Genomic DNA, 144,179 nt, shown 5'->3' with positions numbered 1-144,179 from the left:
TGTTCTGTGGAGAAAATAAAACACAGCCTTTGGACTCTAGGACTCCAGAACAAAAAGGCATGGAATTACCATATTCACATATTTGGTTAATTACTAATCACAAAAAATATACTTAGTATGAAAGATAGATCGCCACTGTGCATTGGTGTTGTTGCTGTTCAGTTGCTTAGTCGTGTCCAACTCTTCCCGACCCCATGGAATGCAGCACGCCAGACCTCCCTATCCTTCACCATCTCCCAGAGTTTGCTCAAACTCATGTCCATTGAGTGGGTGATGCCATCCAACCATCTCATCCTCTGCTGTCTCCTTCTCCTCCTGTTTTTCAATCTTTCCCAGCATCAGGGTCTTTTCCAATACGTCAGCTATTCCCATCAGGTGGCCAAAGTACTGGAGCAACTGTGCATACTGAATGCTAATCCATCAACCCCCTGGAACACGCATTTACTGATTACTTACTGTATACTAAGGACGGTACAAGAAGCATTGGATAAAGAAGAAAAACAAGAATGGTCCATCCTCATGAGAAGCTCCTAGCCAAGTGTGGAAGCCAGAAATATTCACTAACTGTAACTGTAATATAGTATGTTGAGAGCTACCAAAGGGTGGCACAGTCAGTTGGGAGCCCATAGAAAGACCAATCCCAAACTGAAGGGTTATAGTCCTAATGATTATTATCGCTTATACGTTCTGTAGTCCACTTTAGAAAACCTGTTCACCTGAAAGTGGTCACAACTGATTTGACCAGATGCCTCACAGAAATCCAGCCTGTCCATTCACTCTGCTGCGACTGGGGCTTTCTCTGTCTTGAGCGCTGAGGTTTGTTATCACTTGAGAATTTTGCAATCAGAGCTGAAAAGTCATGATGCTGAAAGAGCAGCTGACAGCGACCACATTGAACACTGCAAGGTGAGTCAGCAGGGGACTGTGGTAGAGACAGAAAGGGAAGCATGGAGTGGGCACTTGGAAAGAAGCAGAGTCAGGAAAAACCATGAAGTGACTTCCTTATTTTCAGCACCCCCTCCCATGACCTCTGTGACCCAGCTTTACTTTATATATTGTCTTTGGATCTTACCTGTGGCTCTGTTCTCAAGAATGCCCCTCGTTTGGGCCATAATCTGATTTTAATGGGTTCCTCTACTCTCATACATAAAGGCTAGAACAGGGATCATGGAAACTTCTTTTATTAGTCTATAACATCCAAGGAAAGAGTTAGTCAGACAAAAAATGAGAAGGATGATATTTCAGGATTAAGGCACCATCCACATGAAACCCACAGGCACAAGAAAGCGTACTTGCAATGCAAGCTCTGGAGTATGTACTGAAGCCCATGGCAGCGAAAGAGAAAGAGACCAGGGATGTACAGCTGGCTTCTAGGAACTGAATAAACAAAGTGATGGGGTGAAATAAAAGTCCAGCCATATCTTCAAACTGTATTTCTGCAACTCAAAGAATGCTAAATAAGCGTACTGGAAAGTTTAACAAGCCAATTAAAAGACAGAATGAACTGTGACATTATGGTTCCAATAGAAAAATTTGTAAAAGCATTGTTGTGTGTAAATATTCTGTTTAGAAAATTATTTCAATGGGGAAAGGGTGCTTTCAAAATCTTCATTGTCCAAATTCATTTTAAGAAATTAAATGTAACAATGGAATGGTATTCAGTCACAAATCTCAAACTTTCTATGTGGATCTAATATCAAGTAATTTGAGTCCTTGCGGTTACCAAATTGAGAATCAAAATGGAAATCAACTTTACTCTAGCAGAAAAATAATTAATTATCCAGAGATCCCTATATTATTGAGATTATCATACTTTATTCTAAAGAAAAATGAAAGCCTTGAACTTGTAATTTCTATTAAAGTGTTCAAATTAAAAAGAACAAAATCAAACTTTTCCCCAAAAATGTATGAATAATTAACTTTGCTTACTTCTAGTCATATATTCTTAATTTTGGAAACCCTGATAAGAATTGGTAAAATTTATACTAAAATTTTATTAACAAAATCAAAGTGAATATATGTTTAATATGCATGATTACTAACTAGAAAGATTATTTACATATTTTTGCATCTGAAAATTTGTTGATTTATTCTTTATTGATACACATTCACATGTCCACATACACACATGTATCTTTATATCTTCATATTTGTATATTGCACAACTATAGGCAAGAATTCAACTATAAGAAAGAACATATTTGAAGGAGCAAGTAACTTTTAATTTCTTAAGTCACAATCAAGTTTGCAACAAACTGGAAATAATCAGCAAATAGATCTGCTCTGGAATGGAAACCAGCAATAATAATGTTAACTATCATTTTATTAAATGCTGTCACATACTGGTCACAGTTCTGGAGACTTTAGTCATTCATTCACTTTTTTACCTATTTATTCATTTACCCACAGAATATTTGTTGAATCTCTCTGAGTCAAGAGTTATTCTAGGCTCAGGATATATGGGGAAGAGTCTATCAGCCTTCTCAAAGAATTTGAGTCTAGAGAAGGGAGATAGATATTAATCAAGTTAGTGCTGAGAACTGGAAGAAAAAATGATAATAAACACTGTGGTAAAAAAAATATATAGTATAAGAGGGCAGAATATATAACTGGAATGTCTGACTCAGTCTGCAGTAGGAATGGATCAATCTGTAGCAGCTTGTAGTCAGCAAAGGATTCCCTGAGGAAGAAATGCTTGCACCAAGGTTTGAAAGATAAGGAAGAGGTATTAATAGAGAGGAGACCACAGATCTAGATGACTTTGAAACATGGCTTTTGTTGGTTGTGTAAGATCTGTGTATAGGAAAAAATGAGATAGATTGACTATGAGTCATAAACTGGAAACTATTTGGACATCAGTTCCTAATCCACCAGTTTTGTGGATTCTCTTCTATACATGAGAATAAACCAAGATCCCCCAATATTGCCAGAAACTTTTTGGGAAGCACTGGAATTGACAAGGTTAAAAAAAAAAAGCTTAAAAGGGATAATAACAATAATATACATTTGAAATGTAATTCAGGTATGTACATTTTGAACATAGGAAATGGTAAATTAGGAAATAGATTCAATGTATTTTTTGAAAATAAGGGATATCCCATTATATATGAAGGAATACATCTGAAAGGATAGCCAAGAAGAAAGCAAGTCACAGAATGATGCTGAGGAAGTATATTTTTTGTTTTAACTTCTGAGACACTGTAAATAGCAAGTGATCTATAATAGCTTATGAATGTCATGTCTTTTCTCCTCAATCATATACAGTTACACTTGCAAAGACATTTTGTCAGAATGCAAGTTTACAAAACGAAAAAATACTGCATAAATATTCATCCTGGTTATTTTTACACTTTCTTCAGAGTAGAGATATTTGAACCTTTTAAGTCACAAATTATAAAATGTATCATAATTTTATGTCCGTAAATGTTATGTCTTTCAAGACGGGGTACGAGGACTCTGTGGGTCACAAGGTTAGCCTTGGTCTGTCTATACACAGGGAAGCTTGGAGCAGAGGCTGCCAGGTGAGCAGAATGGATGGCCCTGTGCTGTAGCAGGTGCTGTTCTGGAAACACGGGATAGTACTCGCAAGCAGAGATGAAAAGAACTTTAAGGATTCACTCAAGCATGCTCTCCCACTCCCTGGCTGTAAGCCATGACTGGGACTGGCTGGGAAACAGCTGCTGGTAACAGACCTGTCTGGCAAACAGTTGAGAGATGCTTTGTTTGAGCAAAAGCTTCAAGCTACTGATATCTCTAATAGACATAGATACAAGTCCAGTGTTATTTGCTCAGTTGTGTCTGACTCTTTGCAATCTCATGGACTATAGCCCACCAGGTTCCTCTGTCCATGGAATTCTCCAGGCAAGAATACCAGAGTGGGTAGCCATTCCCTTCTCCAGGGGATCTTCCCAACCCAGGGATCAAACCAAGGTCTCCTGCATTGCAGGCAGATTCTTCACCATCTGAGACACCAGGGAAGCTCTTTAGTTTCTAAAAATCCTGGCAAACGGACCTTTACCTAGAGTAAATGAATCTGCTCTGACTTAAGCAGTACATAAGTGTCCCAGTTCCCAACCCTAACCTCTCAATTTAACAGTAATAATAGCCTACTATAATTCTGGACACTGTCATAAATGGCTTCAGTTCAGTTCAGTCGCTTAGTCGTGTCCGACTCTTTGTGACCCTATGAATAGCAGCACGACAGGCCTCCCTGTCCATCACCATCTCCCGGAGTTCACTCAAACTCACGTCCATTGAGTTGGTGATGCCATCCAGCCATCTCATCCTCTGTCGTCCCCTTTTCCTCCTGCCCCAATCCCTCCCAGCATCAGAGTTTTTTCCAATGAGTCAACATTTCGCATGAGGTGGCCAAAGTACTGGAGTTTCAGCTTTAGCATCATTCCTTCCAAAGAACACCCAGGACTGATCTCCTTTAGAATGGACTGGTTGGATCTCCTGGAAGTCCAAGGGACTCTCAAGAGTCTTCTCCAACACCACAGTTCAAAAACATCAGTTCTTTGGTGCTCAGCTTTCTTTACAGTCCAACTCTCGCACCCATACATGACCACTGGAAAAACCATAGCCTTGACTAGACGGACCTTTGTTGGCAGAGTAATGTCTCTGCTTTTGAATATGCTGTTTAGGTTGGTCATAACCTTCCTTCCAAGGAGTAAGCGTCTTTTAATTTCATGGCTGCAATCACCATCTGCACTGATTTTGGAGCCCCAAAAAATGAAGTCTGACACTGTTTCCACTGTTTCCCCATCTATTTCCCATGAAGTGATGGGACCAGATGCCATGATCTTCGTTTTCTGAATGTTGAGCTTTAAGCCAACTTTTTCACTCTCCTCTTTCACTTTCATCAAGAGGCTATTTAGTTCCTCTTCACTTTCTGCCATAAGGGTGGTGTCATCTGCATATCTGAGGTTATTGATATTTCTCCCGGCAATCTTGATTCCAGCTTGTGTTTCTTCCAGTCCAGCGTTTCTCATGATGTACTCTGCATAGAAGTTAAATAAGCAGGGTGACAATATACAGCCTTGACGTACTCCTTTTCCTATTTGGAACCAGTCTGTTGTTCCATGTCCAGTTCTAACTGTTGCTTCCTGACCTGCATACATGTTTCTCAAGAGGCAGATCAGGTGGTCTGGTATTCCCATCTCTTTCAGAATTTTCCACAGTTTATTGTGTTCCACACATCAAAGGCTTTAGCATAGTCAATAAAGCAGAAATAGATGCTTTTCTGGAACTCTCTTGCTTTTTCCATGATCCAGCGGATGTTGGCAATTTGATCTCTGGTTCCTCTGCCTTTTCTAAAACCAGCTTGAACAACAGGAAGTTCACGGTTCACGTATTGCTGAAGCCTGGCTTGGAGAATTTTGAGCATTACTTTACTAGCGTGTGAGATGAGTGCAATTGTGCGGTAGTTTGAGCATTCTTTGGCATTGCCTTTCTTTGGAATTGGAATGAAAACTGACCTTTTCCAGTCCTGTGGCCACTGCTGAGTTTTCCAAATGTGCTGGCATATTGAGTGCAGCACTTTCACAGCATCATCTTTCAGGATTTGAAAGAGCTTAACTGGAATTCCATCACCTTCACTAGCTTTGTTCATAGTGATGCTTTCTAAGGCCCACTTGACTTCACATTCCAGGATGTCTGGCTCTAGGTGAGTGTGATCATACCATCGTGATTATCTTGGTCATGAAGATCTTTTCATACAGTTCTGTGTATTCTTGGCACCTCTTCTTAATATCTTCTGCTGCTGTTAGGTCCATACCATTTCTGTCCTTTATCAAGCCCATCTTTGCATGAAATGTTCCCTTGGTATCTCCAATTTTCTTGAAGAGATCTCCCATCTTTCCCATTCTGCTATTTTCCTCTATTTCTTTGCATTGATCGCTGAGGAAGGCTTTCTTATCTCTACTTGCTAGTCTTTGAAACTCTGCATTCAGATGCTTATATCTTTCCTTTTCTCCTTTGCTTTTTGCTTCTCTTCTTTTCACAGCTATTTGTAAGGCCTCCCCAGACAGCCATTTTGCTTTTTTGCATTTCTTTTCCATGGGGATGGTGTTGATCTCTGTCTCCTGTACGATGTCACGAACCTCATTCCATAGTTCATCAGGCACTCTATCTATCAGATCTAGTCCCTTAAATCTATTTCTCACTTCCACTGTATAATCATAAGGGATTTGATTTAGGTCAGACCTGAATAATCTAGTGGTTTTCCCTACTTTCTTCAATTTAAGTCTGAATTTGGCAATAAGGAGTTCATGACATGAGCCACAGTCAGCTCCCGGTCTTGTTTTTGCTGACTGTATAGAGCTTCTCCATCTTTGGCTGCAAAGAATGTAATCAATCTGATTTCGGTGTTGACCATGTGGTGATATCCATGTGTAGAGTCTTCTCTTGTGTTGTTGGAAGATGGTGTTTGCTATGACCAGTGTGTTCTCTTGGCAAAACTCTATTAGTCTTTGCCCTGCTTCATTCCGTACTCCAAGGCCAAATTTGCCTTTACTCCAGGTGTTTCTTGACTTCCTACTTTTGCATTCCGGTCCCCTATAATGAAAAGGACATCTTTTTTGAGTGTTAGTTCTACAAGGTCTTATAGATTTTCATAGAACCATTCAACTTCAGCTTCCTCAGCATTACCGGTTGGGGCATAGACTTGGATTACTGTGATATTGAATGGTTTGCCTTGGAAACGAACAGAGATCATAAATGGCTTACATACATTAAATCACTTAATCCTCACAAACCATGAGTTATAAGTATGATTGTTATCATAACCATTTTATAGATAAGAAAACTGAGTCAGGCAAAAATTAACAAATTTGCCCAAGGTCAGTCAGTCAGCTTTGATTTCCAGGACCCATACTTTTAATTCCCGCATTTCGTGATTCAGGTTTCTAATGCCTATTTGTTGGGTGAAAAGGGGTACCTCATTGTAGTGTTTGTTTGCATTTCTAGATAATGAGTAAGATTGACACTCTTTATATAAGAGTTTGCAGTTCTTTTTCTCTGCAAATTGACCATTCTTTTCATTAGTCCCCTTTTCTACTGGGTTGTCCTTACTGACCCATCATATAGTCAAGATTGTTTGACTTTACTTATGACTCTTGATTATGATTTTTTCTCAAGCAACATATTATTTTATGTAGTCATATTTATTAATCTTTCATAATTTCAGAATTTTATATCACACTTTGACAAATCTTCCTTCTAAGCTTTCTTTTTTTAATTCTCCAATGGTATCCTAGTGATGTTTTCATTTAAGTTTTTGCATTTCACTTTTTGACCCATCTGAAATTTATTTTGGTATGAGATATGGATTCTGTTTTTCTAATGTCTACCTACTTTTTTTCCAGAACCATTTATTGAATACTCTATTTTCCCCCTATCTATTCTAGGTACCATTGCTGCTAATAAACCGCCCCCAAATTAGTAGTGTAACTAAAAAGCTTGCTATACTGTGCTCACAATTCTTTAAGTTAGGAATTCAGAAACGTCAGAGCAAGAAAGGCTAATCTTTGCTCCATAGTGTTTGAGGCCTCAGCTGGAAAGACATGAGGGCTGGGGTGACTAGACAGCTGGGGCCTGGAATCATCTGAAAGTACTTTCACACATCAGTTATTAGCTGGCGGTTAGCTGGGACATCAGCTGAGCTACTGGCCAAAATGCATGTTTGTGCTCTGTCCACGTGGGGACCTGGGCTTCTTCAGAATACTGTGTCTGAGTTCTGAGAACAAACTTCCCGGAAGAGCTAGCTGGCAGTTACTGAATTGTATGACCTGGCTTCTAAATCATGTAATGTCACTTCGACATTAGGCACAAAGCCTACTCCATGTACTGCCTAAGAAGTCAGTACAAAGTTGCCCCTCTGTCTAATACAAAAGGTGCATTCCTAGAGGAAGCAACTCCCAAATGAAACAGGGAGTGGCAAAAACAGACCTTTGTAAAACTGTCAGTGTTCCAAAGCAGAATGAATGAAATCTAATGGATAATAATAATTAAAAAAAATAGCTTCAAGGAACAGAAACACAGACTTCACCTCAGAAGTAAGGTGTCAGTCACATTATACACACACACACACACAAACACACCTGCTCCCAGTTCCTAGTGATAAGAGCACTAAGAGTATCTCTTGTTTTAATATTTGGTCTTTGACCCTGGGCCAGAGACAGGGTTCCTAAAACCCTCGTAAATTCCAAAGGGATAAGAATACTAGGAGCGTCTTTTGTTCTAAACAGTTAACTCTGAGTGAGCTCCTGGATGGGGGCTTATCATCAGAAGGACCAAGCTGTGATTAGAAGCTCGAAATTTTCAGCCCTCCCCTCGTCACTTCTTCAGAAGGGAAAAGAGCTAGAGATGAAGTTAATAATTGATCATGCCTAATGTGAGGAAGCTGCCATAAAAATCCCAATAGTACAAAGTTTAGGGAGCTTCTAGGTTAGTGAACTCATCCATTTTTCAGATGGCACCCCACCTCTGTGGGGACAGAAGTGCTCAGGATCCTCTCAGACCCTGCCTTATGTATTGCTTCATCTGGTTGGCTACCTGTACCTTTTATCCTATTTTTGATTAACTGGAAAACCTAAGTAAATGTTTTCCTGAGTTCTGTGAACTGATGTAGCAAATTAATCTAACCCGAGGAGGGGGCCGTGGAATCTCCAGTTCATAGCTAAGTCAGACAGAGTTTGTGGATAACCTGGGGACCAATTACTTGCAATTGACATCAAAAGTGGGGGGATTGAGTCTTGTGGGACTTAGTCCTTAACCTGTGGGACCTGACATGGTCTCCAAATAGACAATGTCAAAAGTGAGTTAAATTGTAGGAGACCCAGCTGGTGTCACAGAATTGTATGATACAAGAAAACCCCATACACAACTGGTGTCATAAGTCTTGTGAGTGCAGTAGTGTGAGTGTAGAGGAAAACCCTAGGAGGATAAGTGTAGGCTTTTCCTACATGAACATACAACAGAGAAGAAGACACAGTGGGGAGACCATCATGTAAAGATGGAGGTTGGGGTTACACAACTGGAAGCCAAGAAACACCAGCAATTGCCAGGAGCCACCAGAAGGTTGGAAGAGGCAAGGAGCATCCTCCTTTAGAGCTTTCAAAGAGAGCATAGAGCTGCTGACACTGATTGCAGATTTATAGCCTCCCAGAGCCGCAAGACAGCACATTCTTATTGTTTTACATGCGAAGTAGCTTCAGTAGTCATGTCCAAGTCTTTGAAACCCCATGGACTATAACCTGTCAGGTGCCTCTGTCTATTGGATTCTCCAGGCAAAGAATACTGGAGTGGGTTGCCATTCCCTTCTCCAGATCTTCCAACCCAGGGATTGAACCCACATCTCTTATGCCTCCTGCATTGGCAGGTGGTATTCTTTACCACTAGCGCCACCTGGGAATCTCCCAAACTATCTAGTTTATGGAACTTTGTTACAGCAGCCCAGGAAACAAACACAGCAGTTTAGACCCTATATTTAGGTTTCTGAGCATTAAAGCTCACAACATCAGAGGAAAAATACAATTATTCATCCACCACCTTCAACTTTAGCTGGATCCTTAACATCAGTCAATGTACTTGAAGACATCTCTGGTGTATCAACTCCCTGCAGACGTCCTAAAGCAGCCCCCACTGCTCACTCCCACATATAAACAGCAGCTGCAGTTGCAGTTATATAGTTATGACTTGTTTATGTTTGCAGTTGCCCAACCTCATCTGCCAGGCTCTTTCTGGCTTATGTAGGGGCCATCCTTTTAATTGGTCAGTAAATTAAATGTAGGCATGATAGAGACCACTACCTAGGAATCCTTTACGTCTTTAAGGGTCACACAAATTTCTGCCATTTCTCTAGCGATGTGAAATTGTTCTAGGTTCACTGTTTTGGCCAGCAGAGGCACTTTTAGAGGCTTGGACTGAGCCTTCCCACTATGCGATAGCTCTTACCAACGGGCCAAGGAATCCAAAGGAGCATTTGGATAAATGCCAAATCTGTCCACCCCAATTATACTTTCAGGGCCTGAGGGACTAAGCACTTGTCAATCCATGGGGTCCACACAAGACAGACATGAGCCAGAACTCTGTTTACCGCTAAGCCAACATGTGCCCCTAATTTAACTAGAGAGATCAGGATGAGGCCTCAGGTCTTTGACTTCAATATCAAGTCAGGTATTAGATTCAACAGTTCACAGAATGTCTGGGTGTATCCTTTTTCCAAGAGTATAATTACCTAGTAAATGGCTATAGACCCCTTTTGGAAAAGAACTGGAAAGAATCATCAATGCCTCTACCTGCTTTGGTATGGCAATGGTCCATCCTCATGGGGACACAGCCTGCCCTTGACTCAGTATGGTACAGGTCTGAAAACCAGCTCAGTTCTAGAAACTAGGTTAAGGATTGTGACATTTTATTGGGCTGTTGGCCCTCACCCTTCTAATTATCTATCCTGATTTTTTTTGTAGGTTACGTCGGACAATGCCCTTGTTGTCTGCCCAGCTGTCGTCCCCTAGGAACATCATGCTCCATTAACCTTCTTCATAGCTCTTGGTGGTTCAGGCTCTTCTACTTGCTACTCCTACAATGCTCTTCATTATGATAATCACATCTCCTTCGCTTCGGAAGGTTAAATTCCATCACATGGCTTCTGTTATCTCCATGACTTTCAGGGAGTCTAGTTCTGTAGAGCTACTCCTAACCTCTAGCCCTGGCCTTCAGAAGACAACATCACTGAGCCCCACAATAACACTGGTGCCCCCTCATCAAGTGCACCTATTGTGGGCTTGGTAAACTGCATTGTTTTGGGCCCTCCCACAGCTGGTAGGCTTTCTGGCCTTATATAGCATATCCATTCTGGCATGCCCTCTTCTGTGAGCCTCTTGACCCCCTGCTCAACCACTTACCAGGGAGTTTTGGAATTTCTACTTCAATAAGAGTGAGCCATTATTTCCCCAAAGTTTCTGAAGTCAATCCAGCAATATATTAGCATCATCCTCAGTGGACCCTCAGTTCAGTTCAGTTCAGTCGCTCAGTCGTGTCTGACCCTTTGTGACCCCATGAATTGCAGCACGCCAGACCTCCCTGTCCATCACCAATTCCCGGAGTCCACCCAAACCCATGTCCATTGAGTCAGTGATGCCATCCAGCCATCTCATCCTCTGTCGTCCCCTTTTCCTCCTGCCCCCAATCCCTCCCAGCATCAGAGTCTTTTCCAATGAGTCAACTCTTCGCATGAGGTGGCCAAAGTACTGAAGTTTCAGCTTTAGCATCATTCCTTCCAAAGAACACCCAGGACTGATCTCCTTTAGGATGGACTGGTTGGATCTCCTGGCAGTCCAAGGGACTCTCAAGAGTCTTCTCCAACACCACAGTTCAAAAGCATCAATTCTTCAGCACTCAGCTTTCTTCACAGTCCAACTCTCACATCCATTCATGACCACAGGAAAAACCATAGCCTTGACTAGACGGACCTTTGTTGGCAAAGTAATGTCTCTGCTTTTGAATATGCTCTCTAGGTTGGTCATAACTTTCCTTCCAAGGAGTAAGCGTCTTTTAATTTCATGGCTGCAGTCACCATCTGCAGTGATTTTGGACCAGCATTAAATCCTGTGTCAAGAGAGCGGGATCCCTGTATTGATAAACTTATATTTTATTATATCAAATATCATGCATTATATTCCATTTCACTTGATCTGGCATACTCCCAACAGTTCTCTCCTAGAGACTGCCTGCATACATTGACTAGATTCTATATTTCATCTGTTCAGTCCCTGTCCTTCCCTAGTGGGTCCAGCACCTCCCCAGCTGGATATCATGTCCCCAAGTCATGACTAGTTATCGGTCTTGCAGGCAGATAGCAGAGGAAGTGACTTCCTGGGGTGGACTTGTGTTTTCTCTCAAGGCCAGGGCATCATCCTCAAGGTGGGAGTACTAGCCTTTAAAAAGAAAGAGTAAGGTGAATGTGATAGGGAGTTTGGGAAGGTCATGTGCACACTACTATATTTAAAATGGATAACTAACAAGGACCTACTGGATAGCACATGGAACTCTACTCAATGTTATGTGCCAACCTGGAAGGACATAAGGTTTGAGGGGAGAAGGGATTCATGTATATGTATGGTCGAGTCACTTTCCTGTTCACCTGAAACTATCACAACGTTGTTAACTGGCTATACCCCAATACAAAATAAAAAGTCCAAGGTTTGCCAAAAAAAAAAGGAAGAGTGAGATCATTCTGTAGTCCTGTTTTCCATCAGAGAACAGGTAGTTTTGAAAGTTAGAAAGACAAATTCTTTTGGAGTGGCAGGCATGGACCCAAAGCAGAATGTAGACATATCATATCAAAAAATTGTTATTTAATCATTCTGATCATCTCTGCGAAGAGGATGAAACTACACATCACATTTTGAAGAAACAGAAGGAAAAGTCATTGCTGAGTCAGGATGCTTGTACTGTTGTCTAATTGCTAAGTCTCCTTAGCTGTTGTCTGACTCTTTTGCAACCCCATGGACAGCCCACCAGGCTCCTCTGTCCATGGAATTTTCCAGGCAAGAATACTGGAGTGGGTTGCCATTTCCTTCTCCAGGGGATCTTCCTGACCCAGAGATTGAACACCGGTCTCCTGCATTGGCAGGCAGATTCTTTACCACTGAGTCACCAAAGAAGCCCATGCCTATATTACTGCTTCAGTATTTCACATACTTTTTCATGATACCATTTCTGCAATATGCTAAAGACATGCTAAGTACTTAGTTGTCCATCTGTTTATGTGGAGCCCAGAGTAGACACAAAAGCTATTAAAAATAGTTGTTTCTCAGGATTTAACCTGTTTGGAAAATCTGCTTCCTGAATATATTTACTCATACAACTTCCTCTGTTAGTTGCAGATATTTTATTAAAAGATTTTTGTCTAGAGAAAGGGAAGGGGACATGTATGATTAGGTTGTGCCCAATATCCATGGATCTCAAGCAGACTGCACTCAAATATGATTGTTTTGAAGAGTCTGCAGCTGTTTTTAAAGGTGGTTAACATCATTTCGTGGTGAGAAAAGGCTTTGGAAATCAGAATATCTTTGTTGAAGTCCTCATTTCTCTAATGACTGGATGACCCTAGCGAAGTTATTTAACTTCTATCTGTTCTGGCTTCCACATTTTAAGAATGAGGGTAATAATACTATCTGATAACCTCAAAAAATGCTGTTTGAAATGTTAATTAAGATTCTGAACCTGAAACACTTTGTAAATTTTAAGGGACCTCTAGGGCCAGTGATACTGTTTCTGTTGTAATTACTATGGAGTAGTTACAAACCAAAGGTGAACTATTTATTCCTAAAGGGTGAATTTGTCTCTTTAGGGTTGGCAGTTTGTATCCTCTAAAATTCCTAAGATTTTACTTTTTTAGTTTCAAACTAAATAAGTGTTGGCAAACATAACTTGTAAATATTGTATGTTTTAAATTAATGTTCATTTCTAATTTCATACCATGACTGTTTGAAAACGGGCTTTTTTTACTCTGAAAAAATATCTATGGGTTATAACCCCAGAGAAGGCAAACTGGTTTTTCTTAATTGTTTCAAAGGACATTCTATCCCGAGGTGATAAAGTGTAAATTTGTAGACATGTTTGAGGATCCAAAGTAAATTTCTAAATATATAGAACTCTATGCAAAAAAACTATCCTTTTATTTCAAAGTAAAATTTGAGTTTAAATGTAAAAGTCACTGTGATTTAAAAAAAATAAAGTCTGTAGTGAGATAAATAGACATGCCTTTCCTCTGCCCTCCCCCAATTATAAAGAACTTCACTTCTAAAGACTTGTTTGCTGGTTAATATTACTTCTTTTTGACCCATCATGGACTATTCTTACTCCCTTGAGTCTGTAATTCCAAGATGACAGCAGTTTTCAGGTAATAAGCAACATGCAAATATCCTTTCATAAGGAAGATTGTGGATATTCCCTGATCCTCTTTCCCCTAACTTGATATCCCTTGTTGCCTTCTTTCCAAGGATGTTTTATTATTTAATTATATATATATATATATATAAAATTAGACATAATAATACAAAGATATTATTATCATGAAAACCTAAAGATTTTGCTGACTTTCAGCTATTCTTTGGCTGAAAGAAGTAGTAGAAAAAAGTCTCTGAGAGCTAGCATCCTGTTAAAGAAACAGCATTTTGAAATGATTCTCCTACGTGTATAATCAGCTTACAATGGGAAATAAGCTCATTAAAAAATAATCACCTGGCTTGCAAAGCGTTCTGTTTCTAAATTTTCCACCAGTATTAGAACCGATCTATGAACAAGCTTCAAATTTGGAAACCATCCACTTTATTCCATAAATAGCAGGCAAACTAGAATGGAAGAAAGAAAATATGCTTATCAAATGGAATTATTCCAATTGACTGTTCCCCTTAATCAAGTCATTGGGATAACTGCCAAATTCATTCCCTTGGATGGATCTCACACACTCCTAATAGAACCAAAATGTCAGGAGGTTTTATAAAGTTGAACCCTCTGTAGAGAAGGAAAGTGGACAATTCCAGTAAGTCTCTACCTGCCAATCCCCACCTCCAAGCCTCAGGATAACCCCTGGCAAGATCACCCATACTTCAGACCAGAAATCTTCCATGGATTATATAAGACTACTTAAATATAATTTTACACTTGGAAAATCAAATAAAAATCATTATTCTGAAATTTTAAGTTATGTTTTGTTCATTTTATTCATTGGAAGGACTGATGCTGAAGCTGAAGCTCCGATACTTTGGCCACCTGATGTGAACAGACTCATAGGAAAAGACCCTGACGCTAGGAAGGATTGAAGGCAGAAGGAGAAGGGAATGACAGAGGATGAGTTGGTTGGATGGCATCACCGACTCAATGGACATGACTTTGAGCAAACTCCAGGAGATGGTGATGGACAGGGAAGCCTGGTGTGCTGCAGTCCATGGGGTCTCAAAGAGTCAGACACGACTGAGTGACTGAACAACAACAGTTGTTTACTTAAGGGTTTCCCTGGTGTCTCAGTGGTAAAGTATCTGCCTGCCAATAAATGCAAGAGACGCAGTTTCGATCCCTGGAGTAGGAAATGGCAGTGCACTCCAGTATACTTGACTGGGAAATCCCATGCATGATAAGTCTGGAAAGCTACAGTCCATGGAGTCACAAAAGAGTCAGACCACTTAGCGACTAAACAACGACAACTTTGTTCATTTGTTTTTCAAGGGGGGCACAAATTTTAAAATGTTGGAACACTGTCCAGACATTTTCCTCTTTTCTGCTCTTTGTGAAAATTTGCATGACTCTCATGCCAGAGCTAAGATTTGTACTGACAGTAAGTGTCAAGGAGACCACTAGCTTCCCAGAGGGCAAAAAAGAGAAATCCAGCCTCCACCACTGCCCTAGCCCAAGGCACAAATGCCTGTGTCTGTTCTCAGCCTCACCTTCCTCAGTCAGCCTTCCTGTAGAAACTGTAAACCCAATACCCAAGGATCACAGATGAAGCTTGAGTTGTGTGCCTGGAGAGTGAGCTGATGGAGCTGTGTGTGAGAGTTTGAACACAAGGAAGGTTGCTATCCCGGGGAGAGCAATTTTCTCCACACCAGTCTCCTGGGAGAGAAGTAGGGTGGAAGAAGAGAAGGGGAAGCCTGCCCCACATTTATCAATATAGGCTTGCTTATTGCTTTTTGCTAAGTAACCAAAGAAACCAGACTTCATTACTACAACTGGAAAGTATTTTTCATGATTAATGCTTGTTAGTCTCCAACTCTTGGAATACAGCTCTGTTGGTGAGAGTGCACTAATAGTTCTCAGAAAAGCCATGAGCAAATTTGAAATCACACGTACTGGAACAATCAAGAAATGCTGTGATGCTTACATTTTCTTATGGAGAAATAAAGATGAAAGTCAGAAAAAAAAAAAAAAAAGAAAGTTTACCAGAGTAACCAATGGGAACTGGCCCCCAAAATGATGAATTGGCTAGCTTTCTATACCTAAGATTTACTAAATATTTATATTTCTTCTTGATCAGTGGTAATTCCAGAAAAGTGAAATCTCAAGCTTGTATGGTCTCTATATTCTCTAATTAAAAGTGAAATACCTACTCTACATGGATCAATCTTTCCAGGACCCTGAGGGTCCTCAGCCTTAGGAAGCAAAGATCTGGAGGTGTAAGCAAGGCTGACTGCATCTTATCTTTGTGTTCACTGACAAAGACTCTGATTTCAGAAACCAAAGCCTCCAGGTGCCAGCATCCACTATCAACCAGAAATGCTGAATTACATATCAAAGGCATGTTAGGAATGCCTTTGATTGGTTTTTATTTACCTATGTGTGCGCATGCATGCATGCATAGTCGCTTCATTCATATCCAACTCGTTGAGACCCTATGAACTGTAGCCTGTCAGGCTCGTCTGTCCATGGAATTTTCCAAGCAAGAATGCTGGAATGTGTTGCCATGCCCTCCTCCAGGGGATCTTACTGACCCAGGGATCAAACCTGCACCTCCTGTGTCTCCTGTATTCCAGCTCAGTTCAGTTCAGTTCAGTCGCTCAGTCGTGTCCAACTCTGTGACCCCGTGAACCGGGAAGTCCTTATTTACCTATATCTGTACTTTATTTATCAAAATGAAAATATAATTGAGAAGGATAAAAGAATATGTTTTATTTAGCTTTTATATCTTAATGGAGAAAGATCTATGACACTTCGGGAACTAGTTCTGATAGAAAAGGAAGCAAAAGAAGATGAGGGCTGCTGCCTCTAAGTTGCTTCAGTCATGTCTGACTCTGCGACCCCATGGACTGCAGCCTACCAGGCTCCTCCGTCCATGGGATTTTCCAGGCAAGAGTACTGGAGTGGGGTGCCATTGCCTTCTCCAAGATGAGGGCACTGAGCATCTAAAATTACTGTGGCAAATGAGGGTGCACACAGAGGGCACTATGGCCTCTGAAATCAGTTTGTGTATTTATTTGCAAGCCTCATTCTATTGAACCTATCCCTGCCAGCATTCTCCCTTTAGGATAGCATTATCCTAGATATCCAGATATTATCTGGATAAAAAAAAGACAGAAACTAGTAAGTAGATAAACCAAATTCCTGCATCTGATGAGGCAAGTGGAACAATTTCAAACATCCCTAGGTCAACCGGAACAAAAAACTCCAGGGTAAGTAGCCAGGCACCCCTGGAAAAGGTGTTACGGAGTGCACACATGGAAAAGCTCTAAGAATACACACAGCTTTGGCTTAAAATGATGATTATAATACGAAAGTACACAGGTTGCCCTGGTTTCTGCTGCCTTTTAATGTTCTCTCTGCTCTCCCGAGGGCTTCCCTGGTGGCTCAGATGGTAAAGTGTCTGTCTGCAATGCCGGAGACCGGGGTTCGATCCTTGGGTTGGGAAGATCCCCTGAAGAAGGAAATGGCAGCCCACTCCAGTATTCTTGCCTAGAAAATCCCATGAACGGCAGAGCCTGGTAGACTACTGTCCATGGGGTCACAAAGAGTCGGACACGACTGAGCGACTTCACTTCACTTCTGCTCTCCTACCATCCTAGGTTATCATGTCCACACTCTGACAGCCTGTCATATCCTCCAACCCCATGACCCTTGGGTTCCTGGATTGTTTTCAGGGTTCTGTTTTCAAAAAACTGTTCTCTTACTTAATATCAGTGACAAGTTGGCCCAGGAGTTGTCAGTAGACATCTAATCTACTTCTAATGTAGAGTTAGGAGGTCAGAAATGTGTTTAATCTCACCAGGCCCATCAGATCATCTCAGGCCCTTATTCTTCCCACCTCATGGTCAATCTTCCCACTTTGCTACCTATTTGAATCTCTCTGAATCTCTACTTTTACCATCACCACCACCATCAAGATCCTTACACCCTTTTTTATGGACACCCATCCATGTATAAGAGATATTGGGGGCCTGCTACATGGCCGGCACTGGGAATGTAGCAGTGACTTTAAGTGAGACAAATCCCTGCCTTCCTGTCACTTACAGTTTCATGGGGGGAGGCAGGCAGCACAGAAAATAAATACAATATCTAGTATACTAGTAAGTGGTCAAAACTATAGATAAAAATAAGCAAGGAGAGAGATGTGGCTGAAGTTTTAACCATAGTGGCCAGGAAAGTCCACACAGAGAAGGTGACAATTCAGTAAAGACTTGAAGGAGGAGAGGAAGAATACTTGGGGATGATTGTTGCAGGAAGCCACATGGCTACAGAAGTTGGTGGGGATTTGTTTGCTGTGGAGTTTTTAGTCAATTAATTCAAGATCAAAGGAAGTATACCGGAGGGCTCACAATCAGAGGCAGAGGCATTTTTCAGCCATGTCACTAAGAATATTGAGGTGAGATAATGACCCACAGAATATGGGAAAGGCAATGATGAATTCTGAAAGGACACAACCGGCTCTCATCCACTGCGAGATGTCCCCAGTGTCTAAATCCCATCACAGTAATATTGCATACAATTTCTCTGTATTAAAAGCAACTATTTAGAATACTTCCTCTTTAATGAGATGCTGTGACAGGTATATATTCTTTATATGTATTACTCCATAAAAATGTCTGATATAATCTAGTATTATGCCATTTATAGATGAAAAAATTGATGCTTAGAAAGTTTCACTGTGTTGTTATGTGTCACTGCCAAAGGCACACATTTTCACTCACTCTGCAGAGGAAAGCATGGAGAACTAGTAAAATATACTCAGATCTTAGGAAGCAATATGTAGACTAGTGTCATTAGATCTATCTGTGATATTTAATCTAGTTTATTCCCTGATAGATATCTCTGATGGATGAGGGATATACTCCTTTAAGAGCTGGGTGTAGCTCAGGAAAACTTAGGAAATCTTGGGCTGTTCAAATTTTACAGCCCCACTGATTGGCCTGAAATCCTTTAAAAATAGATACAGACAGGCTATCTCACTTTTTCCATATCTGACTCCAGTTTCAACCAAGAATGTCAGAATGGTGTGCTCCAGGAAAAATCATGGAAATAAGCTAAACGAACTGGGATACTCCCAGGTACCCCGTTGTCCTGCTGGAGCTCACGCAGCCCTGCTCCTCTGGGATTTAACTTCATCTTCCTCATCTAAGGATGAGAAATCCAGAAAGGTCTCCAAGAGATGGGGCAACTAGGAGAAATTCCTTTCTGCAACCTCAACAGAGAGAAGAGTGGCTCTGAGACTCCAGAAAAAGCTCCCCCGAGGACACTGGTGAATCCAAGGACACATTGTTTACTTTCCTCATGGCTGGGTCCCTCAGGAGCACAGAGTGCCAAGTATCCAAACTCCCATGGTTTCTGCATAAAGATTCTCCACCTATTTCTCCCCTACTGTTTCCCTATTCTCTTATTTCATGGCCAACTACTTGAATCCATCACATTTACATAAAGTAAATCTTTACAAGCTTGTACATTCTAGAATACTTCTGATTTACTTATTTGCAATTTCTGTGAATCTTATTAATGTTTTTCCTTGAAATACACTGTCATTTCAGACATGTCATCTCACTTGAAGAGAACAATTGATCATATACATGTATTTTTTAAATTATATACTTAGATATGTAAGCATTTAATATACATGTATTATTGTATAAACTATAATAGTCACATAGCCTGATGCCTCAAACTGTTTGAAATCTCACATTTAAGACAAATACAGTTTCTGATAAGATTATTTTTTTATTCTTGAATGAAAGTTGTAGATACAGCTAGTAAAATAGCACAGTAGTAAGATTTGAAATTTTTTTTTAATTTTTTTTCTCTTATTTCCAAATATTTGCAGATCAAAATCCCTCTCCTAAATTCATTCTTTTAACAAATATCAATTCATTCAACAAATACTTACTGGGTGGTTGAAATTTGCCTTGAAACCTATCACCTGCCAGGCACTAGGCTAAGCTATGGAAATAGCATGACTAAATGAGCATCAACAAAGGTGATCCCTGCCCTCCTGGAGTTTAGAGTCTAATGAAGGTGCTAATCAATTAATCACACCAATGGCATAAGTAAAAGCACATAAGGATTATGAGGGAAAGATATCCAGAGTTCACCAACAATTCAAATCATTTATGTGGTAAATAACTTTTATCAATGAACCGTGCTGTGATGTGTATAAAGTGACAGAGAAGTACCCAAAGAGTTACTCGACTACTGCGTTTAGCTGTCTAATCAACGTCTGAAACTCAAGGTCAAAACTAGGCTCCTGTTTACTCCCTAACCTTTTCTGTTTTAGTTAATGTCAACTTGATCCTTTCAGTTGCTTGGGACAAATACTTTGGTGTCGTCTTGACTTTTCTTTCTACTTCAATCCTTGTGTCTAACCCTTTAGCAGATCTGTGCCTCCATTTTCAGAATATTAATACATGCAAAATCTGACCACTTATTCCCTCAACTGATCCCACTGACATCTGGACTGTCAAAATACAAGTGATAGTAAATCCAGCAACACCTCCTAAATGGCCCGCCTTCTATATTTTCCCCATAAACAGTCTATTCTCAATATGGATGATGTAATGACCCTGATCAAAGTTAAAGCAGAATGTACCCTGCTTCTGCTTAAAACATTCCAGTGCCTCCTACTCACCCATTAAATTCACAGCCCTACATGGATCCTTGTCTCCCCTCTGACCTAACCTCCTGCGCCTCTGTTCCTCACTCCCTACACTTGAACATCCTGACCTCCTTGCCAGTCCTCAGATGGCCAGACTCATCCCTCTTCTCTCACTGCTCCCCCTGCCTGGAAATCCTCTCCTTGGAGATTTGCATGGCTCCCTCATCCCTCACCTTCAAATCTTGGCTCAAATGCAACCTTTCCAGTGAGATTCACTCTCTATTCACTCTCTGTTTTACATGGCAACCTGCCCTGGCCCACACTGCCTGGAATTCCTGATTCCTCTGACTCTGACTCCTTTTTTTTTTTTTGTCCCAGATCTTAGCACTTGTTAACATGGATATAACTTTATTTGAAATTAATACTGTTTCTTTTGTCTGTCTCTCCCATTGGAATCCAAAACTCAAAAGGGAAGGAAGTTTTGTCTTTATTCACTGATATATCCTAAGTGGTGCTTCCCAGGTAAGCTCAGTGGTAAAGAAACCTCTAATGCAAGAGACTTAAGAGACATGGGTTCCATCCTGGGTCAGGAAGATCCCCTGGAGGAGGGCATGGCAACTCACTCCAGTATTTTTGCCTGGAGAATCCCATGAACGGAGGAGCCTGGCAGGCTACAGTCCATAGGGTCGCAAAGAGTTGGATGCAACTGAGTGACTGAGCATACACATATCCTAAGCATTTGGAACTGTGCCTGGCATTTGGTATACACACTCAATAAATATTTTTCAAATAGATAAATGGAAGTCAGTAGGCAAGGTCATGTAGTTGAAGAGTGGAGGCACTGAGGAAGCAAATCTGAGTTCTAACGCTGACTGCATTTCCTGGTTAGATGAGTTACTACTTACTCTGAAGTTTCAGTTCCTCTTACTATAATAATGTAAAAATAGTGTCAATATAAAAATTATGTATGAAGCACTCAGTGTGACATGGGTTTTATAGGTATAGTAATGACCCAGATGTTCAAGCTGGATTTAGAAAAGGCAGAGGAACCAGAGATCAAATTGCCAACATCTGTGGATCATTGAAAAAGCAGGAGTTCTAGAAAAATATCTACTTCTGCTTTATTGACTAAGCCAAAGCCTTTGACTGTGTGGATCACAATAAACTGTGGAAAATTCTTAAAGAGATGAGAATACCAAACCACCTGACCTGCCTCTTGAGAAATCTGTATGCAGGTCAGGAAGCAACAGTTAGAACTGGACATGGAACAACAGACTGTTCAACAGTCTGTTGAACAACAGACAATAGGTTCCAAACAACGACAACAGGTTCCAAATAGGGAAAGGAGTACGTCAAGGCTGTATATTGTCACCCTGCTTATTTAACTTCTGTGCAGAATACATCATGAGAACATTGGGCTGGAGGAAGCACAAACTGGAGTCAAGATTGCTGGGAGAAATATCAATAACCTCAGACATGCAGATGACACCACCCTTATATCAGAAAGTGAAGAACTAGAAAGCCTCTTGATGAAAGAGGAGAGTGAAAAAGTTGGCTTAAAACTCAACGTTCAGAAAACTAAGATCATGGCATCTGGCCCCATCTCTTTAGGGCAAATAGATGGGGAAACAGTGGAGAAACAATGACAGACTTTATTTTGGGGGGCTTCAAAATCACTGCAGATGGTGACTGCAGCCATGAAATTAAAAGACATTTAGTCCTTGGAAGAAAAGTTATGACCAACCTAGACAATACATTAAAAAAGCAGAGACATTACTTTGCCAACAAAGGTCCATCTATGGTCAAAGCTATGGTTTTTCCTGTGGTCATGTATGGATGTGAGAGTTGGACTGTGAAGAAGGCTGAGCGCCGAAGAATTGATGCTTTTGAACTGTGGTGTTGGAGAAGACTCTTGAAAGTCCCTTGCACTGCAAGGAGATCCAACCAGTCCATCCTAAAGGAAATCAGTTCTGAATATTCATTGGAAGGACTGATGCTGAAGCTGAAACTCCAATACTTTTGCCACCTGATGCGAAGAGCTGACTCATTTGAAAAGACCCTGATGCTGGGAAAGATTGAAGGCAAGAGGAGAAGGGGATGCCAGAGGATGAGATGGTTGGATGGCATCACTGACTTGATGGACATGAGTTTGAGCAAACTCCAGGAGTTGGTGATGCACAGGGAGGCCTGGTGTGCTGCAGTCCATGAGGTAGCAAAGAGTTGGACACAACTGAGTAACTGAACTGACTGACTGAATGAATGACTGATTACAATATTTTTATTTGAAAACAATCAAGGCCCAAAAGACTTAGGAAAAAACTCTGACTTTCCCCCAACTGCCTAATGTAGCTAGAGGACCTATTCCAGGAAGGGGGCTGTCACCATGGTAATACTGTAGTCTGAACCAGGTGTGGTAGACATGGAAGATGTAATGAAGATGTAATGAAGCCTGTTTGTTAAATCTCTCTCTGTGGCTTATTGTCTCTGTAGGCCCAGCAAACATTTGTTTACCAAACATTTACTTCTCTATCTCCATGTGAATTTCCTTCTTCCCCTTTAAGGCCCCAAAACACTATCCCAGTATCCTCTTTTGTCTTTAGCTGAAGGCTTTCCTGGTGGCTCAGATGGCAAAGAATCTACCTATAATGCAGAAGACCTGGGTTCAATCCCTGGGTCGGGAAGATCCCTTGGAGAAGGAAGTGGCAACCCACTTCAGTATTCTTACCTGGAGAATTCCATGGACAGAGGAGCCTGATGGGTTACAGTCCATGGGGTCACAAAGAGTTGGACACAACTGAGTGACTAACACACACACATGTATTACGGGGATTTACCATTCTGGCAAACAAATTTGGTGGGGTTTTTTTGTTTTTTCTCTCCCAATATGCATGTTATTAAACTTTTGTTTGATTTTCTCCTGTTAATCTGTCTCATATCAATTTAATTCTTAGAGCAGCCAGAAGAAACTAGAAGGGTAGAGGAAAGTTTTTTCCATCCCAACCTAGGTAACAACAGCAGAAAGACACACAGTATTTCTTAAGCCATAGGCACCTAAGGACAATATAATAGTCTCATGAATAGTATTCAAAGTTAAAAAACTAGAGAAAACATGCTTGTTTCTCATGGCACATAGTGAAATGTTAACGAATTATAGAGAGAAAGCAGGAACAAAAATTTTTTTGATTTTGTTTTTTGGCTTTTTTTTGGCCGGCGGGGGAAAAGAATGAAATTCAGACCAAGTTGTGGAACAGTGGGAAGACATAGACGCCTAAGACACGTGAGATTGTGAGATAAAAAGGAATGGTGCCCTGAACCAGTTTATCCCCAAAGTAAAGTTTCTCCAGGGAAACTGCTTTTAAGATTTCTGAGCCACTTCAAACAAGTTGAAATATATTTTCTGAGAGACAGAAGAGGACAATAAAGCTGCTTTAGTTGTGTGCATGCTCAGTTGCTCTGTTGTGTCTAAATTTGTGACCCCTTGGACTATAGCCTGCCAGGCTCCTCTCTCCATGGGATTCTCCAGGCAAGAATACTGGAATGGGTTGCCATTTCCTTCTCCAGGGGATCTTCCCAATCCAGGAATTGAACCCGTGTCTCCTGCACTGGCAGGCAAATTCTTTACCACTGTGCCACCTGGGAGTAAATCGCATAAGTTTGACTTGAAAACATATACGTTAAAAATCAGTCTGAAGGAGTAACAGAAGCCAAAATAATTCACGAAGTGCAAATTCATTAATTCATTCTAAAGTCACTTACTGAGTGTTTATCATGGTCTGGGCACTCAATAAATGTCTTTTTTTTTTTTTTCAGATTTAAAAGTTATTTCATTTATTTGAAAAAGAGTTAAATTTTACTTATTAACAGACTTTAGGTAATCACTTATGGGTTTAGTTCATAGATCTATGAACTAAATGATCATCTATCTGTAAGAAATGAGTACAGATGGAAGTTCATGTGTATATCAGAAAATCAACTTAAAGGCAAAATCGGGATGAAGCGTTTCTATAGCACCCAAACCCATAAGTGAATAAATGTCTTTTGAATGAAAAAAAGAAAAATCCCCACCCTCATAAATAATTCTTTTTTTGGAAGCTGCTGAGTAAAGGCAATGCCATAATCAGAGCACAGCTGGATCTCCAAAAAGCATTTGACAAAGTCTTGCACAGGACACTAATAGTGGACTGAAGGGTGGAGTGTGTAGGGAGACTGTGACACGATGCAGTTCAGTAGCACCCTGAGTGAACCAGGAAACTGACTTTGATCTGTCTTGTGAAAGAAATCGTGCTCAGAGAGGATAGAAAGGCCACCTCCTGTGGAGGTCACCTCAGCTGGGTACTGAGTTCATTTTAAGCCACCACAACTGAAATGGAAGGAAATTGTTAATCCAAGGAAACTACAAAGATACTGAGGCAGGGGTGTGTGTGCTGTGCTTAGTCACTCAGTCACGTTCAACTCTTTGAGACCCCATGGATTATAGCCCGCCAGGCTCCCTTGTCCATGGGGATTCTCCAGGCAAGAATACTGGAGAGGATTGCCATGCCCTCCTCCAGGGGATCTTCTCGAGCCAGGGATCTAACCCAGGTTTCCTGCATTTCAGGCGGATTCTTTACTGTCTGAGCCACCAGGAAAGCCCCAAAATACTGGAGTGCATAGCCTGTCCCTTCTCCAGGGGAACTTCCTGACCCAGGAATCCAACCGGGGCCTCCTGCTTTGCAGGTGGATTCTTTACCAGCTGAGCTACCAGGGCACAGCAACTCATATCTATAGGAGCAATTGAAAAGAAAATTTCAGGTGTTTGCCCTGAGAGAAAAGAGTGTTCAGGCACACATAATAGCTGCTTTATACTAGGGAGGGTGCTGCAGGGTGAATGGAATTGGAGGGGAAAAGCAGAACATTTGTGGCCCATCTCTGAGTCAGGCATTTCCCCGGGGCCTTATTCACTTAATCTTCATATTTAGCATTAAAGTGCCTGATCCCCAAGGCACACATGCAACTAACATCTCTTCCCAAGCATGTTGGGAATACTGAAAGTCATCACTTCTGTACATCCAGTCTCATCTTCCAGGGCTTTGAGTTACTGCTTTTGTAGTAACAGATTCTCATCGTCTGTAAAAGTTCCAAGCAGCTAAAGTCAGTGAAGATTCTTAACAGGGAAAAAAAGCAAACAAAAATAGCATTTTAGCCTGAAGGGCAAATGCTTAACCGAGAAGAGCTTCCCTGGTGGCTCAGTGGTAAAGAATCTGCTTGCCAAAGCAGGAGACCTAGGTGTGATCCCCAGGTGGGGAAGATCCCCTGGAGTAGGTAATGGCAACCCACTCCAGTATTTTTGCCTGGGAAATCCCATGGACAGAGGAGCTTGGTGGGCTACAGTCCATGGGGTAGCAAAGAATTGGACATGACTGAGCTATTAAACAAAACCAACAAAGGTAGAGAAACCACTCCAGCCATCAGAAGTGACTTTGGAATCTGAAAGGACAGAGCTTTTGTGTGCAGCCTAAAACATAACAGTAGCAGCCCAATCTCACAGAAAACTATAGACAGGTAGCCATGAGCCTGTGTGCCCAAGGAACTGTTGGCAGATTTCCTAAATGGGACTTTAAAACATGGAATCTGCTTTGAAAATGAGAAAAATCAGTATGCCTGGATGGGAAAGTCAGCTGAATTTCTCCAGTTCAATAAATATTTATTTCTCAATCAGGCTTCTATTCCTTTAAAAACCTTGCTTACCTTCAAATTCATTTTTGTTTATAGAAACCCTCCTAAATAGCAATGTTCACAGAAAAAGGAATCCTTTCAGGGAAAGCTCAAAATATATGAAAAGGTTCTTTGAAAGCTATCACATTTTGAAACTGACTTGCAATGAACTGCTGCCAGCTGCAGCGATCAGTTTAAGTAGATTCAATGGTTTTTCTTTATTTTTAGTATTTAATAGCTCATTTTTTCCTGCTATCTCAAATAACCTAAATATTCTGAGCTTTCTGGTATTCCCTTTACCAGGAAACTGACAGCATTAGAAGAAATATTCTTTTTCTCTGGTAATGTTCCCAGCAGATTTCTGCACCTCTGAAGTTCTGTGGTTAAAGAACATAGATTTATAAGCATACATTTTAAGAACTAGTCAAGAAAACAGACACCCAAAACATCACCTTCAGGCAATAGTAGTGCTGTTTGAAAGAGGATGCTTTGGGAATTTGGGGTTTGGGAATAGAAAGAAGTACTTTTACCTGAAGAAATAACTGCCTAGAAGGCTCCACCGGAGGAGGTGGGATGGTCACGTTCCCCAGTGGGAAGGATTCCGGTCATAAACTCACTCCAGTCTGACCTTCTATCACCTCTCAAACCAGAATCAGGACAATCCTGAACTCCCTCACAGCTATTCTTTGCTAATGCTGAGTTTATTAAATCCTCATTATATGCCAGGCATTTAAGGACACAATTAAATTTAATCCTCTTGGTCTTCCCTGGTGGCTCAGATGGTAAAGAATCTGTCTGCATTGCAGGAGACCCTGGTAGGATTCCTGGATCAGGAAGATCCCCTGGAGAAGGGGATTCCCTTGGCTTCCCTGGTGGTTCAGATGGTAAAGAATTTGCCTGCAATGTGGAAGACCTGGGTTCGATCCCTGGGTTGGGAAGATCCCCTGGAGAAGGGCATGGCAACTCACTCCAGTATTCTTGCATGGAGAATCCCCGTGGACAGAGGAGCCTGGTGGGTTCGACAGTGCATGAGGTCGAAAAGAGTCCAACTGAGTGACTAAGTACAGCACAGTGACCTCTTGAAATAAGTTCTGTTTTTACTCCCATTTCACAGAGAATGAGGCTTTGAAACTCTGCTTAAACAACTGGCTGGTCAGTGGTAACAGGCTCAGAGCCCTAATCCTTGACTGTTGCCCTAAAATGCCTCTCTCTGCCTAGTTTCTTCCACGTAGGCTGGGTCTTTGGACGCCTGAATCTAATCAGCAGTGTACTAATGAAAAGGAAAATCCCAGGCAGGCAGTGAGTTAGTGGAGCCTAGAATCTCTGACCATTAGAATCAAAAAGAACCCCTTGGCAAGAGGACCAGAGAATATCACATGTATGATCAGTCATTCCAGTGGGTTCACCCCCAGCCTTGGCTTGGGAGAAGAGTTCCAGGCTGGCTGCCTAAGCCCCGAGAAAAAGAATCAAATCTTCTTCTGTTCATTTTTATTTTTACTTTTTAGGTTTCTAGGCTTTGGGAATCTGCCAGAAAAAGCCTGTGAACAGCCTTAGGAGACCTGTTTGCAGCTCCCCCTGGGAGTTGTTAGCCAAGTTTCCAAATCCGCTCCTCATCAGTGAGACCTGTCCATTGGGAGTAGCTCAAAGATACTCTTTCAACCAAGATAATTAGCTTAGTAAAAGGGAGGCATTGTGGCTTGGAGAGCTCACCATTGATTACAGGTTAAGATAAAGATTGTTCTTTCCTTTTTCCCTCCTGAGACCTTGGATGGTAAAGCACTTTTGACCTTGTGCAATAGCGATCATCTTTCCCATTGAGAATACTGTGGGGAGGAATGACAGGGAGGTGGGGAGGAGTGCGTGTCCATTGTACCACTTCTTGGCTCTCCTGTTTTCCCCATCAGCCTTCACATAACCCACAGGCATGTGACCCTCAACAGTCACATCAGGGGAAAAATATGGCCTTCCTAAGGCCAATGACGGCCCTGAAGGGGTTCAGAATATGCCACCTCAAGGTATGCCTCTTTGACATACTGATGATTTTGAATTGAAAGTACTTGAGAAGCAGCAGGTACAGATGAGGCCCTCTGATCTTCTCTTTCTGTCTAAAAGCACAGCATAAAATTTCCCATGATGGAGGTGCCCACCCTGCACCAGGAGGAGAACACACTCATCATCAGAGACTGATGTATCAACCAAACCTACTGAATTTTCTATTACAGGCTTCCTTGGTGGCTCAGACAGCAAAGAATCTGCCTGCAGTGCAGGAGACCCGGGTATGCCCTCCGGGTTGGGAAGATCCCCTGAAGAAGGAAATGGCAACTTTACTCCAGTATTATTGCCTGGGGAATCCCATGGACAGAAGAGCCTAGTGGGCTACAGTCCATAGGGTCACAGAGTCAGACACAACTGTGTGAATAACACTTTCACTTCCATATTTTTTAACGGTCTCACAATTTGATGCCCTCCCCCAAATCCCTTTGTCTTATCACATTCCCACAATTTATCATTATTTATTTATTTTTTTGGCCATACCCCAAAGCATGAAACATTTTACTTCCCTGATCAGGGATTGAACCTACATCTCCTGCTGTAAAAGTGCAGAGTCTTAACTGCTGGACTGCCAGGGAAGTCCCTGTCATTTTCCTTTTGAAGACACTCATGAACACATGAAAATATTAAATAAAATTTTTCTGCTTTTCTCCTGTGACTCTTTTATCAGTTTCAGTCCACAGACCCTAGGATGATAGAATAAAGCTTTTCTTCCCCTATAGCCCTCATGGAATGCATGGAAACATTTTCCCCCAAATAATTTGATGATATAAAGCTAATCAAAGTGATAAAATGCCTCTTTGAAGTATTTTTATCCTTTTTTGCCTTTATGCATTCTATTTGTGATCAGTGAAGAAAGTTTAGATATATAGGTCAACAAAAAGAAAATAAGTAAAGTAACTCAAAATACCACTATCCAGAGATAATTATCATTAATAATTTTGTGCTGATTCTTCCAAGCCTTTTCTATTCAATATAGACATATATAAGTTAACTTTTTAAGAAAAGTGCGTCAAATTCTGCACATGGTTTTACAACTTGCTTTTAATTTAGCAATAGATCATTTCATATAAAAATTAAAATTTATCTTATTTTACTGTCCTCCATATAGTTGAATAGACTTCCCAGGTGGCTCAGTGGTAAAGAATCTGCCTGCCAGTGCAAGAGACTCAGGAGACACAGGTTTGATCCCTGAGTTGGGAAGAACCCCTGGAGGAGGAAATACTCCAGTATTCTTGCCTGGAGAATCCCATGGACAGAGGAGCCTGGTGGGCTACAGTCCATGGAGTCGCAAAGAGTCTGATGTGACTAAGCAACTAACACTTTCACACTTCACAGTCCCAAGACAACCCCTTAGGAAGGTGCTGAGGCTTAGAAAGGCTAAGTGGCTTTTTGTGGGTACTCAGCTAGATAAACAGCAGAGGCAGGGCATAGTGCATGACTTCTACTTTCCTCCTCCATCCTAGCCATGTGCCCCCAGACACTGGCAGCAGACATTGAATCTAAGGAAGATGTAAGGGAGTGTGCTGCTACGTTAAAAGTTACAGATTGTTATATAGATATATAAACATTTAGATACACACAAACACAGGCACATACCACAATATTTAATGTATTTTTAATTCAACCATCTGGTGAACTCACCTTTGAAACTCAAAACCTGCCTCCCTATGTGTCTATCTATCCATCTATTTGGTCTCTGCCACTCAGATCTATTTTTTAAATTTCACCACATCACAAATCTTCTGGCTTCTTTTCTCTCTGTAGCTGACAGCGAAAGCTAAGGCCACCTTTCATTCATTTATATGTATATTCACCTATGTAAGTGAACCCGCTTGATGCCTTATACATGACTTACCAAAACGCCCGCAGTCTCTCAGCAGAAACACACACATACATAGGTGCACGTGTGCATACATGCACACACCTGCACTCTGAGATCGTTTTCATTCCCTCTGGCTTCTCCAGCTTACAGAGGATATCTCAATTTTTTCACTTATTCACTAACACATTATATTAAGACATTTCAAGCATACACCAGGCCCCATATCCTAACCACCTAGCTTTCACAAATCTTAACAACTTTACCTTATTTTTTTCACTTTATTAAAGAAATACAACACTAAAAATACCATGGAAGCTCTCACATACCTCTCCTTGACCCTTTCTCTCTCCCTCACTAGAAGTAACCACTAACATGGACTACATTAAATGTGAATTACTGCTTTTATTACTTATATCAATGCTCTTTAATCTTTTGTATTCTTAAAATTTCCTTTAAATGGAATTCTGGAGTATTATTCTGAAGCATTCTTTGTTCTTTCAACATTGCTTTTGAGATTTTTCTATGCTGATCATGTAGTCATAGCTCACTGTAACTGCATTTTAGTAGGATTGTTGTATTATACACCCGTTACTATTTGTTTATACTTGCCTTTTTATGAATATCCATGTCATTTAAAAAATTTTTAACTACAAGATCTCATCTCCTGCTCCTTCAGTAAAGCTAAGCCCCTCACTCTAAGATGGGTAAACCCACCCAGGGCTGCTGCAGCACCAGCTCACACCTTCACCACTCAGGTGTTGAGTTGTCTCTTATGTTTGGGCCCTAGGGATACACCGCTTAATTTTTACAAGTTTGGCTACATATTTAAAGCATGTTTAGGGAATTTCCTGGCAATCCAGTGGCTAGGATTCCACGCTTTCACTGCTTAGAGCCAAGGTTCAATCACTGGTCAAGAAACTAAGAACATGCAAGCTTCACGGCATTACTAAAAAAAAACAGACTAAAACAAAGCATGCTTGTTGTAACTTATTCAACACATCTAGGTGTTGCTTAGCAATGATATTGTCTGGTTAGCTTGTCCTTCTTATTGCCTAAAAGGAGAAGTCACATCTTTTCTCTTTAAAGTTCCCTTCTCTTTGATTCTCCACATTCTATTGCATGTCTTCCTCTCTGCTCCTCTTCCCCTTAAACATTCTGACCCCTTTATCACTCTAATGCGTGATCATTTCCACAGATAAAACTGAAAACAATGGGCTGATGACTCACAAATCAGGAACCTAGAGTTCTCTTCTTGAGTTACAGATCTTTATATCCAGTTTTGCTTTGGTTCATTCACTCAGTCGTGTCCAACTGTTTGCAACCCCATGGACTGCAGCAAGCCAGGCTTCCCTATCCATAGAATTCCATGTCCCATGTACATTTTATAAAGAAACGCTTCAAGTATGATTGTGTGTGTTAGTTGCTCAGTCATGTCCGATTCTCTTTGCCACCCCATGGACTGTAGCCCGCCAGGCTTCTCTGTCTATAGAATTCTCCAGGCCATAAAACTGGAGTGGGTAGCCATTCCCTTCTTCTTCAGGGGATCTTCCTGACCCAGGGATCAAATTCAGGTCTCCTGCATTGCAGGCAGATTCTTAACTGTCTGAGGCACCAGGGAAGCCCTTCAGGTATGGTTCAGTTCAGTTCAGTCGCTCATTCGTGTCCAACTCTTTTCGACCCCATGAATCGCAGCACACTAGGCCTCCCTGTCCATCACCAACTCCCGAAGTTCACTCAGACTCACGTCCATCGAGTCAGTGATGCCATCCAGCCATGTCATCCTCTGTCATCCCCTTCTCCTCCTGCCCCCAATCCCTTCCAGCATCAGAGTCTTTTCCAATGAGTCAACTCTTTGCATGAGGTGGCCAAAGTACTGGAGTTTCAGCTTTAGCATCATTCCTTCCAAAGAAATCCCAGATCTCCTTCAGAATGGACTGGTTGGATGTCCTTGCAGTCCAAGGGACTCTCAAGAGTCTTCTCCAACACCACAGTTCAAAAGCATCAATCCTGTATGGTTAAGTGGTTTTATTTTTTTTTTCTAATTTTATTTTATTTTTAAACTTTACATAATTGTATTAGTTTTGCCAAATATCAAAATGAATCCGCCACAGGTATACATGTGTTCCCCATCCCGAACCCTCCTCCCTCCTCCCTCCCCATACCATCCCTCTGGGCCGTCCCAGTGCACCAGCCCCAAGCATCCAGCATCGTGCATCGAACCTGGACTGGCAACTCGTTTCCTACATAATATTTTACATGTTTCATTGCCATTCTCCCAAATCTTCCCACCCTCTCCCTCTCCCACAGAGTCCATAAGACTGTTCTATGTGGTTTTAAATAGTGCTTCTTAAAGGCAAATTTCCAGGCACCTGAAAAGAAAAAATTAGCCAAGTAAAAAGATTCAGCCCCTCAGTGATCCCATTGTTTTTGATAACCTCCATCTCAAAGTAAATTATCACAGATCATAGAGCAGAAATGAAAAAAAGCAAAATATTTTAAAAATAGGTGAAGATACCAAGAATATACATTCAGAGGAGAAACCCATATGTGTAAAATAAGACCCATTCTACTCTTTAATTGTTATTCTTGCTCTTAGCTTCTCTTTTTTGCCACCCACCTTCTAGAACATCTGCTTGAATATCCTGGAAGAGTGAATCACCACGTGTATAGAAACCCAGGAGTGTTAGTTTCTTGGAAGTCTGGAAGGTGACTCATATTTCATAGAGTTTGCTTTAACAATTTCATTTGCAAAAAAGTTTTCATGTTTACCCAATGTACAGACTGTCTGTTATGAAATTTAAACATAGTAAAAGAATGCATTGCTTTCTAAAGCTAAAAAGTGTTATATACTTTTTGTAGCATGAGATATTTTCCCATCATCATGTTATCTCTATATTCATCATGAAGTTGTCGCTATGTTCATTTCTTAACCATAACTATCTCAGCATTGATTATGGCAATGCTGTGTTAACAAATATCTCGAAACATATACAAGGTTCAAACACACCGACTTGAGTATTTGGGATGGACACAACTGAGCGACTTCACTTTCACTTTTCACTTTCATGTGTTGGAGAAGGAAATGGCAACCCACTCCAGTGTTCTTGCCTGGAGAATCCCAGGGACGGGGGAGCCTGGTGGGCTGCTGTCTGTGGGGTCGCACAGAGTCAGACACGACTGAAGCGACTTAGCAGCAGCAGCAAGCTCCTCCTTTGGAAATTCTAACACTTTCATATTTGAAAATGAATCAAGTATGAGGCAAGGAGATATAAAAAAAGCCCTCCTCAGTGTTCAATGCAAAGAAATAGAGGAAAACAATAGAATGGGAAAGACTAGAGATCTCGTCAAGAAAATTAGAGATACCAAGGGAACATTTCATGCAAAGATGGGCTCAATAAAGGACAGAAATGGTAGGCACCCAACAGAAGCAGAAGATATTAAGAAGAGGGGGCAAGAATACAGAGAAGAACTGTACAAAAAAGATCTTCATGACCCAGATAATCACAGTGGTGTGATCATTCACCTAGAGCCAGACATCCTGGAATGTGGGCCTTAGGAAGCATCATTATGAACAAAGCTAGTGGAGGTGATGAAATTCCAGCTGAGCTATTTCAAATCCTGAAAGATGATGCCTTGAAAGTGCTACACTCAATATGCCAGCAAATTTGGAAAACTCAGCAGTGGCCACAGGACTGGAAAAAGTCCATTTTCATTCCAATCCCAAAGAAAGGCAATGCCGAAGAATGCTCAAACTACCGCACAGTTGCACTCATCTCACACGCTAGTAAAGTAATGCTCAAAATTCTCCAAGCCAGGCTTCAGCAATATGTGAACCATGAACTTCCTGATGTTCAAGCTGGTTTTAGAAAAGGCAGAGGAACCAGAGATCAAATTGCCAACATCCGCTGGATCATGGAAAAAGCAAGAGAGTTTCAGAAAAACATCTATTTCTGCTTTATTGACTATGCCAAAGCCTTTCACTGTGTGGATCACAATAAACTGTGGAAAATTGTGAAAGAGATGGGAATACCGGACCACCTGACCTGCCTCTTGAGAAACCTGTATGCAGGTCAGGAAGCAACAACAGACTGGTTCCAAATAGGAAAAGGAGTACGTCAAGGCTGTATATTGTCACCCTGCTTATTTAACTTCTATGCAGAGTACATCATGAGAAACACTGGGCTGGAGGGAGCACAAGCTGGAATCAAGATTGCTGGGAGAAATATCAATAACCTCAGATATGCAGATGACACCACCCTTATGGCAGAAAGTGAAGAAGAACTAGAGAGCCTCTTGATGAAAGTGAAAGAGGAGAGTGAAAAAGTTGGCTTAAAACTAAACAGTCAGAAAACAAAGATCATGGCTTCTGGTCCCATCACTTCATGGCAAATAGGTGGGGAAACAGTGGAAACAGTAGCAGACTTTATTTTGGGGGGCTCCAAAATCACTGCAGATGGTGGTTGCAGACATGAAGTTGAAAGACACTCCTTGGAAGGAAAGTTATGACCAACCTAGAAAGCATATTGAAAGGCAGAGACATTACTTTGCCAACAAAAGTCCATCTAGTCAAGGCTGTGGTTTTTCCAGTAGTCATGTATGGATGTGAGAGTTGGACTGTGAAGAAAGCTGAGCACCGAAGAATTGATACTTTTGAACTGTGGTGTTTAAGAAGACTCTTGAGAGTCCCTTGGACTACAAGGAGATCCAACCATTCCATCCTAAAGGAAATCAGTCCTGGGTGTTCATTGGTAGGACTGATGTTGAAGCTGAAACTCCAGTACTTTGGCCACCTGATGCGAAGAGCTGACTCATTTGAAAAGATCCTGATGCTGGGAAAGATTGAGGGCAGGAGGAGAAGGAGATGATAGAGGATGAGATGGTTGGATGGCATCACTGACTCTATGGACATGGGTTTGGGTGGTCTCCGGGAGTTGGTGATGGACAGGGAGGCCTGGCGTGCTACAGTTCATGGGGTCACAAAGAGTCGGACATGACTGAGTGACTGAACTGAATGAAGATATTATCATATATTACAGTCCCAATTAACAAAGAGAGAATTCTTTGTATGTTGAATACTCCTGAATTCTCAGTGAATTAGGAGGTTTGGTTTTGTCTGAATTTCTTTGTATTCCTGAAGTCTCCTAGTGGAATTCTTCGACTTAGGCCATTTTCTGGGCAGCGAGGGTTATGGTGAGCACTACAGCACAAGTGACAAGTAAGCCTACCTATTTAGTGTGCCACAGGCCGTAAACAGGAGAAGGCGATGGCACCCACTCCAGTGCTCTTGCCTGGCGAATCCCATGACGGAGGAGCCTGGTAGGCTGCAGTCCATGGGGTCACTAAGAGTTGGACACGACTGAGTGACTTCACTTTCACTTTTCACTTTCATGCATTGGAGAAGGAAGTGGCAACCCACTCCAGTGTTCTTGCCTGGAGAATCCCAGGGACGGGGGAGCCTGGTGGGCTGCCGTCTATGGGGTCGCACAGAGTCGAACATGACTGAAGCAACACAGCAGCAGCAGAAGCAGCAGACCATAAAGAATTAGACTGCTCTTTGGAAAACTTCCTAAAGGGTTGCTTTCTACCCCTGAGAAGAGTCAAATGTTTCCACTTGTGTAAAATCACATTTATTTCATAGTATAGAAAGAGAAGTAATAAAACATTGTATGTAGAGCACTCAGCTCACATACAATGGGAGACAAATAATAATCAATATACAGAATACAGCCTAATACAAGCAGCACTAGAAGGATATGCAACCAGATATTAGCAGCCATTTGCTCTGCTTGGTAAAATTGCATGTATTATCTCTTTTACAGTATTTATTTTGTATTGGAGTATAGCTGATTAACAATGTTGTGATAGTTTCAGGTGAACAGCAAAGGGACTCAGCCCTACATATACATGGATCCACTCTCCCCCAAACTTCCCTCCCATCCAAGCTGCCACATAACACTGAGCAGAGTTCCCTGTGCTATACGTAGGTTCTTGTTGGTTATCTTTTCTAAATATGGCAGTATCATGCATTATTTCTTTTGCTTGTCTGTATTTCTTTGTTTACATTTATAGATTTATAGACTTATAGGAGAAGGCAATGGCACCCCACTCCAGTACTCTTGCCTGGAAAATCCTATGGACGGAAGAGCCTGGTAGGCTGCAGTCCATGGGGTCGCTTAGAGTCGGACACGACTGAAGTGACTTAGCATTAGACATAACATTTATAGCATTTATAGATTTATAACAAGTAAAATTAAAGTCATTTTTAGTTTTTAAGATAATATTAAATTCAATGAAAGTGTTTATTAATTCATGTCCCTTTACACCTGGGGTCGCACAGAGTCAGACACGACTGAAGTGACTTAGCACCAGCAGCAGCAGCATTACACCTGAAGTTTCCCTGTTAACTGGATGGTCCAAAATACCCATGTGCAAAATGGCTCCTAATTCTCCACTCAGAGTTTAACAAGTGTTTAAATTTTTATTAGCAACATGCAGATAGATTCATAAAGCATATATGAAAGAATGTACTTTCTCACCTAAGAAAGTAGTCCTTCTTTGCTTCAATATTTTAAGTTTAAGGAAAAGTATTAATAGCAGATAACCTAATAGTCATAATAACATTTTCAATAAAGAGATGAATCACTGCCTGAAAGTCTAAGTAACCCAGATATGCCTCAAATTCTGTGGTGGCTTCTGTTCTTACCCTGGGCCTACTCTGAAACTAAACTCAACTCTTTACTGCATTCCCCCAAAAATTCAACACTAAATTTCAATCATAAGTAATATTAATTTTACTGAAGATTTCTAGGGGAAATGAAGAAAGGAAATCACATATCAAAAAAAACTTGGCAAAATTTCATCTTCACTCCTTGTCCCCAACACTCCCTTCGGTTGTCTGTCAGTCAAAAAAATCTACTCTACTGTCTTAAATCCAGCTTTTGGGTTGTTCCAAGCAATATCCTCCACCATCAAAAGCCCTTCCCACTGAAATAAAAAAACAGAACAATAACTACTTAGCACCAATTAAGTCCAGTTTGTGAGTGTTTTACGTTCCATTTCAGGCAGTTTATCAAAATATTCACCCAATAAACAGGTATGTATGTGTAGTGGTGGTGAAGGTAGTGAAATTTTGTAGCTAAGAGAATATTTCCACCAGATGGATAAATATACAAAATCTTCATATATTCATAAACATATATGAATAAATATACAATATGAAAGTCAATTCATATTGACTGCTCTCAGTCTGCTCTCAGTCTGTCCTTGTTCCAAGCTTTGGCTTCTGACAAGAAAGAGCCAGCCAACCCTGGAGCCCTTGGTGACAGGACTGGGGCCCCTTGACTTAAGTTCCCTCTACGTGAGAGCCTTCTGTGTACCCTCTCAGAAAGCACATTCCAGTGGTTTCTGAGAACACATGGAGTCTCCCAATGTGAAGTGTTTTGTAAGAAAACTATCTTAGAAACCTAAAAAAGTTTTTTTGTCTATACTTGTACAACACACTTGGCTAATCAAGATGCATTTTTCATTGGAAAAACACAGCAAACTTTGACTTTCCTTTGACATTCACGTGTCCTATTAGTGTATAAACTATATATAACATGAAGTTAGGCCAACTTACCTTGATAGCTGTCATAAATCCAAATTCAAACTTTTTCCAACTATTTACACCATCACTCAGCAACCATTTAGTAATCGCCCAGTTACTGTTTCCAAGTATGTGGGCTCTGGCTTGTAAAGTCAGAGTGGGGAAAGAGGAAAACGCAGCCTACGAAGTTTCCATCAAAGAAGTCTAAACTCCAGACATGTCTTGAGTCACTCTGACTCTACTTAGTTAATGAAATTCTATGGAAACATTTTCTACTCGTTGGCAATACTAAAACCTCCAGACCACTGGTTTCCAGCCTTATGGTATGCTGTGCTGTTTTTCCCTAATTGCTTTTTGAAACATAAGCTTGTAATTCTTCCACTTTGATCCTTGCTGTTTTGGGTGGTTTCAAGTTTTATGCTCACATATTATGTAAGTTATTCTTATTTTCAAATAAAGACAATTACAATTTTAGATTTTAATAGCTGACTTTATCATTTGCTGCTGAGTCTCAAAATCTATGTTACTCACCCTGTCTGTGGTGGCCACAGTCCATGGTTACTCCAGACATACCTAATGAATATAACTTTCCTGTAACATATCTGTGAAGGAGGAGAGTATCTTAGCCCTGGATAGCCCCCAACTCCCTCTTTGCTTGTCCTCCCCCATCCCTGTTATCATCAACATCTTATCCTCCAAACTTTACCCACATCTCAATCATCTATCATTTCTTGAGATCCTAGAAAAAATAAAGAATTGAGTGAGCTAATCTCTTAAGAATACATACAATTCAAAAGGGGCACAAAGATTCAGGTGAATTTAGCAAATCTCTGATTGGACTAGTTCAGATTCCAGAAGGAAAACATTTCCGGGCAGGGCCCTTAAAACCAGTTGGTTTCATCCTGTTGGCTACCATATGCTCTTCCGAGGGGACATCACACTGGACTGAGGGCAGCATCTAAATTCTCTGAACCTCACTTGCTTCATCTGCACCTTCTCTCAGGGTTAAACAGAAGAATGGGATTGTGTAAACATAAATAAGTAATGTTTTAAGAATACATGTGAGAACTGGTGAAATCTGAATAAGATTGGGCTAGTTAACAGTATCATACAATGGCATTTCCTGGTTTTGATATTTCACCCTAGTCGTATAAGATGTTACCACTGGGAGAAGCTGGGTAAAGAATATACTGGACTCCTGTACTATTTTTTTAACTTCTTGTGAGTCTATAATTATTTCAAAATTAGTTTTTTTGTGTGTGAAAAAAAGTGAGAAAAGATTTTAAAGTCTTCCTAGAAAGGTACAATACATTCAAGGAATATTTAACTTTTACTTGTCTCATTTCCAGTATCTTTTATGTCCCTAAGTGCTGTGTGCATCATTTTAAAGTAATAACTACCTCCCCCATAAAACTCATTTAGCAAGAAATATCTTTAATTCCCCCCAAATTTTTTTTTAACAAGCATGTGATTTTTCTCTTTTGCTTATTCTGAGCACAAGCCATGATCCTGATTTGCCCAAATGTGGATACAGATGAAGTGGAGAAACCAATGTTTTGCATTTTTTTATCAAATACCAAAAGAAAGACTGGTGTTTTGATGTTCAAATATAGGACTTTGCACAAAGACAACTAAACTTTTACCACAGGTTATTATTTGAGGAAACAATTATCTAAATTCCTTGATCTCCCCTTTAACATATTCAGGGACTGGTTTGACTGCCAAAACATAGAGTTTTCACTGAGGAAGTTTCAAAAGGAGAGAAGATGCTCCTTCTTGGTCTCAGTGGAATGCAGAAAGGAGGAGAAAAAGAAAGAGTGGAAGGAGCAGATGTATCAGTTTTTATATCTCTGACAGCCCAAAACATATTAGGTTCATGAGGAAATAACATGGGGTAAAGGGGGATGGTCTTGCATTTGGAACTTGGGGAGGAAGCTATCCTGAGCCAATGTGGGGCTCAGTATAGACACTGAGCAGAGTGGTAGGCAGATGGAACCCCTGAAGTTAGCTTTTCTGAACTACTCAATTTCCCCGTGGCCTGAATCCTGAGCTCAGGGCTAGCCATGTAGGAGAGGAAATCCCACAATGGGGTAGAAGACGATTTCAGGGCCAGCCAGATAGAAGGAGGATGTGGTGAGAGACTCAGAGGCTGAGGTGGCTAAGCCAAATGAATGGACCTTGAGTTCACCACTGGTAGATTTCAAGTTTGGAGATGAATAGGTCAGTTTCGTGAAAGGCAGAAAAGAATTTACTGCCAAGGCCAGAAGTTGCCAGGCAGCATACACTCTTACAGAAATAGGAGGTCAGGAATCTCTTCCCACAAGGTCACAAACTCCACTTCTTCTTTCAAACCTGGACATCAACCAAGAGAGAAAAAGAGGGAAGATGCTATATGAGAGCTAAATATTTTCATCCTAGAGTTTCTGAACACTGTGTTTCCCAGATGGGCCTAGTGGTGAAGAATCTGCCTGCCAATGCAGGAGACACAAGGGACATAGGTTCGATCTCTGGGTAGGAAGATCCCCTGGAGTAGGAAAAGGCTACCCACTCCAGTATTTTTGTCTGGAAAATTTCATGGACAGAGGAGCCTGGCAGATTACAGTCCATGGGACTGCAAGGAGCTGGACATTACTGAGCACACCGGCTTTAAACAGGATTAGACTTTGGGTTACCCACTCCAGTGTTCTTGCCTGGAGAATTCCAGGGACGGGGGAGCCTGGTGGGCTGCCGTCTATGGGGTCGCACAGAGTCGGACACAACTGAAGCAACTTAGCAGCAGCAGCAGCAGCAGACTTTGGGTTAATTTTTTTTTCCCCTATCAGCCAGGATATGATGACTCATCTGCACACCTGAATATAATATAGTTAGTTGTGAGTTAAATTTGTTTTAGTCTACTGTCCATGTGTCTTGTAAACTACAGACACTTTACAGGGTACCTGGGAAGCTAGAGAAAAGAAGATTAAAAGTGAGCAGAATTTGTTCTCTCTCAGATTCAAATATATGGCAGGACAAATCATATTATTACACCCTTACTTCTAAAGTCTAAGCATAGTTTAGTGTAGCCAAAGCTCTTGGCATTTTTCTAACACAAGCTTAAAAGGGCCAGAGAAGTTTAACTTAGCATTGATTGAGCCCTTATCAATCAAACACTGGTTGTTTGATGAGTAAGATTCATTTTCTTAAATTGCTAACAAGCATATAAGTAAATCATTGTGATAAATATATACACTAAAATTGCCTTAAAGACGATGCCAACAGAAGTTTTGAAGTTAAGATCCATCAGAACGGAACAAAGATCCTTTAGCCAGTCTTTCACCAACACTCTAGTTGACAATGTAACTGAATCTTAATAATGTGTTTAATACTACCATCTATAGTGGTTAAAAGAATTATATTTTAAAATCTGCCATTGTTTTTCATGGTCATTAAAATGCATTTTTTTTCCTACAGTCTCATTTTTAAGACTAAATTCTTTCACATTGGGATCCATAGGCTTGCTATAATTTTCAGAGCAAATATCAACCTATAAAAGAATCACTTTTCTAAGCATATTTCATGTGTTATATCATTTAATCCTTACAACAGGCATTAAATTATCCCATGTTATCAATAAAAATGAAGCACAGAGGTCTCACAATATGATACAAGAGTCCACTTTTAACGACTGTGCTGCACTTTTTCTTTCCTGTTCTTTTCCTAAAGCACTTGGCAGGTCTTTCCATGTAGTACCAGTTAATACAGATTGTCTTTGTTGTTCCACATTTACTAAAGTGTGTTCTTTAAAAAACTAGAACTATATGCATAGGCTGCTGGCACTTTTTATTTTCATTACAGTTAAAGTCTCTGTTTTAAATAAAACAAATCCTTGGAGCTTTGGTGTACTAATGGGAACTGTATATATTTCCAATGGACATAGCAGTGTTTAGTGCTTTCTAAACATATAGACCATGTTATAATGGAGCTTCCCAGGTCTATTAGTTTTCTCTAGAGAAATAGAACTATTGAGATATAAAATATATATATAATATATATGTAACATATGTAATAAGATTTATTGATTTTAAGGATTCGGGTCACACAATTATAGAGGCTGGCAAGTCTAAAATCTGCAGAATAGTCTTAAGGCAATCTTCTAAATTCCCTCTTGCTTGAGGACATCAGACTTTTGTACTATTCAGCCATCAACTGATTGGATGAGGCCCACCACATTATGAAGAGTAGTCTGCTTTTCTCAAAGTCCATTAATTTAAATCGGTCAAAAACACCTTTACAGAAATACCCAGAATAGACTCAGGAAAGCTAATGCATAAAACTAACTGTCACACTTGCAGATTAGGACTCCACAGAAGTCACTTTAGAAAACATTGTCCTGGCTGGATTATCAACTCCTTAAATGTAAGATGTGGGTCTTTAAATTTTTATATCCTTCAATTTCTGGATTAATTGATAGCAAAAGATTGTAATAATGGTAAATGGAATGAACACTGTGCTTAGAATAAAAAAACACAGAGTCCAGTCTGACTCAGCATTCTAGTAACTGTGGTCTTGAGGAAACAATTCAACTTCTGCTCCCATCAGGCTTGTTATATGTGAACTGGAAGTAATCATAACTGTGAGAAGATATGTGAAAGTGTTTGGAACATACACTTATGAATTTAAAAATGTTTCATAAATTAAACAATTAAAACTCCATGACAAATGATAACTACATGACAATACCAAATTATATCTCTGAAAATCAATATACTTCATGGGTTTTTTTTTGTTATTAATATTTATTCATCTTGCTTTTTAGCCAAAAATGAAACACTTCATGTTATTTTAGTGTTACCAAAAAGGGGTATGGGTTAAACCATATAAAATTGTCAATGTTTAGCAATTTTTGAGTTAAAAGAATGGCAATTTCCTTTGGTTTATCCTAATACCCAGGTGGGCTTCCCAGATGGCACTAGTGGCAAAGAACTGCCTGCCAATGTAAGAGACATACATCTTCCTGGGTTGGGAAGATCCCCTGGAAGAGGAAATGGCAACCCACTGCAGTATTCTTGCCTGGAAGAATTTCATGGACAAAGGAGCCTGGTGGGCTACTGTCCATGGCGTCGCAGTGAGTCAGACACCACTGAGCAACTCAGTATAGCACAGCACAATACTGTAATATGAATAGGTGGTAAATGCAGGTTATACTTGACGTTTGGCTCACAGACTTGTTATTGCTAACTGGAACTTGATAGACCCCATTCATTATTGTCTCTGCTTACAAGAAGGTTTTGTTCTGAGACAGAATGACTCAGATTATCAAAAAGAACCACAAGAAAAAAATTTTGATCACTTTTTTGAATTGGCTGCAACTTAAAAAAAAAAATCTCCTTTATCTAGTTTTTTATTCTTTTGTGTTATCTCAGAAAACAGTTTGAGAGGCCTGAGGGAACAAGAAACCTTTCTTAATAGTCATGCTGGCTTCCCATTGTTAATTGAAAAAAAAAATTATTGGAGTATAGTTGCTTTACAATGTTGTGTTACCTACTGCTCCTTGAACACACCAGGCACATGACTTCACAGCTTCCCCCATCTATCTGCCTGCCTAATACCTCATCTCCCCCAAATCTCTATCAGATATCACTTTCTCAAGGAGGCTTACCCTAACCACCCTATTTATTACTTTTAGCAAACTATCCTCCACATTTTCACAACACATTGTCCTGGTCCTTTTTTATTCTGCTTTATTTTTTTCTTTTTATCTATAGCATTTATCTAACATATAATTTTTTTTCATTTAATTTTCTCATTTGTTGTATCTATTTTTTATTGTTTTTCTTCCTCTCTATAAACTTCTCAAGAGTAGGAATTTGTCGATTTTGTTCACTGATTATCTAAAGCCATGGAACAATGTCTGGAACCTAGCAGGAGCTCAATTAACATTAGTTGAATAAATAGGTTTGATGAGAAGACCCGAAATAGGCAGGACATGTGGTTAATGAATAGGAAAAAGTAGTTGTTTCCAGAATCAAGAGACAACAAGAGAGGAAGACATTTAGTATCAAAGTCATTGAATAAAGATTTGAGTCTAAATTTTTGTTCTTAATTTGTGGAAAACTCTGCTTACATGCTATAAGAGCATGAAGTCACAATCTGAGGGGATAATTGATGATGAAATCATCAGAATAAGCCCATTTTCTGAGATGAGATCCAGACAGATCAGGAGGTAATATATGAATCTATTGCCAAAGTCAGTTGACTGGAGTCACTGTGGACAATATTTCCGGTTTTTTCTGTATCCCAGAGTAACAGGATTAACCGTGCCATCTTCCTTTTCTTTTGCCCTTAAATTGCTAATGTGGCCATAACTTATAAAAATATTCTTGGGCCTAACCGGTGAATAAGGACTGTAATAGAGGCAGACCAAATTTAAAGATCAGGGCAACCACAAACCATGATGGAGATGCTATGAATGTGACTAACTCATTCTGGCAGGAAATATAGGAGTCAGCCCTCCAAATCACAGGGCAAAGGTCAACCTGGACACCAATTCACAAATTTGAGTCACTGAAATTGTACCTAACCCTAAGTGAAGCAGAAGCAATTGCCTGGTTCATTCAAAAAGAGTGTTTTCTGTACAATTGAGAGAGGGTGATGCTACCATGGTACAGCCTCAGTTGCATGTATTCTAGATCTGGAAACATATTAAACCCCTACAATGACTCTATGAGGTAGGTACTAAAAACTCCCCTTTTACAGAAGAGAAAACTAAGAAAGCTTTTCTTAGTTTAAGAAAGTTGTAGGTTTAAGAAAACTGCTCCAGGTCACACAACTGGGAAACCAAAATTTAAACCTTGATGTCTGTAAATTAGGAACGCATGGTCTGTTATCAACTCAATACCACCTCATAACACAACGGAGAAGAGATTATTCCTTGGAAGACTATCATAAACAAACTTTGCAATAACACATTAAATAGAGAAGACACTGCAAATCATTAGGCAAAATATCTTAATTTTAGAAATAGGAAAAATTGTTTAAGGTCTTTGTTTATTCCTTGGAGATATAGAACATTATTTTTTATTGGGTCCCTGATGGTTCAGACAGTAAGGAATCTGCCTGCAATGCAGGAGACTCAGGTTCAATCCCTGGAGAAGGGAATGGCTACCCACTCAAGTATTCTTGCCTGGAGAACCCCATGGACAGAGGAGCCTGGTGGGCTACAGTCCACGGGATCACAAAAAGTCAGACACCACTAGCAAAGCACATACATTCTTTAGTGGAGTGAGCCATGTAAGATGGACTAGCTGGCCTCTTTAGATTTCTTCTACACCTATACATCTTTAATTTACACAGTGAGAAACATAGTATCCTAGAATAACAGAACCAGCCTAAGTCTGGTGTGGTAATTTACTAGTTGTTATTCAGCTATGTTTATAATGTGGATTTGGGACAATTCAGAATTACACGAATCTTCTGTCATTGGAAGGCTGAGGTTTGTTCCCGTCTGGAAGTTTGTGCGAGCGTGAGTCCACTGATGGAGGGAGTGATTGTGGTCTGCCAAGAGTCCTGTGTAAAAAGGAAGTAGTTTCTTCTAACAGCCTTGTTTGTGTTTTTGAAAACTGTTTCAGTTTATGTCCTGTCTCCATTCCCAGGCCCAGCCCTCTCAAAGTAAACAGATGACAAGCCCTGGTGGTAGAGAGTGGTGATGCAGGGGTGGAGATGGAGGTGGAGGAAGGAAAGAGATTTCCCTAGGGCAAGAAGATTTTAAAGGAACCCATATGTAGTTGGGAAATAACCTCAAGTGCCAAAACCAGATGGGATTTAAAAAATCAAGATCAGTCAAATCTGTAAGTGTAAATATAGGCTGCTAGAAACTTCACGTATTTATTCTAAATGATCAAACACCGGATATTCTTATACTAAACTCCAGCTAAACTAATGGCTAAAGATGAATTCTTGGCACATACATAGGTGCACCACCTCATCCTGTTTATCTCCACCCCTCTGTTTCTACTTGCCCAGAAAACTCACTTGTTTCTGATGCTGTATGGAAGAATAGACCCTGAGCTCCCTTAATTCAAACTATATCACTAAAAACTCTGAGAGGTTACAAAGAAGGAAAGAAAGAGAGAGAGAGGAAGGGAGAAAGAAAGAAATAAAAATAAGGAGGAAGAGAGAAAGGCATTGAGAAAATAAATTTCCAGAATCTTAACTAAATCTGGAAAATAAGCCAAACTTTAAAATTTCCCTTCTTTCCAAGTCTGCTCCCAAGACCTTAGCTGACCCCACTTGAGTTAGAATGTTCTCTTCTGAAAACAAGAATTAATTGCAATCCTTGATTCAGTAACACTGGAACTCACAAAAAGGTCCCTCTTATATGCCTGTCTACCAAAATACATATAATTTAAAATAGCAGTAATATGAGGTGCCTCTATTTAAAAGCAAGCAATTCTGTAGTATTAAGGTATCAATTATATACAAAGGACTTGTCAAAAATTTAGTTGTTCACGTTTCCATGTGAGTAGAATAAAAAGGAAAGACAATTGCATCACCTGGGAGATGATATAGTTCTATTGTGCAAAAGTCAAAAAATAACTGGAAGACTTGGGGTGATGATTGGCCATGAATACTAACATGGATCCCGACTATACCCCCATGCTGCTGCTGCTGCTGCTAAGTCGCCTCAGTCGTGTCCGACTTTGTGCAACCCCATAGACGGCAGCCCACCAGGCTTTCCTGTCCCTGGGATTCTCCAGGCAAGAACACTGGAGTGGGTTGCCATTTCCTTCTCCAATGCATGAAAGTAAAAAGTGAAAGTGAAGTGGCTCAATCGTGTCCGACTCTTAGTGACCACCTGGACTGCAGCCTACCAGGCTCCTCCGTCCATGGATTTTCCAGGCAAAAGTACTGGAGTGGGGTGCCATTGCCTTCTCCGCCTAAGGCTCCATTAATTCTCAGCTACACATTGTGGGTATCAATCTGTAAAATGTCAAGGCATTTATTGAAATACGAAGTAGCTATTTCCTGACTTATTTCAATAAGTTAAACTTTCTGTAGAAAGTTTTAAAATCTTTAAAACGTAAGTATTTACCTGAAAGCTTTGAAATTCCCCTGAGGAAAAAAAAATCTGACGCTGAACCAAAGTAATGTGGATTGACATTTCCCCAAATGCCATGTTCAAATACTACATTCAAAGGAAAGCTATGTCCAGGTGTCATGAATGAGTAGAGTTTGTTATAATCATTGGTTGATGTGACTATGTGTGATTTTAATGTATTTATAATATAGTTTATATGTAAATATAGTTTATATACAAAATAGTTATATATGTAGTTAAATAGTATATATATATGCATGTAGTTTGGATAGTGTTACAATGAGTATGTGCTTTTTATGATTTAGAAAAAATAAATCTTTGCTTTTCTGATGGAGGAAAACTACATCTCTAAGTTCAGATTTTGATGTACCAATTTAGGAATTAAAGTTGTGCCAATATAGTACTTGTATTTAAAAAAAAAATAAAGCTGCCATATATATGCTTACCAACTTCGAGAAATTTTTACAGAAGATACATTTTGAACAAAATTACATGTGGATTCTCTAATGGCTCCCCTGGTGGCTCAGGTGGTTAAGAACCTGCCTGCCATGCAGGAGACCCAGATTCAATCCCTGGGTCCATAACATCCCCTGGAGAACAGAATGGCAACCCACTCCAGTATTCTTGCCTGGAGAATCCCATGGACAGAGGAGCCTGGCAAGCTACAGTCCAGAGGGTCGCAAAGAGTCACTGACTGACTGTTAGTCAGACACTAACATATAACACATACTCGTGTGGATTAAGTTATTCACTGCAGTCTATTTGTAACTACACAATATTGGAAACAATTAAAGGCTCTCACATCGGGGATTGACTTAATTAACTATGGTAGTCAACTGATCTTTGACAAAGGAGTGAATGCAATACAATGGAGCAAAGCTAGTCTTTTCAACAAATGGTGCTAGAACAAGTGGACATCCAAGTGCAAAGAAAAAAAAAGTTAATCTAGACAGAGACCTTACATCTTTCACAAAATCGGCTCCAGATAGATCATAGACATAAATGTAAAATACAAAATTATAGACTCCTAGCACAGAGCATAGCAGAAAACCGAGATGACCTTGGGTATGGTGTTCAGATACAACACCAAAGGCGTGATCCATGAAAGAATAATGTAACTATACTGAAGGGGGAAAAATTAATCCTAGTCATTTTGGGACACAGAATCTGATTATAAATTCTAAGTCTAGAGACACAAAGAACCGAAAACATTTCTTAAATTCTACTAAGTAGATTTTTTTCTCTCAGTGGTATTGATTAGCAATTCCTTCATTTCTTGTATCGTAAGATTGAGCAATGAATAAAAATACTGATGATGTTGGGAAACAAGTTTCTCACTATTGGAGAAGGAAGACACTATTATGAAATGAGGAGTTAGAAAGGACCATGTAGTACTGAATGGTTATTGAACTCATTGCATTTTATATGTGTAATTATAATAAACATAAAGAAAGAGACACAGACAGAGATGTAGCTATAGATTGATTGTACTTTTGTTGACTAAAGGAGCCTAGATACAGTGATGCTCAAAAATTAATTAAGATACCAGCACTGAATAAATAGAACCAGAGCTCCTTGGAGAAATGGCTGATTTTAGAGTTAGCACAGGTCATACAAGATGAGCCTAAAACATTTATTTTTGCCAAAAAGTAAGGAGTTCTTGAAAAATAATGACGTGTTAAAAGGACATAAGAGCCTACTTATAGGCACTTACACAGGTCAAGTCTGAGGGCGATTTGAGCACCAAAATAAACAATGATTCAGTGTATTTTAATCAGTTGGAGTAAGAAAGAATCCATGAGTCTCTACAGATAAAAAAAACAAATAAAAAATAAGAAGGGAACTCTTTTCCTTACAGTCAGATCAGATCAGATCAGTCACTCAGTCGTGTCCGACTCTTTGCGACCCCATGAATCGCAGCACGCCAGGCCTCCCTGTCCATCAACAACTCCCGGAATTCACTGACTCACTTCCATCGAGTCAGTGATGCCATCCAGCCATCTCATCCTCTGTCGTCCCCTTCTCCTCTTGCCCCTAATCCCTCCCAGCATCAGAGTCTTTTCCAGTGAGTCAACTCTTCACATGAGGTGGCCAAAGTACTGGAGTTTCAGCTTTAGCATTCCTTCCAAAGAAATCCCAAGGCTGATCTCCTTCAGAATGGACTGGTTGGATCTCCTTGCAGTCCAAGAGACTCTCAAGAGTCTTCTCCAACACCACAGTTCAAAAACATCAATTCTTCGGCGCTCAGCCTTCTTCACAGTCCAACTCTCACATCCATACATGACCACAGGAAAAACCATAGCCTTGACTAGACGAACCTTTGTTGGCAAAGTAATGTCTCTGCTTTTCAATATGCTATCTAGGTTGGTCATAACTTTCCTTCCAAGGAGTAAGCGTCTTTTAATTTCATGGCTGCAGTCACCATCTGCACTGATTTGGGAGCCCAGAAAAATAAAGTCTGACACTGTTTCCACTGTTTCCCCATCTATTTCCCATGAAGTGATGGGACCAGATGCCATGATCTTCGTTTTCTGAATGTTGAGCTTTAGGCCAACTTTTTCACTCTCCACTTTCACCTTCATCAAGAGGCTTTTGAATTCCTCTTCACCTTCTGCCATAAGGATGGTGTCATCTGCATATCTGAGGTTATTGATATTTCTCCCAGCAATCTTGATTCCAGCTTGTGTTTCTTCCAGTCCAGCATTTCTCATGATGTACTCTGCATATAAGTTAAATAAGCAGGGTGACAATATACAGGCTTGATGTACTCCTTTTCCTATTTGGAACCAGTCTGTTGTTCCATGTCCAGTTCTAACTGTGGCTTCCTGACCTGCATACAAATTTCTCAAGAGGCAGATCAGGTGGTCTGGTATTCCCATCTCTTGAAGAATTTTCCACAGTCTATTGTGATCCACACAAAGGCTTTGGCATAGTCAATAAAGCAGAAATAGATGTTTTTCTGAAACTCTCTTGCTTTTTCCATGATCCAGCGGATGTTGGCAATTTGATCTCTGGTTCCTCTGCCTTTTCTAAAACCAGCTTGAACATCAGGAAGTTCACGGTTCACGTATTTCTGAAGCCTGGCTTGGAGAATTTGAGCATTACTTTACTAGCGTGTGAGATGAGTGCAATTGTGCAGTAGTCTGAGCATTCTTTGGCATTGCCTTTCTTTGGGATTGGAATGAAAACGGACCTTTTCCAGTCCTGTGGCCACTGCTGAGTTTTCCAAATGTGCTGGCATATTGAGTGCAGCACTTTCACAGCATCATCTTTCAGGATTTGGAATAGCTCAACTGGAATTCCATCACCTCCACTAGCTTTGTTCATAGTGATGCTTTCTAAGGCCCACTTGACTTCACATTCCAGGATGTCTGGCTCTAGGTGAGTGATCACACCATCGTGATTATCTGGGTCGTGAAAGCCAATAAATATAGGTTGAATAATGGCAGTTTTTAAAATCACCCTTTGGAACTGTCATAGTAAAAACTGAATCAAGGAAAAATAATTATTGGATACTAAAGACAGGTAAAAATTTAATGAGAAACAGGATACTTCTGGTTCTCAACTATCTCACCACAAATAACTCCCAATTTACAAAGAGTAAACACTCTCTTTGCAGAAGGAAAACCTAGTGATCACCAACGTAACCACAGGACCAAATTTGGCCTGAGCAGTAATGGCAAAGTTGAACATCTTGTGCTCCCAGAAATGAAGCACTGAGCACGCTATCACTGAGGTAAAAAAAGTGAAAGTCACTCAGTCGTGTCCAACTCTCTGTGACCCCATACAGTCCATGGAATTCTCCAGGCCAGAATACTAGAGTGGGTAGCCATTCCCTTTTCCAGGGGACTGTCCCAATCCAGGGATCGAACCCAGACCCAGGTCTCCCACATTGCAGGCAGATTCTTTACCTGCAGTTGAGCTACCTGGGAAGCCCACCACTGATGTAGCATTTGCCAAAAATACAAAACATTATGAGGAAATATAGACAAACCCAAATTGAGGAACAGCCTACAAAATAAATCAACTCTCCAAAATGTTAACATTACTTGGTAGGGGCTGAGGAAATGTTGTACCAAAGAGGAAAGAAAACTTAATGCAATACATGATTCTGTTTGGGGCCGGGGGGAGGGCATGGTCACAGAAAATAAAATACTTTAAAGGACATAACTGAAGATGAGAAAAAAACTAGATTTGATCTGGAAATTAAAAAATGATATTGTATCATCATTAAACTTCCTGACTGTGGTTGTACGAATGTCCTTGATCTTAGGAGATAAACCCTGAACTTTTGCTGCATAAATGGGCATGATACTCCAATATACTCTCAGAAAGATCAGGGGAAAAATTAAAGCTATCCATAAATATACATAGTGAGAATATTAACAATTAGTAAAGATGGGTGGAGGTTATACAGAGTTCTTTATGCTATTCTTACAACCTTTCTGTGTCTTTCAAATTCTTTCTAAATAAATATTTCCTTTAATGCAACTGTATTTTTTATATTTTTACAAACAAGTTCATTATAAAAACTAGACTACACACTGAAAGTTATAAATTAGCAATTGTAAATATCCTGTAATTCCATAAATTGTTAACTCATTGTCTTTCTGTCAGAATGATTTTACACATACATATATCTTTTTAATGAGATAATGATACCAAAAAAAGTACATTACACAATCTCTGTGCAAAAATATGTGATTTTGTTTCTCTTTGTGAAATTTTTATTTCTGTGTTGAGTACCCATTTAATCTGATACCGAAAACAATTTAGTTACTTTAAGAGAAATTCAGAAGTAATGAGGGCATCCAGAGTTTAAATGCAGTTCTGCACTAAACCATCCTTCACTTGTCTTGCCGCAAAGTGGGGTCTAAATTCCAGGTGGTCTTATCTGGTTTACAGGCCATGGTGGGGCAGGGGACCACTGATTGGAGGAATTCTGTGTATATACCGGGCATCAACATTTTTGACTGACACTTAGCTGGAAATAATTTCCATCTTTTTGTCTTGTCTTTCAGCCTCTCTATATTGTACATTTTAAATCCAACTCTTTATGTGGTGTTAATAAAAATCCAATGATCCTAAGCTAACATTTAACTTTTAGCTATAATTAATTCAGTTGAAATCATAATAGTAATAGTCTGACTTTTTGAAGCTCAGGCCACAAGATTTTTTTGTCACCAACAAAGCCTGTGTCCCCTGGATGAACTGGTGTATATATATCAGAAATGAGTCTGGAACATTGCCAGTCTGCAAATCTTAAAATCTGACCAATACTATTACTTACCAAATGAATACTGGGATCTCTTTGCTTAATAATCACATTTAACAGCAAAATTCTGTAAAGTAATTATCCTTCAATGAAAAACAAATAAAATTTTTAAAAATCACATTTTTAAAAATTAAAGAGATACATATGTATAAAGTAAGTTTTTTTTTTTTTAATTTTTGGCAATGTCAAAGGGCACAAAATAAAAATTTTATCTCCATCTCTCAGTATTAATTTGTGCCACCCTGGCTTAAGACATAAATCAAGGGTTGACAAATTGCAGTCCATGGACCAACTCTAGCCCCTACTTGTTTTTGTAAATAAAGTTTTAGTGAAACACAGTTACTCCAGTTCCTTTTATGTATCATCTATGACCACTTCCTCAATGTATTAACAGAGTTAAATAGTTGCAACATTCTGTATGGCCTAAAAACTTTTATTATCCAGCTCTTAAAGAGATTGGCTTAGACGGTAAAGAATCTGCCTGCAATGCAGGAGACACAAGTTCAACCCCTGGGTTGGGGAGATCCCCTGGAGAAGGAAATGGCAACCCACTCCAGTATTCTTGCCTGAAGAATCCCACGGACAGAGGAGCCTGGTGGGCTATGGTCCATGGGATCGCAAAGAGTCGGACACAACCAAGAGACTAACACTTTCACTTAAAGAGAAGTTTTGCCAGTCCCTTAAAAATGATAGCATACTATACATTACTATTCTATCACTCTTTGCTCTTCATTTAACAATAGCCATACCGTCATCAATATATAGACCAACTTCTTTGTTTATAGCAGTGGAATCACATTCCATTGTTTGTTTAAATAAACTCCATAATTTGCTCACCTGGGCTTACCATTAGCTCACATGGTGCTAATGGTAAAATAAAGAACTTGCCTGTCAATGCAGGAAACATGAGATGCGAGTTCATTCCCTGGGTTGGGAAGATCCCCTGGAGTAGCAAATGGCAACCCATTCCAGTATTCATGCCTGGAGAATCCCATGGACAGAGGAGCCTGATGGGCTAGTCTATAGTGTCACAAACAGTCGGACACAACTGAAGCAACTTAGCATGCATGAACATAATTTGCTCAACAAGACTTTTAGGTTATTTTCTGGTCTTCGTATGGAGAAGGAAATGGTAAGCCACTCCAGTATATTTGCTTGGGAAATCTCATGGACATAGGAGCCAGGAGGGCTACTGTCCATGAGGTCACAAGAGTTGGACGTGACTTAACAACTTAACCATCACTACCACTTGGTCTTCGTAAAAGATGATACTTTCATGCATTTGTGCAAAGTATATCTGTTGGCACCACTTTTACAAATGAAATTATTGAATGAAGGCAATGTGTATTTTTTTATTTTAATACATATTGCCTGATTGCTAAGTGTAAAAAGTTTTATAACAAAACTGATGTAGAATTGATTTCGTTCAAAAGTGAGACCTACTTCTCGTACTCTGCTTTCTATTTGGATAATGTTGGGAAGAAAAAGATAGCCAAGGATTATAAATGAGATAATAAGGAAGGAATAATGTAGCACAGTGTGTGCAAAGTGTGTAACTTTAAAACATTATATTTTTATAGAAATGAAAAAGAGACAGGAATAATTAAAATTACACAATACAGCTTTTAGTAGAGTTAAGGAAAATAGAACATTTTGTTTTATGGTCTTCAACGGGAAAAAAATCATTCACAATTTGCCCAAGTTGTTTTATATATTAAGTTAAATAACAGTTTCAAATACGGGCAAATATGTCTTCAGTTGCAAAATTTCAGAGACAGGCTGTGCTTTTTCCTGATAAAAGTCAAGTCCAGTAAGAAGTTCCACATCACGCACGCGGGCGGTATGTACATTGAATCTTTCTTCAACCCAAAGAGATTCTGATTTATTTTCCTGAAACAGAAAAGCAAAAGATTATTTCCCCTGGAGCATGGATTTTCATTAACAGGAAATTCTTTTTTTTTAGAAAATTCTTTTATTACTTAGAAGTTGTCCCTTTTTCCTGTGGTTTTTTTGTTTGCTTGTTTTTTTTTCTGAGGTATATTGACATACAACATTATATTAGCTTAAAATGTCCAACTCATTGATTCGATATTTGTTCTTATGGTTTTTATTGCCTTAAACCTTAATTTGATAGAGCTAAATTTTGGTGTACATTAACATAAAAAGAAAAATGAAAGTACAAACTATACAATAGCAAATACAGACTGCCATAAAGTAGAACCACTTTTATATTTACTTCAGATATAACTTTTTTAAAGAAATGAAACATTAAAGATGAAGTCAAGTCTTACTCAGAGGAAATCATTGTCATGAGTCAATGTGAATCCAGTCTGTGTTTTTTTAACTTTTACTGAACATCAATATAAAATATATAGCATTGATTTATGTTTTCAAACTTATATAAATGATATAAATGAGATTCTATATTTTTTCATTCAATTTTATGTTTGTAATCTATTCATAGTGAAATATCTAAATCTAGTTAAATCATCTATTTTTAGCTGTGGTTTGCGGCAGCTCAGTTAATATTTTCATTGACATATTGATAGTATTTTTGGCATTATAAATAATAGTGTCATGAATAAATTGGCACATGTCTTCTATGTTTAAGAACATGAGTTTCTAGGATATATAAATGAAATTGCTGGGTCATAGAGTATATGCAACTTTAATTTTACTAAATAGTAAACCTAGCACTCTTCAAAGAGTCGGATACGACTGAGCGACTAAACTGAACTGAACTGAACACTCCTCAAAGTGCATATAACAATTTACACTTCCACTGACAGGGGAGGATAATCCCCATTTCTCCATATCCTTGCCAAACCATGTTGCAAAATAGTGCTTTATCCATATTTAAAGTTTATTACTCTGAGTATTATTGAGTGTCTTTTCAGATATTTCTTGGCCATTTGACTTTCAGTAGGTTTTTAACTAAATATAAAAAATAGCATATTGAAAAAATTATAAATAGCATAGTAAAAAAATTTTACCATAAATACTGTACATATATATATATATATATGGGTTAGTTCAATAATTTGGAGCCATGGATTGCTATGAAATGCCTTATTCTTTATTTTTGACTTTTCTGACAGTCATATGAAGTTGCTAAATTTCTAGCTATTTTTTAAAGTAAGAAAGTTTACAAATTCGCTAATTAGATGAGTTTGCATGGATAACTTTCAATTAACTTTAGCATACTTGTTCACTTGTTTTTTAAATATGCAAGTTTAAAATAGGCAGCTACTATTTGAGCCAGAGGAAGTATAAGAGGAAATCACTGTTTCAAACCTCTAAAGTATTTTTCCAGGTAAGATTCATGAGATGAGTTATTGTTTGTTAAATAAATATGTGATGTGCTAATTTTAACTTATATTTCTAATGGGAATCAAATTCAGTCTTTTCTTCCTGCCTTCACTCTTTAGGGCTTCCCCCATAGCTCAATTTGTAAAGAATCTGCCTGCAATGCAGGAGACCCTGGTTCGATTCCTAGATCAAGAAGATCCCCTGGAGAAGCGAAAGGCTACTCAGTCCAGTATTCTGGCCTGGAGAATTCCATGGACTGTATAATCCATGGGGTGGCAAAGAGTCGGACATGACTGAACGAATTTCATTTCACTTTCTCACATTTTAGCAACATTGAATGGTTTTGATCACTTTTCCCATAAAGTTTTCTCCCATTTGGCTTTTATTGTTCTATTTTCTCCTGGCTTATTTGGTATCCATCTAACTGAATGTTTAGTGAACACCTGACAATCTTTTGTAAAACTGCAAAGAAATGATCTTAAAGAACAACATAATTATACCTAGGCAGGGGTAATACTCAAGCTATTTCATATCAGATAGTTCACCAGCACCAACCAATCTGAACAGAATTCAGCTATAGACAACTGCTCTAGCTGTACCAATGCATCCCAAAGGAATAGAAGCCTTGTGTATATTGAGTTTCTATGAACCATATTTAAATATATGCTTTTGATCACCTATTACATAAATAGAACTATTGTATACACCCCAAATAAAACTTAATTTGTAAGTTTTTGAGGTAATATCAGTTTCAGTGTTTTTCTCCCCTAACTGCTTCCTTATTCACTTATAGTCTGGTCATTGTTGGCATCACACTAATGAAACCATCTAGATGAGGATGACCTAATTTAGTGGAATTTTTGTAGCCCTTTCGCTTAGCTGTTCTGAAAGTCCCTTCTTTATCTTTCATAGCTCGCTCCCTTATTCAATGACGCCTTCTGTTTCCTCAGCTTACTTCAGTTGTTTGCCCTCCTGGAAGAACAGACATCTGATCTTTGGGCCTCCTCTCTCTACTTTCTTCTATTTGGCAATTTCCTTTCACTCCTGTGATTTAATACAAAATCTATCTCTATAATTCTGATCTCCTCTAAGTTCCATACCTGTATTGTCTTATCCCCAATTCTATTTACAGTACAATTGTATACCCCCGATTACATTTCCAGGCTTCCCTGGTAGCTCAGATGGTAAAAAATCTGCCTACAATGCAGGAGACCTTGGTTCGATCCCTGGGTCGGGAAGATCCCCGAGAGAAGGGAATGGCAACCCACTCCAGTATTTGGCCTGGAGAATTCCATGGACAGAGAAGCCTGGCAGGCTACAGTCCACAGGATTGCGAAGAGCTGGACACGCGTGAACTACTAAGCACACACACAATTACATTTCCGACATATACTAAGTTAAAACACAGATAGTCACGTGGACTTACAGCAACATTCTCATTTATCTGACAGGAATTTAATAATACAAAGTTAAGGGGAAAAAGAAAAAGAAGAAAGAGGGAAGAAATGACGGAAAAACAAAGGAAGAAAGGAAATAAGAATCAAGTTCTCTACATCAAGTGTGAGGTGGAATTGTGACTCTGCCATTTCTACAAATGGTGTCAGTTGCCTCAAACCTCTTGCAGTGTGAGTACCTCCACAGACTCAGTGATTAGAATACTTAAAAATGCAGAGTTTTCATATAGTATGACCCTTAAAGCAAGCTAACTATTTCACAATTGCACAATTAAAGCACAATTACTTGTTCTAATACTAGTGGAAGTGTTGGCGAGTTCTACATCACTCAAACAGTAAAGAATCTGTCTGCAATTCAGGAGATCCAGGTTCTATCCCTGGGTCAAGCAGATCCTCTGGAGAAGAGAATGGCCACCCACTCCAGTATTCTTGCCTGGAGAATTCCATGGACAGGTGAGCCTGATGGGCAACAGTCTATGGGGTTACAAACAGTCAGACATAACTGAGTGACTAACACTTTAACTTTCTTTCCAAGGCATAGCTTGTGTAGGTACTCTACTTTCTTGGTGATTTGATTCTATGTGATTTTATCTGTATACAAGATTTCACTTTATATTGACTTTACAATGTAAGTCCTTCATGAAATGTGATTTATTTATAATGACCCCCATTTGCTTACTGTTTATTGAGAATTTTTAGGAGTCTATATGAAATATTTAATTTTCACAACAACTTCATTAGGGGGTGAATTGTTTCATACATTTGAGGAAAGTGACACTCAGCTGTTTCCCCAAAGAGGCCAAATCAGTAAATGAACTCAGATATTCAACTCCAAAACCCAGGCATTGGCATTCTATTCTCTACTGTAGCCTCTTAGGTATTCAACTAGTTTCTCGATTGAAGGACCACAAACAACAAATTTATCCCTCACGAAACAACTGATCATTTTCTGTATTTCTTGGCCAGTCACACCTAAATTTTCAGTTACCTGACTTTATCGTCCTGTCTCTTCCCTCCTTCATATCAAATTGACAGTCACATGTATCAATGTCACAGCCTCTCTTATAATCATAGCTTGTTTCATATTCATCATATTACGTCTCATAGTTCTGTTTATCCAACCTCATGCCCTGATTACTATCCTGTCAATTCTTTAAAATCTTGGAATATGTCCCGCTTAATGGTCTTCATGTCTTAGTCAATAGAAATGATGCCTTATTAATTTTGAGACCGTCTCCCCTGTCGATGCACAGGAAAAGCTTTGTACCATTTGTGCTTCACCTTGAAGTGTAGGTGGAATTTTTAGCAGATAGCAAAGAAAGGCATTCTAGAAGAGAGAAGCTCATGAGCAAGGACATGGAGGTAGGGAAACCTAAGCGCTGGTCAAGTAATTTCAAGAACTTCAGTTGGCCTGGAACTTGGGTCTGCAAAGTCAACTGAGGGTAAATTGTGAAAAGCCTTACGTACAGGCTGAGGGATTTTTGCTGTTTTTGTACAGTACTTTTATTCAGGGTAGATAGATAAGCAAAGTTTGTGGATGAGAAAATACTCGTAATGAAAAGCTAAATTTTAAGATGAGGAACTTGGTCGTAGTATACAGAGGTAAAGGTGAAAAGGACAGGACACAATGAAACTACTTAAAATTCATTTTCAAAAGGTCCTAAGAGAAGGTAATAAGGGCCTAAATCAGGGATAGCAAATAATTTCTTCTTTGCACACCCATTATGAGTGGCTACCTGGAACCTCTATGATAAAGAACTATTTATTCCTGATTGAGTGGAAAAGAGTATCACACCAAGAGTATCAGTCACCAAAGTCTGCCACTAGAAGAGGAAGTGCATAATAGCAGCTTCCCCTTGTCTCAACTAAATAAACTTCTGACAAGACAAATAGGAAGAGTTTCAACTATACAACATCTCCTGATAGCTTCTTGTTTGGAAACTCTTCATGGTTCTAGGACTGTGAGTGATCCATTGCTTAGCCTCTGACCTTTGCCCTCCATTTCTAGTCAGTGAAAGCAACCATCAAACACTCAAGTTCAAATCCTATCTTCAAGACTCAACTAGAATGTTGCTTTCCTTACCAGAAAGTATTTCTCCTTTGAGATCCTACAACAATTTTACCTGTCCCTCTTTGTGCCATTTACTTTTCTTTTCTCTGTTTGACTAGGCTTCTCAGTGCTAGACTATGAGCCTTTTTTTTTTTTTTTGCTATAATTCATGTCTGATTTATTTGTGTATTACCCAGAGTTCACAGCATGGTGAGGGCAGTTACGTGTTCAATACCTGAAAGAATAGAGAGGAATCTCAACCTGGCCTAGAATTTAAGCTTTAATCCATCCGTAATAGCCCATGGGATTTTCCATGTGAACGCCCATTTCTACAAATCAGATGTGCCTACTCTTAATTATCCTACCTACCTGCCAAAATAGTTCTCATTCCTAACTTCCCTTTTTTCTAATTGTCTACATTTAAAATCTCTAATTCAGCTTTGACTCTCCATTTTCCTTTGGCTCTTGCATCCAGGCAGTTACCAAGTCCCTCCCTTCATTATCTCCATGGAAAAGTCTTTCTAATCTTTTCACTCTGTTCAAATGATGCCCATCTTTTAGGGCCTTACTTCCATCTCAGTTTATGTAACCATTATGGATTATTCCAGCTAGATGTGTTTCAAATTTGAAACATATAACAGTATTTGGCAATGAATCCTAACTTTGTAGTGTCTCTTACTTTCTAATTTTTAAAATAATTCTTATATGATCAAGTAACCCATTAGTGTGTCTGCATCTCATTTACATATATAATTTACATATCAAAGTTATATATGAACTCCTTGAGGGCAGAGACAATATATTCCTCCCTGGTGCATTCTAAAACGTATCTGTCATGATACTGTGCAGTTACAAGGTATTCAATATATTTGTTGAATGACTTCAGTAAAGACCAATTACCAGGATGGATATTTTTTCTATGAAGAACATATATGAAGTCAAAGTAAATATTTACATGTAATTTGCCTTGATCCACAAGATTTTGAAGTGGCCTAATACATGATATTAAACAAGGAATGTCATTTGAACCAACTTATTTTGTAAATATATGTATATATTTAGGAAAAAGTATATATATACATAATATATATATATATTTTTGGACCTCACGTTTCAAGTTGATGGGATTTTTATATTTACATAGTCACTTGAGAAGCATTAATTTCGTGCCAACATTGGGACAGAACCTTAAGGTGTGCATTCAGAATAAAAGATTAATAAGCTACAACCCTTCCCTTATTAGTGAATGTGAGTAAAATATATCTAAACAAAATATATATGACAAGCATAGATAAACACATGTTCATGTAAGCATATGAATGTTTACATTAATATTTAAATATTCATGTTTAAATTAATGTTAATTACATAGAGATCAGTAGTCTAAGGGAAAGTTCAAAAATGAGGTCACATTTAGTACAACTCTAACCTAGGAAACACCTAAAATATGTACTGTAGTCAGAACCACTTTCTGAAAGGCCAGGTGAGCTCTGATGAATCATTTTCTCTGGGCCCAGGGCCTCTCTGGGGGCATACTCACGGGACAACTTTCCACATTGGTAGGTCGGTGAGGGATGACAAAGGGTAAGACGTCCAACCACCCAGTGCAGGCATCAGGGGTTTGGCTCTGGTTTTTACAACTAGTCAACACCACGAAGTAGTGTGTTGGGATGGGAACACTGGTGTTGACTGCATAGCTAAAAGCATAATTGAAAACATTTGATGTTATTATACTTTTGCTTCTGAAGATTATGCGTCTATATATATATATTTTTTTTTTAAAGAAACACCAAGGTAAAATTATAGCTAAAGAAAGTAAATAAATAGAAAATATAAAATCTTATCACACATTTTTAAGCCTTATTGAGCCAGAATCAAGATTTACAGAAGTCCAAGCTTGGTCATTCTATCATGGAAAATATTAGAACACAAAGAAAAGCAAGAGCATGATATTCTGCCTCCTAGTTTTGTTGACTTTATACTTTCTAGTGACATTTCCTAATACAGCAGGGGCTGGGAATGAAGGATCTGGGATTCCAAGACTAGCTGCACACTTCTACTAGACATTGGATGTGTACTAATCCTCTAATATTCTATGACTTTCTAAGTTTACTCAACTTTAACACGGAGGTGATCCTGTGGTACCATTTTCACAGCATAGACAGGGATAAATTCATACAGCTGATCTGACAGTCCTTTAGTCTCAGATAATAAATATAAAAGTGCCTTTAAAAGTTTCAAGTGCAAAATAAAGGTAAGCTATTAGTGTGAGTCCACTAAAAGGAAAATGAACTGGTATAAGTACGGTATAACTGGTATAACTATGTTACTGTGATTTAGAATCAGAGCTAGACTGCCTGGGTTCTGGCTTCACTACTTAGCTGTGGAACTTACACAAGTTTCTTAACCTCTCTGTGCTTCAGTTTCTTTTTCTAAATGGGAGCTAATGGGATCTAACATGAGGATCTTTCTCAGATTAAATAAAGTATCTGTAAATGCTTAGAAGCATACCTAGCATGGAGTAAAGTGCTATCAAAGCATTTGCTAGAATTATTAAATGGAGAAAGACAGGATCAATAAACACTGACATAAGGACAAGGCAAACAAAATTTAAAAGGTGACAAGCTTAATTAGTGGTCATAAATGTTATCTTATCAGAAGGTATAAGTAGAGATCATTGCTTTACATAGTCTAGGCTTAGACATTACCATAGCTTAGTACAGTCTATTTTGATAATAGAAAAATCATGGATGACACTTCAACTCCTGTTCCTGTGTCCTGGATTCAGGAGTAATTCCTAGCAATCTATATGACCAGGTTTAGTACAGAAATATACAGCTTAGTTTACAAAGATACTTGTAAATATAAAGTTTATAAAGATAAACAGGACTAGTTTTCTACAGGACACCTATAATCTCTCCTGTGAGATACTTTCATGAATCATCCACTATTTGAACTATTGGGCAATATTTTGAATAGTCACTTCTTGATTGTTTTTATTTATTGCTGAACTGGTTCTCTACTTTCTGATAGCACAGTGAGCATTCCCTACTTCCTTAGCTGCGACAAAACTGTTTTCCTTTCTCATTAGTTTAGAAATTTTCCAAATAAAAAATTTGATAAACCTTTCCTGGACATTTTTTTCTTTGCCTGTTGGTTTAAGTCTTTACCTTAAAAAAATTTTGTGAAGTCTTTTGATAGACTAGTTGAAAATAGTCAATAATTATATCTCTACATAAATATGTTATATAATAGAATACTGAGTTTTAATTTAAAATATTTAGGTTTCCCCTTATGATACCCTATTGCTAAATCAAAATGTCCATTTGGTTTCAAATTACTTACTCTGCAATTTCATCTGGAGCATCAAAATGGCCATCATAATCATAATCAAATACTGGTCCACTAACCACATTGACTCCATTTCTTTCCATGGCATATTTTACAAGGAGAACACTATGGAAGTAATCCCACATGGCTAAAAATAAAGGAATAAAGTGCTTAAAGTATCTACCTTTATTGAACACGGAAATATTTTCTGTTATAAACAGGTACATTTAAATAGCATCCAATTCTACTTCAATACTTGTCAGTGGTCATTGAGGAGTTCTGCAAACAGTCTAAGCAGAAAAACTAAACAGCCACATCCATGGTAGGTTTTGTTGTTGATACAGTTGCAGTCTTGAAATTATAGTTAAATATGTCTCCAAAGGACTTCCTAGGGCTGAATTGCTTTGGAGACAGTATTAAACAATAGTCAGAACATATATACTGCTTTTTTAATTATGACTCGGGATGAACACATTTCATTTACTTATGGTGAGTATTAGAAAAATTTTATTTTGTATAGAAATAATACATTTGCATTATTACATACAATTGTATATATATAAATACAAATGTGTACAATTTTGTAAAGTTTTATTTTGTAATTATCTCCTTTAATTAATTCTTTTGTGAAAAGAATTTAAGTTACATATCCTTCCTGTTTCTATATTTAAAACATAAGAACAAAATGACTAATAACAGAAACAAATTTCAGTTAAGGATGTGTCTAGTTCATAAGTTCAAAGAGTCACTAAAATTAATAATCTAAGTATATACTTACTTTTGAATGCTTCATACATAGGGACCAAATTACTTGTAATTAAAGCATCATATTGACTATTGGAAGTTCTATTATTTGCTGCAAAACAAATAAATCTTATTAACTCCAGTTACAAAAGAAAATATAGCATTCTATGTAATAGGCCTATTATTATTACATATTAATGTAACTTTATTAACACACAAAACACAGCGTCACAAAGCACTCTCTGGTAGACGTCATTCATAATTCAAGCAGTCTTATGCATCTGATACCTTGCAGACAGTTGGTGACCCTCAAGAAGATATGTCCATGTCCTATCGTCCCATCACCTCAGAAGGTGATAGGTAGGAAAATAGTGTCTTCACAAATGTAATTAAATTAAGGCTTCAAGATAAGATTATACTGAATTTACAAAGAAAGTGAACATTTTAGTTGCTCACTTGTGCCCAACTCTTTGGGACCCACGGATTGTAGCCCACCAGGCTCCTCTGTCCATGGAATTCCCCAGGCAAGAGTACTGGAGTAGATTGCATTTCCTTCTCCAGGGGATCTTCCCGACCCAAGGATTGAACCCTGGTCTGCTGCCTTGCAGCCAGATTCTTTACCAGCTGAGCCACCAGAGAAGCTCTTTAGTGACTGGTATCCTTATAAAGAAAAGGAGGGTTGAAAAGAGGAGAGATTTGGAGGAGAAGGCCATGTGAAGATGGAGGCAGAGACTGACTGATTTAGCTCCAAGCCAAGTAACACCTGGAGCCCCCAGACGCTGGAAGACCTAAAGAAGGATCCTCCCCTAGATTCTCTCCCGGGAAGAGAATGTGGCCCTGTTGACACCCTGATTTCAGACTTCTGGCCTCTAGAACTTTGAGAGAATAAATAAAGCTCTGTTGCTTTAAGCCATTGAGTCTGTGGATAATTTGTTACACCAGTTTCTAAAGCAAATATAATACTGATAGGAAAGCATCATTATTGAATATACATAAGATAATAATGCTGTGATAAATAACTATTCCAAAATAAAATTTTCTTAAGAAAGAGAGTTTTAACTCAAGGAAGACTGCTCACAGCACCACAAATGATTGGCTTTGAAGACTCATGGACATGACGTCTAGCAGAGTGTGTGCTGGGTGTGTGTACTCTGGACCCAGACTCCTGGGGTTGGAATCCCAGCTCTGCTGCCCACAGCTGATCCACTTGGGCAATATGCTATGTCCCTCTGTGCTTCATTTGTCTCATAGCATCTCTCACTGAAATATTGAGAGGATTTAAATTCCTGCAAGCCTATGAGTGTTTCTTATAACACTATTTACATTTAAACTGCACTTGGCTACCTTAACTAATACTCTATTGAAAGGCCAATGTATGGGCACCGAAAGGCAAAGAGAAGCAAGAGATTTTGGCTTTTTTCTTTAAGATTTCACATGCTGTTCACAGTCCTCAGATCCTCTATGACTTTTCTACTTTTTAAATTAAACTCTGAAAGTTGGAAAGTCAATAAACATTATCTTCTTTTCAGAGAAAATTAAGAATTTGCCCAGAATGGAACTGCTAACAGAATTTGTAATGGAAAATTAGAAGGGAGTTTCATTCTAGCCTTAATATTTTTTGAGACAAGCTGTTTAGCTTTTCATTTCATTTCCTTATCAAGGCAAACATTTATAAATCAACCAGTATCTTAAGGCTTAACAGACACTATTTTAAGGCTGAATTTAAAAATTTGTGTTGATCAAATGTTGCAACTATTTAAGATTTGTCCTAGGGTTTACATACATTTGATGAAGCTCTAATTGTCTCTAGAGATTGTAGTAAGATACATCAGTTTATTATCCTAATTCTGCTAGGAATTTTACATCAATGTGATACTTGCTTTCATTGAGCCTTTTCTCCTCCACTGTAAGCTTCAGAATCTCTGAATTATAAATCTCTAAAGTAACCTCTTTGGTTATGGCTTCCAGAAAACCGAAGCCAAATATCTGGAGAAAACCCTTTCCCAGAAGTTAAAATTGTTGAAAATTTCTTGAGTAAATTAAGGAAATGACAACCCTTGCTGAACAGAGAAGAGACTTGAGTTTTATAAAAATCACACTAGCTTTTGCATGTTCCCAAGAGAAAAGCTTTCTGAAAAAATATTTCAAGTTCATTCAGCTGCTTAATCCACAGTTTAAAGCTGTTGGGTATACAGCGTGAGCAAAAGGCCCAAATTCCAGGCTAATTTGTCTTCATACGCACAGCTGCATTCTCCATGCAAGCCTTAGCTTGGCCAGTCATCAGGAGAAAAAATTGTTTTTATAGATGCTTGTGTCCTTCTCCAAAGAGACTTCAGTTTTAAAATTAAACTTAAACCTGCCGAACTCTCTGAACATCTGGGCCAGATCAGAGCTGATGTGTGGTTCCCATTGCAAAATTTATTAGTTTTTATTATAGCTCCAGGCTGGCCCACAACCACTGGAAGCCTCCTGGGCAGCTAGTTTAGCCCAAGCAGGTAGTTTTGGTGGGGAGCATATGTTTAAGGCACATGCCCACATCCAGCTGATGAGGGCTTTCTAAGCTGCTGCTCTAAAAAAGAGTTATACAAACCAGGAGGATAGAGGAAGCCGTGGGTGATATTCTTGTCTGCTAAAGAGAAGGAACAATTCTGGCTCTCAGAAGGAGCCACCCTGACATCAGCCCGCAGACAGTCTGGGACAGTGGGAGGAAGAGGCGATGTGTCTCCCTGTTGAAAGAGAGAAGAGAAGAAAAAAAATGACGCCCACGTGTGGCTCACCCATCCCCTTATATGGTTTGTAACTTCCCTAGAATGTTTTTCATTTAACCTTTTCCTATTTTCTTAGTGAATCAGGTCTACGCAAGCGATGGAAATGGATGTCTTCAGCAATGTTTTCTTCTGTGGTTCCCTTCTGGTTAGGGACACAGGGAGGGCAAATCAAATACACTTTGGAAAGGATTATTTGCAGAATAAAACCTGAACTGAGTACAGAGAAGTAATGAGAGCTACTGCTAAAAATCCAAATCCTTTTTGGGATCTAACTTTTAGGTGGTAATTTATATTGTGCTTGCAATTAAAAATTTAAAATAAATATAAACAATTTATTTTAAAAATATAGATAGAATTAAGAATAGTATTCTTCAATTGAACAAGAACTTCTAGTTAACCTAAGATTAACTTAAAGAAGCTATAGTTGTATGAATTTACTTAATTGGGAACTTTAATAAATTTGTAGCTATGCTTTATTGATTATGAAATATAAGAATTTTTTTTAATTTTCTTTGCAACTTTATTTAGAGAATAACACAATAATTTATTTACTAGCAGGTATCCTCTAAATGTGCCACCTAAGTACTTAAGGTGATATAGTATTATATAGTCATATTTTTATTAGCAAAAAATTATGAGTATATAAACATTTTGCTATTCATTTAAATTTTTCAGAGATTTTGATTCATAAACTCTCTATTGCCCACTGCATACTTATTTCTTAAAAAATTATTTTGCAATTTATAAAAGAGAAGATTAAATTAAATTAGAATGCTCTTCCTCTATTCACTATATTGTGTTAAAAGCAAAAATTAGCTATGGTGTCTAACAAGGGGGTTGCAAGAGGTGGACACAACTCAGTGACTAAATCACGACTACCTCTAAAACATATGTGGTGATTATTTTATAATATAGGCATATATCAAATCATCACATTGTACACATTGTAAACTTACACAATGTTATATGTCAATTATATCTCAATAAAGTTGGGGGAAAATAAATAAAATGCACAAGATCAGTTAACAAAGGAAAAGACAAGTTACACTGTGTGCTATCCCCAAGATGAGATATAGAGCAGATAGGAGATGATGAGGGGAAGGACAGGTGGAGAACATACTGCAGTACGCCAGTTGGAAAAAACCATACAGAAGCTGAGTAATTTCTCAACTCGATTGTACACAAACATTTATCTTTGCTTCCTTCTGAAATCCTACTAAAAGAACAGTAATGATAAAGACACATAAGAGGTGATAAAATTTTTTCAGAAACAGGAAGTTAAAGAAACATATTTGTTTACTACTGTAACCTTGACTTGGTAAACCAGTGAACATTGACAACCAAGAGCCTGTGGTTGGGGAAAGCCCAAAGAAGCTGATTCTTACTGTAGAACACCAGAAGCGCAGAGCTTGGGAGTCTCCTAACGACAGGGGATGTGTGTAAATTTGGAAAGAAGAGGATAGATTGAAAGTCTGTAAAAGAGGCCAGACAGAATGTTTGCTCACTGGAGAGGTTGAACCAGAAGGACAACCAGGCCAAAGCACACCTACACAGCAATGGAATTAAATTTAAAAATCTATGTACTGAACGGTAAGATTCCCTCCAGTCTCATCATCCCTGTATATGTTGATTCAGATTAGAAGTGTCCTTTCTTTGGAAAACAAACCAGCCTGAAAATAAAATTAGATACAATTGAGAGTCTCCAACAAGATGTCTGGTCCTCCTAATTAATCTATAATGAAGCCTATCAGCTGGCAAGCCCCAGCCCTGTAGCTTGGTGTCTCACCGTTAAAATGTGAGCTGACAGCCAAGGACAATCAGATATATTCAATGGGGTTGGGAAGAGAAACCAAGAAGAAAAACAGACAATGCAGAGAGTAGAAGAAAACTCTCTTCTTAGATAGATGAGTGTATATATGTTATCATAAAGAAAGAGCAGAAAGCATTTTAAAAGGAAAGAGATAATAGAAAGAGCTCTTGGGATTTAAAAATATGACAGCAGAAATAAAATTTTCAGTAAGCTCTAGAAAATGAAATTGCAGCTATTTCTCAAAAAGTGAATTAAAAACAAGAGATAGAAGAAAGGGAGAAGCATATAAAAACATTAGAAGTCTAATATCTTATTAATTTTGAAGAAAACATATTTCTAAAATTCTAAAGCTATTCCATAATTATGCATATTATTTAGAATAAAAACATTTTGAGATGCACATTTGAGATGAAGCCTCAAATATATTTCTTCCTTTCTTAGGAAGCTCCTTAGTGATATAACCACCAATACAAGGAGCAGATTAAGAAATATGAAGGTATTTGTTTTAGATACAGTATATCCACTCTCACCATTTATTTCATTGTCCTTCTGGTGATGGATACTAGAATGCTAAAAGCATTTATTCATATTCTTTCAAAAACATATAATGAACAATTCTGAATGACCAGTTTTCTTTACTTGGTAGAAAGGGGCACATAAAGATGTTGTAGGGACTTCCCTGGTGGTTCAATGGTTAAGACTTCCTGCTTCCATTGCAGGGGGCAGAGGTTCAGTTTCTGGTCAGGGAAGTTCTGCATGCCACTAGGTATGGTCAAAAAAAAGATGTTGCAAAGTGAGAGAACCAGGGAGACTTACAGCTAAACCAGTAAACCATATAGACACCCAGGATATTGTGAGTTGATGTTTCATCCTGCCACCTTTTCTGAGTTCCTTAGAGTTTTTTTAAGTCAGAGGATAGAAAGTCAGGAAAACAATAAATAGAACTCAGACACTGAGATGAAATCTGAACTCTCTAGCTCTCAAAATTCTTCAAGGGAAGTAGATGATGAACACAGACAGGAAAGTAAGATACTTTCATTTCTAGTCGGGCATGAATACAAAGCAGAACTTAAAAAGGGATAAAATTATTTTTATTGAAATTATAAACTCTCCTTATCTGTAGGCTGAATGTCAAAGCTAAAACATATTTATAGGAAGATGGAAGAACTGCTGTCTTGCTTTATGGTAAGAATAACAATTATACACATTTTAAAATTATTTTTCTGGTCGTGTTCTTTTTTTTTTTTTCTATAGGGAAAAATACTTATTACAGTTCAAAAAAATCTTTTGCAATACACAACAATGTCCCTAGTTTTTAAAGACTCACAACATATTTGGGTCACAATTTATAATATCAGTGCTAACAAGCTTTAGAAACAAAAAAGGCTTTGTAAAAATTCCATCATTGGAAATATATACATATGTATACACATGTATGTGTGTATATGTATATGTATATATATATGTATATGTATATGTGTGTGTGTGTATATATATATATATATATGTATATATATATATATATATATCTCCTTTACCCTATATATAGGCAGGGGAAGATATCTTTCAAACTGTGCTAGATTTTCTTCTCTGAAAAAGCCTTTTGACTTCATATTCAATTTCTGAATTCTATATGCTAAATAATAATTGTAATTCTTGCTATTATTTTAAATTTTCTACCTAGCAACAGAGAAAAACAAACACTTTACATCTTCCTACTGAGGAAACACAGAAGCAAAATCCTTATACAGTCTGAGCAACCTTAACAGTTTTGAAACAATTGCTCTAGGACCTTGATTTCAAATCACAACTACTTCCCCAAAACTCTTCTGAGATAATAATAACAATTAGAAAACCCACCAAAGCCACAGAAAAACAAAAGCTCCATAAAACTTAAAAACACAAGCCAATTGGGTCCACGCTCCAAAAAGTGCTTATTTAAAGTCTGATTTTTAAAACACAGAGCTGATTTACAACATTTTTTATGTGAATCTCAAAACATCCTTGTATGTAATTATCTTGAACCACAACATACTAACAGAGTAATTTCTGAATTAGAAAGCAGAAAATTGCTAGAATTCCATCCTGTCACATGGAGGGAGAAATACACAAGCAGTTCTGTGGGACCAGTGAAAGGACAGGAACTTTGGGTAACAAAGACGCTCGTTTTAAAACAATAACAAAAAAAGAATTGTACTAAACTCCTAGTCTGAGCCCACTTAAAATCTCTCTGCCTCTGGTTTCCGCTAAAGCTCATATAAATTCAGGAATGCAAGACAGCAGGGGAAAGTATTAGAAACATAAACATTCTCCTTACCACCACATAATCCCAGGTACCTAGATTTTTCAAAAGAAAACTGACTAATAAAACTGGCCATGAACATATTGCCCCTCTCAAAATCAAAAACAACAGAAATTATTTTAAGCAATGAATAACTTCATATTTGTTTCATAATATGCTTCACAGTATGTTCACTGTATGAAAATCACAAATAAATGAACACTGTGCCTATTAAGAAATTGATGTCACCATTAACCATACATATGAACTCAGGCAACTTTGTAAAATATTTGCCCATATTGGAAAACAACATGAGTGCTTGTCTACCACTGGCCACAATTAAACCATTGTCAGCAGGAGAGTTGGCGTTGAGGACACATAAAGCCTTAATTAGTTGTGGGAAAATATGCTTATTTTTCTCCAAAAATCTTGAATTGGAACAAGAAGAGTAAATAAACTGGATACCACCAATCGCTTCCTTTCCATAAAAAGAGATGGAATATCTGAACCCTTAGCAAGAACAGTAATAGTAGGGGTTTGTCATCAGAGTCTTTGTATCTAAAATACCAATTTTCTCTACAAAAATAGCTTCCTGATTATTTATCTTTCTGGTTGGGAGTCTGGTTGGAAATACTGCTTTCTCTTTAGCTCTTTAAAAATAATGGTTGGGATTAATTTATCCAGTGTATTCACTCAGTAAACATTTACTGGGCAGCTGTATGGTCCTGGGGAATGCTTTAAATAAAACCATTTCTGCCATGAATGAGTGCTTGGGTTAATTTTTGGCAGATTGATTTTTGCTTTTATTTATTTTTTCCTAATTGTTAATGAAGTTCAATTGCTTGGTCCATATCTTTTGCCCATTTATTAAGTACAATGCTTGTGATTCTCTTGTTTATTGGCAGAAATTTACTGCCTGTTCTGGATCCTAATTACTATTCTGTATACTCATCACTTATTTCTTATGGTGGTGGTTTAGTCACTAAGTTAGGTCCAACTGTTTGTGACCTCATGGACTGTAGCCTGCCAGGCTCCTCTGTCCATGGGATTTCCTAGGCAAGAATACTGGAGTGGTTGCCATTTCCTTCTCCTGTTATGGTCATCATTTGTTTCTTATATGCAATGCAAATCCATCCATAACTTAGTTTTTTGCCACACATTAATGTAAATTAATCAATTTCCTTTGAATTATTTTAGTTTTTGTTGTTATTCTATGTACTATGAATTCCTTCCTTATCCTAAGGCCATAGACATATACACAAGAGAAAATATGGGTTTGCTGTTCACATCTGGGTCTACAATTTCACCAGTAATTTAATTTTGTATATGGTGTCAAGTAAGGAGCTGAGATTTTTTTTTTCTTATGGAAGCCAATTGTCCCAGTGACATTAATTGAAAAGGAGTTTGCCAAATAGTAAAAAAGAAAAGAGGATTGAAACCATTGGATTCTCAACTTCAATCTGGAGAGGTCTGACTCCTATTATATTCATATAACTCTAGCCTGACTTCTTAGAGTGCTAAACCCTATATGAGAAAATTACCTCTTATTCACATTATGTTTATTGTACCTACCCAGGTACACAACAGATAGTATAGTATTTTAAAGTAATCAAATAAATAACAAAACCTTTTATAAATAAATTACCATCACCTCTTAGGCACACCCACCAATACTTGGGAAATACCAAGTGAAACGTGTGCCTCTGTACTTCCTGTTGCTTTTCTTTGAAATCTTTTTTCTGTCCGCCATACCAGTTGGCCAACTGGCCTGTAAACACTCTGCTTTCTTCAAGCAAAACACCAAGTATCCCTCTTTTGCACTCATGTAGCACCTGCAAGAACTTGTAAGTAAAACCTGGGACACTGTCTTACAAGTCACAGGCCCAGGGGACTCCTTTAGGTCTCTCTGCTGGAAATCAAAATTCAGCATTTAAAATGTCAAAGAACTACAAATTGGGTCATTTGTAGTGATGTGGATGAAACTAGAGTCTGTCAAACACAGTAAAGTAAGTTAGAAAGAGAAAAACGAATATCATATCTTAACACATATGTGGAATCTAGAAGAATGAAACTGATGAACCTGTTTGCAGGGCAGGGATAGAGAGAAACGCAGATGTAGAGAACAGGCTTGTGGACCCAGCAGGGGAAGGAGAGGGTGGCATGAATTGAGAAGGTAGCACTGACACATATACACTACCATGTGTAAAACAGGCAGCTAGTTGGAAGCTCAACTAGACAGGAAGCTCAGCCCAGTGCTCTCTGATGAATGAGAGGGGTGGGATGTGGGGTCTGGGTGGGAGGTTCAAGAAGCAAGGGATGTATGTACACATATGGCTGATTCACATTGTGGTACAGCAGAAACTAACACAACGTTGTAAAGCAATTATAGTCCAATATAAAAAATAAATTAAAAAATAGTATCACTCTGAAAGAAAAACCAAACAAACTACAATTTCTTTCCAGCCTCTGTGGACCAATGGACACAAGGACTTACTGGTTTAGGGACCGTATATGAGCTCCAAAGCGGCATCCTGAGAGTTTTGTCAAATCCACTGACATATTCCCTGTGATAAAGGAGACAGGGCTCCTTGTTCTTCTGTATAAGCCTGGGCCTCCCAAATGGCAAATTTAGTTTCTCTGTTGCTGTTACTAAAATAAAAATAACATAAAATAAAAATGTAAAATTAGCAAATGTTTCTGTTGCACAGCCTGGCTCTGAGCTCTTGGCTCAGATGGTGAAGAATCTGCCTGCAATGCAGGAAACCCAGGTTCAATATTGAAGATACCCAGGAGAAGGGAATGGCAACCCAATGCAGTAAATAATTGTTGCCTGGAGAATTCCATGGACAGAGGAGCCTGTCTATGGGGTCTATGCATACAAACCACCTATCTCTGATGGATTACTATTTTCCAGGTACTCTGGACATGACTAAGTGACTTCACTCTCACTTTTCACTTTCATGCATTGGAGAAGGAAATGGCAACCCACTCCAGTATTCTTGCCTGGAGAATCCCAGGGATGGGGGAGCCTGGTGGGCTTCCGTCTATGGGGTCGCACAGAGTCAGACCCAACTGAAGTGACTTAGCAGTAGCAGCTGGTAACTCTTTTACTTATTTAACCTCTTTGCATCTAACAACAACCCAATGAGGTAGGTGTTATTATTTCATTCTACAAATTATGAAACTAAGGCTTAGATAAATTACTTAGCTAAACAGCTTACAGTTCACAAGACATATTTGAAGAGATAAAACCTTAAAAGCACATACTTATAACAAAGATTAATTACTATACTTATTGTCCTAGGAAAGAAATTGGAATTTTATTAAAAGTATGTCCTAATGTATTTATTCTTTTTTGTTTGCCATTATAATCTAGATTTCATCAAGCACTGATGGCTAAAAATCCTGCAAAGTATTTATGCCATGGAATAACAGTAGATTATAAGAAGATCATCAAAATAGCCAACATATTTACTGAACTTTTACTGTGTGAAAAGCACTGTTCTAAGTACAAACATATGTTAACTCATTTAATCTTCGTAACAGGTCTAAAAATAGCTATTTCCATTTTACAAATGACAAAAACAGACCTAGAGAGTTTGGTACAAGAATACTTAAAAGATAACATGTTGATAATAGTTAATAATACAGTATTTCGTATTTGAAACTGACTGAAAGCAAACTTTTTAAACCCTCATTACACGAAAAACAATTATAACTGTGTATGGGGACAGATGTTAAATAGACTTATTGTGATGGTCATTTCACAATAAATACAAATATAAAATCATTATATTGTATACCTGAAACTACTATAATGTTATATATCAATTATATCACAATTAAAAAAATTTTTAAGTAAAAAATAAAAGGGATAACAGTTAATAATTACATTACTTCAGACCAGACACTTCTAAATTCTTTCTACTCATCCGCTCTTTTAATCTTACAGTTACATGAGATGAGTACTATTTTTATACATGAGAAGTCTGAGATACAGAGAGGTTAAGTAATCTGGCCCAGGTTACACAGCTGGCAAGCCGTAGACACAGGACTTAAACCCAGGCAATTTGTCTTTTCACATCTAAAAAAGTGAATAGAGGACTGTAGGTGATGCACAGCCATTTCAAGGAGTTTGTCCCATCCTTGGAACCAGTGTAACTATTGCATGCTTGTGATGCTGTGATTAGATTTGTGGTATTTTTCCCTCCTGTGTACTGACAATAAAATCTTCATGGTCAAAAGAGACTGTAAGCTTATTTCAGAGAAGCCCAAAAAGACAGGATGGTGTTTTGTTAGGGCTAAACAACAAAGATTTAATATAGTTTCCACTGACTTACTTTCATCTTGGGTGAGATCTAGCATTTGATTCACACGTTCAAGGTCAGAATTCTGCAAGATAATGTGGGAGATGGGGAAGAAGTGAATCAAAGTAACAACATATGTTTTACAAGGTATCAAGACTATTTCTGTAGTAATCTCATAAATGTTTTACTACTGAACAAAAAAGTCAAACCCCATTCCAGTACTCTTGCCTGGAAAATCCCATGGATGGAGGAGCCTGGTGGGCTGCAGTTCATGGGGTCGCTGAGCGCCTTCACTTTCACTTTTCACTTTCCTGCATTGGAGAAGGAAATGGCAACCCACTCCAGTGTTCTCGCCTGGAGAATCCCAGGGACAGGGGAGCCTGGTGGGCTGCCGTCTGTGGGGTCACACAGAGTCGGACATGACTGAAGCGACTTAGCAGCAGCAGCAGCAGCAGCAACTTGAGTTTAAATTCCAGTTCTTTCACTAACTTAAAGATACGGAGATATTACTACTTGCAAGAATATATTTTTTGTGTGGGAAGTTGCAAAGAAAAAATTGATAAGGCTGATCATTTTGACTATGACTGGAATCAACTACTAAGCTGGGATGACAACATCCCAGGGCTTCTTAGGTTTTAATATATGTGCATGCAACTCCCTTGAGGGTCTTGCTTCAATGCAAATTTTGGTTCAGTGTATGCCTGACCTCAGAAGGGCCTGAGATTCTGAATCTCCAATCAGCTTGCAAGTAAAGCAGATGTTGATCCTGGGACCACACTTTGAGCAGGAAGGGACCTTCCTTACAGAGAACTTGTGTTTTCCAATCAGATAGACTGAGCTTCTGTGACATTGGACAATTCACCTAACTTTTCAGAGTCCTCTTTATTTCTAAAGAGCGGAATAAAACACCTGCTTCATAGCATTTTTATCATTACTTTAAACAGTAGTTCTACTGAGGTTATCTGGAGCAGTAGGAAACCCACACCCTTACTCTGATCTTCAGTGTAGATTAGATTTTTTGCAGGAAGCTTAGATTTTTGTCCCTTTAAATCATTTTTGTTTGGTAATTTATTTATGCCTTTATTTCTGTGATATAATGTTATTTTGAGGATTAGAGAATGGAAAGTCTTCCCTGTCCCCTGAATGTAAGAAACAATTCTTCCCTGAGGCAGCAACTGATTACTTAGCTTTACAACCACCCTTGGAACTTGGCATCAAGTGTACCTTGACATTAGTTTGAGCTTGATAGACTCCTGGTAACTGCACTCCAGTTCCATTCTGAAATCCCAGTCCCACCCATGTGCTCCAATTCCTACAGAGGTGTAGGGGTTTTCTCCTTGTATTTTGAGTTCCTGTTCTGATTGCTAGCCTTTGGGAGACCCCTCTTAGCACTGGAATCTCACCTTGATGGGGGTCTCCAGGAATCTGAAATCCTACTCCTGAACTAACTTTGGCACTTAACCTCTAAAAAGACCTTCCCAGTGCTGACTGTCAACCAGTGTCCAAGCATTGATCAAATACCTCCCACTGAAAACGCTAGACTTCCTGCTGATCAGACGCCATACCACCTATTCTAGTGGGTGTGTCTGATGCTAGATCTCAGTCCTTGGCCCCTCTAGATATTATTGTTCTGAAATAACCAAGTTTGGCCATATGATTCTTAAGCTTTAGGAGAGGTAGTTTATGAGGGAAATCAAAGAGAGCCCCAGGATTCCACTGTTTCGAATGATCAGGGATAGATAGCCCACCATGGAGTAACAATTGCCAAATAGTGCTTTCCAGTTTACAAAACATACTCAAAAACTTAATCTTGCAATGTCGTTCTTATTTTCAGATAAGGTTCAGAGAAACCACATACTTATTTAGTAAATATCTGAGCTAAATTAGAAACCTGGTCGTTAGCTACCCTGGTTATAGATGAGCTTGCCCTTTACACTCTTATGGATCCATCAAGTTATTACTTACAGTTTGTAGTCTGGAGCATGAACATCCTAGAGTATCTGTGGGCAATGGAGCAGTAAAGCCACAAACAGAAAACTTTGACAATTCCTCTGCATGGGATGGTTCATAAAAAGGGACCTTCAGAAGATGGTTTAAACTACCATGGGTACCGTTGTTTGGTGCTGGTTGAATGTGTAGCAGATCTGTTTAAAAAGTAAATTCAAAGGAGTTTTAAATTAGAAGGCAGCAACATCTATGCAGAAGATGATAGAAAGCAAACACCTGCTATTTACTTCTTTAATAAATTCTGCTGTATATGCCGTTTGGTTTACCAGCTTTCCCTTTCCTTCTCAATTTACCTACCTCGTCTTTCTAGAAAATAGAAGCAGTTGCTCTAAATGAGCCACAGGAATATTCATGAACTGTTTCTGTTACTCCAGAGAAAGGTATCTTTGCTTAAATGGTCACTTTATGCCTTAAGCATATCATGGTTTTCTAGCATAAAAAGCTCTGAGAAGGCAATGGCACCCCACTCCAGTACTCTTGCCTGGAGAATCCCAGGGACGGGGGAGCCTGGTGGGCTGCCGTCTATGGGGTCGCACAGAGTCGGACACGACTGAAGCAACTTAGCAGCAGCAGCATAAAAAGCTATACTTTCAGTAAGAACAATTTTGTGTGCTTAGTCGCTCAGTTGGGTCCAACTCTTTGCGACCCCATGGACCGCAGCCCATCAGGCTCCTCTGTCCATGAGATTCTCCAGGCAAGAATATTGGAGTGAGTTGCCATTTCCTTCTCCAGGGGATGTTCCTGACCCAGGGATTGAACCCAGATTGAATCTTCATTGCAGGCGGATTCCTTAACTTCTGAGCCACCCTTTCAGTAAAAACAAGTTTAAAGAAGTTAAATAATTTATAATATTACTTATAGTATATTTACTTAGTTATAGGAAAGTTCTCTAAGTACAGATACTTTTAAAGTAATAAACTGGTGAACTCTGCTTAAAATAATTTTCCCTATAAAAACAGAACATACAAATCTTGCACCAACATACCCTTGTACGTGGCTCCTGCTGAGGCCCCCAAAGAGATCTCTCCTAGAACTGCCATCCTCTCTTTTTCCTTTTAAACCCTCCCTAAAAAGGGCCAGCAGCCCTGACCACAAACTCAGCCTTGGGAACCAAGACTTTAAGTTGTTAAGGCTACAACACATTCTTTTTAAATGGATAGTCTTTGGTATCTAAGTCACATTCAATTACCACAAGCCAGTGGCAAGATTAATAAGAGTGACAATTGGGAGCAAATTTGTTAACGAATTCCTAAAGTGAAAGGTGAAATTGCAGCTTGTTCATTGTCTTGCTAAGTGGTACGTGGTCTGAGGTAAGTATACCAGCAGGAAGGTGGGTTAGATTCCCCAAACTCTAGTTCTTTAAGGTTTTTAACATTGAGTGTAATAAGTGCTGATCCACCAGGACTTTTTTTTACCTCCTTTTATTCCAGAAGCTTTCTGTCTGTAATCACAAGAAAATACTTCTGTTTTTAGGTGTGCTATTCCTGTTTTGAGAAGTTGGAAGTGTAATTTTATTTATCTAATCTCTATCAAATTTTCATATAGTAACTAACAGAAAAGTTGATCTCCCAAGGTCTGTTGTTGTTTAGCCACTCAATCGTGTCTGACTCTTGTGACCTCATGGACTGTAGCCCGCCAGGCTCCTCTGTCCATGGGATTCTCCAGGCAAGAATACCGGAGCGGGTTGCCATTTCCTTCTCCACTCCCAAGGTCTAGTGTTTATCATTACTTAAAAAAACCTCACACTTATAGCTGAATAATTCTGATTAATAAACATTTCTCCCTCGTCTTTTTCTACTTTCTGTCTTCTTAAGGCAGAGCATCTACTTCTAGGATATCACCTAGAAGTGATATCAGCATATCACCAACTTCAAAATTCATATTTTTGAAACTCAATTCACATTTGATTATTGAATTTATATAGATATACTTACCACATAATAGGTTATAGACTTCAATATTGTCAAATGGTTCAACTTCGGTCTTCTGTTTAAAACTGGGTCCATGTGCCAAAAAGATAGCCTAGGCATTAAAAGTTCAGTTATTAAATGCCATGTAAACTCAAAAACAGACAAGAGATATGATTTAACAACTCTTCTATTCATATCTTATTGCTCTGTAAGGAATGCTTTCCATAATTTTTTTTTGCTGTATGTTTTTTTATTATTGAAGTATAGTTGCTGTACAATATTATATAAGTTACAGGTGTACAATGGAGTGATCACAATTTTTCAATATTCTATTTATAGTTGTAATAAACATTGGCTGCTTTCCAGATTTGAAAATGATTTTTGCATCATTTCTACCTATGATATTGTACTAAGTGCAATCAAGTATAATCTATACTGTGTTTATTTCTAAATCCACCTACTTCCATAGCATCTCCTATGTCAACAAACCAGGATAATACAAGTATTAGTGGACAATTAATGCCAGCACAGTTCTACAATATCTGGATGATAGAAATTAGAAATTTATCACACAAATCATATATTCTTTTATACTCCTTTCATATCATCATTCATATATATTACTACTACATGGCAAAAAATGTTGAAATTTCTAAGCATTGAATTTTTGTACAACTTATATTTGCTCACTGATTTCTCAAATACATCTCTCATTTACTTTTAGGATAAAGAGACCTAAATATTTTTATTTATGTTTAGCTGATTTTGTGTGTTAGTCACTCAGTCATGTCCAACTCTTTGTGACCCCGTGGATGGTAGCCTGCCAGGCTCCTCTGTCCATGGGATTCTCCAGGCAAGAATATGGAAATGGGTTGCCATTTCCTGCTCTAATTAAAGGTAACTTAATTACATTATGTCTAACAGATCTAATTGTTTTAGAATATAAATAACTAGGAGAACAGAATCAAACATGGGTAAGCAGTTACTTTCAGGTGACAAGAATACAAATATACACATATATATTTTCCCAAGATAATCAGCAAAGCATATTGCTTTGTTATGCCAATTGTCTATATCCACCTGTTAGAATGAAAACTTCACGAGGGCAGAGGTCTTTATCTGTGTTGTTCACAAATGTATTCAAGAGTCCTAAACATTGTCTGCCACAAAGTAGGTGCTCAATAAATATTTGTTTTAAAAAAGGCAATAAGTTGTTACCTCCATGCTCTTAAACTCATTGTCATAACCATGGTTGCCTCCTCCACAGTATGAATATGCTCTATTCCTATAAAAAAAAATATTATTACACTGTGATCAGTCTATTTTGATATGAGGCCTTATTGCAAACTGAGCTTTCTAGGTTTTGATGTGGTTTCTGCTTTTATATAAGTAAAATTTTCTGTCAACAATAGCATAAACATATTTATTTTCATGCTCAAATTCACAGCCACAGAGGAACAAAGAGAATGGTAGGAAAGAAGGAAGGAGAATTCCAGCATCTATAAATAGAATTTAAAAATGTTTGACTCTTAAACATTAAGAGAAAGATAAACAAAGTCACATATTTTTATAAAATTTGTCTTCAGGCTTACTTGAGTGTTTACACAGCCATGTCTGTGTGATTAAGATTAATTTCATTAATATATTTCTTTAAGCATTTCAGTACTTTAAAAATATATCTTTGGAACTGGGGGGAAATATCAATTTTATGGCTGGTATGTCTAGGGAAATAATATGAAAATATGGATAGAGAAAACTCAGGGTAAGTTCATTATAACATTTGAGCAGGAAAAGCCAGTATATTCTTTAAATTCAGAGTTTATATTTAACTTTTGGGATTTTCTTCCATAGGAGGTTGTTCTATTACTTGAAAGACTTTTAAAAGTCAATTCATTTGTATTTTGTTTACATTTTCACATTTTAATCTTTGAATTGAGCAATATTAGCAATTTTATTGGAAAAGGCAATGGCACCCCACTCTAGTATTCTTGCTTGGAAAATCCCATGGATGGAGGAGCCTGGTAGGCTTCAGACCATAGGGTCGGGAAGAGTCGGACACGACTGAGCAACTTCACTTTCACTTTTCCCTTTCATGCATTGGAGAAGGAAATGGCAACCCACTCCAGTGTTCTTGCCTGGAGAATCCCAGGGACGGGGGAGCCTGGTGGGCTGCCATCTATGGGGTCACACAGAGTCGGACACGACTGAAGTGACTTAGCAGCAGCAATTTTATATGCAGTTTTCATACTTGAAAATAAAATAGTGATAAATGAACCTAAATTATTTAAAGCAGTAAAGAATGAGATGAATGGCATCACCGATTTAACGGACATGAACTTGGGTAAACTCTGGGAGATAGCGAGGGACAGGGAAGCCTGGTGAGCTGCAGTCCATGGGGTTGCAAAGAGACACAACTTAGCGACTGAACAACAACAATTTTATACTGGTTCAAATTAAGTGTGCATGTTGAATTGCTTTAGTCATGTCTGACTCTGCGACCCTATGGACTGTAGCCTGACAGGCTCCTCTCTCCATGAGCTTCTCCAGGCAAGAATACTGGAGTGGGTTGCCGTGCCCTCCTCCAGGGGATCCTCCTGACCCAGGGATTGAACCCTGGTCTCATTATGTCTCCTACACTGGCAGGTGGGTTCTTTACTACCAGCGCCACCTGCAAAGTCCTCAAAGTAGGCCCGCAAGGGAAAATGTCAACTGTAACCAAACTTGGGCCTTAAAAGACTTCTCCCCACGCAAAGAGTCGGACACGACTGAGCGACTGAACTGAACTGAACTGAACCCCATGGGCAAATACACACACACACACACACACACACACACATTCACTCATATACACAGTGTTTTGGTTATTTACATTGTAGCCTTAAGAACAGGCTTTAATTTAGTGTCTTAAAAATACTCAACCTTTTAAAAATTCATAACTGATTCTCACTCATTTTACATAAAAAATAAAAATAAATCACAAAATAAAAAATAAATCTTAATTCTAATTCTATTAAAATTATGTCATCTTAATTATAATAATTAATTAGAAATTAAAATTAATGTCATCTTAATTCTAATAAAATTGTTGGTAGAAGGTAAAACTTGTTTTAAAAAATATTTTTATCCTTATTGAATAAATATTTGGTTTTCCTAAGATTATTGGAACTATTTGATTGAGGTGAATTCAGTTTTAAATTCTGTGTGGCAAGTTAGAGTATTCATGAATGAAAGAAAGAAAAGGTCTTTTGAACCAAGTCATTGATAAAATTTTCTAAAATTGATCCTTTATTTATTTTTCTGTTTTCAGGAAAAAAAAAATCTAGTTTTTGTTTGCTTGTTTTTATAGTTCCAACTCCTAATCCAACTCCATTAGAAAAACATTAGTATTACAAAACTGCGTTTGGAAGCAAAAGACAAAAATAGTGTTTGAAAAACTCTATTTTCTATGGTTTTCCAAATGAAAACTTTAGAAATTTGTTCTCCTAATTACTCATGTTCAAGTGTTCCAAACACTAATTTGGCTCTGGAAATTACATATGGAAAAACGGAAGCTGGCACTTGGGTGATTTTATCTTTCAAAATTTAGCTCAAATTCCAAGTACTATCTAAAATCTCTTGGAGCAAATTCTGTTTTCTCTTCTCTGTGTTTAATTAACAAAGTCAAAATCAAGGCCCCATTTCTCTGCCACAGCTGGATAACAACAAAGATGGACACTGAGCAAGACCTCTCCTGATACCCAATTAGTTACCAAGTCCTATCTTCCTCTGCCATATCTGTCACTTTCCCTGCGCTTTTCTTTTCTATTCTCACTGTTCTGTGCTATGATGGATCTGACCTGAACTGGTTATCCTGACTCTGAACTTCAGAATCTTCCATATAACACACACATACACACACACACCCAAATGTATTTAACACTATATACCCCTGCTGGAAATGGAAACACATGTTTTAATGAGTACAAATGTGAGACAGAATAAAGTGAGCCAGTAACTTCCTGGAAAGTCTAAGTCGTAAGTTCACCATATGTATTTGCCCAATAGTGTGCTAAGTAACTAGTTTTACCATCCCCCACGGCTCCGTAGCTTCCCTTGGGGCTGTCATCATGCTGAAGAATGGGTTATGACCTGTGGTGGCTCAGGTAGTAAAGCATTTGCCTGCAATGCAAGAGACTTTGGTAGGGTCTCTGGGTCAGGAAGATCCTCTGGAGAAGGGAATGGCTACCCACTCCAGTTTTCTTGCCTGGAGAATTCCATGGACAGAGGAGCCTGGTGGGCTACAGTCCATGGGGTCACAAAGAGTCAGACACGACAGAGCTACTAACACTTTCACTTTTCTAACTGGCCTCCATGCTACTCACTTGACCATCCTCCTCCATAGGGCAGCTGGAGTGAGCTCTCTGAAATGCAAATCCCAATCTATTCACCTTGAGCCACCTTCTATCTCCCAGTGGTCTCCTACTTTCTTCACAAAGTCACATTCCTTAGTCATGACAAATAAGGCCCTTTGTGCAGAGGTCAGCTTTACTCACTAGGCGCTCTAGCAATATGGATCTACTTTCAACTGATGGAGTCTGATCCTTCTGCCTGGAAACCTGACTCTATCTTTCTACCTTCCTTTGCCCCAGAGCTCCTACTGGCTTAAAAAAAAAAAAATAATAAAGTACTCCACTCCTCTGAGCTGAGCAATCAGAGAAAGAAGCACCTCTGAGAAATCACAAGCTGCCAGTGCTCAAGGCTTGGCAAGCAGATGAGTGCCTTCCAGCAAGGAAACTGGGTCCTTCTCCTCCTGTAAACACAGCCTGTCAAGGCTTGTTGAGCTGAGCAAGGGTTAGATTTCCCCTCTCACTCATCTTCTGGGCTGAGTGTCTCTGTACAATGCTCAGATTGACAACTGCCTGGGCAAACCTGCTTGTGTCACAGCATGTAGCCTAACCCATCCTGAGTCTTCAAAACCCAGAGCAGAAGTCAGGCCCTCCAGAAAGTGTTCTCTGACATTCTCTGGCATTTGTACCTGCAGTGTGAAATCACTCTTTTTGTTTCCTTGTGCCTTGTCCTTGATCCCATTGCAACAGTTGCTACACCTGATTATAACTGTTGCCATCCTCTCTGCCTGGGTGACTATCCTTAGTGGGGACTATGTCTATCTCCACTGTGAGAAAGGTGCCTGGACTTACTGATGATTTGTCAGTTTCCATTCATAAAATAAAAAGCTATTATTCATGTTATCTAAAAGGGAACTTTAACATTACTTCAACTAGTTTCAAATAACTGCTAAGTCGCTTCAGTTTTGTCCGACTCTGTGAGACCCCATAGACGGCAGCCCACCAGGCCCCGCCGTTCCTGGGATTCTCCAGGCAAGAACACTGGAGTGGGTTGCCATTTCCTCCTCCAATGCATGAAAGTGAAACGTGAAAGTGAAGTCGCTCAGTCGTGTCCGACTCCTAGCGACCCCATGGACTGCAGCCTACCAGGCTCCTCCGTCCATGGGACTTTCCAGGCAAGAGTACTGGAGTGGGTTGCCATTGTCTTCTCCTTCAAATAACTGGGTTCCTCCAAAGTAATAAAATCTAAAACATTTTTAAAAGGGCAAAACAAGGAGGAGAAGGAGGAACATAGATTATATTAAATGATGAAATTTGCTATAATTTTCAAAAATGGAATCTAATCTACTCATCAAATATTGAACATTATAACTAAAGATGACGTATTTTAACTTAGAAAACAGGTAGCCTGAGCTTCATGTGTTAAGAGCTGGAGATAGAATAACCCCAAGATCTAATCAGGTGAGACTTTCCTGTTGCTCTGGTTAGGGCTGTGGTCAACAATTCCTCTGACGTAAGTTAGTTTACTTTGTGTTCACATAGCAAGAGAATAGCAAAACCAGGTTCATGATGTGTTGCAGCTGAGAAAATGAAGCCTTGGCATATTAATATGGCCAAGTTCTCACAACTTGAACTCTGGGGCTGCTGCTCTGTTTATATCTCACTGCTTGCTAGTAAATGTACAAAGCTCACAATTTGCGACTGAGTAATAAAGACTGAAAGCCAGAGGTATTACCGTGGCTGGACTCTCCTTCCAGAGCCCATAGTCCATGCTGTCAAACCCATGGGCACTTTCTCATGTTGGACTATTGGTCTCCTAATTCATATCCTTATACCACTTGATCTCATATCCTTAACAGTAAATATTTGGAGAACTCACATTTATATATTACAAACCCACACTACTAAAAACTTATAATATAACAGAAGTAAAGCTTAATCATGTTCATATATTTTAATCTTTTTTTTTTTTTTTAGAGAGAATGCTGTCCTAAGCCACAGGACAGCTCACTGAGCCGAAGGTGCTCAAACTTCAAGAAGAAAGGCTAATGCCATCTAGTGGCTTTATGTTAAACTGCACTCTCTCTGGCCGAGTGGTGCTCTGCTTGGCTTTCCTGTTACCTCAGAGGATAGACTCTAGTACATCTTCAGTTCCTCATTCTGTACACATTTATATTAGAGCCCAACTTCTTCTCTTCCTTCATCTCCTCTTCCTTTATTAAACATATCTTTCAGCTACGGTATTTTCCTTTATTTTCCTCTGTATTATGTAACATACAAATAAGATAGGCCAGAAAACATAATATGAACCTGATTCCACGTATATCCACTTATACATATGGGAAAAATGCTGTAATAAAATACAAAAAATAGGGAATGTGAGATAGGGAATGTAAACTACCAGATAGAGTGTATTTATTTGTGTACTGGCTTATTATCAGACTTCTCCACTTGACGAGGAGGGATGGAATGATTTCTGTATCCCAAAAGCTTAGAACAAGGTTTGGTACACACAAAGAAAGCACAAATAAAATTTTGCTGAATCAATTAATTAGTTTGTTATTTGGGGATGGAATTATGGTTTATATTTTCTTAAAACAGACATATTTTGCAGATGTTCAATGATCAATGTGAATCACAATTGTAACTAGAAAAAAAAAAGTTGTAACTAATTGGTTAGCTTGGCCTTACAGACATAAGCATGCTCTTTCAGAGAAACCACAAAGATGACAAAGATCTTAGAGAGCCATCTAATCATTTACTCATTACCAGCCTGTGAGACAACTAATATCATTTTTATATCCTGTCTGCCACCTAACAGAGACCACAGTGGAGACTGAGAACATGCTGGTACCAATAATCTCTGGAACAATTGATAAATAGTCAGCCTTCTTCCTCATTCTTATCTACATTGTGAAGATTAGGATGCTAAGGCTGGCAACCTAGTAACAGTCATTTCATATACAGAAGTGCTAGATAGCATATAAAAGATCAAGAAATTATCATGCCCAGGAAGATTCATGTGATTATAATAACAGGATAAGGTCAAGGAAATTTATTATGAAAGATGATTGTTAAAAGTATTATGAGAAAAATTAGACACACAAACCTCACAGCCTGCCACTGTCGATCCACCAAAAGATTGACTTTGTCAATTCTGACATTTTTGGCAAAATGTAGGCGTTTTGGCAAATCAGGACTCAAATAGGGCTTGAAATGCTGATCAGGTTTTCGGCACTGAAAAAGAGGTAAATTATTTCTTCATGACACCTATAAAATGGGAAAACTATGCATAAATGTAATGGATTTCCAAATCCCTTTGCACCTCTGGGATTATTAGGCATTTGCCCTTCCTCATCTCACCAACAGGACTTCTTAAGGGAAAACAATGGGTGGATTTAGAGTCTGTATATTAAAAATTCACTACACCGCCCCTCCATCAGCATGGCTACACTACAGGTAAACCCTCACTAGCAGGGGTAAGAGGACCCCTCATGCTTATTCAAGATCAGGATATTAGGTGTAAGAGAAAAAAGGAGTGATTAACATAAAGGCATTTCTGCTTAAGCAGTCATTCCTACTTCAAATTTGCAGTGTGTCCCAGGTTATAGTAACTATTCTTTCCCTAGTGTTTCTTTATCTTCAATCACTCGCATTTTATTCTGTTTTTACTATAATTGCATATTACCTATATGTAAATAAATCTAGCCCCACCCCAAGCAATGGTAAACTTATAAATCCATATAAATAGATATATATTTGCAAATATACTTTAAACACAGAATTATTAAAACCACTACACACTCTCCAGAAGTGGTGAACTTCACCTTGAAAAATCCCAATTGCTTTGAGCTATCTAGAATTTGCCCTGCTTTTACAACCTGAGATGCAAGAGCCAATTAAAAGCAGTTTCAATTATATTTAAAGAAATGACTGCTCTTAACTGTATAAAAAGATCTATAAAATCCATGATTTGCTATTTCCTGATATTAAATCATACAAAAAATGTGAAAAATGGTGTTGCCCAAAACTCAGTAGCCTAGATCCTTTGAATGAAACATCAGCCCATTCAATTTAGAAGTCAGTGAAACTGGTACCAAAACAAATTTCCTATAGTGGTGTCAATTTCAAAACAAAAACAGCTAAAGTAAAAGCAACTGACAGGAATATAAAAAATTGTTGACTGAGGTTTAAGAAATAAATTACAAATGGTTTGGACTAGAAAATATAGAATACAATTTTCTTGAAACCCAGATTAAAGACATTGCATTAATCTAAATATATGTATTAGGAGGCAGTATACTTACACTGAGGTTCCTAACAATTTCTTCAGAATTAACTGTTTGAAAAGAAAAACAAATACGTCATATTACAATTGAAACTTGACAACTATAAAATTAAATAATTCAGGTGAATTGACATAGCTTATTAATGACTATGATCTGATACAATTAAATAAAAAGTATTTTAAGCAAAGAATTATTTTAGTATTTAAGAATGGAGTGGAATATATTTTAACCTAACAATATTAGATATTACCATAGACTTTATCAACAGACTGTATTTAAACATGGGAGTTTCTTATTTACTTCTGTGCGGTCTTCCCAAGAAGTCAGAAGAGGGGGCCTGGTAATACCTGAATTCTCAGAATTAGGGGCCTATGTTATTTGCTTTTAGTTTTACCATTATTCTTCTATTTGGGCATCTTCACACTCACAGGTAAAAAAATCCTGAGGTATGTTACGAGTCCTGATGCGGGGGGCAGGTCCTTCAAACATGTAGAAGTTTATACTGGAAAAATAATCAGCCATGTATTCCAGTTTGTCACAATAGGTCTGATCCATTCCTGAATTAAAAAAAAAAAATGTCCACTGACTGTATAAGATGGTAACAATTGATTGTCTCTGATCAGGTCAAACAGCAGATATTTTATGTTACATATATCAAACCAAGATTTTGAGAAGCTTTACAGTTTACCCAATTACTTCATTCTAAATGGCAGGCTTTGGAAGTCTTGGTAGTAGAAGAGAAGAATCAGGTTTATAAGAAAGAATGGATAGGAATTATAAACAGATCACCTGTTCAATGTAGATCAGTTAATTTTGAAAAAGAATGTTCTCTATAGAGAGCTAATTTATAAAATTTGATTTGTACATAAGGCAAGATGAAATACTTTCATCCAAAGTATAGCATACATTTTTATAAAACAATAAAATAAGTAGGAGAACAAAGTTTAAAGAATATTTATTTTTCATAAGGGTCTTATTTAAATATATATGAGCAGCATATATTCCTAAAAAGATTTGTAGTTAACTCTTTTTTTTATTTGAAGATTTTTCAGACTCAGTCCATACTTCTCCTTGTATTATTTTTATTTACTTCATTATTTGTATGTTTTATAATTTCTTTTAACAAGATATGTATTAAAACATTTCCCTTAACTTTAGAGCAATTAGAAACTCTTTAATTACTATGTTTCACATCATCTTGATGTCCTAAGATATAAACAGAAGTTCTATAGACATGCTCCTTTTCATCTTCTTGTCCCTCTAGGCCACCCCATCCAGAAAAGATCCACCTCTCCCTTATGTACTTCCTCACACACCATATCGAGGAAACATCTCGGCATTGAGTTAGCACTTTAAAAATATTTGTTGAATGAATGAGTACTTTAAAAATGAGGTTGCAGACGGCGTGGCAGCATCTCACCTCCTTACACATTCAAGTTAACTGAAATGGAAAGCTAACCTCAAGTCGAGAGATGTGGAGTGCTAGGACTTTAGAGAAGTCTATTCACGTGATTCAGAAAAAATACGCAGGACATCGTAAAGCTAGCCAACACAGTCAATTGAAGCCAATCTATATGAAAGAATCATTTACTGAAAAAAGAGGCACTTTTTGTGATTGAATAACAGCCCAACTGTATCCCTATAGAGCTCTAACTCCATCTTTACAGAAAATGAAATGTATGGATACAGTTTTCAGAATGACTGTTAGAATAATTGAACTTAAAGTATAAATTTTAGTCCTCTAGTCACAGCCTACCATTCTTAGTGCATTCAAGAGCTTCTAGGTCTAGAAATACAGACTCTAAAATTCCTTATTATATTTGTGTGCTCCCCAAAGTGATAAGATAGAATCAATGATAAAATATGATTTAAAAAAGCATACCATGGTCAGCCAAAAGGATTATATTGACACAATTGACTAAGTTTCTCTGCTTTAGGCCTTCCATTAACAATCCAAAAGTTTTATCTACCAACTGTAAGGCTTGAATTACCTAAAAAGAAAAAAAAATTGAAGTTAAGATTGTCTTCATGAATTAAGGCTTAATTAATTAAATTATTATCTAACGGAGTAAAAATTAAATACATTTCCTTCTCTGAAATTGTTGGATTTTGAATAGGATATCAGAGCCCAGCACCCATGCTACATGTACAAAAGACCAATTCCTTATATTCCTATAGACAAAAAAAAATTAAGGCATTTTCCATAAGACAGAAGACTAGGCAATAAATATCTGAGAAAAAGTATTCAACATCAACAAACATTGTTCAACTGCAAATATTTTCCTGATTGTGTCCAATGCTGGGTAGTAGAGTTGGTAGACACTTCCATAGGAGCCCAAATGGTTGCACATGTTCTAGAAGACCGTGTGACAATGTGTAGCCAGAGAGTTGGAAAGGGGTATAAGTTGTAACCTAATAATACTGTTCCTGGGTGTTTATCTGAAGTAAACAGAGTGCAAATGGAGATTTACACGCAAGGCCAGTCATCACATTATTTATTTACAATTTAAATACAAGAAAAAAAATTATGCCACATCCTTCAGTGGGCATACTCAATAACCACTAAAAAAAAAAAAAAAAAAAACAACATAGGAAGACAATCACAATACAATGTTACATAGAAAATGTTAAAATCAAACTGTATACACATTCATACATATTGCATAATGCAATTTTGTTTTAAAACATGTTTAGTGTTTCATAGTAAAAGCACACGAAGAGAAAACCAAGATAAAATATCAGATCAGAACAGATCAGTCGCTCAATCGTGTCTGACTCTTCGCGACCCCGTGAATCGCAGCACGCCAGGCTTCCCTGTCCATCACCAACTCCCAGAGTTCACTCAGACTCACGTCCATCAAGTCAGTGATGCCATCCAGCCATCTCATCCTCTGTCGTCCCCTTCTGCTCCTGCCCCCAATACCTCCCAGCATCAGAGTCTTTTCCAATGAGTCAACTCTTCACATGAGGTGGCCAAAGTACTGGAGTTTCAGCTTTAGCATCATTCCTTCCAAAGAAATCCCAGGGCTGATCTCCTTCAGAATGGACTGGTTGGATCTCCTTGCAGTCCAAGGGACTCAAGAGAGTCTTCTCAAACACCACAGTTCAAAAGCATCAATTCTTCAGCGCTCAGCCTTCTTCACAGTCCAACTCTCACATCCATACATGACCACAGGAAAAACCATAGCCTTGACTAGACGGACCTTTGTTGGCAAAGTAATGTCTCTGCTTTTGAATATGCTATCTAGGTTGGTCATCACTTTCCTTCCAAGGAGTAAGTGTCTTTTAATTTCATGGCTGCAGTCACCATCTGCACTGATTTGGGAGCCCAGAAAAATAAAGTCTGACACTGTTTCCACTATTTCCCCATCTATTTCCCATGAAGGGATGGGACCAGATGCCATGATCTTCGTTTTCTGAATGTTGAGCTTTAAGCCAACTTTTTCACTCTCCACTTTCACTTTCATCAAGAGGCTTTTGAGTTCCTCTTCACTTTCTGCCACAAGGGTGGTGTCATCTGCATATCTGAGGTTATTGATATTTCTCCCGGCAATCTTGATTCCAGCTTGTGTTTCTTCCAGTCCAGCGTTTCTCATGATGTACTCTGCATATAAGTTAAATAAGCAGGGTGACAATATACAGCCTTGACGTACTCCTTTTCCTATTTGGAACCAGTCTGTTGTTCCATGTCCAGTTCTGTTGCTTCCTGACCTGCATACAGATTTCTTAAGAGGCAGATCAGGTGGTCTGGTATTCCCATCTCTTTCAGAATTTTCCACAGTTGATTGTGATCCACACAGTCAAAGGCTTTGGCATAGGCAATACAGCAGAAATAGATGTTTTTCTGGAACTCTCTTGCTTTTTCCATGATCCAGCAGATGTTGGCAATTTGATGTCTGGTTCCTCTGCCTTTTCTAAAACCAGCTTGAACATCAGGAAGTTCACGGTTCACATATTGCTGAAGCCTGGCTTGGAGAATTTTGAGCATTCCTTTACTAGCGTGTGAGATGAGTGCAATTGTGCGGTAGTTTGAGCATTCTTTGGCATTTCCTTTCTTAGGGATTGGAATGAAAACTGACCTTTTCCAGTCCTGTGGCCACTGCTGAGTTTTCCAAATGTGCTGGCATACTGAGTGCAGCACTTTCACAGCATCATCTTTCAGGATTTGAAAGAGCTCAGCTGGAATTCCATCACCTCCACTAGCTTTGTTCGTAGTGATGCTTTCTAAGGCCCACTTGACTTCACATTCCAGGATGTCTGGCTCTAGGTCAGTGATCACACCATCGTGATTATCTGGGTCATGAAGATCTTTTTTGTACAGTTCTTCTGTGTATTCTTGCCACTCTTCTTAATAACTTCTGCTTCTGTTAGGTCCATACCATTTCTGTCCTTTATCGAGCCCATCTTTGCATGAAACGTTCCTTTGGTATCTCTGATTTTCTTGAAGAGATCTCTAGTCTTTCCCATTCTGTGGTTTTCCTCTATTTCTTTGCATTGATCACTGAAGAAGGCTTTCTTATCTCTTCTTGCTATTCTTTGGAACTCTGCATTCAGATGTTTATATCTTTCCTTTTCTCCTTTGCTTTTTGCTTCTCTTCTTTTCACAGCTATTTGTAAGGCCTCCCCAGACAGCCATTTTGCTTTTTTGCATTTCTTTTCCATGGGGATGGTCTTGATCCCTGTCTCCTGTACAATGTCACGAACCTCATTCCATAGTTCATCAGGCACTCTATCTATCAGATCTAGGCCCTTAAATCTATTTCTCACTTCCACTGTATAATCATAATAACAAGGTACTATTAACAGTGGTTGTCTCTGAATAGTGAATTGGAGTTCATTTTTATTTTGTTTGTATTCTTTCATGATTTTAGATTTTTTCTACACTTTATAAATATAGTATATTGAATTGACTTAAGATTTAAATGAATAAATTTTTAACTAACATGACTTCATTATTTTTTTCAGTAAATAGAATGTATAATAGCAATGGATTGGGAAACTGACTGCATTTTTTTTTTTTTTTTGAGAAAGAATTTTGCAAGCCAATTACTATTAGTGCACTATCTAATGAAATTCTCTAAGTAAATATTCATGGATGATGCTATTGGAATTTCCAGTTATAGAGACCAGGAAACTTGAGGTTTAACTTAAAGATCTAGAACAAGTTAATGTTTCTCCATCTGTTTTGCCTCTTCTTAAATTTCACATGAGGCTTAGTCTTAATCCTTCTGTTCTCCTGCTTCACTCTTTCTTTCTTTAGGACATCTCCTCTTCTATGACTGTCTATATGCTGCTAAGCAGTCTGATCTTCATCTCCTTTGAGCTCTAAATCCACATTTGCAGTTGCCTTCTGGACATCTCCATTTAGACATCACAGGCATCCCAATTACAAAATAATGTCCTCTAAGAAGATCCCCTTCAGTGGCCTTACTGGAATGAACCTGCCTGCTTATGCTAGAAATCTGAAACTCTCCTACCCCATCACCTGTCTCACACAAAGTCATATGAAGTCTATCTCTTAATCTCAAACACATCTTCTTCTATCCACAATGGCTGTCACTATCATGGTCCAAGTCACTACCATCTCTTTCTTGAAATGTTGCAAAGTCTAACTCATCTCTCCCTACTTTCCCTTGCTTCCTTTAACCCATTCCTCTTACACAGTAAAAGTGGTATTTAAATTCACATAAATCTGATCAGGTCCTTCCCTGATTAAAATGCCTCAATATTTTCATTGCATATTTTATGGCCTAGAAGAACTTGCAAGATTTGGTGCCTGCCTCCTGTTATAGGTTTCCCCTTAGCCCTCTCCCCTAGTTCATAGTGCTCCAGACATTAGTGGGAGATGGTTCTCCTTCGGCATCCACACAGCACCTGGCATAGAGCAGTACATGGTAGGAGGTAGCTGCTATTATTATTTTTACCATCATCATATTGTCTATGTGTCTAGCCACCTATCCATTTGTCTATCCATCCATTGCTCATTTTATGTTTTCTTCTAATGTGCTCAGCTCCTCCCTTAATCAGGCTATTTGTAAACTTTTTTTCCCTTTTGTTATTCAGAGAAGTTCTAACCAGCCTTAACCCAGACTACATTAACCCCTCAAGATCTCTCAGGAAATCCTGATCTGTTCCTTTGAAGTACTTGTCCAAATTATACTCAAAATTTATTTGGATACTGAACCAGAGTGCTGTATAGAAGAAAAAGGTATGGTGCCTAATGTCAGCCATAGGGATCAGACAAATGCAGATTAGAGCTGTTGTTTAGTCATTAAGTCATGTCTGATTCTTTGTGACCCCATGGACTGTAACCCACCAGGCTCCTCAGTCCATGGAATTTTCCAGGCAAGAATACTGGAATAGGTTGCCATTTCCTACTCCAGGAGATCTTCCTGACTCAGGGATAGAATCCGTGTCTCTTGCATTGTCAGGTGGGTTCTTTACCACTGAGCCACCTGGGAAGCCTCAGATTAGAGTATCTCTCTCAAATCAAATCAAACATGGATAACAATTAAAACGGAAAAGAAGAAATGGTGAATATGTTTTAGATAGTTACTAAGCCTCTTGGAGAGTACAAACAGAACCTTGTGCTCATCAGGACCCAGGAGAAAGGAGCAGTGATCCCACAAGAGACTGATCCAGACTTGCCTGTGAGTGTCCAGGAGACTCCAGGAGAGGTGTGGGTCGGAGGTGGCCTGATGCAGGGTTGGGGGCACTGAGTGTAGCAGTGCTGCATGGGACCTTTTGAAAGAGGTCACCATTATCTTCATTACCTCCACCATAGTTTGGCCCCAGGTAAATAAGAGGGAGGGAACACAGCCCCACCCATCAACAGAAAATTTGATTAAAGATTTACTGAGCATGGCCCAGTCAATGCAAAGAAATAGAGGAAAACAACAGAATGGGAAAGACTAGAGATCTCTTCAAGAAAATCAGAGATACCAAGGGAACATTTCATGCAAGGATGGGCTCGATAAAGGACAGAAATGGTATGGACCTAACAGAAGCAGAAGATATTAAGAAGAGATGGCAAGAATACACAGAAGAACTGTACAAAAAAGATCTTCACGACCCAGATAATCACGATGGTGTGATCACTGACCTAGAGCCAGACATCCTGGAATGTGAAGTCAAGTGGGCCTTAGAAAGCATCACTACGAACAAAGCTAGTGGAGGTGATGGAATTCCAGCTGAGCTCTTTCAAATCCTGAAAGATGATGCTGTGAAAGTGCTGCACTCAGTATGCCAGCAAATTTGGAAAACTCAGCAGTGGCCACAGGACTGGAAAAGGTCAGTTTTCATTCCAATCCCTAAGAAAGGCGATGCCAAAGAATGCTCAAACTACCGCACAATTGCAGTTATCTCACACGCTAGTAAAGGAATGCTCAAAATTCTCCAAGCCAGGCTTCAGCAATATGTGAACCGTGAACTTCCTGATGTTCAAGCTGGTTTTAGAAAAGGCAGAGGAACCAGACATCAAATTGCCAACATCTGCTGGATCATGGAAAAAGCAAGAGAGTTCCAGAAAAACATCTATTTCTGCTGTATTGCCTATGCCAAAGCCTTTGACTGTGTGGATCACAATCAACTGTGGAAAATTCTGAAAGAGATGGGAATACCAGACCACCTGATCTGCCTCTTGAGAAATTTGTATGCATGTCAGCAAGCAACAGTTAGAAATGGACATGGAACAACAAACTGGTTCCAAATAGAAAAAGGTGTTTGTCAAGGCTGTATATTGTCACCCTGCTTATTTAACTTATATGCAGAGTACATCATGAGAAACGCTGGACTGGAAGAAACACAAGCTGGAATCAAGATTGCCGGGAGAAATATCAATAACCTCAGATATGCAGATGACACCACCCTTATGGCAGAAAGTGAAGAGGAACTCAAAAGCCTCTTGATGAAAGTGAAAGTGGAGAGTGAAAAAGTTGGCTTAGAGCTCAACATTCAGAAAACGAAGATCATGGCATCTGGTCCCATCCCTTCATGGGAAATAGATGGGGAAATAGTGGAAACAGTGTCAGACTTTATTTTTCTGGGCTCCCAAATCAGTGCAGATGGTGACTGCAACCATGAAATTAAAGAACGCTTACTCCTTGAAAGGAAAGTTATGACCAACCTAGATAGCATATTCAAAAGCAGAGACATTACTTTGCCAACAAAGGTTCATCTAGTCAAGGCTATGGTTTTTCCTGTGGTCATGTATGGATGTGAGAGTTGGACTGTGAAGAAGGCTGAGCGCTGAAGAATTGATGCTTTTGAACTGTGGTGTTTGAGAAGACTCTCTTGAGTCCCTTGGACTGCAAGGAGATCCAACCAGTCCATTCTGAAGGAGATCAGCCCTGGGATTTCTTTGGAAGGAATGATGCTAAAGCTGAAACTCCAGTACTTTGGCCACCTCATGTGAAGAGTTGACTCATTGGAAAAGACTCTGATGCTGGGAGGTATTGGGGGCAGGAGGAGAAGGGGACGACAGAGGATGAGATGGCTGGATGGCATCACTGACTCGATGGACGTGAATCTGGGTGAACTCCGGGAGTTGGTGATGGACAGGGAAGCCTGGCGTGCTGCGATTCATGGGGTCGCAAAGAGTCAGACATGACTGAGCAACTGAACTGAACTGAACCGAGCATGGCCCTGAGCATCAGAACAACAACAAATTTCCCCTTCAATCAGTCTCTGCCATCAGGAAGCTTCCATAAGCCTCTTTCCTTCTCCATCAGAAGGCAGACAGACCGAAAACCACAATCACAGAAAACTAAGCAATCTGATCACATGGACCACAGCTTTGTCTAACTCAATGAAACTAGGAGTCATGTTGTGTAGGGCCACCCAGGACAGATGGGTCATGGTGGAGTGTTCTGACAAAACATGGTCCACTGGAGAAGGGAATGGCAAACGACTTCAGAATTCTTGTCTTGTGAACCCCATGAATAGTATGAAAAGGCAAAAAGATAGGACACTGAAAGATGAACTCCCCAGGTTTGTAAGTGCCCAATATGCTGGAGATCAGTGGAGAAATAACTCCAGAAAGAATGAAGAGACAGAGCCAAAGTGAAAACAACACCCTGTTGTGGATGTGACTGGTGATGCAAGTAAAGTCTGATGCTGTAAAGAACAATATTTTATAGACACCTGGAATGTTAGGTCCATGAATCAAGGCAAATTGGAAGTGGTCAAATAGGAGATGGCAAAAGTAACATCAATATTTTAGAAATCAGTGAACTAAAATGGACTGGAATGGGCGAATTTAACTCAGATGACCATTATATCTACTACTGTGGGCAAGAATCCCTTAGAAGAAATAGAGTAGCCATCATAGTCAACAAAAGAGTCTGAAATGCAGTACTTGGATGCAATCTCAAAAATGACAGAATGATATCTGTTAGTTTCCAAAGCAAACCATTCAATATCACAGTAATCCAAGCCTATGCCCCGACCAGTAATGATGAAGAAGCTGAATTTGAATGGTTCTATGAAGACTTGAAAGACCTTCTAGAACTAACACCCAAAAAAGATGTCCTTTTCATTATAGGGGACTGGAATGCAAAAGTACAAAGTCAAGAATACCTGGAGTAACAGGAAAATTTGGCCTTGGAGTACGGAATGAAGCAGGGCAAAGGCTAATAGAGTTTTGCCAAGAGAACGCACTGGTCATAGCAAACACCCTCTTCCAACAACACAAGAGAAGACTCTACACATGGACATCACCAGATGGTCAATACCGAAATCAGATTGATTAAATTCTTTGCAGCCGAAGATGGAGAAGCTCTAGATAGTCAGTGAAAACAAGATAGGGAGCTGACTGTGCCTCAGATCATGAACTCCTTATTGTCAAATTCAGACTGAAATTGAAGAAAGTAGGGAAAACCACTAGACAATTCAGGTATGACCTAAATCAAATCCCTTATGATTATACAGTGGAAATGAGAAATAGATTCAAGGGATTAGATTTGATAGAGAACCTGAAGAACTATGGACGGATGTTCATAACAGTGTAGAGGAGGCAGGGATCAAGACCATCCCCAAGGAAAAGAAATGCAAAAAAGCAAAATGGTTGTCTGAGGAGGCCTTACAAATAGCTGTGAAAAGAAGAGAAGTGAAAGGCATAGGAGAAAAGGAAAGATATGCCCATTTGAATGAAGAGTTCTAAAGAATAGCACGGAGAGATAAGAAAGCCTTCTTCAGTGATCAGTGCAAAGAAATAAAGGAAAACAATAGAATGAGAAAGACTAGACATCTCTTTAAGAAAATTAGAGATACCAAGGGAACATTTCCTACAAAGATGGGCACAATAAAGGACAGAAATGGTAGGGACCTAACAGAAGCAGAAGATATTAAGAAGAGGTGGCAAGAATACACAGAAGAATTATACAAAAAAAGATCTTCACGACCCAGATAATCATGATGGCGTGATCACTCACCTAGAGCCAGACATCCTGGAATGTGAAGTTAAGTGGGCCTTAGGAAGTATCACTACAAACAAAGCTAGTGGAGGTGATGGAATTCCAGTTGAGCTATTTCAAATCCTAAAAGATGATGCTGTGAAAGTGCTGCACTCAATATGCCAGCAAATGTGGAAAACTCAACAGTGGCCACAGGACTGGAAAAGATCAGTTTTCATTTCAATCCCAAAGAAAGGCAATGCCAAATAATCCTCAAACTAGCACACAATTGTACTCATCTCACACGCTAGTAAAGTAATGTACTTCAACGGTACATGAACTGTGAACATCCTGATGTTCAAATTGGATTTAGAAAAAGCAGAAGAACCAGAGATCAAATTGCCAACATCTGTTGGATCATTGAAAAAGCAGGAGAGTTCCAGAAAAACATCTACTTCTGCTTTATTGACTACCCCAAAGCCTTTAACTGTGGGGATCACAATAAACTGTAGAAAATTCTGAAAGAGATGGGAATACCAGACCACCTGACCTGCCTCCTGAGAAATCTGTATACAGGTCAGGAAGCAACAGTTATAAGTGGATATAGAACAACAGACTGGTTCCAAATAGGGAAAGGAGTACGTCAAGGCTGTATATTGTCATCCTGCTTATTTAACTTCTATGCAGAGTACATCATGAAAAACGCTGGGTTGGATAAAGCACAAGCTGGAATCAAGATTTCAGGAGAAATATCAATAACCTCAGATATGCAGATGACACCACCCTTATGGCATAAAGCGAGGAAGAACTAGAAAGCCTTTTGAGGAAAGTCAAAGAGGAGAGTGAAAAAGTTGGCTTAAAACTCAACATTCAGAAAACGAAGATCATGGCATCCGGTCCCATCACTTCATGGGAAATAGATGGGGAAACAGTGGAAACAGTGACAGACTTTATTTTGGGGGCTCCAAGATCACTGCAGATGGTACTGCAGCCATGAAATTAAAAGATGCTTGCTCCTTGGAAGGAAAGTTATGACTAACCTAGACAGCATATTAAAAAGCAGAGACATTACTTGGCCAACAAAGGTCTATCTAGTTTAAGCTGTGGTTTTTCCAGTAGTCCTGTATGGATGTGAAAGTTGGACTATCAAGAAAGTTGAGTGCCAAAGAATCAATGCTTTTGAGCTGTGGTGTTGCAGAGGACTCTTAAAAGTCCCTTGGACTTCAAGGAGATCCAACCAATCCATCCTAAGGGAAATCAGTTCTGAATATTCTTTGGAAGGACTGATGTCGAAACTGAAACTCCAATACTTTGGCTACCTGATGTGAAGAACTGAGTCATTTGAAAAGAGCCTGATGCTGGGAAAGATTGAAGGCAGGAAGAGAAGGGGACATCAGAGGATGAGATGGTTGGGTGGCATCACTGATTCAATGAACATGAGCTTGAGTAAACCCCTGGAGTTTGTGATGGACAGGGAAGCCTGGTGTGCTACAGTCCATGGGGTCACAAAGAGTCAGACTCGACTGAGGGACTGAACTGAACTGAACTGAAGCCATTCACTCTTAGAATAACCTGATTAAGTTTTGAATTCTGTGAGTCAAGGGTGGCATCGAAATATAAAAGGGGACTAATGGGTTCCATGGGCTTTCCTGGTGGCTCAGTGGTAAAGAATATGTCAGGCCAGGTAGGAGCTGCAACAAATGTGGATTCAATCCCTGGGTCAGGAAGAGACCCTGGAGTAGGAAATGGCAACCCACTCTACTCTTCTTGCCTGGGAAATCCCATGGACAGAGGAGCCTGGTGAGCTACAGTCCATGAGGTCGCAAAAGAGTCAGACACAGCTGAGCAACTAAGAAAAACAATGGGTTCAAAGTGGTCAGACTTGAGCACGGCTTATATTAGAAATCACTTTGATTTAATGAGAAGGAAAAAGAGGGTTATTTCTAACCAGCAGCTAAGTCACACTAGCAAAATAAACACACTTGCATTCCAACTAAGGACAACCTTGATGTGATTCTCCATGGGGTAGGGAGACACCATGCTCACGGGACCTTTACCCCTTTATATTGTGTCTAGGACAATGCAGGCTCGAGTGGGTTTTAGAAGAGAATCAGCTTGTTTAAAAAATCATACTTAAGGACTATATTTCTGTAGTAAGTACAAAATGGTTTAGATAATGAAGAGACAAGTATTGAAGAGTCTACTTTAATTGTAATGGGGGTTTAGACAGGGAATTACTCTTCCTGATCAGTAATATATCATCTAATTATATGAATTCTTAGGGAACTGTGGTTTGATTGACAGCTGGACAGAAGTCCACAATGGACTTCCAGGTGACATGGCTTGAAATGGGGTGCATTAACATATTGACACACAGGATCTAGCCTTGATGTTCTTGTTACATGAAGTAACAACACAGCATCTAAGTATTCAATAAATGTTATCAAATTAATCAAGATGTGGTTAATAAGACAGATATTCTTTTCAGACTTTTAACTATTTTGTGGCTAATAAAGCAGATAATTTTTTATATTTTTAACTGTTTTTATGTCTTCATATACATATCACATACACTTGTACTCAGTGGAAATTAAAGAATAGCATTTCATGTTGTGGGTGAAGTTCAGATGAGTTTACCTTTATTTAAAAAAGAAAAACTTACTCCGGCACTGACTGGTCCATAATTGTGTCCTTGAGAATCAGGTTCTTCCACGTATATGGTGTAAAAATCAGGTCTAGGGTAAAATCGAAACGGAGAGAGACGTTATCCATTTGGAATAGAGGTACCTGTTGGATCTGGCAGACTTGTGGATCTGGAACTTTGTGGCAGCTTCCTCCTCTTTTCCTCTGGTCTTGCCTTGTCTTCCTGGAGAAGGCAATGGCTACCCACTCCAGTATTCTGGCCTGGAGAATTCCATGGACTGTATAGTCCATGGGGTCAAAAGAGTCAGACGCAACTGAGTGACTTCCCCTTTCACCTCCTTCTCTTCATCCAGGCCCAGTGGTTCCACTTGGCCTTGGCAGGAACGGTGGTCCAGCAGGAACTAAACAAGACCTTCCAGGGTGTAAGCACTGGTCTGACTCAGTTCTGAAAAATCTGTCCTGTTCTTGCTGTTAAGGCCTCTCTTGACGTGCTTCAGCCTTTGTGTTTCCTGGTTTATGACTTTTACCGATCCTTTGTTCTGCCACACAAGTTCTTTCTTTAAATGCCTAGTTATAGGAATAATTCTTGAAAAATGCCCATAAAAAGGAAATGCCAAGTTTTGTTTTTTTTTTTTTTTTCTCCCAAAATAGTCATTTAAAGTAAAGAAATACTTTCACTTTATTCCCACAGATATCCTGCTGAGCCAGCACTTCCCTGACACTAAGTATTACCTTTCAGCTTTGGGTAGGTCCAGCCACTTTAACAATGTAAAGATCCTCTCTTCATATGTGACACTTCTGAAATGAAAAGTAAAAATAACTTTAAAAAATTCATCGACTCAAGGAGAACTTCATTATATTCCTACTCAAGAAGGCAGATTGATATTTTTGGATGCTTCTTTTGTGTTCATATACTATAAGAACACTGAAAGGGATTTAATATTACTCGAAGAGATTCCTGTTTTCAACACCTATACAGAGATACTTGTGCCTTGATATAGATTGTGTATTGCTTTCTTTCCTTCTCATTCATCTCTCCTTCACTTTTACTCCAATTAAAATAAAATTGTTTTACATTAGTTACTATTCATCCATTCAATTTGCTTATTTTTGTTCACTTCATTCATTTGTGCAGTTCTGTGTACTATCTATTGTCAGCCATAATTTTGTTCCTTTAAAGTGGAATTTATCAGTGAGAAAACCAAAGATGCCTTCCTTCCTAGAGGTCATATTCGAGTCGAGGAAGACAAACAACAAATAGGCCTTTTGTTGTCATTCAGTCGCTAAGTTGTGTCAGACTCTTTGTGACCCCATGAACACCAGGCTTCGTGACCCCATGAACACAGGGAAGCACACCAGGCTTCCCTGTCCTTCACTATCTCCCTAAGTTTGCTCAAACTCATGTCCATTGAGTCAGTGATGCCAATAAATAAATTACATAGTGTATTAAAAAGTGATAAATGCTATGGGGCAAAAAAGGAAGACGAGAACCAGAATAAGGGGCACTGGAGAAACTCAAGTGGGAGGATTTGAATTTGAAATCTTAGTGTGATCAGGCTAAGACAGTATTGATAAGGTAGTTTTTGAGCAACAGCCAGAAGGAGGTGAGGGAGCAGGCTATGCAGATAAATGGAGTCAGATTATATCGGGCAGAGGAACAGCCTTCGCAGAGGCCCTGCAGTGGAAGCAAGCTTGGTGTCCTGGTGTACTGGGGTCACCAAAAAGGTCAGTATAGCTTGAGAAGGGTGAGAGAATGGAAAATAGTAGGAAAGGAGTCTAAGAGGCAAGGGGATAGCAGGGCTCATACCAACCAGGGCTTGTTGGCTTTATTCTGTACGAAACTGAGAGCCTTGAAAGTGAGGGGTGCAAAACAGTGTCGTATTCAGACTTGTTTTTTTAAAATAATTATTCTGGCTGATGAATTGACAATAGATTACAGGAAACAGACATAGAAAGAGGGAGATGTGTCAAAAAGCAACTGAGGTAATACAGGCAAAAGAGGAGGACAGCTCAAACCAGAGTTAGTGCTGGAAGTAATCAAAAATTCTCAAACTGCGTATAGCTTGAATTAGAGGCACAAGCATTTACTGACAAACTGGATAAGGGATGTAAGAGGGAGGAATCAACATTGATTTCAAGATTTTTGGCCCAAATAACTGGAAAAATAAAATTACCATTATGATCAAGACCAAAAAACAAACAAAAAATTCAAATCATTCCTGCCTAGATGGGATTACATTTGCAGGTGTTTTCCTACCTGTTGTAAATCTTATATATGGAAGGAAAGGTGCCATTTATAGCTACATCCGATCCTGGCCAAAAGTAAGTACCAACTTTTAAACCTTGATACATTGCTGTCAGCCAGATCTATAAGAAGAGAAAATTTCAAATAAGTGGAGGTCAAGAAAATAATCAGTTTGAGTAGAAATGGCACTATTTATGAGAAACTGAACAATATTAAACCATTGAAAAATGTATTTAATTATTAAAAGGTGTTGAAATTGTTTTGAATTTGTCCTTGCAGCAGTTTTAAAAAGTTATTATCTAGGTATCCACTTCAAAAATCAAAAAAACATAGGAAGGCAATAAGAAAGATCATTTTTCAAATTGGTAAAATTGTACAGTTCTTCTCTCCTTTTTAAAGATTTATAAAATATAATGAGTTAAAAAGTTAACAGATAAGCTTTCTGAGTAACTTCCAGGTTGATATATTTATAATTCAACATCCAAGTCTCAAGGCAACTTAGGTGAACAATTATATACATTGAAAAGATTCAAATCATAATTATAAATAGTGCTGAAACACCTTCCCACCCTTAGCCCTGAGAAATTAAAAAGACAACATAAAACTCAGAGTGGAGAGAGAAGAGTGATCCATTGTCATGTGGGGACATGGAGAGTGACACATACTGGTTGCCCCTGCCACCAAGCTGGGTTATCTTTCTCCTTTGAAGAAAGTGAAAAATTCTTGTTGAGGTTTATATCATACATATTATTGTCAATGATGCCATGTGATTCTGGATACAACCCCTAAAATGATAATTTCAGAAAAAAAGATTTAAGATAAAATAATACATTAACAAAACATGCATTTAAATTGAAATAGCATAAGACCTGTAACTCTTATTGGAAAAGAAGTCATATACCTTTCAATATAAAACCCCTAGATCTGAACCCAAATACCAAATACATATATTACTATTACATATACACCAGTTCCACCATGGTCTATAGCTGCAAATGAATTATGTTAGGAAGATGATTTTGTTGATGGTTTTAATTTCACTCTTGTGTTATTAATAACTGCTAATTATAGATTCTATATTATAATAATGATTAGACACTGGTTTATTGGCAATAAGAGCAAGATATTTGTTACATAGAAGCTATTAAGTATCAGATGTTGGCCAATGGGTTAAAATGTGTTATCAGCACTCTAGAAGGAAGCCTGTCAAGTCTCTGTGCTTCTCCCTGTCATTCATCCATCAATCCAGTCATTCATTTAGTCTGGTCACAAAGACTCATTCAATCATTCCACACATTTTCACTGAATGTCTATGATACCATAGGCAATTATAACTACATTTAGATAGACTTTTAGGGTCATTATTTCAGAACATTACTATGTATATGAATATGGATACATGCACATATATAGAATATTAATAGCACTTATGCATAATCCCTTATTTATATAGACATATGGTGGTGCTAGTGGTAAAAAAAAATTCCACCTGCCAATGCAAAAGATATAAGAGATGTGGGTTCAATCTTGAGTGAGGAAGATCCCCTGGAGTAGAAAATGGCAACCCACTCTAGTATTCTTGCCTGGAAAATTCCACGGATAGAGGAGCCTGGCAGGCTGCAGTCCATGGTGTTGCAAAAGAGTTGGACATGACTTAGCGACTAAACAACAACATACGTATATATGTATGAGCACACACACATATATGTATTATATATTATGTATGTAGACTTACATGTGTGTGTGTGTGTGTGTGTGTGCGCGCACGGTGCGTGCGCTCAGTTGCTCAGTCGTGAGACCTGGGTTTGATCCCTGGGTCAAGAAGATCCTCTGGAGAAGGGAATGGCAACCCACTCCAGTATTCTTGCTTGGGAAATCCCATGGACAGAGGAGCCAGGGGGTCTACAGTCCATGGGGTTGCAAAGAGTCACACACGATTGAGCAACTAACACACAGTAATAAAAGACTAAATGCAAAGTAGTAAAAATATAATATTCTTTGGCAAGAAAGGTTGAGGCATAGGACTCCTTAAGATGTGCCCTGAATCTATAAATATTAAAAAACTTAATCTTCCTTTGAGTTCTTTCACGTACGTCTTCTCGTACACTGAGGAGAATTCATTGCTTTATTTGCTTTATTTAAAGAGATATAGCCAGTTTGAATTCAACTATGAAACAAGAGACTTCACCAAATTAAATATAATTTTTAAAACTAGATAGGAAAGAGATTCTCCACATCAAAGTGGCTGTCTTCATACATAGCCTACCATTCCCACAGACCTTCAGATAAATGGGGGCTAATCAAAAGATCAGAGTAGAGGGTATTTCCCATGTTCCAGAGGCTATCCTGGCCTGTCACAGAGATAAATGAGCTGAGCACTGGGACACTCATTCATAGATAACTTCTCATAGCCCTGGATTGGCCTCATACTCAGACATTCCTTCCCAGCCTGAATTAAGCTGTGATCGCTACCACACATGATCCTGAATCTGTGGCTTGGCCAGCTCCTGCCTCAGCATGTCTGGTGTGGTCAGTCCCTTCGGGGGTCTGTCAGTCTTGCCACTGGATGAAGCACTTACCGTGACAATGGTATAATGATTTGGGAAGGTTTTGGTCGGATAGGCAGGTCTCAGGTATTGTGAATGAACTCCACATGTTTCTGCAACAAAGGATAGTGAGAAATTAAGACGTTGTTTCTTCCTCAGAAGTTGTTTGAATAACTAAAAATATGAACATGAAAGTTTCCCAGAGAAATAGAAAACTAACTAGGGGGTGAATTGCAGATAGAAAGAGGTTAAAATGCTGATGCTTAAAATTCCTCTCAAGGAATGACAGTTTTCAGGAGAGGAGAGTGCTAAGTCAAGGATCAGGAAAATTTTTCTGTGAAGAGCCAGATAATAAATAAATAGGCTTTGAGCAAATGGCATGGCTCTGTTATAACAAAACTGTATTTGTAGACATCAAGACAAAGAAATTTCATGTAATTTCTTTTGTGTGGCACAAGGCATTCTTTTTTTTCCCCAACCATTTAAGAATGAAAACAATTCTTAGCATCAGCAGACCATACGGAAATAAGCAGAGTGGGTCAGATTTGGCCCACAGACCCAGATTGCTGACACCTGAGCTTAAAAGACCCTAAACTTTTAACACCGTGCCAGTTGTATTTGCGTTTGCTGTTCCTCTCTTTCTGACCTGGCTCATTAAAGTAAAATTTTCTATATAATATTTGCTTCCCAATATAACAAAAGCCAATACAACTGTCTAGATAACTGAAAAGGAATTTGACTTGTGTGAATGCACAAGCCCATGCCACGTAGTAATGTTTACAAAATTAACTTTCCACCTTATTATTTTCAGTACAGTTTCCATTTGATCAGTGAAGTTTCCTGTGCTCTGTTTTCCGCAAAGCATGGCATTAATTTTGCTTTCAGTTATTTTGTTGTTTTCATCTGTGCAATAACCTTGCTCAAGAAAGTCAGAACCACTAAGGCACATTACTATTTCCTCTGCAAGAGTGACGTATGAGACATTTTCTGTACCAAAATTCTATCACCTCTAATTCTAAAAGAGAACTTCACCATGAGAGATTCTATTTAGGTTAAAACAAAAGGTGCAAATGATTGTTGTCCAGAAAACAACAAACTTTGCATCTGCAAATAATAAAGTTTTTCTCAAATAGGCTTGGAGTTGGTCTCCTTCCCAGCCAGGAAACCAGTATTTCCAATATGATCCAGGAATTTCCTCCTTCAGAATCTTCTTGGATCCAATATTAAGTCTACTAAATAGGACTCTGGTGGGAATGGTGAGGGTTGAAAGGTGGAGGGAAAGGAGCTTAAAAAAAAAAAAAAAAAAAAAAAAACACTACATTTCTAGCAAGTGCCCCAAGTGGTTCTGATGTACTTGAACCTGAAGCTTGCTCTAGGTCATAATGTATAATCAAAGATTAAAATAACCATTTTTCTTTTTGAGTCAATATCACCAACAAATAAACCTTGTCCTCAAATAGACAAAGATATATTTAATATGTTATGAAATCATATGATAAGAAAAATAAAATGAGATCTAATCTACTGACATAATTAGAAGAATTTAAGTGGAGAAGACAATCATACAATAAAGAGAGATAAAAGGTTTCTGCTTTTATTTCCCTGAAGCATGTATAATGTGTTCAAATTCTTAAATGTGTCTAAAGGCACAGAGCATAAGATAAAAAGCAACCTAAGTTACCAGTGATATAAAAACATGACACTTTTCTAGTCTTAAACAGGACATCTACAGATCTGTGGACTATCTACAGATTCAAGCTACCATTTTTGACCACCTGCCTTTGAACAAGAGCTATTAGAGAACAGCTCATCATAAGCAAGACCTACCATCATTTCTTCCTGATCTTAATCATTTAAATTATGACTGAACAGGATAATTTTGGAAGGACGCACAATAAATTAATAAGAATAGTTGCTTCTGTAGAGAAAAAGTAGGAAGATCAGGAAAGAATCTGTTGTAACTTTCAATACCATTTTTTAAAGTTTATTATTTGCATATTTTGTTCCTTAAAAAACATCTTTTTAAAAAGAAAGTAAACCAAAAATTTGAAAACATATATGGAATAAATATATACCCATAGTAACTATAAACTATAAGAAGGAATAGAAGACTGAATTGATGAGGAGATAAAATAGCTGAAGAATGTACAGATGCAGCAAAAGCACTTCAAGGAAAAGAGTCCATAGCAGTAAACAGCTACATTGAAAAAAGAAGAAATTTCGAACAAACAACCTCATTTTATACCTTAAGGAACTAGAAAAAGAACAAGCAAACTCCAAAGTCAGCGAAAAAGAAAAAAACAATAATGCTTATAGCAGAAATAAGTGAAACAGAGAAGAGAAAAGCAATTTAAAAAATCAACAAAATTAAAGTAGGTTTTTTGAAAAGATAAAATTGACAAAACTTTAGCTACATTAGGAAAAAGAGAAGACTCCAGTAAAGTCAGAAGCCAACACTACAGAAATAAAAAGGATTATAAGAGACTATTATGAACAAATGTAAAGAGTCTCCCCACAATACAGGAGCCCTGGGGTTCAATCCCTGGGTCGGGAAGATCCCCTGGAGAAGGAAACGGTAACCCATTCCAGTATGCTTGCCTGGAAAATTCCATGGACAGAGGAGCCTGGTGGGCTACACAGTTGATGGGGTCACAAAGAGTTGACACGACTGAGTGACTAACACTTCCAATGCTTCTCTAGTCTGAATTATAAAGAAATAGAAAATCTGAACCGACCAATAACAAGTAATGGAAAACTTCCTAACAGAAAAGCCCAAGATGGCTTCACAAGTTAAATTTACCTAATATTTAAAGAAGCCTATCCTTTCTCCAGAGGATCTTCCTGACCCAGGAATCGAACTGGGGCCTCCTGTATTTCAGGCAGATTCTTTACCAACTAAACTATCAGGAAAGCCCTTTAAAGATGGATTAATGCCAATATTTAAAGAAGGAAAGTGAAAAGTGAAAGTGAAATTTGCTCAGTCATATCCGACTCTTTGCCACCCCGTGGGCTATACAATCCATGGAATTCTCCAGGCCAAAATACTGGAGAGGGTAGCCTTTCCAGGGGATCTTCCCAACCCAGGGATCAAACCCAGGTCTCCCACATTGCGGGTGGATTCTTTACCAACTGAGCCACCAGGGAAGCCCAAGAATACTAGAGTGGGTAGCCTATCCTTTCTTTGGGGGATCTTCCTGACACAGGAATAAAACCGGGGTCTCCTGCATCACAGGCAGATTATTTACCAGCTGAGCTATCAAGGAAGCCCTTTAAAGAAAGATTAATGCCAGTTCTCAAACTTTGCCAAAAAACAAACAAACAAAGAGGAAAGAATACGCTAAGATTCATTTTATGAGGTTAACATTACCCTGATGCCAAAGCCAGATAAGGATACTAAAGAAAAAGAAAATTACAGGCCAATACCTTCATGAATTTAGAGCAAAAAAATTCAACAAAATACTAGTAAGACAAATGCAACGGCACATTATAAGGATCATACACTAAAGTCAAGTGAGATTTATCCCTGGGACACAAGCATGGTTACTACTAGTCTTCTCGTAACCCGTTTCACATCTAACTTTCCAAGAAATCTGACTTCCAGTTCAAGACAAATTACTTCTATCTCACTTGATAGTTTGCTGATCCTGGACCTTCTTTTGTCTGTTCTCATCCACATTGAGACAAGAAAATGTTCTCACTAGAGTCCATGACCCTTTGGTAGTCACTGGTATAGCTCATGGCACTGTGGTATTAGACCATGCTCAGTCTCCAGGCAGTTTGATGGGACACTGGAGATGAAGTCCTAGACTTCCTTAAAGTGATGCCTTCTGTCACATACCTCATCTCAAGCCTACCATTCTCTGGAGGTCCTAATCCTAACTCTTTTACCACACCTACTCTTAATTGGGCCTCCTAGAAATGAAGAGCCCATTTTGCCTTGGTGATGTCTTCACACATTAAAGAGACTATTAAACTATTACAAAATAGTTTAAATCTTCAAAAGGGAAGACTCTCAATGGCCCAATATTTCACTGGTGTCCTTTCCAACTTTCTGTGGGATGAACAAATCAAATAATTCCACTTCTAAAGGGGTTTGGTTCAGCCTGGTTAGATAAATTCCCTTTGGGACCCAGGTTTTGCTATCTAGACTACTAGAGGAAATGCAGATAAGCAAATAGAAACTGAGTGTTGTTAATTACTTTCCAGGACACAGTGACTCAGCAGCAAGTGACAAATCCTGAATTTGGAGCCAGTTCTGTCAGAGACCCAACCTCTTAATCTGTTACCTTAAGATCTGCCTCAAAGAGTGAGGAGGAGGCTGAAGAGACAAAGCCCTTTGTGTTGCAGGGGGAAGTAATTTATCTTTCTACAGTCAAGGAATGTTAGTGCTGGAATTAGCAGTAGAAATAATTATGTCTAATTCTCTCATTTTCATACTGTAAAATTTTCATACTGCTCTGGGAGTTGGTGATGGACAGGGAAGCCTGGCATGCTGCAGTCCCTGGGGTTGAAAAGAGTCAGACATGACTGAGCAACTGAATTGAATCCTCTCATTTTACAAATGATGAATCTAAGGTCCAGAAAAGGTGATCAGCTTAGAGTCAAACAGCTTTAAAAAAAAATAATTTGGAGGAAAATAAAACTGTCATAAAATTTGAGGACCATGGAGGTAAAAGAGGGCCTAACAAAAGGAGGAAGTAAGAGAAGAATTGCAGAGCACTGAACAGTGTGGGCTCTGGAGCCAACCCTCTGATATTTCTTAGCTTTATGTCCTTGGCTGTTCTATTCCTCTTTTTTTTTTAATTTTTATTTTATAATGGAGTATAGTTTATTTACAATGTTGTGTTAGTTTCAAGTGTACAGCAAAGTGACTCAGTTGCACATGTATCTATTCTCTTTCAGATTTTTTTCCCATATATAGTTTATTACTCCATTCCTCTTTATTATTAACTTTATAAAATTGTGCCCTAACACTGAAGTACAACATCATGATAAAGATGGCAATAAAAATGACAATTATAGTAATAACTTAAAACCATCCAAGGTACACTATGTATATAGTCTACTGGTATTTCTATTAGGTGGGAAGTGAACATTTTACAGATGTAGAGACTGGGGCACCAACAGGGGAAGTAAGCTTGCTAGTAAGAGGTGGAACCAGGTTCCAGGCATCTTGATTCCAGAACTGGACAGAAATACTGGACTTTTCACCTATGGTTGTTGTTGTTTGGTTGCTGTGTCCAACTCTTTGTGACCCCATGACTGTAGTCCACCAGGTTCCTCTGCCTATAGGATTTCCCAAACAAGAATACTGGAGTGGAATGCCATTGCCTTCTCCAGGGGATCTTCCCAAACCAGGGTTCAAACTCGCATCTCTTGCATTGGCAGGCAGATTCTTTACCACTGAGCCACCAGGGAAGCCCCTTCACCTATGGGAGTCTTGGTATATGCTGGTCTGTCTGGTCTCCTCAGGTTCCTTCAGATTCCTATTCTTACTGGTCATATTCACCTTGCTAAAACCCAGAACCTAGATATGACAGGCACCATTTTTGATACATTATCTAGGAACAGATTTTCATAGAGCAAAAGTTATATTCAATTACAAAACAAACCAAAATAAACAAAAGGGTGAGCATGCTGCAAAAAAAGAAGGAGGAGCCAACAAGTGTAAAATAGATATCATAAGTGAAGTCATCAAAACTCTTGAGAGGACCTGGGCTGAGACAAATCACTAACATTAAAGGTTAAAAAGAAAGCTGCACTATTTAGAGATTAACTAACTAGTTAATCTGTCATCCATACACATCTGATTGTAGGAGGCTTACTCAGTTTATTGATGTTAGGTACTAGAGTACTCCATGTCTGTAAATATTCAGCTCTAAATCCATCCATGGAAAACAAAATAACTGGTGGCAGGTCAAACCTGAAAATGAAAAACAAAAATTTAGACCAGTATTTTTATTTTTTCAAAAAGACTCTTTTCTGTACTACTTACAATTCTCTAAATTTGAGAATGCTAAGAAAGTAAGTCAGAAATAGTTCTAAGTTTTCCTTTTTCTTTTTAAATATTATTTCCCTTTACAATCAGTGTTTCCAGTACATTGTTAATCCATATAAAAATGTACAATATTTTTTTAAGGTGTTACATAAATTATCTGCGTCTTTCAACTTGGGAATCTACCTTCTTTTGAGTTCTAGAGTTTAAACAGTCTTGCCTAACTTTATTTCCATTTGCTCCTTGTCACTGGCTATCTGTGACACCCAAGTATACCATGTAAGAAATTTGTCTAGCCCTGAGCATTTACAATGAACAGGCAAAGAGTGGAGAAGAAAAGTCAGGGGCTTCGGCCTCAGCAAGACTTGAAATCTATTCTCTTCACTAACAAAACATCAACAGAAATGGAATTCTATGTTGTAGACCTTTCACAATTCTGGCTTTGGCTAAAGATCCAAAAGCAATGATTCCTGAGTTCAATGCTCACACTCAAAATTATATGTTATAATTATTCTACCACTTTTTGGATACAACTATTGTTATTGTGATATGGAATTCATGAACTCTGAAACTTATGTTTTATTATTCTGAAGTTCTACATTTTTGAACTTTCAGGATATTAGTATTAACTTCCAAAGCATTACAATCTCATTTTAGATGAGTATGTAAGTTACAATAATGAAAGTTAACTTTGGGTTATAGCCAGTGACTATCTTTTTTTCCATCTAATATTTTTTCACTTCTAAAATTGCATTTGTATTTTATACACACACAATTAAAGATGTATAGCTTCATAATTCTTTTCCATACTGAACGCCACTGTATAGCCATCACCCAGATCACAAAACAGGATATTACTTAGAATCTTTCCCTCATGCTCTCATCTAGTCAAAAACTTCTGCAAACCACACCTCACTAAGATGATCAATGTCTTGACTTCTAACAGCATAAATTAGCTGTGTCTATTTTTGTACTTAGATTTATACGCAACAGAATCATACAGTGTGTATTCCACTGTGTCTGGCTGCTTTTACTTAACATTATGCTTGAGGTCCATCCATAATTTTGCATATGGTTGTAGATCATTCATTCTCATGGCTGTCTAGAAGTCCAGTGAATGAATAAACCACAACTGATTCATCCTGTTGATGGGCATTTGGATACTTTCCAGTTTAGGGCTATTACGAATAACAGCTATGAACACAGTAACTTTGTTTTGAATTCTAAACACAGTGCATGCAAATAAGAATGGCAAAGAAATTTTCAACTCTGTGCTCAAGCAGTTTATCTATACTTTTGAATAAGAATATGTGTTTCCAAGGAATTTGGTTACAATACATCTTTAAAAATTCTGACAAATGCCCAGTATTATCATAAAGAAAATTTTGAATGCTGTTATCAGCTAAAAACAAAAATAATTTCAGTTTCTCTCAATATGTTTGAGTAGAGCTAAAAAAATAAATTAGCATAGCCATCTATTTGCAAATTATAAAGGAAATTGTGAGGAGAGTCTGGACGATGTCCATTTGGTTTCCCAGAATATGCACTTACTGAAGAGTAACCCATTTAACAAATATCTGAGATGGGCTTTGCATTAGATGGGCTTCCCTGATAGCTCAGCTGGTAAAGTATCCACCTGCCATGTGGGAGACCTGAGTTCAATCTCTGGGGTGAGAAGATCCCTTGGAGAAGGGAAAAGCTACCCACTCCAGTGTTCTAGACTGGAGAATTCAAGGACTGTATAGTCCGTGGAGTCGCAAAGAGTCAGACACGACTGAGCGACTTTCACTTCATTTCACTTGTGCTAAAAAAGTGAAAGTGAAAGTTAAGTCACTCAGTCCTGTCCAACTCTTTTGCAACCCCATGGACTACAGCCCACCAGGCTCCCCCATCCATGGGATTTTCCAGACAAGAGTACTGGAGTGGGTTCCCATTTCCTTCTCCAGGGGATCTTCCCAACCCAGGGATTGAACCCTGGTCTCCCGCATTGCAAGCAGAGGCTTTACCATCTGAGTCACCAGGGAACTTATCACCTGTGCTAGATACTGAGAATAAAGGAATTAAGGAATTATAGCCTTTAACTGTGTGTGTGTGTTTAGTCACTCAGTTGTGTCTGACTCTTTGAGACCCCATGGACCGTAGCACACCAGGCTCCTCTGTCTGGCTTCTCCAGGCAAGAATACTGGCATGGGTTGCCATTCTCTTCTCCAGGGGATCTTCTCAACTCAGGGATCAAATCCAGTCTCCTGGATTGCAAGCAGATTCTTTATCATCTGAGCCACCAGAGAAGCCCTTATCTAGGGGATGAAATTAAGAAGTAAACAGAAGTGATCAAGGACTAGATTTAGGTACAGGATGCTATTCAAGTACATAGGTTCAGTCTTGGTAAGGTGAGAGTAGGCTCTCCAGAGGGTATGACATGTGAACTGACCCCTAAAGAACAAACAGAAATGATATGAAAAGAGAAAGGGACCAATGTTTCACTCAGATAAAACACACTGTGCAAAAGCCCATGTGAGATAAACAATGCATACAATAACATTTATGAGTCTCAGAAACATTGGGTTAAGCAAACAATAAAAGAAAACAAAAGACAGACTTAAAAGGATATATGGTATGAGTGTATTTACATAAAATTCTAAAACATGAATCTATGGTGATGAACAATATGAAAAGATATGACACTGAAAGATGAACTCCCCAGGTAGGTAGGTGCCCAATATGCTACTGGAGAACAGTGCAGAAATAACTTCAGAAAGAATGAAGAGACAGAGCTAAAGTGAAAACAACACCCAGCTGTGGATTTCCGATGCTGTAAAGAACAATATTGCATAGGAACCTGATCTATGAATAAAGGTAAATTGAAAGTGGTCAAACAGGAGATGGCAAGAGTGAATATTGACATTTTAGGAATCAGTGAACTAAAATGGACTGGAATGGGCTAATTTAACTCAGATGACCATTATATCTACTACTGTGGGCAAGAATCCCTTAGAAGAAATGGAGTAGCCCTCATAATCAACATAAGAGTCCAAAATGTAGTACTTGGATGCAATCTCAAAAAAAACAGAATGATCTCTGTTAGTTTCCAAGGCAAATCATTCAATATCACAGTAATCCAAGTCTATGCCCTGACCAGTAATGCTGAAGAAACTGAAGTTGAATGGTTCTATGAAGACTTACAAGACTTTCTAAAACTAACACCCAAAAAAGACATCCTTTTCATTTCAGGGGACTGGAATGCAAAAGTAGAAATCAAGAGATACCTGGAGTAACAGGCAAGTTTGACCTTGGAGTACAAAATGAAGCAGGGCAAAGGCTAATAGACTTTTGCCAAGAGAATGCACTGATTACAGAAAACACCCTCTTCCAACAACACAGGGATGACTCTACACATGGACATCACCAGATGGTCAATACCGAAGTCAGATTGATTATATTCTTTGAAGCCAAAGACAGAGAAGCTGCATACAATCAGCAAAAATTATAGTGCTGGAGAAGACCTTTGAGAGTCCCTTGGATTGTAAGGAAATCAAAACAGTCAATCATAAAGGAAATCAGTCTTTAATATTCATTGGAAGGACTGATGCTGAAGCTGAAACTCCAATACTTTGGCCACCGGATGTGAAGAGCTGACTCATTGGAAAAGCCCCTGATGCTGGGAAAGACTGAAGGCAGAAGGAGAAGGGGACGACAGAGTGTGAGATGGTTGGATGGCATCATTGACTTGATGGACATGAATTTGAACAGGCTCCAGAAGTTGATGATGGACGAGGAAGCCTGGCGTGCTGCAGTCCATGGGGTCGTAAAGAGTCAGACATGACTGAGCGACTGAACTGAACTGAACTGAACTGATGGTGATGAAAATCAGAACAGAGACATCTTTCTGGGGACATGGAAATATTCTATATATTGGAAATATTCTATATCTATATTACACAGGTTTCTGACTTTCTAAAAATTATACTTAAGCATGAATACTTCAATGAACAAGAACTACATCTCAAAAAATAAGAATGGAAAATTTGGACTGTTTACAGTGTGTAGAAAACAATCATCCAGGAATTTAAGTGACATATTGCAATTTGTGTTCAGTTCAGTTCAGTTGCTCAGTTGTGTCTGACTCTTTGTGACCCCATGGACTGCAGCATGCCAGGCCTCCCTGTCCATCACCAACTCCTGGAGTTTAGTCACAGGCAAGGACCCCAACTCAAGTCTTTTATTTTTAATTCTAAATTCTTTACTCTTCTACCTAGAAACTTCTGAAGAGGGTAGCTGGATCTGGTATAAACCAAAGTAACATGATATACAAATATACACATTATCCACACACATTTTTTTAAATGAAGTAATATTATCTAAAAATGTCTCCATCAATTCTTTCTATAGCCTGATAGTGTTTTCTCTTTTTGTCTCACTATCATGTTCCCACTGCTTGGGCGGGAAGAGTGAAGCAGATGAAGGGCAGAAAGGAATACCAGAGGCAAAGGGGAAATCCACCTTGACTGCAAGGGGACATGGGGCATACTTCAAGGGCTGGACCAAGTCCTGGGAAGGTGGGGTGAGGTGTGATGCCTCCCATGTTCATCAGCCATGCCCATCTGACAGAGTTTTCCTCATCCATTCTCCAAGGTCCACCTTTCACAGTGAGGCCTTCCATGGACAATTCTCTTCCCTTTCCCTCAGTGAGAATAAATCTGAAGGGCCAGGATGACAATGGAAAAAGAGTTTGGGCTAACCTCATTTAGATCTAAATTCTAGTTCTGATTTTTATAGGACCTTGGGATGTTACTACAAATACTTCATTGTTGTAAGATAATAACTTAATACAAGTTGCTTTGTTAACAATAAAGCAAACCAAAGTGCGTTGTGAGTTGGGAGCTACAAGAAATGTAATCTTTTGTTAACTGTTTTGTTTTCAAATGTAAACATGGTGGAGGAAATTTCATCCTGCCTTAACTACATTTCCATGTGCATCTATTAAAGGAGGATAAACACGGCCATGTCCGTCTCACCCTTCTGGGCACTGAGGCTGCTGGGCTGTGCTGCAATCTTCATCCACCCATGAGGTTTCTCCTGAAAAGCATAAGATCAACATCTTTAGACAAGAAAAGAGAAACCAACATTCAATGGATATGATCTTTCCAAATGACTTAATTCATGCTACTCCAATGACGAAATTCATACAGAACGTGTTAAATACTAGTTCACATGTTGGCAAGGTCAGTGCCTTAGCAATTCGCACAGGTCAGTAATCTATACTAACAGTATCAAGAAGCCCATCTTTACCAAGAAAACAAAGGGAATTCTTTTAGCTGGAAAGGGACAATTTCTTCTTTCATTTTTTTTTTTTTTCCAAATAATGTTTTTTCCCTGAAAGACAATGCTTTCCCAACCACTAGGGAAAAAATGAGTTTAATAAATGAAAGTGTTAATCACTCAATCGTGTCTGGCTCTTTGCAACCCCATGGACTGTAGTCCGCCAGGTTCCTCTGTCCATGGGGTTTCCCAGGAAAGAATACGGGAATGAGTTACCACTCCCTTCTCCAGGGGATCTTCCCAACCCAGGGATCAAAACTGGGTCTCCTGCACTGCAGGCAGATTCTTCACCAACTGAGCTACCAGGGGCCCTTTAATTGACATAGGTATATAGTCTAAAGAAAAATGAAAAGAAAGCATGAATAAAGGAGAAATAACCAAGGAGAATAATTGATATTGATATTAAATGGGAAAGATTGAACAAATTTTTAAGATCATAACTTAAAAATTCTCACTCCATGGATGCTTCTGTTTATGGAACATTTCAACTCATTAATGAAGTAGAAATGATCTAATATGAATGCCATCATTTGCAACTCCTAATGGACTATAGTCCATGGGGTCACAAAGAGTTGGACACAACTTAGCAACTCAGCACACATGCAATGAATCTGTGCAATCATCATACATGCCTAACATGACCAAAATAACCCCAAACAGACAGATATGCCTCTTGATGGAAGTAACACCACTAAGTGTGAAGGATACATGATAGACAGATAGGTAGACACTTGAATCTGAACAGTCCTCTAGTTCTAACTACCAGTTTGCAGGAAATATGGGAGAAGACAAAATGCTTAAGTCACAGAAGATCTGATCTACAAATCCCAGACTGGAAAATTCTACAGAATAAATGACTCCATTTATCCAACATGTAAATTGCATGAGAGAAAGTAAAGGAAGGGAAAACCTACTTTTAAAGGACTCAAAATATATCAGCCAATTGAAATGTCTGAAATCTCTTTGGATCCTACTTGAAATAAATATTTTTTAATATCATGAAACAGAAAAATCTGAACACAGATTAGATATTTGTTGATAATATTATAATTACTGAAGACATTTTTAGATATATTGATGGTACTCTAATTTTGTTAAATGTTCATCTTTTTTAGATACATGCTAAAAATATTTATAGATGAATGATACTAACATTAGGATTTCCTTTGATGTAATCTAAAATTTTCACAGATAGGTTGGGGGTATTTTATTAAGAAAAAACTCCAAAACTTGAAAATGAGCAAAAGGATAACTGATAATTAGACTTCATTTTAATGTCATGCTGGTAATTATTATAATCTTAAAAGCCCCGCTCTGGATTGTCTGATTGCCTAAAAGTATATACCTTTATCTAGCTTATCTTTTACTATTTATTTTATACCTTAGTAAGGATAGCATTTTGGAGGAGGAAATGGCAACCCATTCCAGTGTGCTATGGACAGCGGAGCCTAGTGGAGCCTGGTGGGCTAAAGTTTGTGGGGTCACAAAGAGTCGGACAGGACTGAGTGACTGAGTACACACACAAGGATTCATTTAATCAGTAGAAAACTAATAACAGTGTAACTGATTCTTGTCTAATAGCAGGTAAATTGTCCTGTAACAAAGCAAGCCATTTGTGTCCCACCAAACATTATATCTTTAGTGATATTGTTCCAACATTCTTTCAGTTCTATGTATACTTAGTCTCTGCTCCTCTGAACCAGCTTAACACTCCAGTTGGTTATCTCCTTAATGAGTTAATGACTTTTTGATATATTTGCTTTGTATTTATTAGAGTTATATTTTTATCTTTTTTTTAAGTTATTTCTGGAAAGTGTTTGATATGGTTTAAATTTTCTGTGACATTCTTTTTTATTTTATTTATTTTAATTGGAGGCTAATTACTTTACAATATTGTATGTAGAGTCATATTTTGATCTTTTTGAAAATTTCACTGTGTCAGCATGAGACAAGATTGGTCATGAGTTGATCATTGCTGAAGAAAGGTGACGGACCTATGGTAAAAACATACTGTTCTCTTCCATCTATACATTAGAAATTAATTTTTTTTTCAAAATTCTAAACTTAAAATATAAAAGTAACTAGCTGGTTTCTTGCACAAAATTATTCAAATTCCCTCCAGCTCCTGCCTAGAGACACAATTTTGGCAAGAATCATTTACATCTGTAAAGTGCTGAATTCTTAGAGTGAGAAAACATTTACTTTTGTTTAAAAAATAAACTGAAATGATTCAGGGAACACCATCAAAGTAATTAATTAGTGGTAATGGTAAACTTCACCATTGCCTGTAACAATTGCTTTTGTTTTTGCTAAATTTAAGAAATACTGTGCAATTAATTCAGTGAGAAAATGTACCACATGACCAGAGAATCATTATTGAGATAAAAAGTTAAGAGTTATAAAATTAGGGTAGAAGGCCGGAGACTACAAAGGTCAGAGGCAGTATGGTCAGTGAATTTATTAGAGAAACAAGCAAACTGGAAACTATACTTGCTTTGTGAATTTAGACGGATTTTTAATGACACAATATTCTCTGTTAAGTACCAATTATTATTTAAAAACAGACTTACCATTTAGCACTTTTACTTTCCTTTCTGATTGCCCTTCTTAGCTGATTTTCAATTATATTTTGCATAAAAACTGATTTGTCCATTAGTGCAAAACCTATTTTCTACTAAGGGATAATAATGTTTCTACTATAACATTTTCTTCCTATTTAAAAAAAATCGAAATTCAATTTAATCTCTTTTTTGTCTAAAGATATTACACATGTTGATTATGAGAAAAGGGTTGACAGCAATTGCTTCAGCAAAACTTGAAGCAATTTTGTTGCTAAATGTATGTGTGCATTTTTCTTAAGTCTCATCAGATATTCAGAGAGATTGGTGATTTTTTTTTAATCTGCACCCCTAAAGTAGCAATGCAAGTGAAATCAGGTATTGATAAACCTGGATTCTCATCTTGGCTCTGCATGACCTCTCGCCAGTCCTAAATCAGCCCTTAAACCAATGACTTAGGACATAGTTGTCTCAACAATCCTATTGGTTTAACCAACTGCTATTTGGGTCAGAGAATCTCGTTTGCAATGTTTTAACTTTAGGATCTGCCATCCCATGTTTCAAACCACAAGGATGTCTACCATAGTCATTGGGCTGAAAAAGAGCTTGCTCTATAGACAACATGGAACGTTGAGTTTTTTCTTCTATGATATCTATGCTATGAGCTCCCTTTCTCTATCATACACAAAACACATTTCTTCTCACAGTAAACACATTGAGTCTTTTATTCCACACAGAGTGGCTAAAAATTCTTTGACTGGTTTTAATATTTGCAGCCTAGGCCAGCTCTAGGGTCACTGAACTCATGGAGGCAAAGGGGCAACACCTGCTTACCTTGGCAAACACTCTTATAGTCAGCACAGCAGTCTTTCCTCTGTAAACAGTCATCTGAGCAAGAGCAAAGGCTGGATTCCAATCTGGTCTCCCCACAGCGAAATTTATTGCATGTCCATATTTGAGCTGAAGAATTACACAATTCAGTTTTGAGCATGCAATTCTTTTAAGCATCCAATACCAAAAATATAAACTTTATGCATTTCTTCTTGTATTATCATACAGTCAAATTCTTAGTTTATCTGCATCCACAAATGAAAATACATAACACAAATGAGGGGCAATCCACCACTTTTCCTCTTTTGGCATGGGTGGCAGAGAGGAATGTAGCTTTATAAGCTGTGGTTCTGGTCTACCTATCAGGTACACCTCTGAGTTTGGAGAAACTGAACACCTGTCCTATTCCCACCCAAGGGTAGAAGAACTACCAGCCTTGAGGGACCATTGCCACCCAGGAGCAGCCTGCCCAGCCTGATCTAAGGACCGACATCAAGGAAGAGGCAGTGACAACAGAAGTAACAATAACATGGTCAGGTCTGTAAGAACACAGGCAGCCAGCGTACATTCCAGCTGACAGTGAAAGAACGGTAGATCAGCTCCCCAACATGCCTCTGGTATTTTTCCAAGATAGGCACTTAATGTGAGATCAGTTTCAGTAAATCTAGAGGAGATTGCTTCCTAAAGGGCCACCTGCCAGGAAATGGTGATTGGCATTAATGTCAGCCCTATGATCAGACAAATGCATTGGCTAGGTGACAGCTGTATGTTTCAGTCATGCAGTGTTCTTCATTCTTCATTATATATTATGTACTTAGAAAGAAAAGATTTTTAATAATGAATTAAAGGGAATACAGAGCTTATCCATACTGGGTTATCCTCTACCTCGAGCCCTTTTCAGAATAATGTAAGAAGCTCTACTGTTCTAATCTTCAATATCATTAAACCACTAGACACACCACCACCGCTTTCCATGACTTCCTAGAAAATTAGATATCGAAAACTAAATTGTCTCTTCCACCTCAAGAACAATGTTTCTCCCAATTAAAATAAGTAAATTTAAAAAAAAAGAACAATGTTTCTCAAGGTGTGTTCTATGGAGTACTGGCATCAGAATCACCAAGAATCACCAGCTTTCTATAGGAGTCTTATGCTCTCCAAGAACCACTAAAAATGAAATTAAATAAGATGACAAGCCATAGGAAAACTTGCCTTTGAAATGTGTATAATTTGACAGTATTTTATCTGCTGGAGACTGTTATTCCTCAACCTCAACTAAACAAAGTGTGAATTCTATCTTTAGAATACTGAAAAGAGGACAGGGTAATGCTAGATCCTGAATACAAGGTGTTATGGGCTGAATTGTGTCCCTTCCCCAAAATGCTGAAGTCTTAACTCTCTTCCCCCATGACTACAAATGTGACCTTATTTGGAAAAGGTTCTTTGCAGACAAATTAAAATGAGGTCATTAGCGTGGGTCCCAACCCAGTGTGGCTGGTATTCTTCTTGTAACAAGAGGAAATTTAGACGTGAACACATGCAGAGGGAAGACTGTGAAGAAACGGGGAGATGGTCATCTGGAGATAAGGGCAGATTTTTGAGTTTTGCTGCCACAAGCCAAGGAACACCGAGGATAGCCAGCAATTTACCAAAACCTAGAAAGAGGCAAGGAACGGATTCTCCCTCACAATCTTGGAATGAACCAACCCTGCCAACACTTAGAACGTGGACTTCTAGTTTCCAGAATTTCTGTGGCTTAAACCACTCAGTATGTGGGACTTTGTTACGTCAGTCCAAGCAAACTATTAACACACAAGTGTCTGGCAAGTATTTGCATATGCATTAATGATCACACAACCAACATGCTAATAAACTTGCTTTCAGATTTCGTACTTGATTGCACACAGGTGTCTTCAAAGTCCCAGCAGCAGTCGCCTCGGCCTTTACATCCCGCATCACACCGGCAGCCCTCTAGTCCTCTATGTGAAGCATCAAAGCATTTTTTTCTGCAGCTGCCTGTAGGGTGAAGGGATAAGGCAATCAGTGCTCAGCAGTTATCCAAAGTCTCAAAGTTTGATGGTGGAAGTACAAGAAGTACCCAGCACAGATTAGGACAGAAAAATAGATAAGTTTTATTGCATTACCTGACTCATGAGTGCAAAGTGATAAATAATGTGTAATACAATAATAATTGGCTTTTTCCCAGGACTCCAGAGAAGTCCCAGGCTCAAAGACACCAGGGGCCATTAGGAGAGGGTAGGAGGGACAAACAGAGGCTAAATGTAGTGAAATTGGTTGAAAGTCTGGACCCCATCTCCCACTTCAGAATAGAAGGCTCATAATTTGGAAGAAAGTGGGAGGAGTTGCTTTCATCACAGAGGCAGCAGACATGGAGGATAGCCACAATGACAAAAAAAGGATGAACAAGTCTTACTCTTCAATGGAACAGAAGGTCACCAGACTTTTGAGTACAGCAAGATAGCATCCAACATGAAGGATCAAGACAAACAAGAGAAAAAGGGAAAAATTTTGAAGAGGAAATAATGCAAGGAGTAGAAGAGTAAATTGTTACCCTGTATATTGTCACCCTGTTCATTTAACTTCTGTGCAGAGTACATCATGAGAAACACTGGACTGGAAGAAACACAAGCTGGAATCAAGATTGCCGGGAGAAATATCAATAACCTCAGATATGCAGATGACACCACCCTTATGGCAGAAAGTGAAGAGAAACTAAAAAGCCTCTTGATGAAGGTGAAAGTGGAGAGTGAAAAAGTTGGCTTAAAGCTCAACATTCAGAAAACGAAGATCATGGCATCCGGTCCCATCACTTCATGGGAAATAGATGGGGAAACAGTGGAAACAGTGTCAGACTTTATTTTTTGGGGCTCCCAAATCAGTGCAGATGGTGACTGCAGCCATGAAATTAAAAGACGCTTACTCCTTGGAAGGAAAGTTATGACCAACCTAGATAGCATATTCAAAAGCAGAGACATTACTTTGCCAACTAAGGTTCGTCTAGTCAAGGCTATGGTTTTTCCTGTGGTTATATATGGATGTGAGAGTTGGACTGTGAAGAAGGCTGAGCGCTGAAGAATTGATGCTTTTGAACTGTGGTGTTGGAGAAGACTCTTGAGAGTCCCTTGGACTGCAAGGAGATCCAACCAGTGCATTCTGAAGGAGATCAGCCCTGGGATTTCTTTGGATGGAATGATGCTAAAGTTGAAACTCCAGTACTTTGGCCACCTGATGCGAAGAGTTGACTCATTGGAAAAGACTCTGATGGTGGGAGAGATTGGGGGCAGGAGGAGAAGGGGACGACAGAGGATGAGATGGCTGGATGGCATCACTGACTCGATGGACGTGAGTCTGAGTGAACTCCAGGAGTTGGTGATGGACAGAGAGGCCTGGCATGCTGCGATTCATGGGGTCACAAAGAGTCGGACACAACTGAGTGACTGATCTGATTCTGATTCTGAGAAGAGTTAAACACACACACACACAATTGATTGAGATGCTCAGAAAAGATATCACATTCATTAAATAAGAAGAAAACTAATTTAAAAAAGGCAAATCATGTTCAGGGTGCTCTTGGAAATAAAAAAAAAAAACGTGAGAGCAGTAATGAAAAATTCAGTGGCGGGGTGTGGTAGGCAGGATTATGGCTCTCAGGAAGGTTCCCCCCCCTAATCCTTGAGACTATGAATATATCACCTTACATGGTAAAGGGGCTTTGCAGATGTAACTGAGGCTACTATTTAGTTGACCCTGAAACAGGGAGGTAGTACTGAAAAGTGAAAACAAAGAAAATAAAAATGATATTGTTAAAGAAATCATAGTAAAATTTCCCAGAATTGAAGAGCAAACATTATTACATCAAAATTATTCACCAAATTTTCACAGCAAAACTCATACCAAGGGATCAACAGGATTAGAGAGATCTGGAAAGCTCCCAGAGAAAGAGCAGGAGAAATATATAAAGGATCTTAAGTCAGAATGATATCAGAAAAGCAACACTGGGAGAAGCATAGGTCAAATGACATGTTGCTGCTGCTGCTGCTGCTAAGTCGCTTCAGTTGTGTCCAACTCTGTGCGACCCCATAGACGGCAGCCCACCAGGCTCCCCCGTCCCTGGGATTCTCCAGGCAAGAACACTAGAGTGGGTTGCCATTTCCCTCTCCAATGCATGAAAGTGAAAAGTGAAAGCGAAGTCGCTCAGTTGTGTCTGACTCTTAGCGACCCCATGGACTACAGCCTACCAGGCTCCTCCATCCATGGGATTTTCCAGGCAAGAGTACTGGAGTGGGGTGCCATTGCCTTCTCCAATGACACCCCACTCCAATGTTGGATACATGCAATAAGTAGATAGGTGCATAAGAATAGGTGCATGCATAGCAATTAGATAGCAACAAAGGTTAGTGAGAAAGTAAGGGGAAATTTTTATATACCATTTACATAAAATGTCTTTACATTTTTACATTCATTCTGCTCCTTTGAAACATTTTCTGCACTTGACTTTCAGGACACAGCAATCACCTGGCTTCCCTCCCACATTCCTATCCACTCTTTCCTAGTCTTCTTCCTTCATCTTCCAATCCTTTAAGGCTGGCATACCCTGGTCACATTGCTTTAAATCCCACATATGATGCTGGTATTCACCGTGTTGTATGTGCAGTCAGAACTTCCCTGAATGCCAGCCTTATATATCCAACTACCTTTTGACTTTTCTACTTGGACATCTGGTAGATACTTCAAATTTCATGTATCCAAAACTGAGTTTCTGATTATTCCTCCCAAACCAACTCCTTCTATAGTCTTATCAATCTCAATTATGGAAATTCCATATCAGGAGTTCATGCTGAAATCCTGAGGTCATTCTTGACTATTCTATTTCTTACTCCATATTCAACCTGTTGAAACAGTATATCTACTACATCAAAAGATCTCCAGATCCAAATACTTCTTCCCAGTTACAATGCTACCACCCTGGTCCAAGACATATGGCTCTTCTATATCATTGCAATAATTTTCTAACTTGTCTCTCTACTTCTAGTGTCACTCGGGCATTTATTCAGCAGCATGAGTGATCACACAGAAAAGCAAACAAGGGGTGGTCCTAAGATGGTGGAGGAATAGGATGGGGAGACCACTTTCTCTCCTACAAATTCATCAAAAGAACATTTGAACACTGAGTAAATTCCACAAAACAACTTCTGAATGCCAGCAAAGGACATCAGGCACCCAGAAAAGCAGCCCATTGTCTTCAAAAGGAGGTAGGAAAAAATATAAACGATAAAAAGAGAGACAAAAGAGGTAAGGACAGAGCTCTGTCCTGGGAAGGGAGTCTTAAAAAAAAGAGAAGTTTCCAAACACCAGTAAACACTCTCACTGCTGAGTCTGTGCCGAGCCTTGGAACCACAGAAGGCAACATAACTGGGAGGAAAATAAATAAATAATGAAAACCCACAGATTATGAACCCAGCGGTAACTCCCCTAGCTGAGAAGCAGCACAGATGCCTGCATTCACCACTAGGAAGTGGGGGCTGGGCAGGGAGGCACAGCTGCACTACTTAGAGTAAGGATTGGGCCTGAATGCCCCGTGGGCAATCTGAGGGAACTAACTTGGGATAGCAAACGAGATGGTGGGATAACTACCACGCGAAAAGCCCTAACCTAAGACACCACCAGGCCCGCTCACAGAACAAAGGACTGACTTAAATCCCATGGGCGGAGGAGCCTGGTAGGCTGCAGTCCATGGGGTCGCTGAGTCGGACACGACTGAGCGACTTCACTTTCACTTTTCACTTTCATGCATTGGAGAAGGAAATGGCAACCCACTCCAGTGCTCTTGCCTGGAGAATCCTAGGGACGGGGGAACCTGGTGGGCTGCCGTCTATGGGGTCGCACAGAGTCAGACATGACTGAAGCAACTTGGAAGCAGCAGCAGAGCTACGTGAAAAGCCCTAACCTAAGACACCGTCAGGCCCACTCACAGAACAAAGGACTGAGCAGAGCTAGCCCGGCCTATCCCCCTGCCTGGTGACAGGCAGGCGAGGGCAGCCAGAGCTGGAAGAGGGCAATCGCAGCCCCAGAGAGGCATTATCTACCAAACTGCAAGCAGGCTTCATTGCTAACCAAGACTTCCTGAGATTCTGGATGGTCAACATCCGTTGAGAAGGTGCCCCAGTTGCACACCCAGAAAACCAAGCAGCAGGGATTGGGGAGGCGATAAGTCGCAGCAACCGCGCTGGCCAAACACCTGGTCACCTGAGCTGCTTGGACCTGGGAAGGGCACAAAACGCAGACCCAACCGAGTCTGCACGTCTGGGGACTACCCAAGTACCTGAACCTGAGTGGCTTAGACCTGGGAAGCACATACAACCTAGGGCCGGCCTCAGACGGTTCCAGGCCAAGAAACCTAAAGCCTAAGCGGTGTAGATAGGGAAAGCACACATGCGGTGAGCAGGGGCAAACCCAGTGTGGCAGAGACACTGCGAGCACACACTAGTGTTATTCATTTGCAGCTTCCCTCCCTCCCCACAGCACGACTGAACAAGTGAGCCTAAAAAAGTGTCCACCACCACTCCCTTGTGTCAGGGCAGAAATTAGACACTGAAGAGACCAGCAAACAGAAGAAGCTAAATCAGAGGGAACCTCCTTGGAAGTGACAGGTGCAATAGATTAAAACCCTGTAGTTAGTACTGACTACATAGGAAGGGGCCTATAGATCTTGAGAAATATAAGCCGGACCAAAGAACTATCCGAAAATCAACTGACCCCACGCTGCCCACAACACCAGAGAAAGCCCTAGATATATTTTTGCTATTTTTACTATCATTCTTTAATTTTTTATTTAATTTTTTTAAATTTTAAGTCCTCTATTACTCCTTTAATTTTCATTTTTATAACCTACTATTACTTTGCAACAACCCACTCCAGTACTCTTGCCTGGAAAATCTCATGGGCAGAGGAGCTTGGTGGGCTGCAGTCCATGGGGTCGCTAAGAGTCGGACACGACTGAGCGACTTCACTTTCACTTTTCACTTTCATGCATTGGAGAAGGAAATGGCAACCCACTCCAGTGTTCTTGCCTGGAGAATCCCAGGGATGGCGGAGCCTGGTGGGCTGCCATCTATGGGGTTGCACAGAGTCAGACACGACTGAAGCGACTTAGCATTACTTTGCAAAAAAAAAGAGAGAGAGAGACCATATTTTTTAAAGCAAACTTCATATATATATATATATATATATATATATATATATAAAATAATTCTTGTGACTTTGTTTTCTTTTTTTTTTCTTTAATATTGTATTTTTGAAAATCCAACTTCTACTCCAGATTTTTAATCTTTGCTTTTTGGTATTTGTTATCAATTTTGTACCTTTAAGAACCCAATTTTCAGTACCCATTTTTACTTGGGAGTGAGATTACTGGCTTGACTGCTCTCTCCCACTTTGGACTCTCCTTTTTCTCCACCAGGTCACCTCTATCTCCTCCCTCCCCCTTCTCTTCTCTATCCAACTCTGTGAATCTCTTTGTGTCTTCCGGACTGTGGAGAACACTTAGGGAACTGATTACTGACTGGATCTGTCTCCTTTTGCTTCCCCCCTTTTATCCTCCTGGCCATCTCAGTCTCCTTCCTTCCTCTTCTCTTCTCTGTGTAACTCCATGAACATCTCTGAGGGATCCAAACTGTGGAGAGCACATAGGGAAGTGATTGCTGACTAGCTTGCTCACTCCTCTTTTGATTCCACCTCATCTCATCCTGATCACCTCTATTTCCCTCCCCCCTCTTCTCTTCTCCATGTAACTCTGTGTACCTCTCCTGGTGTCCCTTAATGTGGAGGAACTTTTCATCATTCAGCTCAGTTGAGTCGCTCAGTCATGTCTGACTCTTTGCAACCCCATGAATCGCAGCACGCCAGGCCTCCCTGTCCATCAACAACTCCCGGAGTTCACTCAAACTCACGTCCATCAAGTTGGTGATGCCATCCAGCCATCTCATCCTTTGTTGTCCCCTTCTCCTCCTGCCCCCAATCCCTCCCAGCAACAGAGTCTTTTCCAATGAGTCAAGTCTTCACATGAGGTGGCCAAAGTACTGGAGTTTCAGCTTTAGCGTCACTCCTTCCAAAGAACATCCAGGACTGATCTCCTTTAGAATGGACTGATTGGATCTCCTTGCAGTCCAAGGGACTCTCAAGAGTATTCTCCAACACCACAGTTCAAAAGCATCAATTCTCTGGCGCTCAGCTTTCTTCACAGTCCAACTCTCAAATCCATACATGACTACAGGAAAAACCATAGCCTTGACTAGATGAACCTTTTTTGGCAAAGTAATGTCTCTGCTTTTGAATATGCTATCTAGGTTGGTCATAACTTTCCTTCCAAGGAGTAAGTGTCTTTTAATTTCATGGATGCAATCACCATTAACCTTGATGTTTTATCATCGGTGCTGTATAGATGGAGAAATCTTGAGACTACTGTAAAAATAAGACTGAAAACCAGAAGCAGGAGGCTTAAGTCCAAATCCTGAGAACACCAGAGAACTCCTAACTCCAGGGAACATTAATAGACAGGAGCTCATCAAATGCTTCCATACCTACACTGAAACCAAGAACCACCCAAGGGCCAACAAGTTCCAGAGCAAGACATACGACACAAATTCTCCAGCAACACAGGAACATAGCACTGAGCTTCAATATACAGGCTGCCCAAAGTCACTCCAAGCCCATTGACATCTCATAACTCATTACTGGACACTTCATTGCACTCCAAAGAGAAGAAACCCAACTCCACCCACCAGAATGCTGACACAAGCTTCCCTAAGCAGGAAAACTTGACAAGCCACCTGTACAACCCCACCCACAACGAGGAAACTCCATAATAAAGAGAACTCCACAAACTGCCATAATACAGAAAGGCCACCCCAAACACAGCAATATAAACAAGATGAAGAGACAGAGGAATACCCAGCAGGTAAAGGAACAGGATAAATGCCCACCAAACCAAATAAAAGAGGAAGAGATAGGGAATCTACCTGATAAAGAATTCCAAATAATGATAGCAAAAATAATCCAAAATCTTGAAAACAAAATGGAATCACAGGTAAACAGCCTGGAAACAAGGATTGAGAAAATACAAGAATGGTTTAACAAGGACCTAGAAGAAGAAAAAAGAGTCAATATATAATGAATAATGCAATAAATAATATCAAAAACACTGAAGGGAACCAACAGTAGAATAACGGAGGCAGAAGATAGGATTAGTGAGGTAGAAGATAGAATGGTAGAAATAAATGAATCAGAGAGGATAAAAGAAAAACGAATTAAAAGAAATAAGGACAATCTCAGAGACCTCTGGGACAATGTGAAACACCCCAACATTTGAATCATAGGAGTCTCAGAAGAAGAAGACAAAAAGAAAGACCATGAGAAAATATTTGAGGAGATAATAGTTGAAAACTTCCCTAAAATGGGGAAGGAAATAATCACCCAAGTCCAAGAAACCCAGAGAGTCCCAAACAGGATAAACCCAAGGTGAAACACCCCAAGACACATATTAATCAATTAACAAACACAAAGAAAAAATATTAAAAGCAGCAAGGGAAAAACAACAAATAACACACAAGGGGATTCCCATAAGGATAACAGCTGATCTTTCAATAGAAACTCTTCAGACCAGGAGGCAATGGCAGGACATACTTAGAGTGATGAAAGAAAATAACCTACAGCCCAGATTACTGTATCAAGAAAGGATCTCATTCAAATATGAAGGAGAAATCAAAAGCTTTACAGACAAACAAAAGCTGAGAGAATTCAGCACCACCAAACTAGCTGTCCAACAAATGCTAAAGGATCTTCTCTAGACAGGAAACACAAAAAGAGTGTATAAACTCGAACCCAAAACAATAAAGAAAATGGCAATGGGATCATACTTATCAATAATTACCTTAAACATAAATGGGTTGAATGCCCCAACCAAAAGACAAAGACTGACTGAATGGATACAAAAACAAGACCCCTATATATGTTGTCTACAAGAGACCTACCTCAAAACAAGGGACACATACAGACTGAAAGTGAAGGGCTGGAAAAAGATATTCCACGCAAATAGAGACCAAAAGAAAGCAGGAGTAGCAATACTCATATTAGATAAAATAGACTAAAACAAAGGCTGTTAAAAGATACAAAGAAGGACACTACATAATGATCAAAGGATCAATCCAAGAAGAAGATATAACTATTATAAATATATATGCACCCAGCATAGGAGCACCTCAATATGTAAGACAAATGCTAACAAGTATGAAAGGAGAAATTAACAATAACACAATAATAGTGGGAGACTTTAATGCCCCAGTCACACCTGGATAGATCAACTAAACAGAAAATTAACAAGGAAACACAAACTTTAAATGATACAATAGACCTGTTAGACCTAATTGATATCTATAGGACATTTCACCCCAAAACAATGAATTTCACCTTTTTCTCAAGCGCACACAGAATCTTCTCCAGGATAGATCACATCCTAGGCCATAAATCTAGCCTTGGTAAATTCAAAAAAATTGAAATCATTCCAAGCATCTTTTCTGACCACAATGCAGTAAGATTAGATCTCAACTACAGGAGAAAAACTATCAAAAATTCCAACATATAGAGGCTGAACAACACACTGCTGAATAACCAACAAATCACAGAAGAAATCAAAATATGCATAGAAATGAATGAAAATGAAAACACAACAACCCAAAACCTGTGGGACACTGTAAAAGCAGTGCTAAGGGGAAGGTTCATAGCAATATAGGCACACCTCAAGAAACAAGAAAAAAAGTCAAATAAATAACCTAACTCTACACCTAAAGCAACTAGAAAAGGAAGAAATGAAGAACCCCAGGGTTAGTAGAAGGAAAGAAATCTTAAAAATTAGGGCAGAAATAAATGCAAAAGAAACAAAAGAGACTATAGCAAAAATCAACAAAGCCAAAAGCTGGTTCTTTGAAAGGATAAATAAAATTGACAAACCATTAATAAGACTCATCAAGAAACAAAAGGAGAAAAATCAAATCAATAAAATTAGAAATGAAAATGGAGAGATCACAACAGACAACACAGAAATACAAAGGATCATAATAGACTACTATCAGCAATTATATGTCAATAAAATGGACAACTTGGAAGAAATGGACAAATTCTTAGAAAAGTACAACTTTCCAAAACTGAACCAGGAAGAAATAGAAAATCTTAACAGACCTATCACAAGCACAGAAATTAAAACTGTAATCAGAAATCTTCCAGCAAACAAAAGCCCAGGTCCAGACGGCTTCACAGCTGAATTCTACCAAAAATTTAGAGAAGAGCTAACACCTATCCTACTCAAACTCTTTCAGAAAATTGCAGAGGAAGGTAAACTTCCAAACTCATTCTATGAAGCCACCATCACCCTAATACCCAAACCAGACAAAGATGCCACAAAGAAAACAAAACTACAGGCCAATATCACTGATGAACATAGATGTAAAAATCCTTAACAAAATTCTAGCAATCAGAATCCAACAACACATTGAAAAGATCATACATCATGACCAAGTGGGCTTTATCCCAGGGATGCAAGTATTCTTCAATATCCACAAATCAATGTAATACACCACATTAACAAATTGAAAAATAAAAGCCATATGATTATCTCAATAGATGCAGAAAAAGCCTCTGAAAAAATTCAACATCCATTTATGATAAAAGCTCTCCAGAAAGCAGGAATAGAAGGAACATACCTCAACACAATAAAAGCTCTATGTGACAAACCCACAGCACATATTGTCCTTGATGGTGAAAAATTGAAAGCATTTCCCCTAAAGTCAGGAACAAGACAAGGGTGTCCACTTTCACCACTACTATTCAACATAGTTTTGGAAGTTTTGGCCACAGCAATAGGAGAAGAAAAAGAAATAAAAGGAATCTAAATTGGAAAAGAAGAAATAAAACTCTCACTGTTTGCAGATGACATGATCCTCTACATAGAAAACCCTAAAGACTCCACAGAAAATAACTAGAGCTAATCAATGAATATAGTAAAGTTGCAGTATATAAACTCAACACACAGAAATCCCTTGCATTCCTATACACTAATAATGAGAAAATAGAAAGAGAAATTAAGGGGAAAATTCCACTCACCACTGCAACAAAAAGAATAAAATACTTAGGGATATATCTACCTAAAGAAACAAAGACCTATATATATAAAACTATAAAACACTGGTGAAAGAAATCAAAAAGGACACTAATAGATGGGGAAATATACCATGTTCATGGATTGGAAGAATCAGTATAGTGAAAATGAGTATACTACCCAAAGCAATCTATAGATTCAATGCAATCCCTATCAAGCTACCAACAGTATTTTTCACAGAGCTAGAACAAATAATTTCACAATTTGTATGGAAATACAAAAAAACCTCGAATAGCCAAAGCAATCTTGAGAAAGAAGAATGGAACTGGAGGAATCAACCTGCCTGATTTCAGGCTCTACTAAAAAGGCACAGTCATCAAGACGGTATGGTACTGGCACAAAGACAGAAATATAGATCAATGGAACAAAATAGAAAGCCCAGAGATAAACCCACACACCTATTGACACCTTATCTTTGACAAAGGAAGCAAGAATATACAATAGAGAAAAGACAATCTCTTTAACAAGTGGTGCTGGGAAAACTGGTCAACCACTTGTAAAAGAATGAAACTAGAACACTTTCTAACACCATACACAAAAATAAACTCAAAATGGATTATAGATCTAAACATAAGACCAGAAACTATAGAACACCTAGAGGAGAACATAGGCAAAACACTCTCTGACATACATCACAGCAGGATCCTCTATGACCCGCCTCCCAGAATATTGAAAATAAAAGCAAAAATAAACAAATGGGACCTAATTAAAATTAAAAGCTTCTGCACAACAAAGGAAACTGTAACCAAGGTGAAAAGACAGCCTTCAGAATGGGAGAAAAAAATAGCAAATGAAGCAACTGACAAACAACTAATCTCAAAAATATATAAGCAACTCCTGCATCTCAATTCCAGAAAAATAAACGATCCAATCAAAAAATGGGCCAAAGAACTAAACAGACACTTCTCCAAAGAAGACATACAGATGGCTAAAAAAACACATGAAAAGATGCTCAACATCACTCATCAGAGAAATGCAAATCAAAATCACAATGAGGTACCATTTCACACCAGTCAGAATAGCTGCGATCCAAAAGTCTACAAGCAATAAATCCTGGAGAGGGTGTAGAGAAAAGGAAACCCTCTTACACTGTTGGTGAGAATGCAAACTAGTACAGCCACTATGGAGAACAGTGTGGAGATTCCTTAAAAAACTGGAAATAGAACTGCCATATGACCCAGAAATCCCACTGCTGGGCATACACACCAAGGAAACCAGAATTGAAAGAGACACGTGTACCCCAACGTTCATCACAGCACTGTTTATAATAGCCAGGACATGGAAGCAACCTAGATGTCCATCAGCAAACGAATGGATAAGAAAGCTGTGGTACATATACACAATGGAGTATTACTCAGCCATTAAAAAGAATACATTTGAATCAGTTCTAATGAGGTAGATGAAACTGGAGCCCATTATACAAAGTGAAGTAAGCCAGAAAGAAAAACACCAATACAGTATACTAACACATATATATGGAATTTAGAAAGATGGTAACAATAACCCTGCATGAGAGACAGCAAAAGAGATACAGATGTATAGAACAGTCTTTTGGACTCTGTGGGAGAGGGCGAGGGTGGGATGATTTGGGAGAATGGCGTTGAAACATGTATAACATCATATGTGAAATGAAAATAAATAAATAATAATAATTAAAAAAATACAAGCCTTTTAAAACTAAAAAAAGAAAAGAAAAGAAAAGCAAACAACAGCATGTCATTCCTTTACTCAAAACCTCCAATCAATCCCTATCACACTCAATGAAAGCTGAAGCCCATATTTTGACCTACCAACCCCTCTATGATCTGACTTTTCTTTGGTTGATCTCATTTTATGACTACCCTCCCTCTGGTCCTCTTAGTTCTAGCTCACTGATCTCCTGTTATTCTTTAAATAGAACATGCCAAGCAAGAATAGCACTTGCTATTTTCTCTTGCCTAAAACGTTCTTTGTCAAAATATCCTTGTTTCTTCCCCACTTCCTTTAGCTCTTTACTCAAAAGTTATTATATACTTCTTACCTGCCCTGACTCTATATTTCATGTTCCCCTTTTCAGTTTTATTTATTCCTTAGCACTTTCTCTATCATAGTATATATAATATATATTGCATATTTTTTCCTGTCTGTATTCCATGCTAGAATGTAAACTCTTTGAAGGATTTTAGTCTGTTTCTTATATCACTATATCCCCAGTAATTATAATAGCACTGAGTACAGAGTCAGTGCTTATTTGTTGAAAACAAGTAAAAAAAGGATGTGCACAAAAGATAAAATTGTCATTCAAACTAGAAAAACTAGTTTAAAAACTCGCACTTGGAAAAAATACTGCCTACGATAAGTAGGTCAATTAGAGCAGAGAACGGTGAAAATGATCAAGAGTTGGGGATTATGAAACAAGAGTTGTGGTGTAAGAATGAGGGGGTGACTATGTTAAGGATGCTGGAAAAGAGGGATCAGTGTTAAACGCCAATCCCCTGGGCAAGAGAGTGAGGGGAAGGATGGCATATAAGCCCTGAGGGACCGAGATGAAAGGAAGAGAATGAGGAACAATGACTCTGGGGAGCCTGTCAATAGCTGTAAAGAATGGATGGAAAGAGCTGGATTAATTGGAGATTTTGTTCAGAGATTCCTATTGCCTTTTGCAATTAAGTTATGTGATTTTTGGGAGCAAATAACCAAGAATTGATGCCCACTTGTATGCACTAACATCAGAATAATACCACCAAAATGTCCTGCCAACATTTGCTAGATCTAGGACCAGTACTGCAGCTCAGAAACACAGCAACAAAATGACCAGAAAAGATAGGCATTTTCCAGTCAATGCCCATCTCTCAGTTCCACTGTATTCCCATGTGACACTAGGGGAACTGCATGTCTGTAAATTAACTGAAAACATATTGGAAAATTGCCAGTTAACATCACCAAGGGTCTCCCAATGAAGAAGCAATAAGACTTTCTCCATTGGAGTCAAATTAGAAGCTGATCAACCAAATTAAAAAAGGAGAATAAATTATCTAACATTGGATCTCATACTGAGAGAGTCATTTCCTAGGCAGGTTGATAAAAAGTCTAGGGGTCCCCAAGGATAGAGGGGTCTGGAGTGCTCAAGGAGGAAGAAAGGACAAACTTCTTTCCCCTCTACATTCCTCAGGATTATATAACAATAATGTATCCTGCTTGAGGACAGTCTCTGGAAAAAACCTTCTGGCTAATCCTATTATCTTAAAATGTAAATTATAGGAGTAGGTCTAGTGAGGTCTTAACCTCCAGAGATTCTTTTGATTCACTGTAATAACTAATTAGAGAGTATATAATTCCATTGCTAACACTAGCAAGGGGGTGCTCTTTCTGCCCTCTTCTGATGCCTATGTCAGAAGCTTTCTCTATCTCCTTTATACTTTTTTTTTTAAAGAAATAAAAATTTAACCCACCACAGGTATACATGTGTTCCCCATTCTGAATCCTCCTCCCTCCTCCCTCCCCATACCATCCCTCTGGGTTGTCCCAGTGCACCAGCCCCAAGCATCCAGTTTTTATACTTTAATAAAACTTTATTGCACAAAGTTCTGAGCGAACAAGCCTCATCTCTGGCCCAGGATTGAATTGTCCTCCGGAAGCCAAGAATCCCAACGTCTTTTCATGTGTCAGCAACAACCTTTCAATACTTTCCCTGAATAAAAGTGTCTAAACAATACATAGCAAGATTATAGTAAATGCACATTAAGTGCATTTATAGAGTCACTTATAAATGGTTTATTTACTCTTACATACTAATAGGATATGGCAAAAGACATGTGAGGTGTTTTGATATTTTGAGCCACGAATCTCCTATTTTTTCTTTGCTTCTTATGACAACAACAACAACAATAATAATAATAATAATTGTGAAGCTCTTACTGTGCACTCTATTTCAGGAAAGTGGCACTGCCTAAGCAAGAAATAATGAGATTTCAAAGATAGGGTAATATTAACGTGATGTCAAGTACAAATGTGGTGGCTAGAGGTCCTGGGAGTGGAGCAACTAAGACTTTCAAGGCCGAGTTTATCATCTGGTATTAATGATAGAGTAGGAGTAGGGGGAGAAGGAACCTTTGATCCAGTTACCAAAGTCCTCTAGAAAGGTGATGAAAAGTAAGTGGGGAAAAACTGGAATGATATGAACCTCAAAGAAGAAGGGAGATGAGGTCAAAGGGAAAAGTCCAGAAGTGGCAATGGATAGTGCTAACCACAGGAAAATGGGGTGTGGGAGAAAGAGGAGCCTAGCAGGGGGAGAGCTATATGCAGGAGAGAGGAGGCAAGTCCAAGTTCTAACAGTGAAGGTGAGGAGAAAGAAGAAGGAAAAAAATATTCTGAGGAAGTGCTGAGGAGTGTACCTTGCTCTTCTTGTTGTCTGAGTCCAGCCACCAGGCCTAATGCAAGTGACACAGCCACCAACAAAATGAGAAGAACCTGTTATAAAATTTTTAAAAATGTGATCTTTACAATTTCATTAAAATATACAAAAAACCAGATACCCTGTCTCCCCCAGTGATTGTTATAGGAGCACAGTGTGCTAGCTTTTCATGATACCAGAATTTTAAAATACCATTGATTACAGATTTTAAATTAAAATACATTAGTCCCAGTTGGTTTAACCCCAAACTGAGTTAAAGTAAAAACGAAACCAAGGGGGCCAATTATCTTTACACATTTTCCTTTCTTAGCTAGATACATGTTTGGAGATCATTTATTTAAATGATTCATTTACTTTAGTCACTCAGTCCTGTCCAACTCTTTGCACTCCCATGGACTATAGCCTACCAGGCTCCTCTTTTCAAGGAATTCTACAAGCAAGAATACTGGAGTAGGTTGCCATTCCCTTCTCCAGAGGATTTTCCCAACTCAGGGATCAAACCCTGGTCTCCTGCATTGTGGGTAGTTTCTTTACCTTTGAGCCACAAAGGAAGCCTTATTTATTTAAAAGTATCCCAAAACTCTGAAATCATGAACTACCTCATTTCCAGGAAACAGGGTTTTTGATTGTGAGAAAAGAGTGAAGATATTTCAGTCCAGTTCAGTTCAGTCGCTCAGTCGTGTCCGACTCTTTGCAACCCCATGAACCACAGCATGCCAGGCCTCCCTGTCCATCACCAACTCCCAGAGTCCACCCAAATCCATGTCCATTGAGTCAGTGATGCCATCCAACCATCTTATCCTCTGTCGTCCCCTTCTCCTCCTGCCCTCAATCTTTCCCAGCATCAGGGTCTTTTCCAATGAGTCAACTCTTCGCATCAGGTGGCCACAGTATTGGAGTTTCAGCTTCAACATCAGTCCTTCCAATGAACACCCAGGACTGATCTCCTTTAGGATGGACTGATTGGATCTCCTTGCAGTCCAAGGGACTCTCAAGAGTCTTCTCCAACACCACAATTCAAAAGCATCAGTTCTTCTGTGCTCAGCTTTCCTTATAGTCCAACTCTCAAATCCATACATGACCACTGGAAAAACCATAGCCTTGACTAGATGGACCTTTGTTGGCAAAGTAATGTCTCTGCTTTTGAATATGCTATCTAGGTTGGTCATAACTTTCCTTCCAAGGAGTAAGCATCTTTTAATTTCATGGCTGCAGTCACCATCAGCAGTGATTTTGGAGCCCAGAAAAATAAGATCAGCCACTGTTTCCCCTGTTTCCCCATCTATTTCCCATGAAGTGAGGGATTGGGGGCAGGAGGAGAAAGGGACAACGGAGGATGAGATGGCTGGATGGCATCACCGAATTGATGGATGTGAATTTGAGTGAACTCCAGGAGTTGGTGATGGACAGGGAGGCCTGGTGTGCTGCAATTCATGGGGTCGCAAAGAGTCAGACATGACTGAGCAACTGAACTGAACTGAACTGAAGTGATGGGACTTGATGCCATGATCTTAAAAAGTTTTCTGAAAGTTGAGCTTTAAGCCAACTTTTTTACTCTCCTCTGAAGATGTTTAACATATAAAAATATAATCTCCAAACAATTAACTACCAAGTTACCTGCTTTGATCTACATAGCAAAAAAATGTTTTAGGGTAATCTGGAAGTCATTGACTAAAGATTGTGTATATAATCGTTATCACCATGCTGACAAAGCTCTTCAGTGTAATGGACTTCATCCTGTGACTGAAATTAAACTGATATAAATTAAAGAGAATTCTTTTCACTGACCTCTTTCCCCATCAAGTCCAATGATAAGTATCCTGGATGATAGAGCTTGAACACACTGTTTACTTAAGTAATTAATTAGGTACACAGATTACTTATGTCAACTACAAAATGGCATCCCTGGTGGCTCAGACAATGAAGAATCTGCTTTTTGGGGAAGATTCCCCTGGAGAAGGAAATAGCAGCCCACTCCAGTGTTCTTGCCTGGAGAATTTCATGGACAGAGGAGCCTGATGGACTACAGTCCACAGGAATCACAAAGACTGAGCAACTAACACTTATACTTTTGCAAACTGGCACTTGCCAAGAGCATTGCCAGTGACTAAACGACAAGGGCATGTGCCATCTGACTCTGTGGGAGGGTGAACCCTGTGCTGCTGCAGCTGTTGATCTTTAACACCCCGTGAAGGAATTCAGGGCGGAGTGAGGCACTCTGTGCTCCAGGGAATCTGGTGGAACAGGTCTTTAGATAGCTAGATATTTTCAGAAACTGATTTTCAGAAACACAATTCCAATCCCTGCATCTCTTCATATTTAGAAAAACACTAAATCTCTTCGTGATGAGATGAGTGCCTTATGACTAACAGAAAATCTTTTGTAAAATGAGTGCTTAATAGCACTGAACTTCTCCTTCCATTCATGAAGGTGAAAGAGGAGAGTGAAAAAGCTGGCTTAAACTCAACATTCAAAAAACTAGGATCATGACATCTGGCCCCATCACTTCATGGCAAATAGATGGGGGAAAAGTGGAAACAGGGAGAGATTTTATTTTCTTGGGCTCCAAAATCACTGCAGATGGTGACTGCAGCCATGAAATTAAAGGATGTTTGCTCCTTAGAAGAAAAGCTATGACAACCCAGACAGCATATTAAAAAGCAGAGACATTACATTGCTGACAAAAGTCCACACAGTCAAAGCTATGCTTTTTCCAGTAGTCATGTATGGATGTGAGAGTTGGACCATAAAGAAGGCTGAGTGCTCAAAAATTGATGCTTTCAAACAGTGATGCTGGAGAAGACCCTTGAAGAATCCCTTGGACAGCAAGGAACTCAAACCAGTCAATCCTTAAGGAAATCAGCCCTGAATATTCATTGGAAGGACTGATGCTGAAGCTGAAGCTCCAATACTTTGGCCATCTGATGCAAAGCGCAGACTCATTGGAAAAGACCCTGATGCTGGAAAAGATTGAGGACAGGAGAAAGGGGCAACAGAAGATGAGATGGTGGATGGTATCACCAACTCAAACTCAGACATGAGTTTGAGAAAACTCAGAGAGATGAAGAAGGACAAGAAAGCCTGGCGTGCTGCAGTACATGGGGTAGCAAAGAGTTAGACTTGACTGAGTGACTGAATAACAACAACCCCCTTCACCAAAATCTTTTATTTTGACTTTCCCCCACTGCCTCTTTTGGAGCTATCTCTCAGAGCTATCTGAGGTTCTTTCTACTGGGCTGCATCCCTCATTTTGTACCAAATAAAACTTACCTTGCAACTTTCAAGTTGTGTATTTTTTTAGGAAAAAAAATTAGGAAAATATTTTATAATGCCAATGAAATTTGTTATTTTTTTAAAATCGCTTTAATGAAAGAAAAAAGCCAGTATCAAAATTTGCTTTCGATAATAAAGACCCTACATAAGGTATAGATTTGTTTGTTTGTTTGCCTTCTGGAAATCAACTAAAAATTAACACATCTAACTTTTAAAATGGAAGTGAATTCAAGGATGGGGAAACGTGTTAAATACTATGAAAACAATTCTCATATGAAGTTTCAAAGTTAGCCCAAGGTCAGTGACCTCCAACAGGTGTTCATTCAGTAGAGAAGCTGAAGCATAAAAGTGAACATAAACAGTTATTAAATAACACCATTAGCACTTTTCCCCTTATTTTCATTCTCAAAAGCCACAGATTTAGATTAAGCCTAAAAATGTTACAAAGCAAAAATGCACTGGGAAACTTTCCTATGATGAACCTCAGGAGTCAGAGTCAGCTACATTTCAGTTTACACCTTATTTTTGGTTCTTTCACCATTCAAACTTGCTAGAAAAATAAGCAACATCTAGCTGTTTTTGTTGTTACTATAAGACTATCAGTCATGTCTGACTGTTTGTGACCCCATGGACTGTAGCCTGCCAGGCTCCTTTGTCAATGAGATTCTCCAGGCAAAAATACTGGAATGGGTTGCCACTTCCTCTTCTAGGGGATCTTCTGGACCCAGGGATCGAACCCAAGTCTCCTGTATCTCCTGTACTGGCAGGTGAATTCTTTACCACTGAGCCACCTGGGAAGCCTCAAGGGTAAGAAGGTTCATTTTCAATCTTGTATAATCATGACTCTAACTACGTAACTCTGAATAAGTTTCTTGATATTAAGGTACAAATATATCTTAAACTATCTTATGCTATCTACAAATTGTAGAGGGGAGTACTCTGAACTCCAAAAATTACCTAGAAACCAACATTTGATTTTAGCTTGACTGAATAAAGAATGCTAGAAATACAGATCGGAAAAGGCAATGGCACCCCACTCCAGTACTCTTGCCTGGAAAATCCCATGGACAGAGGAGCCTGGTAGGCTGCAGTCCATGGGGTCGCTGAGGGTCGGAAACGACTGAGCGACTTTACTTTCACTTTTCACTTTTATGCACTGGAGAAGGAAATGGCAACCCACTCCAGTGTTCTTGCCTGGAGAATCCCAGGGATGGGGGCGCCTGGTGGGCTGCCGTCTATGGGGTCGCACAGAGTCGAGCACAACTGAAGTGACACAGCAGCAGCAGCAGCAGCAAAAACACAGATATATTTAAAATTTCTTAATACAACTTTTACTAAAATCTAGAAATAGTAGGGTTGGAACTATGATTTTAAAATATTGAGCTTCTATTTATGTGTACTGATAAACCATTAAAAGTATACAAAGTAGGGAAATATATGATGAACAAGATTTGCTCTCAAGGAATTGATAATTCCCTGAATTTATAAGATAGGATAAGTATGATAAATGGCATAAGAGCTAAAAGTTCCCAGAATAACAAATGTCAAAATTCCCAGAAGAAAAAAAAAAAGGAATATCTTGAGAGTTCCCTTAGTTATAGTTATTGAGCTCAATACTTACACACATTGTTTCACTTACACCTCCAAACAATGTTTGCATGAAAGAGAGAATGGTGATGGCATTAAGTAAAGTTGGGAATCTAGGAGAAAACTGCAGCGCGATAGTTGTGAGAAAATCATGCAAATGATTTTGACTATAAGGTAGATGCTGGAGGAAGGGCAAGCAGGCACTTTCTAATTTAGGACTGAAACTCAGTCAGAGGTGAGAACTAGCGGCTTATGCGGAATTCTTGGTGGAGAATACACTCTTAAATCCATGAATAAGGTTAGAGTCCTTAAAGAAAAGATCTTCACACAGTGTTTGGTGAAATGCCCAAAGAGAAGAAAGATAAATAAACAAATAATTCAGATAAGGAGAAAAGTGATAAAAACAGGAATTTCAATGTCATCATGAAAGCAAGGGGAGAGAATTCAAAGTGAGAAATTACTCCACAGTATCTGTGTACTGTTGTTATGGAAACTTAGCAGGGAGAAGGACAGGGGAGAAGGATTGACTTTTGAGGAAGCAACTTCAGTGCAGCAAAAAAAAAAAACACCAAACCTAGAGAATAAAAAATGGTTGGCTGGTGAGAAAACTGAGGCAATGAAGAGAGTCAGAAGTTTGATGGTAAAAGGAAAAGAAAATGTAATAAAATCAAGGAATGTTTTTGTTTTAGGCCAGGGAAGATCTTACGGAACAAAAGAACAAGGAAGAGAAAACAGGCAAAAGAGTCCATCCCTAGGAGTGAAGTTAAATGGCACAAAATCAAGAATTGAAAAAAGAAGACACTGATTTTAATTCCTCACCCTCTGGTCTTAACATACTGATGCACAAAGGTGACTTGGGAGATAATTATAATTATAATCATGGTAAAATCAGTGCTGCTAAGTATTTTGCCACAGATCCCAGTTTTTTAGATTGACCCAATATTAATTTGTTGCTATGCAAATTTCTTATTTGCAAAATGTGATTTAAATCCTTCACTTTGCGTTAGAGCTGTCATCAGGGATAAAACTGAACACAGTTACTGAAAACTTCATATTTAAATTGCAATGCAAACAAATACAATCCTAGAGTCATACCCTTACCTTTTGCCACAAACTACAAAGGTGAAAATATTAAAATGTACTTACAATACAAATTATTTTGTACTTCTTAACAGTATTTCTCTTAACAGGTTCTTCCGTTGATAAATTCAGTGTAGATTGCATTGTTCTGTTAGCTAGATAAACCTGTTCTACCAGAAGACAGTGGACCGATTTCCTTTTTCTAGTCTGGCAAAGAGAAACTGCACGAATTACATCACTGTGACTGGCTTTTAAATGTTTGGAAAGAGCATAGCTCTTTAATGATTGGATAGTTAAGACAGGAAAAAAAGCTGTAATAACAATAGTGTCATGAGATGAAAGTTCATTTCCTGTACACTGTAGACAACTGTTCTGTTTGTCCTTTGAAAAAATCTAATTCAGGGTCTTGTAGATTTCTTTCCATGGACCACAATGAACTACCAGGTCTTTAGAAATTCAGAAATGCACAAAACCATATTTGAATATCTTTGGGAAATGGTTCTCTGTACTGGGTAAACTTAGAATTGCCCAAAGTAGCTCTTTAATTTTAATTTTTAAATTATGAAGCCTAGGCTCCACATTGATTGAATTAAAATCTTCTGGAGTTTTGACAAAGGAAGCAGTATATTTAAATATACTTCCTAGTGATTTTTTTTTTTAATGTAGCCAAGATTAGTCTAAACACTTTGCTTTGAGTCCTATATGCACTTTAGAATTCTCTCCTGAAAACATTCACTCTGGATTCTAATCAAACTTGCCAATTGTACATGTGTGCATGCTAAGTTGCTTCAGTTTTGTCCAATTCTGTGCAACCCTAGGGACCATAACCCTTCAGGCTCCTCTGTCCCTATGATTCTCCAGGCAAGAATACTAGAGTGGTTGCCATGCCTTTCTCCAGGGGATCTTCCTGACCCAGGTGTAGAACCCCTGTCTCTTATGTCTCCTGCATTGGCAGGCAGGTTCTTTACAACTGATGCCACCTGGGAAGCCCCTACAGGACTTGAGGGACTTGGTCATCTGCTCAGATACCTTGGTGAGTGATCTCTCAGAAGTAGGATTCTGCCAGGTTCTCAGATTCCCATAGCAAGGTATTTTGTCGTTATTGTTATGCTATGACATACTGATTATATAAAAGAAAGATTAAGCCTACATCACAATTTGTCTCAAAAGTAGTATATTCCTAGGACTTATGTGCTGCTGCTGCATCACTTCAGTCGTGTCCGACTCTGTGTGACCCCATAGACGGCAGCCAACCAGGCTTCCCCTCCCTGGGATTCTCCAGGCAAGAACACTGGAGTGGGTTGCCATTTCCTTCTCCAACACATGAAAGTGAAAAGTGAAAGTGAAGTCGCTCAGTCGTGTCCGACTCTAGCGACCCCATGAACTGCAGCCTTCCAGGCTCCTCCGTCCATGTGATTTTCTAGGCAAAAGTACTGGAGTGGGGTGTCATCGCCTTCTCCGAGGACTTATGTACTCACCTAATAATATAAGTCTTTGTTTTTTTTCTGGGTTTCTGGGGCTTCCCTGGTGGCTTAATCGGTAAAGAATCTGCCTGCAATGCAGGAGACCTGAGTTCGATCCCTGGGTTGGGAAGATTCCCTGGAGGAGGGCACAGTAAGCCATAGTAAGTATTCTTGCCTGGGAAACGCCATGGACAGAGGAACCTGGCAGGCTGCAGTCCGTGGTGTTGCAAGGAGTTGGACACGACTGAGTGACTGAGCACATTTGCACTTAAGACTATCTAGTCTCTTTGAGTCTGGTTCTCAGTGCTCCCACATTTATCTTCCTCTCTGTTATAGTTGGCTTTGTATGTCAGCTTGGCTAGGCTATGGTAACCAGTTGTTTAATCTCCCACACTGCCAGAACACCCATTCTCCCTTCGTCCTCTCATTTCCCAAGCCCCTTCAACCTTGAGAACACAAGAAAAGACCAGACAAGGAAGTCAGGAGACCTCTGATAAAGTCTTACGTCTGTTTCAAAGTAAAGGACTCGGCATTGGATTCTTCATTTTGTAAGTTGATCTCAGATTATCTCCATGCTAATAACTGTCAGATGTTATAATGGAGAAATATCTTAGGTCTTCAGAGCTTGATGGAAGTAAGCCTCAGAGAATCTACCTGGGGCATGTACAGATGTGTACAGTAGAGATATTGGCATTGCCTAACCTCTAGTCATATTTTCTGTTATAACATTTCCCCTAACTGAATCCTAAGCTCCAACCTCTTTTGAGTCTCTCAAGTCCTGGAAACTTCCTAACAGTTCTCCTAAGCACTGGACATCAGCCAAATCCACATCTTCCATGCAGTTTAGACTTCGGACTAGACTGGAGATTAAAGTCCTGTGTCATCTGAACCTGCACTAACTTACTTGAATCTTGTTTCTGTGCAGGCGTGCCAGCTTAGTCGTATCTGACTCTTTGCACCCCA

At 38.9% G+C, this 144,179-nt stretch overlaps 1 protein-coding gene across 1 annotated transcript; it reads right to left on the bottom strand.

Annotated features, from left to right (window-relative positions):
• Nucleotides 1–53,682: 53,682 nt before the first annotated feature.
• Nucleotides 53,683–141,980, bottom strand: ENPP3 (ectonucleotide pyrophosphatase/phosphodiesterase 3). Its single transcript, XM_086316475.1, has 25 exons — nt 141,820–141,980; nt 135,794–135,869; nt 121,085–121,207; nt 119,195–119,320; nt 115,499–115,559; nt 110,314–110,411; nt 104,522–104,601; nt 102,608–102,727; nt 101,955–102,064; nt 100,430–100,495; nt 99,717–99,789; nt 88,546–88,654; nt 87,092–87,220; nt 86,682–86,713; nt 85,484–85,611; nt 79,268–79,334; nt 78,074–78,161; nt 76,098–76,276; nt 74,166–74,217; nt 72,320–72,474; nt 65,557–65,692; nt 63,001–63,078; nt 62,238–62,370; nt 60,433–60,589; nt 53,683–53,969 (listed from the first exon to the last, which is right to left on the bottom strand). The coding sequence occupies exons 1-25, from the start codon at nt 141,895–141,897 to the stop codon at nt 53,799–53,801; spliced, it is 2,625 nt and encodes an 874-aa protein (XP_086172601.1). The 5' UTR covers nt 141,898–141,980; the 3' UTR covers nt 53,683–53,798.
• Between the last annotated feature and the right edge of the window lie 2,199 nt (nt 141,981–144,179).

Source organism: Bos grunniens, chromosome 9 (genome assembly GCF_055505025.1).
Source record: "Bos grunniens cultivar Pamir isolate PY7600 chromosome 9, Bosgru_T2T1.0, whole genome shotgun sequence".
Classification (NCBI taxonomy): Eukaryota; Metazoa; Chordata; class Mammalia; order Artiodactyla; family Bovidae; genus Bos; species Bos grunniens.
Note: the sequence above shows the minus strand (reverse complement) of the source record. Positions and strands in the feature narration are given on the sequence as shown.

Excerpts from the sequence above, each read along its gene's own strand:
- ENPP3 (XM_086316475.1), bottom strand. The coding sequence starts at position 141,897 with ATGCAATCTACACTGAATTTATCAACGGAAGAACCTGTTAAGAGAAAT. Across the intron at positions 110,412-115,498 it reads CAGCCTCAGTGCCCAGAAGG|GTTTGACCTGCCACCAGTTA; the intron begins GTGAGACGGACA and ends TTTCATTTTCAG. Across the intron at positions 62,371-63,000 it reads TATGTATGAAGCATTCAAAA|CCATGTGGGATTACTTCCAT; the intron begins GTAAGTATATAC and ends CTTTATTTTTAG.